This window comes from Callithrix jacchus, chromosome 5, assembly GCF_049354715.1.
Source record: "Callithrix jacchus isolate 240 chromosome 5, calJac240_pri, whole genome shotgun sequence".
NCBI classification, from domain to species: domain Eukaryota; kingdom Metazoa; phylum Chordata; class Mammalia; order Primates; family Cebidae; genus Callithrix; species Callithrix jacchus.
In genome coordinates this window covers 140,873,115-140,994,530 of record NC_133506.1, presented here as the reverse complement: position 1 = coordinate 140,994,530, position 121,416 = coordinate 140,873,115, and the positions used below count along the sequence as shown (strand labels likewise).

The following is a 121,416-nucleotide window of genomic DNA, read 5'->3' as shown; positions in this document are numbered from 1 at the left end:
TTTTTTTGAGATGGAGTTTTGCGCTTGTTGCCCAAGCTGGAGTGCAATTGGTATACAATTCACACACCATACAGTTCACCTATTTCAGGTGCATAATTCACTGTTTTTTGGCATATTACAGTGCTAATTTTTAAATATTGTTGTAAAATATATGGTGTAAAATTTATCATTTTAACTTCTTTTTTTTTTGAGACAGAGTTTTGCTCTTGTTGCCCAGGCTGGAGTGCGATGGCACAATCTTGGCTCACTGCAAACTCTGCTTCCCCTGGTTTAAGTGATTCTCCTGCCTCAGCCTCCAGAGCAGCTGGATTATAGGCACCTGCCACCACATCCAGCTAATTTTTTGTATTTTTAGTAGAGATGGGGTTTCACTGTGTTGGCCAGGCTGGTCTTGAACTCCAGACTTCAGGTGATCCACCCACCTCAGCCTCCCAAAGTGCTGAGATTGCAGGCATGAGCCACTGCACCCAGCCCATTTAAACAGTTTTTAAAAGTACAACCCAGTAACATCAATCACATTGACAATGTTGTACAACCATCACCACTACCTATATTCAAAGATTTTCTGGTATTTTGTTGTTTGTTTGGTTTTTTTTGAGATGGAATCTTGCTATGTTGCCCAGGCTGGAGTGCAGTGGTGCAATCTTGGCTCACTGCAACCCCCGCCTCCCAGGTTCAAGCAATTCTCTTGCCTCAGCCTCCTGAGTAGCTGGGATTACAAGTGCACAACCACCAGGCCTGTCTAATTTTTGTATTTTTAGTAGAGATGGGGTTTCACCCTGTTGGCCAAGCTGGTCTTTATTTCCTGACCTCATGATCCACCCACTTCGGCCTCCCAAAATGCTGGGATTACAGGTGTGAGCACTGAGCCCAACCTCAATGTGACGTTTTATGGTGATGTTAACCTTGATCACTTGGTTAAGATGCTGTCTCCATCATGAAGTTACCATTTTTCCCTTTCCATGCACCGTTCATTAGAAAACAGTCATTAAGTTCAGCCACACTCAAAAAGAGAGGAATTAGATCCAAAAGGCATAGAATGGCTGAATGGAGTAAAAAGCAAGACCCTACAATCTGCTGCCTACAAGAAACACGCTTCACCTACAAAGATACACATAGACTGAAAATAAAGGGACAGAAAAGATATTCCATGCAAATGGAAACCAAAAAAGACCAAGAGTAACTATAATTACATCAGACAAAACAGATTAAAGACAAAAACTATAAAAAGAGATTTTAAAAGATCATTATATAATGTTAATGGAGTCACTACAACAAGAGGATATAACAGTTGTACATATGTATGCACCAAACACTGAAGCAACCAGATACACAAAGCAAATATTATTAGAGATAGAGAGATAGATCCCAGTACAATAATAGCTGGAGACTTTAATGCTCCACTTTCAGCATTGGACAGATCATCCAGACAGAAAATTAACAAAGGCAGCCAGGCACGGTGACTCAGAGCTGTAATCCTAGCACTTTGGGAGGTTGAGGTAAGTGGATTGATTGAACTCAAGCATTTGAGACCAGCTGGGGAAATGGCAAAACTCCATCTCTACAAAAAAATACAAAATTAGCTTGGCATGGCTGCCTGTGCCTGTAATCCCAGCTACTCAGGAGGCTGAGGCAGGAGAATTGCTTGAACCTGGAAGGTGGAGATTGCAGTGAGCCAAGACTGCACCATTGCACTCCAGCCTGGGCAACAGAGCAAAACTCTGTCTCAAAAAAGTAAACAAAAAAACTAGGAATCAATAAAAAGAATAATTTTGGAAGCTACAAACACATGGAAATTAAACAATACGTTCCTGAATGACAAGTGGGTCAATGAAGAGATTAAGAAGAAAACTGAAATTTTTCTTTTTATTTATTTATTTATATTTAAAGATGGGGTTTCACCATGTTGGTCAGGCTGGTTTTGAACTCCCAACCTCAGGTGATCCACCCACCTTGGCCTACAAAGTGCTTGGATTACAGGCGTGAGCCACCATGCCCGGCCTGAAAATTTTCTTGAAATAAACAATAATGGAAACACAACATGCCCATGGGACACAGCAAAAGCGGTACTAAGAGGGAAGTTTAGAGCTAGAAGTGCCAACATCAAAAAAGAAGAAAAATTTTAAATAACCAACCTAACGATGCACCTTAAAGAATTAGAAAAGCAGGCTGGGAGTGGTGGCTCAAGCCTGTAATCCCAGCACTTTGGGAGGCCGAGGTAGGTGGATCACCTGAGGTCAGGAGTTCAAGACCAGCCTGGCCAACACGGTAAAACCCCATCTCTACTAAAAATACAAAATTAGCCAGGTGTGGTGATGCATGCCTGCAATCCCAGTGACTCAGGAGGCTGAGGCAGGAGAATTGCTTGAACCCGGGAGGCAGTGGTTTCAATGAGCCGAGATTATGCCATTGCTCTCCAGACTGGGCAACAAGAGCAAAACTCCATCTCAAAATAAATAAATAAATAATAACTAAAAGATTGTATTTGAATTTTTTGTGACACAAAGGATGAATGCTTGAGGAGATGGTTACCTCATATACCCTGATGTGATTATTATACATTGTATGCCTATATCAAAATATCTTATATATTCCGTAAATATATACACATACTGTGTACCCACAAAAATTAAAAATTTTAAACATCATGAGATCTATAAATTTGGAGAGAAAAGCTGCATTTCCTGTAAAGGGTTGCAGCCTGCAGGTGGTCATCCCTTCAGGCTGGGAAGCACATCCTTTCCCAGAGACAGAAAGCAGGCACTTCAGAGAAAACAAGGAGAGGCTGTAATTTGGACCCAGTGAGATTAGCCATACATACATATTCAGTAGGGTACAGGGTAATCTTCCAAATATTTGTGAGGGAGGCCTAAAGCATGCAGACTGGATAAATATGTCTATTCCATGTGACCCTTGTTCACCTTCATATATCAGATGAGATCCGGCACATTCGGGGCAGTATGGCTGTGGACGGGCCTTGATATTTCAATGCATTATAGTCAGGCCCTATACATCAAAAAGTGAGGCAGTGATGCAAAGGCACTCAGTGCACAGCCTCTGCGAACTGGCCAGAACCAGTCCATGGTCGGTGATCTCTTACCAAGAGAAAGTTACTGAAAACAGTGTCTTGTCCAGTCAAAGCTGTAGCTATGGCTGGTGGAATGGAGGTGTTGGGGCCAGTTAGGCAGTGTGTGGAGGTCAGAGGAGCTGTTAATTGTTTCAGTGTTGCTTATCTCCACATCAGTTCTTGTTTAGCTGCTAGAGAAAAAACAAACAACAAAAACCCTTGCAGCATTTGGAGCATAATTGTTTCTTTAAGTGCAGGGGTTCACCACTTAACCCTTGCCTGGCATGGTCTTGTTTATTACTTGATATCTCACTGCCACAAAGACTCCATTCTATTAGACTTATGATCTGTATTTTACCATCAATGTTGGTCAGTTGTATTTAAACCACAAAAGGGAGGGGCTGTAATGAGGTGTGTGACTCTACCATCCCATCATGGCCTGATGCTCTTTAAGGTTTCTGTAGCGTCCTCTTGGCCAAGAGGAGGTCTGATCAGTCAGGTGGGGGGTTATTGTTTTTTCTTATTCGTTAGTAGGAAGCCAGGTCTGAGGGAGGGGTGGGGAATCCGGGGTGAGGAGGAAGGGGCCAAATTTTGCAGGCAGAGTTCCCAGATGGAACAGCATGGCCTGTGCAAATATGTGCTGAGGTTCATGGAGAAGAAAGGCAGCCTTGGGCCGGCCATCTAGAAGGAGATGAGAGGGGCAGGAAGGGAGGTGAGCTTCAGGGACTGGGAAGTTTAATGCCCCATCATTCGGACCATTCAAGTGTGTGAAGCAGATTTAATTTTCTAAAGGCTCATTCTGCAGACTGGAGGCAAATAGAAAACAAAGAAAGAACCAAAGCTACACGAGAGCAAAGATTTTCTCTCTGTTCCCTAGTGCTTAGCACAAAGAAGGTTATCAGAACAGGTTTGTTGCTGGGCAGAGCACAGGCAGGGAGTGTTTACAGAGGGCTGGAGGAGGACGGGGGCCTGAGGGGGCCGCAGCGGGGAGGCTGTGAGCTAATCCAGGTGAGAGTTGAGGCCAGGATGTACACAGAGGAAGGTTAAAGGAGTGAGCAAACTGGGTTTGCAGCTACAGGTAACGCCTCTGCTTCCTGAACCGGCTCCTCATCCCTTCTCTCCTTCCTTATCCCACCCTAAACCTGCTATTGTTCCTTCTCTCCCTCCCCAGGGCATCACTAAAGAGTGTGGACTTGCAATTTTCCCTAACTCACCTGCTCCTAAAGCAAGACATGGCCCTTCTGAAGTTCTCAAATAATATTTTGATAGTTGGTAGAGTAGGGGAGAAAAGATTTCTCACCCAGTGCAAATTTCATAGCTGAGGCACCTGTCGTAAAAGACAGATTAACAAGAGGAAAGGAAACACATTTATTTAAGTGTTTTTTGTTTGTTTATTTTGAGATGGAGTTTCGCTCTTGTTGCCCAGGCTAGAGTGTAATGGTGTGATCTTAGCTCACAACCTCAGGCTCCCAGATTCAAGTGATTCTCCTGCCTCAGCCTCCCAAGCAGCTGGGATTACAGGCATGTGCCACCACGCCCTGCTAATTTTGTATTTTCAGTAGAGATGGAGTTTCTCCATGTTGGTCAGGCTGGTCTCAAACTCCCGACCTCAGGTGATCCGCTCACCTTGGCCTCCCAAAATGCTGGGAATACAGGCATGAGCCACCGTGCCTGGCCCATTTATTTAAGTTTTATATGACACAGGAGCCTTTAGAAATGAAGACCCAAAAAACAGGACAAACTGTGTTTTGTATGGGCAGTCACATAGAAGTATGATTGGAGGACAAAGGTTTCTGTAGGGTCCTCTTGGCCAAGAGCGGTCTGACCAGTCAGGTGGGGGATTATTTTTATTTATTATCCCTTAATAGGAAGCCAGGTCTGAGGGAACGGGTGGTGAATCCAGGGTGTGGAGGAAGGGGCCAAAATTTTGCAGGCAGAGCTCCCAGATGGAACAGCATGACCTGTGCAAATGTGTGCAGAGGTTAACAGAAAAGCGTAAGGGTGGTTGCTTCGAGCTCGGACACACCCATCCCTCTCCCTGCCTGAAAATTACATTACCAGAATATGCCCATCATCTAGCTCTGCCTTGGAAATCCCCTCTGCACTCGGCACTCAACCCCGCCCTTGGAAATCCCCTCTGCACTCTGCACCTAGCCTGCCCTTGGAAAGCCCCACCAAAACCTGCCCAATAGCATATTGCCCCATCCGGAAATCCTGCCTACCTACCTATAGCAGCTTGCCACGTCCACCTCCTGTTTCTCCACAGCCAATCAAACGCCTTCACTCGCTATAAAACCCCATGCCCGGAGGCGTTGGGTGTGACTTCCCTGGCCTCTTTCCCTGGGATTAGAAAACCTCACCTGGGGTCCAAATAAATGGCATTTCTCTTGTGCTGGCCTCCGTTTCCTCATTGTTAACTCGGCAATAAACCCCACAAGACAATAACCTTACAAAAAGAACCTTGGGCAGGCCATCTAGAAGGAAGGGTGGTGGAGATTAGGTGGGGCATGATCTAATAGCATTGCTATGTTTTGGAGTAGAGTGGGTACATCAAAGCTGGTCTGAAGTCCTAAGCAGCTTTCTTATCACCTTCTCCACCACCACAAATCAAGGTCAGGCTACCGTCATCTCTTGCCTCTATGACTGCAACAGACTCCCAACTGGTCTCCCTGCCTCTAGACATTGCTCCCTCCAATCTGTTCTTCCTACCACAACCAGAGTGATTGCTATAAAATGTAATTCTGCTCACATCACTACACTGCCTAAAATCTTTAAATGCTTCCCTGTTGTCAAAACCAGTAGCAAAGATGGAGTGAAATCACAAGCCCAACATGGAAACAGAATGAAGGGTTTTAAGACACTGGCTCCTATTGCTCACAAACAAAAGAGCATTAATTCATGTCTGTTACCATTTACAACATAAGGAGTCCCAAAAGAATAAAAATATTACTTCCTCAAAAATGTGTCTGTCCTCACTGTACAAGAACATAGATGAGAAATATTTCCTAGATCCCACTTAAATCTTCTTAGAATATGTGGCAGTCATTTAGAAATCAGAAACTGGCCAGGCACAGTGGCTCACACCTGTAATCCCAGCACTTTGGGAGGCCGAGGCAGGCAGATCACAAGGTCAAGAGTTCGGAACCATTCTGTCCAACATGGTGAAACCCCATTTCTACTAAAAATATAAAAAATCAGCTCGGTGTGGTGGCACGTGCCTGTTATCCCAGCTACTCGGGAGGCCGAGGCAGGAGAACTGATTGAACCAGGGAGTTGGAGGTTGCAGTGAGCCGAGATCATGCCACTGCACTCCAGCCTGGTGACAGAGTGAGACTCTGTCTCAAAAAAGTCAAAGAAATAAAAAACTAATGTAATCTGGTTGGTGACTGGAAGTTAGGAGGAGTAACTGGATAACAATAGAAAATTTCAAATATTCGTTCAACAATTTCTTTCTTTCTTTCTTTCTTTTTTTCAGATGGAGTTTCGCTCTTGTTACCCAGGCTGGAGTGTGATGGTGTGATGTCGGCTCACTGCAACCTCTGCCTCCTGGGTTCAGGCAATTCACCTGCCTCAGCCTCCTGAGTAGCTGGGATTACAGGCACGCACCACCATGCCCAGCTAATTTTTTGTATTTTTAGTAGAGACGGGGTTTCACCATGTTGACCAGGATGGTCTCGATCTCTTGATCTCGTGATCCAGCCGCCTCGGCCTCCCAAAGTGCTGGGATTATAGGCTTGAGCCACCATGCCCGGGCTCGTTCAACAATTTCTTACTAAATATTTCCTACTGCAAGTCACTGGGGATGTGCAAGAAATACTTTCTACCTTCTAGAATCTCACAAGATAGTAGGCAAGATCACACATTTCTTTCTTTTTTTCTTTTCTTTTGAGACAGTCTCACTCTATTGCCCAGGCTGGTGTGCAGTGGTGCAGTCTCGGCTTACTGCAACCTCTGCCACCCAGGTTCAAGCAATTCTCCTAACTCAGCCTCCCGAGCAGCTGGGATTCCTGCCAACATGCTTGGCTAATTTTTGTATTTTTAGTAGCGATGGGGTTTCACCATGTTGGCCCCCCTGGTCTTGAACTTCTGACTTCGTGATCCACCCGCCTTGGCTTCCCAAAGTGCTGGGATTACAGGCGTGAGCCACCACGCCCAGCCAAGATCACACATTTCAATGAATATCAAAACTATTGGCCAGGCGTGGTGGCTCACGCCTGTAATCCCAGCACTTTGAGAGGCCAAGGCAGGCGAATCACTTGACTTCAAGGGTTTGAGACCAGCCTGACCAACATGGCGAAAACCAGTCTCCATTAAAAATACAAAATTCAGGCTGCAGGTAGTGGTGCACGCCTGCAATCCCAGCTACTCAGAAGGCTGAGGCATGAGAATCACTTGAAGCTGGGAGGTGGATGTTGCAGTCAGCCAAAATCACGTGACTATACTCCAACCTGGGTGAGAGAGCCAGACTCCATTTTTTTTTTTTTTTTTTGAAACGGAGTTTCGGTCTTGTTACCCAGGCTGGAGTGCAATGGCGCGATCTCGGCTCACCGCAACCTCCGCCTCCTGGGTTCAGGCAATTCTCCTGCCTCAGCCTCCCGAGTAGCTGGGATTACAGGCACGCGCCACCATGCCCAGCTAATTTTTTGTATTTTTAGTAGAGACGGGGTTTCACCATGTTGACCAAGATGGTCTCGATCTGTTGACCTCGTGATCCACCCGCCTCGGCCTCCCAAAGTGCTGGGATTACAGGCTTGAGCCACCGTGCCCGGCCGAGAAGACTCCATCTTTTAAAAATAAAATAAAATAAAATAAAAAAGACCCATTGCACTCTCCTGTTAATGGCAGGCGGTGGCCTCTGAGGTGGTCGCAGATAACCGCTTTCCGCTCGGGGAGTCTCCCCTACCTCCCACTTTCTGCTCGCTGCTAGTGCCGGAGCTCGCCAGCATATCAAGCGTTTGCAGAACGGCTGGCCCCGGGGGTCACTCAGTTCGGCAACAAGTACATCCAGCAGACCAAGCCCCTCACTCTGGAGCGTACCATCAACCTGTACCCTCTTACCAGTTATACTTTTGGTACAAAAGAACCCCTCTATAAGGACAGCTCTGTTGCAGCCAGATTTCAGCGCATGAGGGAAGAATTTGATAAAATTGGAATGAGGAGGGCTGTAGAAGGGGTTCTGATTGTACATGAGCACATCATGTACCCCGTGTGTTACTGCTACAGCTGGGAACAACTTTCTTCAAACTACCTGGTGGTGAACTTAACCCAGGAGAAGATGAAGTTGAAGAACTAAAACGCTAAATGACAGAGATACTGGGTCGTCAGGATGGAGTTCTGCAAGACTGGGTCATTGACAACTGCATTGGTAACTGGTGGAGAACAAATTTTGAACCTCCTCAGTATCCATACAATGCCTAAGGAACATAAGTAGTTTCTGGTTCAGCTTCAAGAAAAAGCTTTGTTTGCAGTCCCTAAAAATTATAAGCTGGTAGCTGCACCATTGTTTGAATTGTATGACAATGCACCAAGATATGGACCCATCATTTCTAGTCTCCCTCAGCTGTTGAGCAGGTTCAGTTTTACATACCTGAATTCCTGCGCAGTGGAGAAGTTAAAGGAGCTGCTTGTCTCTGTGAGCACAGCTATACACAGTGTAGAATAAATGTGGTAGAAAAGTTTTTTTGGTTTTATCTCTTTTGCGATCCCTAAATTGCCACCTACTTCCTGTTGTTTGAATAGTAAAATTAATATGAAGAAATAGATAGTGGTATAAACAAATGTGATAATGTTTATTTACTTTTGGTTCTAGTCATACATTTTTGTACAACATTAAAGCAAATGGACCTCCTTTTTAATTTTAACTTTTCATTAAACTTCTAAAATTCTTTTTTTTTTTAAATTTATTATTATTATTTTTTTTGAGACGGAGTCTTGCTCTGTCACCAGGCTGTAGTGCAGTGGCTCAATCTCGGCTCACTGCAACCTCTGCCTCCTGGGTTCAAGTGATTCTTCCGCCTCAGCCTCCCGAATATCTGGGACTCTATTTTTAGTAGAGACGGGGTTTCATCATGGCCAGGATGGTCTCGATCTCTTGACCACATGATCCGCCCACCTCTGCCTCTCAAAGTGCTGAGATTACAGGCCTGAGCCACCACGCCCGGCTTTTTTTTTTTTGCTTTTGTTTTTTAATTTTTTTTTTTTAAAGATGGGGTTTCACCATGATGGCCAGGCTGGTCTTGAACTCATGACCTCAGGTGATCCACCCACCTCAGCCTCCCAAAGTGCTAGGATTACAGGCATGAGCCACTGCACCTGGCTAACTTCTAAAATTCTTATAGGTGAGGATCATTCCCCACCCCCCACCTTAGGCTGGTGAATGTTACAACACAGTGACAGGTTTAGGTCAGTCAAGTTTATTGGACCCTTGCTTTGATACCATTCTTGGGCACATACTCCAAGACTGTATTAGATTTTTGTGATGAAGAACTTCCATTACTTTTGAAAACTTTATTTGTCTGATTGAGTTCAGGGTACAACTCCTAAATGAGTTGTGTTACAGAGCTCTCTCCCAGTACAATTCACTGACCAGTAAGTACATTTTATAACCATTCAGGCCTTGGTTTGCAAGCAACGAACCTTAAACATATAGGAAACTATTAAAATTGGCTAAATCAGCAATCATAGGAATTGGTGTAAGAAGAGACTCATTTGGAGCTCAGAATTTTCTTCACATAATGGGGGTATTAATTATTTGAGCTGTTGTGAAATTATGTGTCTTATTCTTAAAGCCATGGTAAAAATAGTGATCTGTGAAGGAAATTTCTAAAAGCAGATGTATTAGTTTTTGAACTCTGAGATTGCACAAATATTCAATGAACTTGAAGTTATATACATAGAGAAGAAAATTCGGTGTTAGCAAATGACAGCCTTCAAAAATATTTTATAATAAAGTGAATCCACCGAAAACTGGGGGCAAGGCAGAGGACAGATTTTTGTCAGTGTAAGAAAAAAATATCAAATTTTAAAAACTTCTTAAAATACTGATAAATTTGGATCAAATTTGAGGGAATAAAAAATATTAGAGTAAAAAAAAAAAAAAAGAATGTGACCTTATTTGGAAGTGGGCCTGTTGCAGATGTAAGTAGTTAAGATGAAGCCATACTACAGTAGGGTAGGCCCTTAACCCAATATAAGAAGAGAGAGACACAGGAAAGGAGAACACCCCCCGAGGATAGAGGTAGATATTGGGGTGATGCCACTGCCACTGCAGGCTAAGGAATGCCATGGACTGATGGCCACCACCAATGGCTAGGAAGAAGCAAAGAAGAATAAGAAGAATTCTCCCTTATGGAGGGCACATGGCTGTGTTGGGCCATTCTTGCATTGATATGAGGAAATACCTGAGACTGGGTAATTTGTTTGTTTGTTTATTGGTTTGTTTGTTTGTTTGTTTTTGAGACAGTTTTGCTGTTGTTACCCAGGCTGGAGTGCAATGGCACGATCTCGGCTCACCGCAACCTCCGCCTCCTGGGTTCAAGCAATTCTCCTGCCTCAGCCTCCTGTGTAGCTGGGACTGCAGGCGCGCGCCACCATGCCCAGCTAGTTTTTGTATTTTTAGTAGAGATGGAGTTTCACCTTGTTGACCAGGATGGTCTTGATCTCTTGACCTTGTGATCCACCCGCCTCCGCCTCCCAAAGTGTTGGGATTATAGGCGTGAGCCACTGTGCCCAGCCAAGACTGGGTAATTTGTAAAGAAAAGAGGATTAATTGGCCCACAGCTCTGTAGGCTGGACAGGAAGTAAGAGATCAGCATATGCTTCCAGTGAGGCCTCAGGAAGCTTCCAATCATGGCACAAGACAAAGGGGAGCCAGGGTGTTAACATGGCAAAAGAGGGGGCGAGAGAGAGTGAGGAAAGGTCAGGCTCTTTTAAACAACCAGCTCTCATGTGAACTACTAGAGAAAGAACCCCTCATCCAAGGGGATGACACTAAACCATTCATGAGGAATCCGCCCTCATGAGCCCATACCTCCCACCAGGCCCCACCTCCAACACTGAGATCACATTTCAACATGGGATTTGGAGAGGACAAACATCCAAACCATATCCATGATCCTTGCCAACACCTTGATTTGAGACATCTACCCTCCTAAACTGTAAGACAACACATTTCTATTGTTATAACTCCCCAGTTGTGTGGTACTTCTTATAGTCACCCTAGGAAATGAATGTGATAGCTTCATAGCTAAGTTATAAACAAAATGTTATGAAAGATCATTTCTAACTGCCCTGGAGCTTGTAGAGGCCGTGGCCTTTGTGCTGAGCTCTAACAGCATGATTTCGATATGCAGAGATGACATGGAGGAGAAAGGGCTTTATGTTCTTCCACGCCCATCCAAATTCTATGTTGAGGTCTAACCCTCCGAAGCAGCCTCTCTGGAAAACTAGTTGAATTTGAACCACTTGAATCCCCTGAACCTACTATCGACTTGGCCACTAGCTAATATGACTTCTAAGGCACAAAATCAGGGAGAACAGAATCTTTTATACATGCTTTATTACTTCAAGCCGCAGTGTGCAGTGGTTAAATAGTTACTTACTTTTACTATATTTCTGTGACGCTGCAATGAGAGAAGTCTTTTTCTTGGAGACTTTAGTGTGTAGTAGCTAATTAAAAGCTCAGTTTATGCGTTGGCTCACACCTGTAATCTCAGCACTTCTTTGGGAGGCGAAGGTGGGGTGGGGATTCCTTGAGCCTTGGAGTTCAGGGCCAGCCTGGCAACTGGGCGAAACCTAATTTTTACACAAAATACAAAAATTAGCCAGGCATGGTGGTGCAACTGTAGTCTGGCAACTCTGGAGGCTGAAGCAGGAGGAGTGCTTTAGCCCAGGAGGTCGAGGCTTCAGTGAGCCCAGATTTGCGCCACTGCACTCCAGCTTGGGCGACAGAGCGAGAAGACCCTGTTTCAAAAAACAAACACAAAACTCATTCTAACCAAAACTGGCATGCTAATAGCAGGAAGTGGTATTAAGAATGTGGTCTGGAATCCCTTCTAATGCGTCTGACCTTGCATTATGAAATCTTCACAGTGATGCTTCTAGGTTCTATATGATTATCGTCATTGCTCAGCAATCTCTAGTTGTAAATAAATTCTGTAAATTTCCATAGTCGTTTTCGGGGCAAGGAGAGAGCCATTTACTCGCTCTTTCCTTCTCGCTACTCAATCTTAAATATGGGTTCCGAATCAAACTGACAGACCCTACCTACATGGCTTCCACCCAAAATTGCAGATATCTACCATTCCATCTTCAAGAAAGGGACGGGTTCCGCAGAGATGGACATGAAAATCACAGGAGGAGCCTTCTAACAATGTGCAATCCTAGCGCACTGAGTGGGGAATGGCCTTGTCATGTTTGAATCAGTGCCCCAACTACTCAGTGTCCAGGAACCCCAGTGGAGCTCTCAGTGTTCCCTACACGGAGAGGCCCAAGATCCACAAATCAGCTAAAGAATCATTTCCATAGTCTCCTTCCCCCATGAGTCTAGATACACAAAATCCCATCCCCTAACGCCCTCATCCATCAGGGTTTGCTTTTCGCCTCTCCTTCCCCAGCCTCCTGAGACCGCCCAGCCCGTTGGCAACTAGCTTGCCACGCCCCATGGGCGGTCCCTAGCCTCTTCCCCGCCCCCTTCCCGCCTCCCCGGCCGCGAAAGCCCCGCCCCTGACGGCGCAGAGACCCTGCCAGCGGCCCGCGGAAGGCGGGCGGGGACGGACGCGGGGGGAGGGGGGCGGCGGGATGTGGGGTGGGGGCGGGACCTGGCCAGGCGCCGGGACCGGAGGAGTCCCGGCGGCGCTTGGGACTTTTGCTCCCACAAGCCCTGCCTCGGAGGCGGGGGAGCTGGACCAGGAGCCGCCCGGAGCCTCTGAGTCGCTGCCGTCGGGGCTCCCGCGCTCCCCAGAACGGTGGGACGCGGGGCTCCGCTGCCGCCAACCGAACATGGCGCCCTGCACGCTGTGGCGCTGCTGCCAGCGCGTCGTGGGCTGGGTGCCAGTGCTCTTCATCACCTTCGTGGTCGTCTGGTCCTACTACGCGTACGTGGTGGAGCTGTGCGTGTGTGAGTACCGTCCCCGGGGACGGCGGCGGGGCGCGGGCCGCGGCTTGGGCGAGAGGGAGGCCTCTGCGCCCTGCGCCGCCGCCTCTCTGGAACCAGCGCGGGACGCCAGGCGTTCGGTCCCGAACATGCTCGGAAGCGCCGAGGCCGCTGTGCCCGCCGCTTTGTTCAAGCCTGCGGCGCGGTCTTGGGGTGACCGAGGGCTCCCAGAACCTCGCGGCTTCTTCTCGGGTGCGGGTCTGGCCCAGGGAGGCCCCGAGAGCTTCCTGGTTTCCTCCAACACCCGGGGCTCGGCATCCTTCTGTGAAGGAATGTGCAGAATGGGGGTAGTCGAGCTTAGAAGGTTTAGGTTGTGTTTGTGGCCTTTTTGGCTTTTGTTCAGTTTTTAAGAAAAGAAATCTGTTCCTTCTGGACTGTTTTTGTTCAGACAGCGCGAGAAGAAACGCCTGTTACCTGGAGAGCCGGCTGTGGCGGGTGGGGGAAGGGAGGTGTGTCTTTTGGTGGCCTCGGGCGGGGGGAAGGCGGGTCAGAGCTGGAGGACGAGTAAGCTCCCACTTCTGATTTTTGGTGGAATTTGGCTCATTGTAAAGTTCATTTATTTCTACTCTGAATCCAGCCGACTTCTGAAAAAGGTTGTTTTAAGACAGAAGGTTGTTTAAGACCTGTATCTTTTTCTGTGCTGATTATTAAGGAGGCTTATATTTCTTATATTTTAGCATCGTATTTTCATTACTTCCATATCCCTGATTAGTTCTTAGCACAAAATTCTCACCTGGTTCCCTGGAAAAAAGGAGTATCATTGCAGTATACTTCAAGGATTTAACCTACTGGCTTGAATTGGTTGCCTTTAAGATTGAAGGAAATTGGTTGCCATTAATCAAAACAGTTTAGGGGTGACTGCCGTATTTGTGATATTGGACAATTGCTCCAGGATTGTTTTGTCCTAAATAAATTGTTCTTACGCTTTGAGTATGTGGGTATTTTATGTTTAAACCGGTCTCCTCTAGGTTTTTCTGTATACATCTGCTGACTATATAAATTTTTTATGAAAACTTAGGACCAAATAGTAAGTGGGGTTTGTAAAAGTAATCTCTTGTTATTCCAGAATGATCTAGTCTTAGACCTTAGACTGAATCTACCATTTTGTGAAAGACTGTTATCAGTATTCCTTGAATAAAGAACCACATGAGCTAGAAACTAATGGCATGAATGAGAAGAATCTGTACCACCCACTCTTGAAAGTGGCAGAATTAAGACTTCAGTTATATAAAAAAAAAGAAAAAAAAAAAAGACTTCAGTTATGTCTGAATTTGTGTAGTTTTCAACCAAGTATTTGGTTAAAACCCGAGTTCTATATGTGGAAGGGAATGCTTTGGTCCAGAAAATTTAAGAGTAAGTTTTAAAATTAAAATATCCTCTCTTAAAATTACTTTGTACCTATAGAACGTTTAATTTTGAAAAGACTATCCCAGCAGGTAGGCCCAGAATAAATTAGTTGTGGAATACATTTCCAAATAATATTAATCTTGAATATCATTGTTTAGTCTCATCCTTTTGGATACCAGAATGTTTACTAAAAATGATGTTTGAGTCAGTTAAAATTACTAGATTTAGATATTTCCAGGGACTTCTTCCAGAAAGTGATAGTGATCATAGGATTCTCATCAACTTATGATGATACCTCCTTTATCTTCTTGTTTACTCTAAAGTGGGCATTTATTCCAAAAGTTTTATTATTCCTATTCTGTCAGTAGATTATTCATACCCTATTTTAGTTCCTATTTTGGTTTTGAAGTAAAGCTGAAGGAGCACTAAAAATGTGCATTTATGTTGAGATTCCACAGCTTAACCTGTAGATGGTTTTTGTCAAAAATATTAAAAGGTGAGATCAAGCAGTGCTGTGAAAAGTCTTAAATTGCTCCTAATTTCTTTCATTCCTTCAAATAAAGGAAAGAGAAATGAACATGAATTGAAAAGTGCCATGTGCCGGTGGGCATAGAGGGGAGGTTTCATTCATCCTCTCCTTTAATTCTTTCACTATCTCAGAGCATAGGTATCTGTACAGGTGGAGGAAGTGAGTCACTGAGCGAGTAGGTCCTTTTGGTTAGGTCACACAATTATTGATTATTGGAATATGACCCACATCTTTCCATTCTTTCTTACCACTCTAGTGAGCTGTGGCAGTCAATGGAACTGTAATTGTTTGGTCCATAATGGCGTGGGGGATAAACAGGTTGGCATCTTTTTGGAGATCACTTAGTTTGGCTTGAGGCCCATACTGTAGAGATTATACCCTACAATTTCATTAAGTTAAAACGTTCTACAAACTAAGGCCTGATGCTTGGCAGAATCTTAAAATATTCAGTGGTGAAAGGTCTTATATAGAGGCTGTATGAACTTACAAGTCACCTGATTTTAATTAGAATTCGGGAGGTCTGCAGTGTCACTAGACTATACAATAGTTGAGCATAACAGTGCATTTACTAATATTAAAGCTATCCTTTAAACTACGTAGATGTGTTTGTTTTCATAAGTAATGACCCTCCCATGGAAATATGTATAGATATATTACTTTATAGGAGTACTTAAAATGGAGGGAAGTGTGAGTTCTACTTAAAAGTGCTGTTTTAATACTTTTTATAGGATTTTCTCTTTTTTTGAGACAGTTTCTCTCTTGTTTCCCAGGCTGAAGTGCAGTGGCGTGATCTCAGCTCACTGCAGCCTGCGCCTCCTGGGTTCAAGTGATTTTCCTGCCTCAGCCTCCAGAGTAGCTGGGATTACAGGTGCCAGCCACCATGACCAGCTAATTTTCTTTCTTTTTTTTTTTTTTGAGACGGAGTTCCGCTCTTGTTACCCAGGCTGGAGTGCAATGGCACGATCTCGGCTCACCGGAATCTCTGCCTCCTGGGTTTAGGCAATTATTCTGCCTCAGCCTCCAGAGTAGCTGGGATTACAGGCATGTGCCACCATGCCCAGCTAATTTTTTGTATTTTTAGTAGAGATGAGGTTTCACCATGTTGACCAGGATGGTCTCGATCTCTTGACCTTGTGATCCACCCGCCTCGGCCTCCCAAAGTGCTGGGATTATAGACCCAGCTAATTTTCTTTTGTATTTTTGGTAGAGACAGGGTTTCATCGTGTTGGCCAGGCTGGTCTCAAACTCCTGACCTCAGGCAATCCACTGGAGTGAGCCACCATGCCTGGCCTACAGGATATTCTTAGATTCTGGTGTTTTTTATCAAACTGGGAGGATAAGATCATAATTATATCTTTACATGTATGTATTAATTCATTTTATCTTAATAATGATCCCCATAAGGTTAAGTAATTTGTCTAGGATTATAGAGCCAGAAAGTAGTATCGTAAGAATTGGAATTCAAGGGACTTGGCTCCAAAGCCCATGCTGTTAACCACTGTATAATGAATGACTAATCTATTTGGTTATCCAGATCTGGACACTCAGATTTCAGTCCTGTATATGATATATTTATATAAAGTACTTTTCTCCTAAAAGGCAGCTGCAGAAGATTACCCTAAATATATCAGACAATAAAAATACCTGGCCCACAATAGCTGTAAGTTGAACAAATTGTTGATTACCAAGAGGCCTTCATTTCATCTCACCCTCTATAACTTCCTAATTTTGTAATTACACACAGACACACACACACACTCTCTCTCTCTCTCTCTCACTCACTTCACCAGGAGTAATACTGAGGACAGAATTGAGGAAGAGGTGATGCATGTAAGATGGTCATCTCACAGGACTGATAAGCTGAGAAGCAAAGATTAAGTAATTAGTAATGTTGGTCCTTGATTTTAAATTAGACCAAAATTCTCCTGTGATTTTTTTTCCCCCAAAGTTGATATTTAAAGTTATTAATTTACTTATGAGTGGATTGAATAACTTTTTTTCTTTGATCAAGATGGTTATTTTTGAGGAAAGTCCTAATTCTGGTTTGCAAGGTTTGAGTACCTTGTTGTTCAGGTCTCTTGAGCTGTTATTAGATGTGTACCTCTTCTTTGGCATGTAGAGGATCTTAGAACTTAAAGAGATTTTAGAGATTACCTCATTCAGTCCCTTTACTTCTGAGGAAACTATATTGCTCAGAAGAGCTATGTTATTTGTCCAAGGATAGGTAGACCTTTTATGTTATTTCAGACAGAAATTTCTGGAGCCTGGCCAACATGGTGAAACCCCATCTCTACTAAAAATATAAAAATTAGCCAGGCATGGTGGCACATGCTTATAATTCCAGCTACTCGAGAGGCTGAGGCAGGAGAATTGCTTGAACCCAGGAGGTGGAGGTTTCAGTGACCCAAGATTGCCACCCTGCACTCCAGCTTGGGCAACAACCTGAGACTTTGTCCAAAAAAAAAGAAAAAGAGAGAGGGTTTCATCAAGCCTCCCAAAGTGCTGGTAGTACAGACATGAGCCACTGTGCCCTCGGTATCTGATACAGATACTGAGTCTATCTAATACTTCCTTGTGTCGCCTGCATAACTTCTTCAAATTTAGAGACAAATTAAGATAAATAACTTAAGCACTGTCTTTGTACACACTAGCTTGACACAGTTAATTCTGAAGTATTTTATTGATCTTGAACCAGTTTTCTGTTTCATCAGTTTTTCTATTTTGTTGTTTTCCTGTCTGATCTTTACTGTTTCCTTTCTTTTACTTTGGGTTTAATATGCTCTTTTTCTAGGTTAATGTGGAAACCAAGGTCATTGGTTTGAGCCCTTTCTTAGGTAGTTAGTACTATCAGTTTACTTGCAAATATTGCTTTAGTTTTATCAATTTTTTTTTTTAGTTTTATCAATTTTGATACACTGTGTTGTCATTTTCATTCAGTTCAAATTATTTCCTTGGGGTGGGCACAGCTGCTCACAGCTGTACTACCAGAACTTTGGGAGGCTTTTTGAAACCCTGTCTCTCTTTTTTCTTTTTTGTGTTTTGAGATGGAGTCTCACTTTGTTGCCCAAGCTGGAGTGCAGTACGGCGATCTTGGGTCACTGAAACCTCTGCCTTTTGGGTTCAAGCAATTCTGCCTCAGTGTCTCGAGTAGCTGGAATTATAGGCATGCCCTACCATGCCTGGCTGATTTTTGTATTTTTAGTTGAGATGGGGTTTCCCCATCTTGGCCAGGCTCATCTCAAATTCCTAACGTTAAGCCATCTACCCATCTCAGCCTCCCAAAGGCTGGGATTACAGGTGTGAGCCACCACGCCTGGCAAAACTCCATCTCTACAAAAAATTAGATGGGCTTAGTGGCATGTATCTGAAGTCGCACCTACTCAGGAGGCTGAGGTGCGATGATCCCTTGAGCCCAGGAGTTCAAGGCTGCATTGAGCCATGATTGTGCCATTGCACTCCAGCATGGGTGACAGAGCAAAACCCTTTCCCAAAAACCAAACAAATCCTTTTATTTTGTTCTGTTTTAAGACAGTCTTGCTGTGTTGCCCAGCCTAGAGTGCAGTAGCATGAACATGGCTCACTGCAGCTTCCACCCTTCAAAATTCAAATTGTTTTTTAATTTCATTTTTTATTTAATCTTTGACCCCATGGATTTAGAAGTATACTATTTAGTTTCTATTTATTTGGGGTTTTTTTCAGATATCTTTCTGTTACTGATTTCAAATTTAATTTCTTGTAGTCAGAGAACATACTTTGTATAACTTAAGTCCTTTAAAATGTATTCAGGCTTATTTTGTAGCCCAGAATGCGGTCCGTCTGAGCAGTGTTCCATGTGTGCTTAAGAAAAATATGTCTGTACTCAGTAATGTATTGTGCTCTTTGTTGGTGGGTGGAGTATTCTGTTACGTCATAATGCTCCATAAATGTCAATTAAGGCAAGTTGGTAGTGTTGTTCAAGTCCTCTATATTCTTGCTTTTCTGTTTGTTCTCTCAATTATTAAGAGACATATAATTATAATTGATTTATTTCTCCTTGTAGTTTTATCAGTTTTTGCCTCATGTACTTTGTGCCTCATATATTTTGCTTCTCTGTAATTAGATGCATAAAACATTTAGGATTGCTATGTCCTATTGACCAATTGGCTCAGTTAGTTATGAAATGACTTTATTATCCCCAGTGATATTGTTTGCTCTGAAATCTACTTTGGCAGATATTAACATGGGCACTAATCTTTCTGTGGCACAATCTCAGTTCACTGCAACCACTGCCTACCAGGTTCAAATGTTTCTCTTGCCTCAGCCTCCTGAGTAGCTGGGATTATAGGTGCATGTCACCACACCTGGCTAATTTTTTTTTGTATTTTTACTAGAGATGAGGTTTCACCATGTTAGCCAGGATGGTCTTGATCTCCTGGCCTTGTGATCTGCCCACCTTGGCCCCCCAAAGTGCTGGGATTACAGACGTGAGCCACCACCCCCGGCCTTAACATGTTTATGTCTCACATTTAAATTGTGATTCTCATAAAGAGCATATATTTGGGTCTTTTTTAATCCAACCTCTGCCTTTTAATGGGGAGTTTTGACTATTTACATTGAATGTGATTATTGAAATAGATAGGCTTAAATCTACTCTTCGCTATTTGTTTCATTGTCTATCCTCTTCCTTGTTCCATTTTCCTCCTTCTTTGACCTTCTTTTGGATTAATTGATCTTTACAATTTTTTTGTTCCATTTTTCTCCTCCTTTGACCTTTTGAATTAATTGATCTTTGCAATTTGTTTTAATTTTTGATTTTTTTCTTTTTTTTTATTTTTGTTACTGGTGAGGGTATGGGGGAGGGAAGGGAAAAACCAATTTTTTGATTTTTAAAAAGGATTTTATTTTATCTCCTTTATTGGCTTATTACCAGTAATTCTTTTTATTTTATTAATTGTTTTAGGACTTAAAGCATGCATCTTTGACTTATCACAGTCTACCTTCAAGTTACTTACTGTTTCATATATAATACCTTATAAAAGTATACTTCTGGACTGGGTGTGGTAATCCCAGCACTTTGGGATGCCAAGGTGGGTGGATCACCTGAGGTCAGGAGTTTGAGACCAGCCTGGTCAACATGATGAAACCCCATTTCTACAAAATACAAAATAACCCCGTTTCTACTAAAAATACAAAAATTTTTAAAAAGTGGTGCACACCTGTAATTCTAGCTGCTCGAGAGGCTGAGGCAGGAGAATTGCTTGAGCCCGAGAGATGGAGGTTGCAGTGAGCTGAGATCATCCCATTGCATCCAGCCTTGCTGACAGAGTGATACTCTGTCTCAAAATAAAATAAATAAGGGCCGGGCGCGGTGGCTCAAGCCTGTAATCCCAGCACTTTGGGAGGCCGAGGCGGGTGGATCACGAGGTCAAGAGATCGAGACCATCCCAGTCAACATGGTGAAACCCCGTCTCTACTAAAAATACAAAAAATTAGCTGGGCATGGTGGCGCGTGCCTGTAATCCCAGCTACTCGGGAGGCTGAGGCAGGAGAATTGCTTGAACCCAGAAGGCGGAGGTTGCGGTGAGCCGAGATCGCGCCATTGCACTCCAGCCTGGGTAACAAGAGCGAAACTCCGTCTCAAAAAAAAAAAATTAAAAAATAAATAAATAAATAAATAAAAGTATACTTCCATCTCTTCTGTCTCAGCCTTATGCTATTGTCATGCATTTTATATGTTGTAAACCTCACACTGTATTGCTATTATGTTTAAACTGTTGATTATATTAATAGTTTTTAAAGATTTAAATAGTTTTTAAAAACCCAAAATATGTATATTTATTCCTATGGTTACCATAGGAAAAGTTCTCTTCATTCCTTTTTATAAATCCATCTAGTGTCGTTTCTTCTGCCTGAAGGGCCTCTTTTAACATTTATTGTAGTTCAGGTCAGCTGGACTGAATCATTTCAGTTTTTGTATGTCTGTAAAAATTTTAATTTTGGCTTTGGTTTTTAAGGCAGCTTTATCGAGGCATAGTTTGCATACCATAAAATTCACTCATTTAAAAGGACAGTGCAGTTATTTTTAGTAAATTTGCCAAGTTTTGCAGTCATCACAACAATCCATATTTAGAACATTTCTGTCATTACATTAAGATCCCTCATGCCCATTTACATTTAATCCTTCTTCCCACCCCCAGCCCAGAGCAACCACTAATCCATGTTGTCTCCAAATGCCTTTTCTAAACATCTCATACAACTGGAATAATACATGCTTGCAACACATAAACTAAAATTGGAATGATATAGAGAAGATTATTAGCATGAAAACCAAGAGAAATTTTAAAAGGGGAAAAAAATAAATGGAAACATACAATAAATGGGGTTTTTTTTGTTTCTTTTCTTTTTTTTCTTTTTTTGAATTGGAGTTTCACTCTTGTTGCCAAGGGTAGAGTCCAGTGGTGCGATCTCGGCTCACTGCAACCTCCTCCTCCTGGGATCAAGCAATTCTCCTGCCTCAGCCTCTCAAGTAGCTGGGACTACAGGTTTGTGCCACCATGCCCTGCTAATTTTTTTGTATTTTTAGTAGAGACAGTTTCTCACCATATTGGCCAGTCTGGTCTTGAACTTCTGACCTCAGATGATTCACCTGCCTCAGCCTCCCAAAGTGCTGGGAATATAGGTGAGAGTCACCACGCCTGGCTGATAAGTGGTCTTTTCTGTCAGGTGTATTTTACATAGCATAATGTTTTTGAGGTTCATCTGTGTATTACATATCAGTATTTCTCCCCTACTCTTCACCTCACATCCTAATTTGTTTTTTGGTTTTTTTGAGACGGACTCTCACTGTTGCCAGTCTGGAGTGCAATGGTGCGATCTTGGCTTACTGCAACCTCCGCTTCCCAAGTTCAAGTGATTCTCTTCCTCAGCCTCCCTAGTAGCTGGGATTACAGGAGCCTGCCACCACGCACGGCTAATTTTTTTATTTTTAGTAGACGCAGGTTTCACCATGTTGGCCTCAATCTCCTGACCTTGTGATCCACCCACCTCTGCCTCCCAAAATGCTGGAATTACAGGTGTGAGCCACTTTGCCCAGGTCACATCCCAATTTGTATTTTTCTGTTTTTTTGTTTTTTTTTTTCTTTTCTTTCCGTTTTTTGAGACAGGGTTTCACCATGTTGGTCAGGCTGGTCTTGAACTCCTGACCTAAGGTGATCTACCCACCTCGGCCTCCCAAGTGCTAGGATTACAGGCATGAGCCGGCCCTTGTATTTTTCTGTTTTAAAAACGTTCACAGTTTTATTTAAGAATATATTTCTGGTAAGCTTCCTCACATCATTTGTACATTAAATTAGAATATAAATTAAAAGTATGTACTTTCTTATATTTATGTACCTGAATAATCCTGCTTGCAAGATTTATAGTATAATTGGGTCCTGTTTGTCCTTGTATCCATTACAGCCTAGTGCTAGTAGACCTTAAATTAATGTAACTTGAATTGAATTGAGTCATACTCTTATAAACTCACTTGAATCATGTTTGAATGTTAGGACACACAAACATCTAGAATAATAATACTAATTATAGTTACAAAACATATTTCACAATCTTTAGTGGTAAAGGCTACATGAAATGGCTTATTGGTCCTACAGTCTTTGTTTTGGGTTATGAAACAGTGATTCTTTGAAATTATGCTGACATGGTTAAAAAAACCTGTTTCCCTAAATTTCATCCTTATTGGTTAGCATATTTATAGGAAAGTTAAATGTGCATTAGAATTAAAAACAAAAAACTTTTGGACAAGCATGGTGATTCATGCCTATAATCTCAGTACTTTGGGAAGCCAAAGTAGGAGGATCGCTTGAAGCCAGGAATTCCAAGGGCATTGTGGGCAACATAGCAATATCCTTTACAAAAAGAAAAAGAAAAATTAGCCACTCGTGGTGGTACCCACCTGTAGTCACAGCTACTTGGGAGTCTGAAGCAGGAGGATTACTTGAGCCCAGAAGTTTGAGGCTGCAGTGAGCTATGATTACACCACTGCACTCTAGCCGGAGTGACAGAGTGAGATGCTGTCTCAAAAAAAAAAAACCAAACACCTTTTTATTAATTTTATCATTTCCCATTTATTTTCAGATGCCAGAGTATAGTGATTTTCTAGGTAACTTGCCTTTGAAAGATACAGTAGACAGAAGACCTATTTATTTGAATTCTGCAGTTACCTTAGCGCCTTCTCTTTTACCTTTATTATTATTTTTTTTTTTTTTAAGAAAAAGTTTTTTTCTCATGACTTCTAGTGAGTTAATCTGTCTTGGTATTATATTCTGTGTTACCAGATAGCAAACTGCTCTGAGAGAGCTCTGTAAATATACATTTTTAAAAACTTACCTAAACTCTCATAGACAAAAAGATCTGTTTGTTTGTTTGTTTCCCCACATAAACTAACCCTTTGGGGTTTCTCTGCTTTCTTGAAAGACAAGAAATGTGGAAGAGAAAGATGCTGGACAACCTAGAAACCAGGTCAGACTATTTAGAAGAACCTTATGCCCTGGTCATACAAATAAAAGCCTGGCCTCTTCTCTGTCTACTCCCACTTTCCAGCAGAGCAGTAGCTGAACTACAGACTCTAATCTGTCTACTTGACATTTCTGCTTGGAGATCTAATAGGTGTTGCAGACAAAACTCTTGATTTCCTCTCTCTCTCTCTCTCTCTCTCTCTCTCTCTCTCTCTCTCTCTCTCTCTCTCTCTCTCTCTCACCTGAACCTGCTGCTTCTCAGTAAATGACGGTTGTATCCTTTTACTTCTTGAGTTGAAAAGTCATTCCACATCCGGTTAATCAACATGTCTTGTTATTAAATGTATAAAATCCAGCTGCTTCACACCACAACCACTGCAACTATTATATTCCTTTAAGCCACTATGATCTCTTCTTAGTGTAATCAATTGAAAAACATGGCCATAATAATTTGAGCCAGCTAGGCACAGTGGCTCACACCGGTAATCCCAGCACTTTGGGAGGCTGAGGCAGGTGGATCGTCTAAGGTCAGGAGTTCGAGACCAGCCTCACCAACCTGGCAAAACCCCATCTCTACTAAAAATACAAAAATTAGCTGGGGGTAGTGGCACACACCTATAATCCCAGGTACTCACGAGGCTGAGGCAGGAGAATCTCTTGAACCTGGGAGCCAGAGCTTGCAGTGACCGATATTGTACCACTGCACTCACTCCAGTGAGACTCTGTCTAAAAAAAAATAATAATAATTTGCACCATCTTTCATCAAGAAGTAGTCTGTTTACCACCATTGAATCTGGGCTGGCCTTGTACTTGCTTGGGCCAGTAGAATGTGGTAGATGTGTGAGTTCTGGAGCCCAGGCCTCAAGACAGCATACATCTTCTGCCTTAGATCTTTTGGAACATTCTGATCATCATGAAAGGGAGTCCAGGCTACACTGCTGAGTGAAAGACCACATGGAGAGAGAGGCCCACTGTTGGAAACAGGTTTATAACATCGGAAAAAGTACACACTGAGACAATGGATTACTCAGCAAAGCTAGTTTTACTTCCTGCAGGAGGGGTGCAACTCGCTGGCAGTCTTGCCACGAGAGCACACCTGAACAAAGGGGACAGGGACATTTATAACTTTCATAACCGGACGCAATCGCCCTACTACTGTGTGCAGTTTCTATTGGCTGGAACAGGACCTCATATTCTATGCTTGACCCGATTGGCTAAAAACTTGGAAATTTTCTAAAGAAGTAAAGGCAGAGGAGAACAAAAGAAAAGAGGAAGTAACTTGAGGAATGCTTAGAGCAGCAATAACATTTCCAAATAAGGAAGGGGAATCAGCTTTGACCTAAGACTTGCCTGGGCTTGTCCAGGCGTGTCTGGGCAAATATCTAGGTTAAAGTGTAAGAACTGAGAACACGGGATGCACTTATTTCTTTATTATGACTAACAGCTACTTTAAGATTATTAGCAAAAACTTTAAACTCTGAAGAAACTGTTATTTATTCTTTTTTTTTTTTAATGGTCTTTTTTTTGGGGGGGGGAGGAAGGCAGGGAGGGAGGGAAGGAGGAAGGGAGGGAGGGAGGGAGGGAGGGAGGAAGCGGGGAGGGAGGGAGGGAAGGGAAGGAAGGAAATCAAGTAATGAGAGAGACGTTGCCGACCTGGATCTAGAGGTTTACAAGTTGATTTCTTTTTTTGAGAGAAGGAAAGAAAAAAAACAAAAATAAGTAAAGGAGAGGAAGAAAGAGGAGGAGAAAGAGGGAGAGTAAACGGAAATATTGCTTTATTCTGAAAAAAATTGGGTATTAATAATGACCAATCAATGTTTCATATAAACTTATGAGTAGGTGTGATGTGGTATTGACAGGAATGTATATTTTGTGTATTTGAAGTGGGGAGCTCTATAAATATTTATTAAGTTTACTTGTTCCGGATCTGAGTTCGAGTCCTTGATATCCTTATTCATTTTCTGTCTCATTGAGTCTAAGTCTTTATGTATCTGGGTGTTAGGATCGTTAGCTCTTGTTGTTGCATTGATCCTTTTACCACTGTATCTTTGCTGCTTTAAAATCTATTTTATCTGATATGAGATTTGCAACTCCTGCTTTTTATTTATTTATTATTTATTTTTGCTCTCCATTTGGTTGGTAAATCTTTCTCCATCCCTTTGTTTTGAGTCTTTGTGTATCCTTGCATGTGAAACAGGTCTGGATGTAACATGCCGTTGGGTTTTGGCTGTGTCTTTTGATTGAGGGATTTAGTCGATTTAAATTTAGGGTTACTGCCATTTGATGTTAACTGGCTGTTTCATCCATTCGTTGGTGTAAATTCTTCTTTATGTTGGTGCTCTTTACTTTTTGGTATATTTTTAGAAAGGCTAATACTGGTTGTTTCTTTCTGTGTGTAATGCTTCTTTCAGAAGCTCTTGTCAAGCAGGCCTGGTGGTAATAAAATCTCTGAGTTCTTGCTTGTTCATAAAAGATTTTATTTTTCCTTCAGTTGTGAAGCTTAGTTTGGCTGGATATGAAATTCTGGGCTGAAGGTTCTGTTCTTTGAGGATGTTGAATATTGGCCCCCACTCTCTTCTGGCTTGTAGAGTTTCTGCTCAGAGATCTGCTGTAAGTCTGATAGGCTTGCCTTTGTGGGTAACCTGACCTTTCTCTCTGGCTGCCCTTAGTATTTTCTCCTTCGTTTCAACCCTGGTGAATCTAACGATTATGTGCCTGGGGTTGCTCTTCTTGAGGAATATCTTTGTGGTGTTCTCTGTATTACCTGGGGTTGAATATTGACCTGCTTTGCTAGTTTAGGAAAATTTTCCTGAATAATATCCTGAAGGGTATTTTCCAGCTTGGATCGGATTCATTCTCTCCATCGCATTCAGGTACACCTATCAAACGTAAATTTGGTCTTTTCACATAGTCCCACATTTCTTGGAGACTTTGCTCATTCCTTTTTATCCTTTTTTCTCTAATCTTTTCTTCACGTTTTATTTCATTAAGTTGGACTTTGACCTCTGAGATCCCTTCTTCTGCTTGAACAATTCGAGTGTTTAAACCTGTGCATACTTCTCGGAGTTCCTGTATTGTATTCTTCAGTTCCATTAATTCACTCATACTCCTCTCTAAGTTGTCTATTCTCAATAGGATTTCATCAAACCTTTTTTCAAAGTTCCTAGTTTCTTTACGTTGGGCTACAACATGTTCTTTTAACTCACCGAAGTTTGTTATTATCCATTCCTTGAAGAGTACTTCTGTCATTGGGATGCGCTCGTTCTCCATCAAGCCTTGTTCCATTGTCGATGTGGAACTGTGATCATCTTTAGAGGGAGAGGTGTTCTGACTTTGAGTATTCTCAGCTTTTTTACGCTGGTTTTTTTTTTTTTTTTTTTTTTTTGAGACGGAGTTTCGCTCTTGTTACCCAGGCTGGAGTGCAATGGCGCAATCTCGGCTCACCGCAACCTCCGCCCCCTGGGTTCAGGCAATTCTCCTGCCTCAGCCTCCTGAGTAGCTGGGATTACAGGCACGCGCCACCGTGCCCAGCTAATTTTTTGTAATTTTTAGTAGAGACGGGGTTTTACCATGTTGACCAGGATGGTCTCGATCTGTTGACCTTGTGATCCACCCACCTCGGCCTCCCAAAGTGCTGGGATTACAGGCTTAAGCCACTGCGCCCGGCCTTTTACGCTGGTTTCTTCCCATCATTGTAAATTTATCCTCCTGTCGTCTTTGAATTTACCAACTTTCAGATTAGGTCTCTTGAGTGGGCGTCCAGGTTGTTAGTTCCCAGGGCCAGAGCAGCGCGTTAAAACTGATGGTGCTTTTCTTCCCAGGATTCTCCTGTCGGGCTTCCTTCTTGTGTTCATAGTAGGCGACTCTGCCTTCCTGGGGCTCCAAACCTCGGTCAGAAGGGGAACCAGTCCTGTTTACTCTGCACCGAGGTGCCATCACAGCTGCTGTGCCGGGCTCTGGTGTTGCACTGGGGGCCCGTCTGGGTCCTCCAAACCTGTTTACTCTGCTCCGAGAGCTTCCGCGCCTAGGTGCCAGCGGAACTGCTGCGCCGGCCACTAGAGTCCCGCTGGCGACCCGTTTGTTTCCTCCACTGGGGATCTTCTGCTCCGTGAGCGACCAGAATTTGTCTGAAAGTGTGGCGTCCTCTAGTTCTCCGCGCCTTCACTGAGAGCTGCAATCCTGGGATGTTAGCAACCGGCCATCTTGGATCGTCTCTCCTGTTATTTATTCTTAATGAACTAAGAGGAAGCTTTGAAAAGGAACCTTTTACTTATTATTTCCTACACCCAGCCAAGAGAAGCCTAAGCCCCTAGTGTGTGAACAAGGCTATTTTAGACTCCCACCCCATTTGAGCTGCCTGATGAATGCTGTTAGTAGAAAAACATTACAGTGGATTATAGCCCAAACTGCTGACCCACACAATTGTAGGAAATAATGAACAGTGGTTGTTTAAAGTAACTAAGTTTTAGGGTGGTTTGTTGTGCCACATTATCACCTATACTGTTGTTGTATCCTTGTAAACCTGTCTCTTCCTGTTTTCCACCCCCACCTTTACCCTATGTGTTCTCCAGGAAGCAGTCAGAATGATCTCTTTCAAATTAATATCAGTTTGTCATTCCTATTTCTCAAGACCTTGAGTGGCTTCCTGTCTTGTTCAGCAGGATATCTAAAAGCCTTACCATGGCCTTTATGGCATTATTTACTCTTCCCTTTATTACTTCTCTGACATAATTTCCTTTCCACTCTTCCTCTAATTTTATCTCTAACTTAAGAAATCTATTCTCTAGACCGGGCGTGGTGGCTCACGCCTGTAATCCAAACACTTTGAAGGCAAGTCAGGCAGATCACCTGAGGTCGGGAGTTCAAGACCAGCCTGACCAACATGGTGAAACCCCATCTTTAAAAAAAAAAAATCTATTCTCTGTAGACAGAGGTATGGGAGGGTGTATTGTATAAGGGAGGGAGCCCTCCACATCATCACCATGTGGAATTTTAAGAAGATTAATCCCTGCCACTATTCCTGTAAGCATATAAGAAACACATTTAGATATTCCTCAATTATACAGCACATAAACTTTAACAGATAGCCATTACACTTAAATAACTGATGTAATAAAAAATAAAGGTGACTAGTTTGATGGACAATAGATTCCCTTAAATAGGGATCCATAGGTTTTAAAAATAAAATTTTTGAAAAAATTTGGTTTTAAAACATCTCAATTTTGGTTTTCCCAGAGCTTCATTTTACTATTTTGAACTTTGAACACTCATTGGAATCATAGGAAGAGTTAATTTTTATGGACATACTAATTGAACAGCATATGAAAACAAACACAAACTTATTAAATGTGAAATGTTCTGGGAAGCTTTTAAAACTAATTGCATGGAAAGGATATCCTCAGCATCTGAAGGAAATAATACCAAATATACCAAAAGATTAACAATGTTTGTTTATGGGTGTGAGATTATACTGATTTTTTCCTTATGCAATACGTAGCCTCTTAATAGACTTTCATATTTTCCTCTTACAGCATATTCTTCCCTTATCCCCCAAAACAGCTAATGAATCTGTTTAAAAAAAAACACAAGTCATGGTTATTACTCCTCTGCTCAGCACCCTCCAATGGCTTTCCACTTTGCTCATAATGAAATTCAAAGTTGAAAACCTATAAGGCTCTAGATGGTCTGGCGTGCCATGGCTTCTGACCTCATTTCTTCCTTTGCTCATTCTGGCTCAGCAGGCCACCTTTCTTTTCATCTGTCAGGCCATGTATGGTCCCACCTGAGGATCATTGGAACTTCCCTTTCCTTCTGTCTGGAATGCTTCCTCCTGGAGTTCCACGTGGCTAGCTCCCACTTCATCTAGATAGTCACCTATCAGAGAGCCATTCCTGACTACCCTCTAAAATAAGTACTTCCTCTTTTGCTGTCTCCTCACCCTGCATTTTCCCCAACTCATAGTGCCTGTTACTAATTAACATACAGTTATTTGTCTTTCTCTCCTGGGTAGAATGTTCACTGCTGTATTTCCAGAACCTAAAACGGGGTCTGGCATAATATCTTCTCAGTAGATATTTGTTGGATGAGTGAATTGGTTGTGCAGCTGCCAATTCCCATACTACTGGAAGAACGAGAATTGAAATGTTTTCATACAGTGGACAACTTGCAATTATTGATAATCCGTATTATTGATAATCATAAAGTTGCCTCTGGATTTCAGACAGCCTGTTCTTTAGGCAGGTGAGGAAACTGTCTTGAATTGTCAGGAGGAAATGTTAATTATAATAGCTATTATTTATTATTATTGTATGCCCACCTTTACTTATGTTAGGTCTTTTTAATTCTAACTTGATTGGAGAGAGATTATTAGCATTATTTTCTGGATGAAAACAGACTCAAAGGTTAAAGATCTCTTTTGAGGCCATACGATTGATACATAGAACCAAAGTTCAAATCCACATCTGTGCAACTCTATAAGTTTTGCCCTTTCTATTATATATTTGTCCATTAAAATATTTAATAATTTATAAGCTCTATTTGAAGGCCTTTAATTTATTTTTGTTATAACTAGTCAAATCTTGTGTTTGTGGCATGTGATGCAAATAAGACAAAACTTCTCCCGTATATATATAAAAAATATATATAAAACATATATGTAAAACGTGTGAGTGTATATGTGTTTTGAGACAGGGTCTCACTCTGTTTTCCAGGCTGGAGTCTAAAGTTGCCGCTGGATTTCAGACAGCCTGTTCGTTAGGCAGGTGAAGAAACTGTCTTGAATTATCAGGAGAAAATATACATAAATACATATATATAGTGCCTGAATTTTTATATTTTAGTAGACATGGGGTTTTAACATGTTGGCCAGGCTGGTCTCAAAATTCTGACCTCAAATGATCCGCCTGCCTTGACCTCCCTAAGTGCTGGGATTACAGGCATGAGCCACCGTGCCCAGCCAAGCCCTATATTTTTATGCAGGTGAAATTTGGTGTAATAGTACCTATCAAGAGCAGTTTGGAGGAAAAGATTATAAAAAGGTAGGGGATGGATATACCTACCAGCTTTCATGTAGAGAAGGCTGATTTACTGGCTATTTGTATTTATAACTATTTCAGATCTAGCCTTATTTCTTGGGTTTATGACCCAATATAAATAATTCAGTAGAACAACATAAATTTACTAATTTTATCATATATAATGTATTTTTTGAAAGTACCCTTTATTATCACTATCATTTATAAAAGGATATTCTGATATCAAAGTATGAGAAATAATCTGAATGAAGACTTTAGTGCATTTATATCAGTAGTTTATGAAAAATTGTCTCCCTTTTGCTTATGTTTCTTGTTTTACTGTGGCCTGGATTTTAGGAATCATTTCCTTAGCACACCGGCTAATCTCTCCAACTAGTTTCTACCTTGATCCACATAATAACAAGTAATCCTCCTTGACTTCTAGACAGTGTGTTTAGAGCCTAAAGCCTTAGCCTGAAACCGCGGAAGTGAGGTATTACTGGATTCAACAACAAAATTTTACTTATTTATTTATTCTTTTTGAGCCTGATTCTTGCTCAGTTGCCCAGGCTAGAGTATAGTGATGAAATCTCAGCTCACAGCCAACATCTTTCTCCCAGGTTCAAGCAGTTCTCCTGCCTCAGCCTCCCCTCCTGCATAGCTGGGACTAAAGGCACATGCCACCACACCCGGGTAATTTTTATATTTTTAGTAGAGATGGGGTCTCACAATGTTGGCCAGGCTGACTCCTGACCTCAGGTGATTCTCCTCCCTTGGCCTCCCAACGTACAGAGATGATAGGTGTGAACCACCATGCCCAGACAAAATTTTAGAACACAGACTAGTCATAAGATCTGTAGCTATCTGTGGAAGTTCTAGAAAAATGAGAGTTGGCAGATAATATTTTAAATCCTTCTGAACAATATTGAAGGACCCTAGGAAATAGTAATAATCATCCTTACTATTCATGCATTTAATGCACTAAATAATTAAGTGACTTGTCTATATCTTTTGATCTTTACAATAACTTTACAAAGGAGGTGCATATGTTCTTTGATTTATAACTTGAGAAGTTGCCTTAGTTCCTCAATTGAGACCTTTTCACATATCCTTCTAAAACCCATATAGATTACTAAGAGCAAATAAAATCAGCTATATAACCTGGGCCTATAGCATAACTAGGACATAGAGAATTTTTAAAACCTGAATTTATATGCAAATAGGGAAATAGTCATCTAAGAATAGCTAGATGAACTCTCGTGAGTATATCAGAACTAAGAGTAAGGGACTCTGCAGAGGATAACAGGTCTTTGTTCATCCTCAGAAAATGAGAACCCTATCCCAAGCAGGAAATACTGAAAACGGGTGTGAAATTTGGTAGATCAGAGCATGGCAACTGAGAATGCAAAAGAAAAGGTAGTTGGAAAGTCTTAAGGCTAGACATGGCAGCCTTAAGGAAACACCACTTCTAGGGGAGAAGGCAGCACTTTGGAAGCTGAAAGGGTCCCATGAAGTTATACTATTAATATTTAATAGTAAAGAGAAAGCACGAAATAGCTAGAGGTAAGGACACAGCTGAAACAACAGTATCAAAGCAATAGAGGATAAATTAAATGCTGTGTCCAACTAGCAAATAAATTGTACTTCATTGAAGCAACAGAAGAAGGAACTGGTGGAAATAAGAAATGAAGCAAGCCCTTTTACCCCAGAGGGTTGCTTGCTGTTGATGGTCCATGAAAAGCAACATAACTCAGCATGAACAATGATTAAAACAGCATCCATAAAGATTTCTCTGATTCAAAAAATGAGAATCAGCGCTTTTCAGGAGAAGAAAATACATTAAAAGACAACAAAGAAGATAATTAATCATCCAGACATAAATTAAATTTACATAAATATCTGCTGAGTATAAGAAAGTTTAAGTCAAAAGCTTTTTGGTTTGTTTGTTTTGTCATTTTGAGATGGAGTCTCGCTCTATCTCCCAGGCTGGAAATGCAGGGGCGTGATCTCGGCTCACTGCAACCTCTGCTTTCCTGGTTCAAGCTATTCTTGTGCCTCAGCCTCCTGAATAGCTGGGATTACAGGTGCATGTCACCACACCTGGCTAATTTTTATATTTTTAGAAGAGATGGGGTTTCACCATGTTGGCCAGGCTGCTCTCGAACTCCTGACCCCAAGTGATTCGCCTACCTCAACCCCCAAAGTGCTGGGATTACAGGCGTGAGCCACCATGTCCGGCCAAGTCAAAAGTTTTTAAAACTCAATAAAATTAGTCAAAGAGCAGGAAGATTTGAAATAAGAGCTGTTCAAACTCAGGAAAGAAATGGAAAATAAGACAATATCGGAAATGAAGACTAAATTACAAGATGCCCAAAGGTGAACAGATATGACTAAAGAGACAGTGAAGGTGTAGAGGATAGAAATGCAAAAAGCCAAAAACCCGAAATCAAGGTAAAAGGATTGGAGGAAAAAATGATGGAGATACAAGATAGGCTAAGATTCATTATTGTGATTCACCATATTAATACATCTAGGAAGAAAAATCATTATTTCCATGGTTATCAAACAGGTATTTGAGAAGTCCAACACATCTATTCTTGATAAACAATAAAATAGGGATATATAACATAAACAACATAAACAAAATTTATGATACTTAACATAAACAAAATTTATGTAGACAAAATGCTTGACAAAATTCCACTATAAAACCAGGAATAATGATGCCTACTGTGGCCATTACTTGGTAACATTGTCTTTACAGAATTAATTACCACATTCAAGCAAGAGAAAATAATAAGAAGCATGAGACTTTGGAAAAGGGAGAGCTATTTCTGTGTGCAGATTATCTAATAGTATATGTTGAAAAGCCAAGAGAATAATAACAGAAAACCTAGACAAAAACAATTGAGTAAAATGGTAGAATAAAAAAATTAGCAAACAAAACCCAGTACTTTTTTTTTTTTTAAGACGGGGTTTCACCATGTTGGTCAGGCTGGTCTTGAACTCCCAATACAGGTGTGAGCCACCGCTCCCGGCCAACCCAATACTTTTTATATATGCAATAATTTAGTTTGAAAATATAGTGGAAGAGAAGTCTCCATATCCAGTAACATTAAAAAGAGAAATTACCTTAGAAAAAAACAAGAAAAATGCCAAACTCATAAGAGGAAAACATTATTAAAAAACAGAAGTAACTTGAACAAATAGAAAGACATTTCTACTTCATAGACAGAATAACTCAACATTACAGAGATGCCAGTTCTTCCCCAATTAATGTATAAATGAATTCTAATCCTAGTAAACCTTTTATGTTTTTGCTGGTGCTAGGCAGCTTGATACTAGAGGTCGTATAGAAAAGTAAACAAGAAAAAATAAGCAACCAGAAATTGCTGAAAAATAAGAGCAATAAGGAGGGGAAACCTCCTAGATTTTAAACGAAAAAAGGCTCTGTAATTAAAACTGTGGGGGCAGAAAGTATATGAGAACTCTCTGCTTTCTGCCCAATTTTGCTTAAATTTAAAACTTAAAAAACTACTCTAAAAAGTAGTCTTTCTCTCTCTCTCTTTTTTTTTTTTTTTTTTAAGCTGTATGGTATGATTCATGGACATGGATAGATGTATTAACTAATGGAACAGAATATAATGTCCAGAAATAGACTAAAGAAATTTAGAATATTGTAGAAATAGCACATCAAGGCCTTGCATGGTGGCTCACGTAATCCCAGCACTTTGGGAGGCCAAGGCAGGTGCATCACCAGGTCAGGAGATCGAGACCATCCTGGCCAGCATGGTGAAACTCCGTCTCTACTAAAAACACAAAAATTAGCCAGGTGTGGTGGTCCACGCCTGTATCTCAGCTACTGAGGAGACTGAGACAGGAGAATTGCTTGAACCTAGGAGGCAGAGGTTGCAGTGAGCCGAGATCACACCACTGCACTCCAGCCTGGTGACAGAGTGAGACTCCATCACAAAAAAAAAAAAAAGTGTATCAAATCACAGAGGAAAAGATGGGACAACTGGATGCATATTTTGTAAGAGTAAATCAGGTCATACTTCATGCTATGTTTTAGTATAAACTACAAATGGACAAAATCTTTTGCCATATATATATTTATTTTATTTTATTTTTTGAGGCAGAGTTTTGCTCTTGTCACCCAGGCTGGAGTGCAAGGGTGTGATCTTGGCTCACTGCAGCCTCAGCCTCTGGGATGAAGTGATTCTCCTGCCTCAGCCTCCTGAGTGGCTGGGACTACAGGTGTGCACTACCATGCCTGGCTAATTTTTGTATTTTAAGTAGAGACAGGGTTTTACCATGTTGGCCAGACTGGTTTCAAACTCCTGACCTCAGGTGATTCACCCGCCTAGGCTCCCAAAATGCAAAATACAGGTGTGAGCCACTGTGCCTGGCAGATCTTTATTTTTAACTTTTTATATTAAGATAATTTGACTTGTGAAAGACAGTACAAACAATTGTCATAAAACTTTCACCCACATTTTCTAAGTGTTACTATTTGTTGTATGTGCTTCGTCATTCATTCATTCTCTCTGAAATGTTTGACAGTTAAGTTGTAGAGTTAATGCCCCTTTACCTGTTTACCTTTATTTTCTAAGAACAAGAACACTGTCTTTTTTTTTTTTTTTTTTTTTTCTGAAACAGAGTCTTACCCTGTTGCCCAAGCTGGAGTGCAGTGATGTGATCTGGACTCACTACAACCTCTGCCTCCTGGGTTTGAGCAATTCTTGTGCCTCAGCTTCTCGAATAGCTGGGATTACAGGTGCATGGTACCACACCTGGCTAATTTACATATTTTTAGTAGAGATGGGGTTTCAGCATGTTGACCAGGCTGGTCTCAAACTCCTGACCTTAGATGATCTACTTGCCTCAGCCTCCCAAATTGCTGGGATTGCAGGCATGGGCCACTGCACCTGGCAATAAGAACATTATCTTATATAACCAGAGTGCAGTTATTGAAATCAAGAAATTAGTATTGACTAAATAGTACTCTTTAATCTGTAGGCCTGTTCAGACTTCATTTGTCCACCTAGTTCCTTGTTCTGCTCCACAGTACAGTCTAGGATCACACATTGCAGTTGTCATGTCTCTTTATTGTCCTTATATCTGGAAGAGTTCTTCAGTCTTACTTTGTGTTTCATAATCACCCATTTTTAAAGAGCACAAGTTTATTGTACTTTTTTTTGAGACAGGGTCTCACTCTGTTGCAGTGCAGAATGCAGGCTGGAGTGCGGTGGTGTGATTGTGACTCACTGCAGCCTTGACCTCCTGGGCTCAGGCAGTCCTCCTGCCTTAGCCTCTTTAGTAGCTGAGACACAGGCATATGCCACCACGCCTGGCTAATATTTGAAATTTTTGTAGAAACAGAGTCCCACTACATTGCCCAAACTGTTCTCAAATTCCTGGGCTCGAGTGATCCTCTTGCCTCAGCCTCCCTATGTGTTTATTTTGTAAATGTTCCTCAATTTAGGTTTATCTGATCTTTCCTCATGATTAGATTCAGAGTATTACAGGCATGCCTTGGTGGAAAAATTACAGGTTTGATTTCATACCACCACAATAAAGCAAATAACAAAATAAAGTCACAACTTTTTTATTTCCTACTGCATATAAAAGTTACGTTCACCTTATACTGTAGTCTGTTAAGTGTGCAGTAGCATTATCATATAAAAGTTATGTTCACCCTATACTGTACTCTGATAAGTGTGCAATAGCATTATATCTTTTAAAAAAATTTTTGCTAAAAATGCAATCACCAAAGCCTTTAGCAAGTCTTGATCTTTTTGCTGGTGGAAGGTCTTGCCTCAATGATGTTGGCTGCCGACGGATCAGGGAGGTGGTTGCTGAAGGCTGGGGTAGCTGTGGTAATTAAAATTTAAGACAAGAATGAAGTTTGCCATATCTATTGATTCTTCCTTTCACAAGATTTTTCTGTAACATGTGATGCTGTTTGATAGCATTTTACTCACATTAGAACTTCTTTCAGAAATTGGAGTCAGTACTCTCAAACCCTGCTGATACTTTATCAACTAAGTTTACGTAATATTCTGAATTGTTTTTGTCATTTCAGCAATGTTCACAGTATCTTCACCAGGTATAGATGCCACGTCAAAAAAACCATTTTATTTTCTCTTCCATAAAAAGCAACTTCTCATCTATTCAAGTTTTATCATGAGGTTGCAACAATTCCATCACATCTTCAGACTCTCTTTCTTCTCTTTTTGAGATAGAGTCTCACTTTGTTGCCCAGGCTAGAGTGCAGTGGCACGATCTCAGCTCATTGCAATCTCCGCCTCCCAGGTTCAAACAATTCTTCTGCCTCAGCCTCCTGAGTAGCTAGGATTACAGGCATGTGCCACCACACCTGGCTAATTTTTGTATTTTTGGTAGAGATGGGGTTTCAGCATATTGGTCAGACTGATCTCAAACTCCTGACCGCGTGATCCACCTGCCTCAGCCTCTCAAAGTGCTCAGATAACAGGCATGAGCCACCGCACCCAGCCAGGCTCTGTTTCTTTTTCTGGTTCTCTTGCTGTTTCCACCACATCTGCAGTCCCTTCCTCCATTGAAGTCTTGAACCGTTCAATGTCATCCATGATCTTGGACTGGAATCAGCTTTTTCCAAACTCCTGTTAGTGTTGATATTTTGATCTCCATGAAAAACAATGTTCTTAATGGCATCTAGAAATGATGAATCCTTTCCAGAAGGTGATCAATGTGCTTTGCCTAGCTCCATCATAGACTGTGGCGTCTATAGCCTTACGAAATGTATTTCTTAAATAATAAGTCTTGAAAATGGAAGTGACTCCTTGATCCATGGGCTGCAGAATAGATGTGTTAGCAGGCATGAAAACAACATAAATCTCCTTGTATATCTTCATCAAAGCCCTTGGGTGACAAGGTGCATTTTCAATGAGCAGTAATATTTTGAAAGGAATCTTTTTTATGAGCAGTAGGTCTCAACAGTGAGTTTAAAGTACTCAATAAAGCATGCTGTAAACAGATGTGCTGTCACCCAGGTTTTGTTGGTTCATTTCTAAAGCATAGGCAGAGTGGGTTTAGCATAATTCTTCAGAGCCCTAGGGTTTTTGGAATGATAAATAAGCATTGGCTTCAACTTAAAGTCTCCAGCTACATTAGCCCCTGAGAAGAGTCTGCCTATTCTTTGAAGCTAGGCATTGACTTCTTCTTTCTGGCTAGAAAAGTCCTAGGTGACCTCTTTTTCCAATAAAAGACTGTTTCATCTACAGCAAGCATCTGTTATTTAGTGTAGCCACTGATATGGTATGGCTCTGTGTCCCCATTCAAATCTCACAATGTGAAAATGGACTAATATAGCTACCTTCATCACTTATCTCAGCTAGATCTTCTGGATAACTTGCTGCAGCTTTCACATCAACACTTGCTGCTTAACCCTGCACTTTTATGTTATGGAGATAGCTTATTTCCTTAAACCTCATAAACCAACTTCTGCTAGCTTCAGGCTTTCCATCTGCAGCTTTCTCATCTCTCTTGGCCTTCACAAAATTAGAGTTAGGACTTTGCTCTGAATTAAGCTTTGGCTTAAGGACCAAACCAGTTGTTACTTGTTTGACCTTCTGTCTAGAACACTTAAACTTTTTCATATCAGCCTTGTCGCACTTCCTTATCATCTATGCACTGGAGTAGTGCTTTTAATTTTCTTCAATAACTTTTCCTTGGCATTCACAACTTGGCTAACTTTGGCCCAAGAGGCCTAGCTTTTAGCCTGTCTTGCTTTTTAACATTTCTTTCTCACAAAGCTTAGTCATTTCTAGCTGTTGATTTAAAATGACAGGTGTGTGACTCTTCCCTTCACTTGAACACTTAGAGGCCATTGTAGGATTTTTAATTGGCTTACTTACAGTATTGTATCTCAGAGAAAATAGGGAGGCCTGAGGAGAGGGAGAGGGAGAGAGAAATGTCTGCTCAGTGGAATGGTAGAAACACCATATTTATTAAGTTTTCCATCTTATATGGATGCAGTTTGTGGTACTCCAAAACAGTTACAATAGTAACCTCACAGAACACTGATCACAGAGCACAGAGAAGATATTATGATAATGAAAAAGTTTGAAATATTGTGAGGATTACCAAAATGTGAAACAGAGACACAAAGTAGAGCACATGCTGTTGGAAAAATAGCACAGATAGACGTGCTTAGTGCAGGGTTGCCACTCCTTCAATTTGTAAAAAACACAATGTCTGCAAAGCACAGTAAGTCGAAGCACCTTATTAGGTGAGATGTGCCAATATTTATTTTCAGCAAGAATGTCACAGAAGTATGCTGTGTCATTGATTATAACATTTTGGGGACCGTTAATGTTGATCAACACCTAAGGTAGTGTGTGCTGTGTTTCTCCATTCCATAAAGGTACAGTTTTTCTTTGTAATTAGTATTCTATTAGAGCACCACATCACACAGATTTCTTTTTGAGGAAGGACTTATTGCTCAGTTTTGGTCAGTGCAGTCAGCAGATAGCTTCCAGCACTTTCAGCATAACTCATATCACCCAAGGTCACACTCTTCCTGGTACAGCTCGCACACAATGTCTTAGTGAGGTGGGGTGGGACTGCCCACTTCAGAGCTCCCTGCCAGTTGCTGAGGCAAGGCCTGCATTGCAGTGAGATTGCTCCCTCAGCCCAGTTATGCCTCTTCCCCCTTCCTTTTACATATGCTGGTCCCTAATAACTATATTGCATCCTAAACTCTGTCTCAGCATCTGAGTCCAGAGAACCCAACTTTAGTTGTTTCTTATTGGGAGACATTTTGAAACCCTGTGAATAATCTGTTTGTTATTACTTTCACTTATTCCTTTTAGCATCTATTTAGAATTCATGCTTGAAATCGTTATTACTGTACTGGTTGCCAAATGGTGGTTTTCTAATTCTATGATTTCTTCTACCTTTACTAGTTAGAATTCTACTGTATGGAAGAGCTTATCCTTCTCTCATTTACTTATTTATTGATTCACTCATGTATATCAGTGTATACCAGCAAATTCTATTTTGTGGGTTATAATCTAACATTAATTTTATTGTTCAGTTTGTCCCAGATTTGACCAGTAGGAGCCCCTTCCATCTGATTTCTGTGTGCTTTGATGTATCCTCATCTTTTTTTTAGTACTTCCTTACTTTCTGACACCACAACAAATTTCAGCCTTGTTTGATACTTTTCCTGCCCTTGGAATTGGTCATTTCAATAGGGACCAAGTATGAATATAAAAATGGAAACATTCAAGCACTGGAAGAAAACATGGGTGGATGATCTTGTAAGAGGGGAGTGAAGAAAGCCTCTAACAATATCTCCGAATCACCAAGCCCAATAGAGAGGGGAAAAAAACAGATAAATAACATAAGCAGATGTTTCACAGGAAAAAAAATGAAAATGACACATAAACATAGGAAAAGATACTGACTCTCATTTATAAGATAAATACGAGGTAAAATTAACCCTGCCATACCCAAAGTTTGAAAACTTCATTGAGTAGACTGCAGAGAAGCAGTCAGTCTCATTCATTGCTGGTAGAAGTATAAAATGGTACAACCCCTATAAAAGGGTGTTTGCAAAAAGCTAAAGACAGGGTGGACAGATTTACTTTTGGTTTACTAATCCCACTATTAGGAATCTACACTGAAGATAAACTTCCACAAATAAACAACACATGCACAAGGTTATTTATTACAACATTGTTGTAGCAAAGAATTGGAGACAACACAGACGCCTATCAGTAGAAGGCTGACTGTGTAACTGGAATACCCACACAATGGAATATTGTACAATGCTTAAAAAAAAAAGTATGTCTCTGTGTTCTGATGGGTAGTGATTTCTAGAATTTGTAGGACATTTCACAAGACATTTGGCCCAGTCTCTTCAAAAAGTCATCATCATATGGATTATCGGAAGATGATGGTAATAGTGCATTATTTTTGAGTCACCCCAAATCACTGCATAAAGACAGGACATGAACAGTATCTGTAGCAAAACTAGTTTGCTAGAGGAGAATGAGCTTCAGACATTTAAATTGCAGAGATACAAATTAAACTCTAATAGAACATTAAATATTTATTTTCTTGTTGACCCAAGACTAAAACTAAATGAGGAATAAATAATGTTTGTAATGTTTATACTATATACTTTGACAGTGTAGATACAGCACAACTGTTAGAGAATGGAGAGAGAATATAGAGAATATTTGAAAAAAAATACTCAAACTTTTAAGTAATCATATTACTGACAGTGTTGTTATTGGTGTAATTATCTCAATATTATTGAATGGACAACATGGGATATTCTAATTCTTCCTCCCTTGTGTTCTTGAGAACCAGAATTCTCAATGGAAAAAGGGAAAGGAAGATACAAATGTAAGATAGAAGATGTTAAGTAAAAACCCTGTAGACTTTGGCCCGGCGGTGGCTTACGCCTGTAATCCCAGCACTTTGGGAGGCCAAGGCGGGCAGATCGCCTGAGGTCAGGGGTTCCAGATCAACCCGAATAACATGGAGAAACCCCTTCTCCACTAAAAATATAAACAATTAGCTGGGCGTGGTGGGGCATGCCTGTAATCCCAGCTACTCAGAAGGCTGAGGCAGGAGAATCAATCGAACCTGGGAGGCAGAGGTTGCAGTGAGCCGAGATTTAGCCACTGCACTCCAGCCTGGGTAACAAGAGCGAAACTCTTATCTCAAAAAAAAAACAAAAAAAAAACCTATAGACTTTATTTTTTAATTGGAAGTATCTGTATAAACTTATCAGGTATTTCATTTTCCTTTTAAAATGGAAGGCACACCCATACACACACAGAGACACACACATGCACATAGGCAGGAAAGGAAAACAAACCCTGTTGATTACCAGTCATTTAAGTAGAAAATCCCAAAGAATCTGCAAACAAGATACTAGAACTGAAAAGTTAATTTCGCCAGTATACAAGGTCAATAAATAAAACTAAAACATATTTCTAAATAATATTCTACAGCAATGAGTAATTAAAATTGAAATTTTTAGAAGTGCTGTTTATAATAGCATCAGAAACATGAAATATTTTAGGGACAAATCTAACAAAATATGTGCAAGGTTCTATGTGATAGGGAAAATTAAAATGGAGAGATATGCCATGGTCATGGGCTGTAAGACAATATTCTAAAGACATTATTTCTCCATAAATTGATCTATAAGGTCAGCCAATCAAAATCCAGGCATCAGCTCGCACTGGATCTGCCAAAAGAAAAAAAAGAAAAAGAAAAAATCCAGGCAGTTTCTTTTTGTGTGTGTATTTTTTTTTTAAAGGAAATCAATAAGATGAGTTTAAAATTTATATGGACCAGACATAATGGCATGAAAACTGTCTAGCTACTCAGGAAGCCTATAGTCCTAGCTACTTGGGAGGCTGAAACAGAAAGATTGCTTGAGCCCAGGAGTTTGAGAATAGCCTGAGCAATTCAGCAAAATCCTTCCTCTAAAAAAGATAAAAATAGGTAAATAAATGTTTATATGGAAATACAAACCTAAAATAATCAAAATACTTTTGAAAAATAGTAAGTTGGAAGGCTCATACTATCTGATTTCAAGATTTACTAAAAGCTATATGTAATCAAGACAGTGTAGTGTGTGAGTAAGAATGGACATATAGATAAGTGGAACAAAATAGAGTTCAGAAAGAAACCCTTACACATATCGTCAGTTGATTCCCATCAAAAAAAATTCCCAAGTTAATTCAATGAATAACAAATAGTTATTTCAACTAACACTGTAAGAACTATTCCAGTGGCTGGGTGCTGTGGCTCACGCCTGTAATCCCAGCACTTTGGGAGGCTGGGGTGGGCGGATCATGAGGTCAGGAGTTGAAGACCAGCCTGGCCAACAGTGAAACCCTGTCTCTACTAAAATAAAATAGAAAAATTAGGCAGGCATAATGGCAGGCTTTTATAGTCCCAGCTACTCAGGAGGCTAAGGCAGGAGAATCTCTTGAACCCAGGAGGCAGAGGTTTTGGTGAGCCTAGATTGTGGATTGCACTCCAGCCTGGGAAATAAGAGTGAAATTCTGTCTCAAAACAACAACTATTCCCCATTCATATGTTAAAAAATTAACCCCATTCATATGTAAAAAAAATTAACCTCAACCTTTATCTGTATCATATACAGAGTATCAACTTTTAAAATGGATTACATGGGCCGGGTGGAGCGGTGTGCGCCTGTAATCCCAACACTTTGGGAGGCTGAGGCAGGTGGATCACTTGAGGTCAGGAGTTCAAGACCAGCCTGGCCAACATGGTGAAACCCCCATCTCTACTAAAAATATTCAAAAAATTAGTGGGGCATGGTGGTGCTTGCCTGTAGTCCCAGTTACTCGGGAGACTGAGGCAGGAGAATCGCTTGAACCCAAGAGGCAGCAGTTGCATTGAGCTGAGATCATACCACTGCACTCCAGCCTGGACAACAGAGCGAGACACTGTCTCAAAAATAATAAAATATGAAATGAAATGAGATCAAGACTCTGTCTCTAAAAATAATAAAATATGAAATGAAATGAAAATGAAATATATTACAGACCTAAATGTAAAACCTGTAAAATGTGTAGAAGTTTTGAGTTCTAGATATGAGAAACTGTGAGTTTCATAGGCTGGCAAAGATTTCCCAGACATGAATCATAAAAGAAAAAAATTGATAAATTAAGACTTTATCAAAATCAAGATGTTGTGCTTTTCCAGAGACACTGTTAAAAATATAAATAGGAGGCCAGGTATGGTGGCTCACGCCTATAATCCTAGCACTTTGGGAGGCCGAGGTGGGTGGATCACGAAGTCAAGAGATCGAGATCCTCCTGGTCAACAAGGTGAAAACCCATCTCTACTAAAAATACAAAAATTAGCTGGGCATGGTGGTGCACGCCTGTAGTCCCAGCTACTTGGGGGGCTGAGGCAGGAGAATTGCTTGAACCCAGGAGGCGGAAGTTGCGGTGAGCCGAGATTGTGCCATTACACTCCAGTCTGGGTAACAACAGCGAAACTCCGTCTCAAAAAATATATATATATATAAATCAAAAAATATATATATATATTTTATATATATATAATATATATAGGCAAGTTATTGACTAGGAGACTATATTTGCACACATATATCAAGATTTATATCCAGAATATGTGAAGAACTCATTACTCAATAAGCAACACAGTTAAAAGGGGGGATACCAATTGAACATATAACTTCACAAATAAGGGATAGTGATTGTTAATAAACACATGGAAAGATGCTGTGCATCATTGGTTACTAGGAAAGTACAATGAAGTTACCACTGTATACTTTTTAGAACAGCTAAACTTTAAAAACTGTCAATTCCAAGTATTGATGAGAATGTGGAGCAACTGTAACTCTGATCCATTGTAAGTGCCTAACAATATAGCCACTTCGAAAACGGGCTGGCTGTTCTTGATAAAGTTAAGCACATATTTAACATTATACCCAGCAATCTCATTTTTAGATCTTTATTCAAGTAATGAAAATTGATATGGTTTGGCTGTGTCCCCACCCAAATCTCATCTTGAATTGTACTCCCTTGATTCCCATGCATTGTGGGAGGGACCCAGTGGGAGATAATTTGAATGATAGGGGTGGTTTCCCCCATACTGTTCTTGTGGTAGTGAATAAGTCTCACAAAATCTGATGCTTTTATCAGGGGTTTCTGCTTTTGCATCCTCCTCATTTTCTCTTGCTGCTATCATGTAAGAACTGCCTTTTGCCTCCCACCATGATTCTGAGGCCTCCCCAGCCATGTGGAACTATAAGTCCTATTAAACCTCTTTTTCTTCCCAGTCTTGGGTGTGTCTTTATCAGCAGTATGAAAGTGGACTAACACATAAATATTATGTCCACCCAAAGGCTTGGTGAATACACAAGTAATCATAATGGAGAAAAAGGCGAAATCACTCAAATGTCTGTGAACTGATTAATGGATAAACAAGTTGTACCTTCATATAAGAGAATGCTATTCAGCAGTAAAAGAACAAGCAGGGACCTCCAGTTCTGAGACGAGATGAAATAAAGACTCTTTTTCCTTTTCTTACTAAGTACAGCTAAAAACCCTGGATAATTTATAGAAAACAAACCTGAGAAGACTGAAAGATAGCAAGAAGAAGCCAGATTAGCTAGAGACCTGACTTGAGGAATAACATAGTGATATGTTCCCTAGATTATTTTTCTTAGTGTATTCCAAATAGGTGCTAGAGAAGCTGGCAATCCGGAAACACCAATGAGTACAGACCAAAACAAACCCTAGAAAAGACCATTTTCATTAGTCAAACTAGGAAAGGGACAACCTAGCAAGACAGAAAACTTTTAGACAATAGCAAAAAACAATAGACAAACTATGCTCCCCATTCTCACCAGTAAAGACTGAGTATTGAGCTTGAAACTTACCCCCGGCCGGGCACGATGGCTCAGGCCTATAATCCTAGCACTTTGGGAGGCTGAGGTGGGTGGATCACGTGGTCAAGAGATTGAGACCATCCTTGGTCAACAAGGTGAAATCCCGTCTCTACTAAAAATACAAAAATTAGCTGGGCATGGTGGTGCACGCCTGTGGTCCCAGCTACTTAGGAGGCTGAGGCAGGAGAATTGCTTGAACCCAGAAGGCAGAGGTTGCAGTGAGCCGAGATCATGCCATTGCATGCCAGTCTGGGTAACAACAGCAAAACTGCATCTCAAAAAAAAAAAAAAAAAAAACAACTTACCCCATTGCCCAGCTGTAACAAGACTCCCCGTCCTGTGTCTCTTCCCCAATATTCCTGCTGGGATATTATCAGAAAAGGTGAAGGCCTAGTCAGGAATCTAGGTTTTTATTCCTGCTGGGCAGTAATGATGTGTCCCTTCCATTCCCCCACCCCAAACAGTAACAGGTTCCCTCTCCTCATGGTGTCAATGGAGGCTATGTGGGAAGCACTTAGGAGGCACCTCTACCCTTCCCAGCCAAGATATCTCTGCAGAAGCCTAGTGGGGAACCAGGACTTGTACTCCCACCTGATGGCAACAAGGCGTTACTCCCACATCTCTCACTGCATGGAGTCAGAGGAGGCCTGCAAAGACAAATTTAAATAAGATCTAGAGTCTCAGCGTAATACTAAAATGTTCAGGATACAATTGAAAATAATCTATCCTACCAAGAACCAGGAAAACTAATTTAAATGAGACAAGACAATAGATGCTAAAACCAAAAAGATGTTGAAATTAACTGACAAGGATTTTAATGCAGCAGTCTTTAAAGTGATTCAGTTTGCCATTGAAACATGAAAAAATAGAATTCTCAACAAAGAAATAGAAGGTATAAAGAACCAGATGGAGATTTTTAAACAAAACACAATAGCCAAAATTTGCCGGGTGCAGTGGCTCACGCCTGTAATCCTGCCGCTTTGGGAGGCCCAGGTGGGTGGATCACCTGAGGTCAGGAGTTCAAAACCAGCCTGGCCAACCCCATCTTTAAAGAAAATAAATAAATAAATAATAAAATTTTAAAAATACTACAGCCAAAATTTTAATAAGTCTACTGAGCAGCAGAATGGAGAAGGCAGAAGAAAAATGAATGAACTTGAAGATAAAACATTAGAAATTATCCAATCTGAACAACAGAGAGAAAATGTACTGAAAAATAAAAATGAACAAATCATCAGGGACTTGTGGGACTGTTTTTAGAAGTTCTAATATTTGTACCATCAGAGTCCCAGGGGAGAAGAAAGATGATATGGTTGAAAAGGTATTCAAAGAAATGATAACTTAAAAGTCCCCAACTTGGCAAAGGACATATTCAAGAAGAACTCAAGAAGTTCAGCAAACTCTAAACAGGAAATCCCAAAGAAATCCATTCCAACATACATTATAAATTTCTGACAACTAAATACAAAATCTTGACAACAGTGAGGACACCTTACCTGTAGGGGAAAAACAGCAGATTTGTCATCAGAAACCATGGAATTTAGAAGGAAGTAGCACATTTTTAAAGTGCAGAATGAAAAGAACTATCAACCAGAATTCTAGACTCAGCATATAACTGGCCTATCAAGGTTGAAAGTTGACAGTTATAGATTCAGACTGCACATCTATATTCGCATTACAAGGATCCAAAGCAAAAACAGAATAAAGGAAATAATAGAGCTTATTTCTCACATGCTTCTCACTTGATAAGAAAGTAAAAAAATTTTTTTTCCTAGTGACAGTTTTTTCCGCCTTCAAGATGTACCCATTTGCAAGAACTGGATCCCATAGCCATACTAGATACAAGTATACTGGTAAAGTCGTAAAGTATCTGACATTTTCAGTCTCAATAAGTGGGAAACAGGCAAGAAAAAGGGGCGACGAAGTGAAGAATGGACATGGCCAGCCCTCATGTTCACAAAGAACCATAAATTAATGTTGTCTCTAAATGAGATTATACAGTGTAATTGACAAGATTGAAATATGACATTTCTTACATTTTAAAAGTCCTGTGTAAAAACTTAGTATGCCTAATAGTTTTTGTAAACTTGGTTTTGTCATCAAAATAATTTTTAAAAAATGCATTTTGAGATCTCTATAAAATGGAATAGGCTTGTCTCCCTGTGAGATCTTCTGCAGATTGCTGTTCCCAGCCATGTCTTTGTCTCTGTAGTTAGAGGTGCCATTAGCAAATACTGAGAGCTTGTTCCATGCCATACAGTGTTCTGGATGCTGGTGAAAAAGTTGTGTCCCCTACCTCCAGGAAAAAATCCTAGAAGGAACTATGAACTGCAAACCAGTAATTACAAGTGTTAGGAGTGTTATGAAAAGGAAAGTATAAAGTGTTGTGGGAATATATACCAAGATTTATTTAAACCATTCATTCTGTGGTCAGGAAAGTCCTCTGTGAAGAAGCGATTCTAGCCATTGTTGGTTTTGTGGATCTTTTGTGTGTTTTGTTTTGTTTTTTTGAGACAGAGTCTAGCTCTGTTGTCCAGGCTGGAGTGCAGTGGCGCAGTCTTGGCTCACTGGAACCTCTGCTTCCTGGGTTCAAGTGATTCTCCTGCCTCAACCTCCTAGGTAGTTGGGACTACAGGTGCGTGCCATCATACCTGGCTAATTTTTGTATATTTAGTAGCGACAGGGTTTCACCATGTTGGCCAGGCTGGTCTCAAACTTCTGACCTCAAGTGATCTGCACATCTCAGCCTTCCAAAGTGCTGATATTACAGGCGTGACCACCGTGCCAGGCCTAGCTTTGTTTTTATGTGAAACAAATTATTGTTCCTTGTAATAGCATGAAATATCTTAGTGAGAAGCTGGAAGAGACAACCACTGGAAACTGTTAGCTAGATGTGATTTTAAATTGGGATTCTCTACTTGGAGAAGGGTGATAACGTAGTATGTCATCAAGTTTTGGTATTTACCAGTAGTCTGAACAGACTTTTAATTAAATCCCATCTATACTACATATACTAGCTCTGTGAGCTTAGGAAGGTCATTTAATTATTTTGAGCCTTAGTTTACTTATCTATAAAATGGAGCTAAGGATAACTTGCAGGGTTGTTACTATTCTAAGACATGACATTTCAAGGAGCACTTAGTTCAGTAAGGTGAGACAGACATATTGACAATTAATTGAAAAACAAAAGAAAAGAAATATGAGATGGCGGTGGTATAGATGGAAGAGTGAGAAGTAGTGATATAAAGGAGTGTTCTACTCTGCCTGAAGATGAACTCAGGAAGCTTTACAAAGAAGCTAGTATTCAAACTGGGTCTTGAAGGATGCATAGAGAAGGGACATGGCAAATATGAAACAGCTTGATGCATTTGGGAAACTGCAATTTGTTTAGAATAATTAGACCAGAAATACAGGCAAATGACAGAAGAAACTACAGAGGGCCTGGCGCGGTGGCTAACACCTGTAATCCCAGCACTTTGGGAGGCTGAGGTGGGCAGAATCACTTGAAGTCAGGAGTTCGAGACCAGCCTGGCCAACATGGTGAAAACCCATGTCTACTAAAAATACAAAAATTAGCCAGGCATGGTGGCTCACACCTATAATCCCAGCTACTTGGGAGGCTGAGGCAGGAGAATCACTTGAACCTGGGAGGCGGAGGTTGTAGTGATCCAAGATTGCGCCACTGCACTCCGGCTGGGTGACAGAGCAAGACCCTGTCTCAAAAAAAAAAAAAAAAAAAAAAAAAAGGAAGAAACTAGAGAGGTAGAATGATTGTAGATGACAGAGGGCTTATACTGTTTGCTACCCTGAAGCTTTTGGACTTCATTCTGAAAGTGACTCACAGGTACTGAAGGGTATTCATCAGATTTGCTGGTGGTGGGGGTGTGTTAAACTGGTAATAGGAAGATGCCTTAAGCTGTTGGCATTTGAGTAAGGCAGTGGGGAGGGATTGAAGAAGAGGTGACAGATTATAAAGAGACTTAGATAGTAAAACCAACAGGACCTAGAGGCCATTGGACTATCCAGAAAGAAAGAGTAAATAGCAGTTCCCGGGGTTTCAGTCTTGGTAGACTGAAGTGGTTGTTAGCTGTATTCATCACAATATTAATACAAACAAGATGGAAGAAGACGTAAGAGAGGTAGACACTGAATTACCTTTTCTGTGCTTATTCTGACTTCTTCAGTATCTGATTACTCAGAGAAAAAGCACTCTTAACAATTAGCAGAGTAAGTTCCTCTACTTGTTTATTTAGAAGAATGCATTTGCCTTGAGTATAGATTTCACAGAGGTTGATAAGAGTACATCACAGATTAACAAATAAGTTATGAGGGCCATAGAGGATAGTTCTGTTCATTCTGCAGATGTCATTAAGGAAAGAGCTAAAGAAAACATTGCAGCTATAACCATGTTGATATACTTAAAATTAAAGTTCTGAAAACATTTAGTGTAACTATAGTGTTAATGATAAAGAATTTTAATTTTAGTATTTTAATGTTTTTGGAGTTTTTTAGTGCAATTTTGACTGTGTGTGTACGATTTATAACTAAATTTTATTTTCCTGAAAATAATATTAAGATGAATATTCAACCTGAAATAAAACTTACATACAAAATGTTAAATAAATGTTATATCTATTCACTATTCTTTCTTCTGTTCTAGTTACTATCTTTGGAAATGAAGAAAATGGTAAGGCACTTTTACTTTCAATTTAAGTTAAATGATTAATGATATTTTAATTGGAACATTTGATTTAGTGATGAAGACATGTGTTTTTGTTTTTTAAAAATTAAATTCCTATCTTTAAATTTTAGTAATTAAAAGGAGTAATGAGGTTGTTTCCAGAACAAGACATTCCATATATTCTCATTTGGTGGTGTTTATGTAAATTAAAGTAGCCATTATTTTGCACAGCATCTGATACCCAAATTTCTTTGTGTATATTTATATAAATATTTCTGCCTCGTATTTCTTCAAAACTTTTTTAGATTTTTAATGACTTTTGGCTACATTAAGGAGACAATTCAGCTTTCGTGATGTCTGAATTTTATAGATGGTTCTCATTTATGCATTTGTTAAAATTTCACTTTACAATGCACAGATAGTTAATAACCCGACTGTAAATTTGTAAATTGTATTACTAGTTTAAGAAAGCTAAAGTTTTTATAATAACTAAGTCAAAAAGATAGTCCCTAGAGGGAAAAATCATTTCTCAAAATTTCACTGAGATGAAAGCAAATTTCATAAATCTGTTCTAAATAAAATTTAATTGGACATACTAAACTCCAGAGGATTTCTAAAATACTTGAACAGTTAGAAATTATTAATAAATAGTAATTATTGTTAACTGGAGATGAGGCATTAAGTATATAAATCTTAAATTACCTTTAAATTTAATTTCTCAGTAACAGAATAAACAGACTCAATCTTGGTCAGCTTATTTTCTTTCTGTAATTCAAAAATGTTTCCTGTATGTTGGAAGCACAGATACAAAAAGCAAATTTCAGAAGTTCTTATAAAAGAACTTTTAACTTATATCATTATCTCTTGGGGCTATTTTTACTGTGTTTCTCAAAGAGTCTTTCAATACAGTTTTTTGTTGTTGTTAGCTTGTTTTTAAATTTAGTTATAGGTGATTTTTGAACTGTTAAACACAGAGTTTGGTATATAGGTTTCAGGTTTTTCTTTCAGCTTTGATTTGAGTTTCTCAGTTAACTAAGATTTTACTTTCTATATTACTTGTAACCAGTGGTTTAATAGCATGTATATTTAACCAGAAGTTTGCCTATTAATAATCACATTGATTTGAATTTAGTGAAAAGCATTGTTTTCTGTTATTCTTGCTCATTATAATTTAATAACACCATCTTTTAAGTACTTACTATATTCTAGGTCTATGTTAAGAGCTTTATTTTATCTGTTTTTTAACTGAGAATGTATTTTTCAGCAAAACCATTTTGTTTTGTTGTCATGAAGAAAATAAATATCCTAAAAATATATTAAATGTTTTTAAAACTATGAAGAATATTTTATTTTTACATTTAAAGTTTCTCAAGGTTACCATCTATCTCAAAGTTATACAATAGTGTATAGATGAGGAATAATAAGCTTGATTTAATATGGGGTGTAGGCAAAAATATTTATAAAGGAAGTAAACAAAATGAAGATAACATTGCAGGGTTGATAAATGGTGTCAATCATAACAGTAGGAGACTAAGTTATTGCACACTTTTCCAAAGGAAAAACAAATGAAGCAGTTATTTTTCTCTTTCTACGAGATGGAGTCTCACTCTGTCTCCCCAGCTGGAGTGCAGTAGTGTGATCTCAGCTCACTGCAACCTCTGCTTCCCAGATTTAGGTGATCCTCCCACCTCAGCCGACCAAGTAGCTGAGATTACAAGTGTGCACTAACATGCGTAGCTAATTTTTTATATTAGTAGAGATGAGGTTTTACCATATTGGCCAGGTTGGTCTTGAACTCCTGACCTCAAGTGATCCACCCACCTCAGCCTCCCAAAGTGCTGAGATTACAGGCAGGAGCCACCGCACCCAGCTGAAGCAATGATACTGAGTCCTTTGGGTACACCATGGGGTTCAACCTGGAGAGAACTGACAAGATAGAGAAAACAGATTTTGAGAAACTGGTTATTAATGTGTATGACAATGTTAATGGAAACAAAAAGAGCACATTTGAAAATAGATGGAAGTTATGGTTAGGATTTTATCTTGGCATCAGATAATGGCTTAGAATATGACCATTAAGATGATGGTTTAAAACATGGAGGAAACTATAATTTTAGGTAGGACATAGTGAAAAGAACCTTAGATTTTTGTCAAACAGATACAGGTTTGAATTCTGGCTTCATCATTTAGTAACTAAGTGACATTGGGCAAAGTTTTAAATTCTCTGAGCCTCATTGTTTACATCTGGAAACTGGAATGATACCTTAGAAGACTTACTGTGAGGGTTACAAATAAGGCATACATTATATGCCTTCTAGTTGACTTTCAGTACATAGGAGTGGTGATTTGAGTACCCGTAAATATAAAAATCACCATATAAATATGGTGACTGAGTAGTCCCACAGTTTTACTAAGATGCATTGGTTATGAGGTTGTAATTATTTCTTAGGAATTTCACAGCCAAGAGGGAAAAGGAACTATGAGCAGCACATTTTACACCAACCATTGAGATGGATGGGAAGCAAGGAGGCCAATTGGCTTTTGCAGCAATCCAAAGGATATAGGCAACAATTTATGAACTATGCATGGGCATTGAAAATAATGATAAAGAGTTCACTTGGAGAGAAATTTTAGGATCTAGAATTAGTACTATTTGTACTGATTAGCTTTGAAATATAAGGAGTCATTTCAGGTCTGGGTTTCTGCATTGGTCCACTGTGTGACTGGGGTGTCTATTCTCTGAGATCAGGCATGAACCAATACAATTTCAAAAGAAAAGGATGGGTTGCAACAGGGTTTGTCAATTATTACTATTATTTTATTGAAAAGAATAAGCATTTTTAAAACCAAAAAACATAAGGGAAAATAAACCTCAGACAAAGGAAGGACAGTACTTCAAACCGAATACATGTTGGCTTTTACAAAAGTTTCATTACATTGTTCTTGGCCTTTCTTTTATTTCAGTGCAGACCAGTGAACACATTGTCACTTCTTAAAGTGGAAAACCACTGATACAGGGAATGCACAAAAAGGACCAAATTTTGGAGAAAATAATTAAAATGCCTGGATAAGACTAGTAATAATAATAATAGCCAGTATTTATTAAGGATTTATTGTATGCCAGGCATTCTTCTAAGTATTTTGCATGTGTTAGCTTGTCAGTATTAAGCAGCTAACTTCACTGAAATAAGTGCTTTAATTGAAATGTAACAAAATAATTTGGAGAGTGTACAGTATGAAGGAGTAATGAATTCTGAAAGTAACAGAAAAAACCTTTGTGGAAGTAGTAGCATTTTATCTGAACTTTAAAAATGAGTAGAATTTCAGACTTGTCCGCATTTGTTGTCTTCAATGGGTTTATGGTGTTGCATTACAAGCTGAAAAAGAATTTAAGCATCAGGTAGATAGTTCTTGCTTTTTAAAGAAATTTTGCTTCTTAAAGAAACTACCACTTCTTTCAAATAGAAAATCTATAGAATACAACAAAAAGCTTAAAATTATATCAGTGACTTAATATTTGGAGATAGAAATGTTGGAATGTTACATTAATCTACTTAGGAAACAGTTATGTTAGATATTCAAAATGGCCAAAACTCTTTCTTGTTAGCCTGTATTGACCAGGGGAATGAAATTTAGGGTACTTTTTCTGAACGATACAGGGAATGGGTTATTCAGATGTATTCATTATTTATGGTGATAGTAACTTATTTACTTTCAGTTGATAAGTCCTTGGATTTAATGTTCATACTAATAAATATTGTTTTCAGTAATTTTAAGTCATTTAAAATGACCTTTTGGAGAACTTGAAATAGAGTGAGTGAAGAAAGTATTCTAGCTTAAATTTAACTTCAGCAATTTAATACAACCAAATCTCATCTTAAATATCATCTAATCTTATATAGCAGGCTGATAATCCTTAAATATAGGAACAGAATATTTCTTCATATCTAGTAATGTTTCCTCTTGCAGGTAAAGTTAATATATTTAATGTTTCAGTACATTTTAATTTAATTGTTTATTGGATTTGGCCTCCTGGCCCAATTATTGTGTTTTAATGTAATGCTTTTTCCTGTGTTCACCTGGATTCAACGAACTGTTATTTGTTTTTATTTACCAGGAAAGACCGTTGTTTACCTTGTGGCTTTCCATCTGTTCTTTGTTATGTTTGTATGGTCCTATTGGATGACAATTTTCACATCTCCCGCTTCCCCCTCCAAAGAGGTAAATTTAATGTTGGTAAATTACCAAATGTTTTAACTGATTATGGAATTTTTTTCCCTTGTGTTACCTTTGTTAAAACTTTACATAATGCATGTGTTCTGTTTCCATTCATAAAACTACTTGGTTACTCTGTAATGTGAATGTGAGTCATCAGCCAATTCTCAGATACAGTCCACTAACACAGCATAGAGAAAGTTGAGTGGTATAGAAAACCTTATTACTTTTCTACCATTCTATGTTTTCTTAAAGACATACTTTATATTATTGGAATAAAAAGTATTAAGGGACAGAATTGAATTAGGAAAGTAGAGTTTATTTTTAGAAACTCTCAACATTTATATTTTCTCAGGCATGAACAGATATGCTGCAATTAAAGAAAGTTTTGTGATGGAAACAAATTGTCTAAGCTATTGCTTGCTGCACTTTAATATGACTAGTGTTTTTTCTAATTGGAGGCTCCATTTGGGAAATAATATAGGTAAACATTTATGTGGAGTAAGTTTTATGATCAGTATGTCTCTCTTACCTTGCCATAGCTGACTGAATTCTTCCTTCACCAAAAATTTCATAAAGCAAGATGGTTAAGAATATATTCTTTAGAGTTAGAATTGCCTCAGTTTGATTTTTTGCTCTAACAATTTAATCTCTCAAGCTTCTTTACTGGGTCCACTTCTTTTCAAAAAGTGGAGCTAACAACTGTGCCTGTCTCTGTAGGATGTTTGTAAAGATTGTGAGATTTATTGAGTTAAAGCTTTTATTTATTTATTTACTTACTTATTTACTTATTTATTTATTTGATGGAGATTCACTCTTGTCACCCAGGCTGGAGTGCAATGGCATGATCTTGGCTCACTGCAACCTCCACCTTCCAGGTTCAAGTGATTCTCCTGCCTCAGCCTCTTAAGCAGCTGGGATTACAGGCACGTGCCACTGTGCCTGGCTAATTTTTGTAGTTCTAGTAGAGACAGGATTTTCCCATGTTGGTCAGGCTGGTCTTGAACTCCTGGCCTCAGGTGATCCACCCTCCTTAGTCTCCCAAAGTGTTGGGACTACAGGTGTGAGCTTCTGCTCCTGGCCTAAGCTTTTAAAATAGTAATGTACCTGCCACATTGTTAGGACTCAAATACTAGATGATCATGATGATGTAATTATTTCTCTTTGTGTTAAATTTATAAAAATCATTCAAAATTATAGACCATACATTTAAAAATAGTATCAACTTCTATTTAACTTTGCAGTGAAGAGCAGAAAGTATGCATATGTGTAGACACCTGTGTAACCACCACCCAAGTCAAGAACAGAACATTACCAGAACCCCATCAACCCCCTGATGTTTCCTTTCAGTCATCCACTTCATAAGAAGTCACTCTCTTGCTTTCTAATGGCATAGATTAGCTTTGCCTGTTTTTTGTACTAAATATAAATGGAGTTTTGTAGTTTTATACTAGTGTGTGTATGTGTGTAGTCATATGTGTGTGTATGTGTATGTGTGGCTTTTTTCATTAACATTCTATTTGTAAGATTTTTTTGTGTTATATGTAGTCACAGATCATTCATTCTCATTATTGTTAGTATTCAGTTGCAGTATATAACACAATTTATTTACTGGGTCTACTGTTGATGAGCATGTGGGTAGCCTCCAGCTTAGAGCTGTTACAAACAGGGCTGCTGTAAACAGTGTAGTGCATGTCTCTTGGATAATATATATATAGTCTTTCGGGTAGATGTCTAGGAGTAGAACTACTATACATATATTTAACATTAGCAGGTAACCATATGGTCTTTTGCCTGCTTTTTCTACTAGATGCTTTTGTTTTTAAAAGTAAAGTAAACTGTAAATCATACTTTAGTATTGCTTCAAATATATTCATCAGGCATTTGGTACTAATTAGTCAACCCTTAAAGTTATATTACAAGCTATCATCCATTTCTTAATCTTGAAATTGAAAAGGACTTAATTTTATTTTATCAATTACTAGTAGTGACTATTGAAAACATAACGTGTAAAAAGTAAATAATTCTCATTACAGGAAATAAGAAATAGAATAAGAAAAATAATTGGTAGTACTTTTCAGAAGCAATAATGTGTAGTCTAAGAATGCAGGCCAGGCGTGGTGGCTCAGGCCTATAATCCAGCATCTTGGGAGGCTGAGGCAGGCAGATCGCTTTAGCCCCCAACTTTGACATCAGCCTTGGCAATATAGCAAACCCCATCTCTACAAAGAATACAAAAATTAGCTGGCTTGGTGGCATGCGCTCCGGAGGCTGAGAGGTAGGAGGATCACTGAGCCCAGGGAGCTTAAGCCTGCAATGAGTCATGATCACACCACTGCGTTCCAGCCTGGGCAGCAGAGTGAGACCCTGTCTCAAACAGCAACAATACCACACAGATTCTGGACTAAACAACAACAACAATACCACACAGAGTCTGAACTAAAACTGCCCAGATTCAGCTTGTACCTCTGCAGCCTACTAGGTGTGTTAGCTGTGTGACTTTGGAGACTTTACTTAGTTGATCCCTCCTCTGTAAGGTGAGGGTGATATTAGTACCCACCTCATATGATAACTATAAGAATTGAGCAAATTAATAATCTATGTGATTAATAGTGTATCATTAATATATGGAATTAATAGTGTATATAAAGGGCTCAGAAGAATACTTAGCACATAATAAGTACTATCAAAATGTTATATATGTATTTTTTGGTGGTGGCTCTATCATATTTCATCTCTTTAGCATTCAGCCCAGAGCTTAGGTCTTTACATCCACTTCCCTTTCATTCTCCCCTACTCCTATAAGTTAATCTGACACCCAAGCCTGTATCCAGTGACCTTGCTATGGCATGCTCCATTTACCCTGTCATAGAATTTATCATCTGGTATTGTAATTGCCTGTTTACTAATATAAATCACATTATTAAATTGTAAATTTTGTGAGGGCAGAGATATTTCTGTTGCATTCTTCACTATATCCCTTCCCACACTATCTGGCACATAGTAGATTTTCAGTAACTGTTAAATGAATTAATTATTAAATTAATTGTCATGGGCGAGCTAAGCTCTAGGAACAACCAAGAACAGGAATTTAAGATTCTCTTTGTCACTGAGCTTACAGTGTGCTGACTGAGGTAGCCCTGTACAAGCAATTATAAAGCAGTGAGGTTGGTGCTAATGTAATACCAAGCTCACAGCTTTATTAGGAGGATTCTGTCAGCTCACAGGTTGGTGCTGATGTAATACCAAGCTTACAGCTTTTATTAGGAGGATTCTGTCAGCTCAGAGGTTAGAGCAGTGCTTGGGGAGCTAGGTCTGTGGGAATTGATTGAGTCTAAAAAGCAAAAATGGGCTGGGCATGGTAGCTCACGTCTGTAATCCCAACACTTTAGGAGGCCAAGGTGGGTGGATCACCTGAGGTCAGGAGTTCAAGGCCAGCCTGACCAACATGGTGAAACCCCATCTCTACTGAAAATACAGTTAGCCAGGTGTGGTGGTGTGCGCCTGTAATCCCAACTGCTTGGGAGGCTGAGGCGGGAGAATTGATTGAACCTGGGAGGCAGAGGATACAGTGAGCCAAGATCACACCATTGCATTCCAGACTGGGCAACAAGAGTGAAACTCTGTCTTAATAATAGTAACAAAAAGCAAAAGCTATAAGTCTTTAAGGAAGTTAAGTTGTAAATACAGGTGGGGTGTCTTTTGTTCATTGTTTCAGTCAAGTACCTCTTGGCGACCCACTGGATGTCAGATTGTGCTAGGCTAAAAGGTAAAGACAGGCAGTAAATAAAATAATTGTAAATTGTGATAAATTTATAAGAAGAACAGGGTAATGTGATCGAGTATAAAAAAATAAAAGCTTACTTAAGGGGAGAAAAAAAACTACTTGAGATAGTGTAGTCAAGTAAATCTCCAAGGAAGTGGCATTCAAGCTGAGATATTTAAAGTATCTCTTCCACTAAGCTTTTTGAAGGAAAACTCTTTGTTGTTTATTTCTGTATCCCCATTACCTAGACTCAGACCTTGTATATAACAGGCAGATTGATAAAGACTTAAATGAAGGAAAGGTGAGGAGGAGGCAGCATGTGAATAGCTGATAGGGATCTCCCATCACCAAGTGTCATCTTTTCTAAAAGAAAATACAGTCTCATCACTTCTCTGACTATAATCCTATGGAGTTTGCCAATTAGCTGTAAGATAAAGCTCGTGTTCATTTGCATGGTACACCAAGTCCCTTCATGGACTAAAATCTTACTAACTTAATCTTTATTGTTTCTTCATGGAACTCTATACTCAAGCAGTGTATAGAGCTGAATATACTGAATAATTTTCACATCTTTGTGCTTTCTGTATGCTGTTCCTTTTGCCAAGATTTTCTTTTCTTTATCTTTCTGGAAGATTCCCATTTATCTTTCAAAACTTAGGTACACTGCCTTCAAAAAACTTTATTTGCTATCTCTCACTACATCCCAAGGGAGCTTTTATCATACCTTGTAATATATTATTAATGTTGTACTTTATGCTGATTTATATTTCGTAATTCTTTATTTACATGACTTTCTTACTAGACTATAGAAATATACTTTTGAAGGCAAGGATTGTTTTTAATTCATCTTTGGATCTCTGAAATCTGGGACAGCACCTCACTCTAAATTGGCATTTAATATATATTTAAGTAGAACTGTCTGAACACTGAATTTAAGACAGTAATAGCATTTCATAGTTTTAATTGTGTTCACTAGTTTTGAATGGAAAGACAAACTTCTAGTACTAATTCAAATTTTACAGTCTATTTGAATTTTTGTTTTGTTCCTTTCCTCATGTAAAATTCCGATGTCTCTTGAAATTTTCATTTGGTTTAAGCTTTTCTTAATTTTATAACCTTCATTTGTAAGGAAAAGTAATGATGTTGAGTAGCAGTGAAGAGGCCTAAGGCCTGGGATACTACTGCAGACTAGGAATAGGACAGCCCAGGGAAATATGTTGGGGAAAAAAAAAATTCTTTTTTTTTTTTTGAGATGGAGTCTTAACTCTGTCGCCCAGGCTGGGGTGCAGTGGTGCAATTCAACTCTGCCTTCCAGGTTGAAGTGATTCTCCTGCCTCATCCTCCTGAGTAGCTGGGATTATAGGCACGTGCCACCACGCCCGGCTAATTTTTGCATTTGTAGTAGAGACGGCGTTTCACCATGTTGGTCAGGCTGGTCTTGAACTCCTGACCTCATGATCCACCTGTCTCGGCCTCCCAAAGTGCTGGGATTACAGGCATGAGCCATCACGTCCAGCCAATATGTTGAAATTTTATAAGGAATCTGCAAAATTTGGTCAGAACATCTTCTATTCAAGCATATTTAACATGTTACCATGTGATTTTATACTCTACTATGAATATGCAAGAGACACATAATGTCAGGAAAGAACTTCCTAACAAATTAAAATTATCTTAAAAGAGAATATGCCATCTTGCAAAATTGAAAACATTTCTCTGAAAGTATTCAAGAGGAACGAACCCAATCTGTCAGAAATGTCTGAAGATCCCTGCTTTTGATGGAAGGTTAGATAAGGGACCTCCATTGTCTTTAAGACTTTTTCATCTTTAAGATTTATGTGAGTCTTTCCTGACTTCTTACTGTCCTGTTCATCTGTCCATGTTGCTTCTTGTCCCCCATAAGTAATTTGGGGGTTTCTTGTGCCATCACAATTTGATTGTAGAAGCCGAGCTAGGTAATCTAAATAGACTCTTTTATTTCCTAAAGTATGATGTTTTAGTTAGGTTAGAGTAATAATCTGTAAAAAGCAAAACCATTTATTTTAAATTGTAATGTAGAGGAAAATGCACCAGAGTAGAACAAAGACCTGTATTTTACTATTGGCTCTGCCAGTAGTTCTGCAGTCTTAGAAAATTGCCTAAGTCTCTTAGAATCACAGTTTCTTCAACTCAGAGCTCTTTCTACTATGCCAGGTTATTGCCTTGTTTATAGCAGAATACCGCGTTGTTAAGCTAATACTATTAGCAATGATGGGGCAGCAAGAGGAGGAGACATTTTGGTATTTGAGTTAGCAACTAGACCAAATACTTTAAACATGAAAAGTCATGATTCCTTAGGGCTTTCTAAGCAGAACCCTACAAGTAAATAAAAATTGAGGAATAGTGTTATTAAAATGTAAAACGCAATGAAGAGCAAGTCTCAAGCAATTCTTAGTTTAAAAAGAAAATCTGTGAAATAAAGACTGATAGAAACTTGCAGTTCCTAGTAACATGAAATTGAGCTCTAAAACTTAGGATCCTTGAGATGTTGGGATGACATATGAAAAGAACAATTAAACAAGCACTCTGAAGGGAAAATGCTATTAAGAGAAATGAACCAGAGGCTGGCCACACATGGGAAATGAAAACAAGAAACGGCACTATAAAGGAGTCTCTCCTTGAAAAAAGGTGGCCATGCTTGCCTTGATAATTCTGGTGAAAGTAGTCCTATGGGTTACTTTTTAAAAGCTAAAAATGGTTAAAAAAAAAATGACTCATTGACTTTCTTGAGACATTTGGCTAAAAATTAGTGGGATCCCATGCCTGTGATTTAGCCTCTCACCCAAAGCAAGTAAATCTTTGGACATTCTTCCAAACATTAAAAATCTCTTGACAGCAACTTTTAAACAACTAAAATTTTTACTAATGGAGACTATATATTAAGCCTTTCTTGTGTAGAAATGTAATTTTATTTGTGAAAAACAAAGATGCAAAAATATTTAATTCATGTTCTTTGCCATCTGGTGTGGAGGGCAGATTTTTTTTTTTTTTTTTCTGAGACGGAGTTTTGCTCTTGTTGCCCAGGCTGGTGTACCATTGTACAATCTCAGCTCACTACAACCTCCGCCTCCTGGGTTCAAGCGATTCTTCTGCCTCAGCCTCCTGAGTAGTTGGGACTACAGGTATGCACCACCATGCCTGGCTAATGTTTTTGTATTTTTATAGAGACAGGGTTTCTTCATGTTGGTCAGGCTGGTCTCGAACTCCCTACCTCATGTGATCCACTCGCCTCAGCCTCCCAAAGTGCTGGGATTACAGGCATGAGCCACCACACCCAGCCCAAATATTTTTTAATATGCCAAAGGTACGTAGTTTTGTTAAAATAGACTTGATTTATCTACTTGCTAGTTAAGAAGTTTGAAGACAAGTTTTGCCTTTATAAAATATTTTTTGGTTTTCTTTCTCTGTTCTAGATAAAACTTTTTCTGAGCATGATAATGAACATCATGGAAGTTAAAAAGTATAATAGTTCTCTTTCCTTTTGTAGTTCTATTTATCCAATTCTGAAAAGGAACGTTATGAAAAAGAATTCAGCCAAGAAAGACAACAGGACATTTTGAGAAGAGCAGCAAGAGCTTTACCTATCTATACCACATCAGCTTCAAAAAGTAAGAATAAGAAATCGTAAGCTTTCCTTTTCAAATGATTTTTAAAAATATGATTATTTCTGCCTGGATATATTTGCATGGTTTGACTATTAAATGGATACTGTGATTGCCATAAATAATAACTAGCAACAAGACTTTCCTGTTTTCTTACTGTGGTATTTCAGATGCAGAAATAGATAAATATATAAATAAATCAATATAAATTATTTAAGGGGCTCACTCTAATATGAATCTCTTCTATACTTGTTTTTCTCCCCCAACTCAACTTTCATGGCTAAAATTTTTAATTATTATTCTTAGTAAACTGTCATTTGGAAGTCTGAATTTGAGTATTGTGTGTCATCACTGAGTAATAAAAAATTCAAGAATGTGCTAAAAAATGGAGAACAGTAAAAGACACAAATAGGAAGAAACTTGTTCAGATGTATAAGGCTAATATTCTTAGAGTCAGGCTGCGATCTCAGGTTTGTCTAGTTCTAAAGTCCTTGGTGTTTCCTCTGTACTAACGCCTCCATTGAGATCCAGGACCATAACAACAGCTTCCTGTTCCTAGCTTATAATCTTATGACATCGAAGAGAATATGAGTGGCTGGTCATTTAAATACAGAAAATGGCTTTATTTTGTTTATTTATTTTTAATTTTTTGGATTTTAGCAAAATTGTTTTAAATTATATATTATATACCTCATTAATTGATTTAAATACCAGGTAATGATTGCAGCTTAGCAGTTATTCTGTTTACATGTGTGAACTCATTTGGACTTCACAACAACCTTATGAAGTGTACACTATAGTTTCCATTTTACAGATGAGGAAACTAAGGCTCAGTGAGGTTAAGTAACTTGTTCAAAGTCATACAGCTAGTATAAAAAAACAACAGGAGTTTAAGTCCAGGTGGTCTGCCTCTTCAACCCACTAAGCTGCTAAACTCCAACACAAAATTACCTTTGTGTAACTGTGTACAAATTGTGACTCAAGAAAATTTAAAGTGTCTAAAAGATTTTAGGAGGGAATATTCAACTGATCACCCTTTTTGCATAACTGATACAGTATAGAATGAAAACATGGATTACAGATCAAACCCCAGTTTTTCAAACCTTACTAATGCAGTGCAAGTCTTGTAAACTTTCTAAGCACTAACTTCCTCATTTTAAGATAAGGATAATATTTACATGACTGGGTTAGTGGAAATATTAAATGAGACAATATATGTAAAATACTTAGCATAGCAGGAGTGGTGGGGAACAAACCTCTCGAACACTGAACTGAGGAAGGAAGTGTTTTTTTATTCAGCCGGGAGCTGCAGGAGGCTACCACCTTATTTACCGAGCTCCCCAAGTTGCACCTTTCCCCCCCTTTTATAGCTTACAATGCTAAAGGGGAAACTGAGGTGGAACTATGTTATTGTCCATTTGCTGGACATCCAACCTTAAAATCTTTTGGCTTCATTGATTTGCTAATTCATATGCAGCACAAGTGGGAACCAGCAAGGGAGTGGGGCTTACAGAGACAAGACAAAAGTAACAATCTGTTTATTGGCAGAGGGGTTTCCAGGAGGGAGCCTGGTTTGTGGAGATGTGGGGGCATAAACCAGTGATGGGCTCCAGCTGGCAGAGATAGCATTTATTTGCAGCTCTTTCAAGGTTTAACAGATAGCAGAGATGCTGGGAACTATTTTTAGTTATTTTCCCAGCTCTTTGGTATTCTATTTTATTTTTCCTTCTTCACCCTCCTTCCCATCTGGAAAAGAGGGGAGGGAGGAGGTGAAATTGAAGGAGGCGAGAGAGTCTTCCCTCTCATTTGCATGTAATAATACATTTCCAGTAATTTTCTTTTTTTTGAGATGGAGTCTTGCTCTATCGCCCAGGCTTGAGTAGAATGGTGCAGTCTTAGCTCACTGCAACTTCTGCCTCCAGGATTCAAGCAATCTCCAGCCTCAGCCTCCTGAGTAGCTGAGATTAAAGACATATGCCACCACACCTGGCTAATTTTTGTATTTTTAGTAGAGATGAATTTCACCATGTTGGCCAGGCTGGTCTCAAATTTCTAGCCTCAAGTGATCTGCCCACCTCAGCCTCCCAAAGTGCTGGAATTACAGGCATGAGCCACCATGCCTGGCCTAGTATTTTATTTTCCCTTGATTATAGATCTTTTAGGTGGTCTGTATCTAGGGCCTTACTTCCTTCTAGTGAATTCCAGGTAGCAGCTTTCATTCTCCCTAGGCTTTTTGTCATTTTGCCTTCTTGAAACACTTTCCTCTTGTGTTTTTCTATAGTATTAGATATACTTCAATTTTTGTATCCTGGTATGATTGTTGTTCTTCTTTCCACATTTGGTTTCTCCTATGTCTTAACTTCACAAAGGTGCCTTACCCCATTTTTTCTGTACTGTCCTTTCAACTGTTATTTTTAGCCATGGAATTCTAACACCACAATGTGGTGATCATTTGCTTATTGTGCCTGAGTGACACAGCAACACTCTATCTCAAAAAACAAAAAATTCTCTTTCTCCCTGATAGACATGTCTCACTAACTTGCTTCTTTCAATTTCATTTTTCTCATATGTTTCTAAAATTACAATTCCCCAATGTTTCCTTCCCTGCTATCGGTACTATCACTGTCTAATACACTGTTTATTTTGTTAACTTATTTATTACTCTCCATCTCTTCCTGTAAAATGAAAGGTCCAGGAAAGCATGAGCAATATCTGGCACCTAGCAGGTGTTCCATATGTTTTAAATGAACATATGTATTGGGCAATAGTAGTATATTTTAGGATTTAGTGGCAAACATTTCAGAGTTTTTATTCAAAAATAAATTCACAATTTTACTGTTTATCTGGAGTAGGGATGGCAGATAAAAAGTGGGTTTTTTTTTTGTTTTGTAATAAAGCTGTTTCAGAATTTCAAAAACAGAATCCCAAAGGATGCCTTAAAGTCTAAATTTTGAAATACCATAGGCATTATGGCATAATTTTAAAAAACAGTAGACTTGGGACTTACTAAATCTTGAGTTCTGGTCTAATTCTGCTCCTCACCCCTGTGTTTGACCTTGTACCAAGTCATTTATTTGCCTTGCATCTACTTTTCATCTAAAAATTGCTGAGTAAATCATATTCTGATGTTCTCTTTTATCTCTTGACATTTTGATTTGAGAAGCTCTCTAGTATAATACATTTTGGTATTGTTTTAAAATTATTAGTTGTCAATTACCCAGAAGTTGTTTATTTAAGAAAAAAAAAAGCAAGTTTTGGCCGGGTGCAGTGGCTCACACCTGTAATCCCAGCACTTTGGGCAGCCAAGGCAGATGGATCACTGGAGGTCGGGAGTTAGAGACCAGCCTGACCAACATGAAGAAACCCCATCTCTATTAAAAATACAAAATTAGCCATGTGTGGTGGCATATTACTGTAATTCCAGCTACTCAGGAGGCCGAGGCAAGAGAATCACTTGAACCCAGGAAGTGGTGGTTGTGGTGAACCAAAATTGTGCCATTTCACTCCAACCTGGGTAACGAGAGAAACTCCGTCTCCAAAAAAAAAAAAGCAAGTTTTAATGTAAAATTTGTTAAATTTGTACATTGTTCAACATCTTCCTTTTACTTCTTTCACACAGCCATCAGATATTGTGAAAAATGTCAGCTGATTAAACCTGATCGTGCGCATCACTGCTCAGCATGTGACTCGTAAGTGTTACTCACGTGTATGCTTAATATTTATCTAGTCATGGAAATCAGCCATGGGAGACTACAAGGGGAAGGAACATTTTATATGCTTTACACTTGACAAGAACACTTCGTCCTCTCCCATTATTTGCTGTGCATACAGGGCAGACAAAAATATTGATAAAAGCTGGAATATACTCACAAGTTATCTTTGATAACAGTTCCTATACCAGTTGATAGAATTTTCTTGAGCTTTATGCTGTCTTCCTTGTGCTTAATATAATATTGATGGACAAGTATTAATAAACCCCTTGAGAAAGATAACTTTATTTCTTGGATGAAAAAGGCCATGATGACAGTTTTCTTTTTATTATTGATATTGATATTAAAACCTAAAAAAAACCCACCATGGCAATTGCCTTATTGTTTTCAATTACCATCGGTAACTTCCCAGAAAAATTTGAAAAAATTCGGTCTTTGAGCACATGTAAGGACATAGTATGTTGAAGGAAAAATCGCTAGTTTGGGAATCCAGCTAATCCTTGACTTTTAGTAACACAATTTAACTTTCTGAGTATTAGATTACTCATTTTATTATGTTATTTGAGATAATCTGTGGTCTAACTTCATATAAATATAAAACACATAGCCGGGTGAGGTGGAGTTCAAGACCAGCCTGCTCAATATGCTGAAACCCCATCTCCACTAATAATTAAAAAAAAAAAAAAATCAGCTGGGCATGATGTTGCACACCCATAGTCCCTGCTACTTGGGAGGGTGAGGCAGAAGAATCGCTTGAACCCAGGAAACAAAGGTCGCAGTGAGCTGAGATCATGCCACAGCACTCCAGCCTGGGTGACAGAGCAAGACTTCATCTCACACACAAAAAAAGATATATTGAAAATGGAGACTAAGGAAGATGGCGCTGTAGGACCAACTCAGGATTGCAGCTCCCAGTGAAAACGCAGAGGGTGAGTGGACACCGCATTTCCAGACGGATCTTTATTGCCCACAGACCAGGAGATTCCCAGGCGTAGGAGCCCCACGGGCCACCAGTGCAGCTGTTTGGGCCGGTGTGACTGTTTGGGCCGGCGCGGCTGTTTGGGCCGGGGCCGCAGCACAGCAGCACTCTGCACAAAATACACTGGTTTGGTTGCCCTGTTAAACCAGCAATTGGAGATTTCGGAAGGCAGATTAGCACATTCATCTGATTAAACGGGACTTAAACAGAAAGCCAGGCCAGGAGATTCCCGGGCAGCAACATTGTTCCAGCCGGTGCAGTGGGTCACTGCACAGGAAATCACACAGATCCTGGCGCCCTTTCAGCAGGCAGCTGGAACACCTGGGAGAGAATCAACCATTTAACTTAAAAAAAAAACGGGAGGGGGGCTCCGAGGCAGGGAGCCAGGTGATCAGGCTCAGCGGGTCCCACCCCCACAAAAACAAACAAAACAACAATTGGAAACGCTCAGGGTTAAGAGTTTCACAGGGAGCATAGCTGAACCCAGGACGGCGCAGCTAGGTGGGGGAGGGGCGTCCGTCATTACCGAGGCACTCAATCCCTACGGAGGTACTCTGCCATTGCTGACGTAGCCTGCCGTTGCCGAGGCAACCCGCCATAACAGAGAGAGTCGGCCACTACAGAGGCGGGCCACCATCTTTAACCACACCCACATAAACAGGACTACAGGGAAGGCAGCAGGGCAGAGCCCACAGCAGCTCAGCATAGCCACTACAGGCAAGCAGTGATTAGACTGCCTCCTTGCTGGGCAGGACAGTGCAACAGATACTCATAAATAAAGCCCTAACTCCCCGGGACAGAGCACCTGAGGAAAAAAAGGCTTTATGAGTACTGCTGCAGCAGACTTAAACATACCTGCCTAGCAGTGCTGAATGAACAACGGAGCTCACAGCTCAGCACTTGAGCTCCTATAAAGTACAGACTGTCTCCTCAAGTATAAAGTACAGACAGTCTCCTCAAGCAGCTCCCTGAACCCCATATATCAAGAGTCACCTCACAAAGGACTGATCAGACTGACATTTGGCAAGCATCATTCAGGGACAAAGATAGCAGAAGAAGAAACCGGTAGCAACCCTCACGGTTCTGCAGCTGCTACAGGCATGCCCCAGGCAAGCAGGGCCTGGAGTGGACCTCAGCAGTCCTACAGCAGAGAGGCCAGACTGTTAGAAGGAAAACTAAGAAACAGAAATACTTCATCATCAACAATCTGGACGTCCACTCAGAGACCCAATCGAAAATCAGCAACTACTCAGATGACAGGTGGATAAATCCACAAAGATGGGAAGAAACCAGCGCAAAAAGGAGGAAAACACCCGAAACCAGAACACCTTGCTTCCTACAAGGGACCACAACTCCTTATCAGCAACGGAACAAAGCTGGACGGAGAATGAGTGTGATCAAATGACAGAATCAGATTTCAGAAGGTGGGTAACGAGAAACTTCCGTGAGCTAAAAGAACATGTTGTAACTCAATGCAAAGAAACTAAGAACCTTGAAAAAAGATTTGAGGAAATGATAACAAGAATGGACAACTTAGAGAGGAATATGAGTGAATTGAAGGAGCTGAAAAACACAACACGACAACTTCGCGAAGCATGCACAAGTTTCAACAGCCAAATTGACCAAGCAGAAGAAAGGATATCAGAAGTCGAAGATCAACTCAATGAAATAAAACGAGAAGCCAAGATTAGAGAAAAAAGCGCAAAAAGGAATGAACAAAGTATCCAAGAAATATGGGACTATGTGAAGAGACCTAACCTACGTTTGATAGGTATACCTGAATGTGACGAAGAGAATGAATCCAAGCTGGAAAATACTCTTCAGGACATTATCCAGGAAAATTTCCCCAACCTAGCAAGGCAGGCCAATATTCAAGTCCAGGAAATACAGAGAACACCACAAAGATATTCCACAAGAAGAGCAACCCCAAGGCACATAATCATCAGATTCACGAGGGTTGAAATGAAGGAGAAAATGCTAAGGGCAGCCAGAGAGAAAGGTCAGGTCACCCACAAAGGGAAGTCCATCAGACTCACAAGCAGATCTCTTGGCAGAAACCCTACAAGCCAGAAGAGAATGGGGGCCAATATTCAACATCCTTAAAGAAAAGAACTTTCAACCCAGAATTTCATATCCAGCCAAACTGAGCTTCATAAGTGAAGGAAAAATAAAATCCTTTGCAAACAAGCAAGTACTCAGAGATTTTGTCACCACCAGGCCTGCTTTACAAGAGCTCCTGAAAGAGGCACTACACATAGAAAGGAACAACCAGTACCAGCCATTCCAAAAACATACCAAATGCTAAAGAGCATTAACAAAATGAAGAATCTGCATCAACTAACGGGCAAAACAGCCAGCTAGCATCAAAATGGCAGTATCAAATTCACACATAACAATATTAACCCTAAATGTAAACGGGCTAAATGCACCAATCAAAAGACACAGACTGGCAAATTGGATAAAAAGCCAAAACCCATCAGTGTGCTGTATCCAGGAAACCCATCTCACATGCAAGGATACACAAAGGCTCAAAATAAAGGGATGGAGGAAGATTTACCAAGCAAATGGAGAGCAAAAAAAGCAGGAGTTGCAATTCTCATCTCTGATAAAATAGACTTTAAAGCAACAAAGATCAAAAGAGACGAAGGAGGACATTACATAATGGTATAAGGATCAATACAATAAGAAGAGATAACGATCCTAAATATATATGGACCCAATACAGGAGCACCCAGATATATAAGGCAAGTTCTTAATGACTTACAAAGAGACTTAGACTCTCACACAATAATAGTGAGAGACTTTAACACTCCACTGTCAATATTAGACAGATCAACCAGACAGAAAATTAACAAGGATATCCAGGACTTGAACTCAGACCTGGAACAAGCAAACCTGATAGACACTTACAGAACTCTCCACCCCAAATCCACAGAGTATACATTCTTCTCAGCACCACATCACACCTACTCTAAAATTGACCACATAATTGGAAGTAAAGCACTCCTCAGCAAATGCAAAACAACTGAAATCATAACAGTCTCTCAGACCATAGTACAATCAAGTTAGAACTCAGAATTCAGAGACTAACTCAGAAACGCACAGCTTCATGGAAACTGAACAACTGGCTCTTGAATGTTGACTGGATAAACAATGAAATGAAGGCAGAAATAAAGAAGTTCTTTGAAACCAACGAGAACGAAGACGCAACATGCCAGAATCTCTGGGACACATTTAAAGCAGTCTCTAGAGAAAAACATATAGCAATAAGTGCCCACATGAGAAGAGTGGAGAGATCCAAAATTGACACCCTATCGTCAAAATTGAAAGAGTTGGAGGAGGAAGATCAAAAAATCTCAAAACCTAGCAGAAGACAAGAAATAACTAAGATCAGAGCAGAACTGAAGGAGATAGAGACATGAAAAACCCTTCAAAAAATCAATAAATCCAAGAGCTGTTTTTTTTAAAAGTTCAACAAAATAGACAGACCACTAGCCAGATTGATAAAAAAGAAAAGAGAGAATAACCAAATAGATGCAATAAAAAACAATAAAGGGGAAGTCACCACAGATTCCACAGAAATTCAAACCATCATCAGAGAATATTACAAACAACTCTGTGCACATAAACTAGTAAACCTGGAAGGAATGGATAAATTCCTGTACACTTGTGTCCTCCGAAGCCTAAGCCAGGAGGAAGTCAAAACTATGAATAGACCAATAACAAGGTCAGAAGTCGAGGCAGCAATTAAGAGCCTACCACACAAAAAAAGCCCAGGTCCAGGTGGGTTCACAGCCAAATTCTACCAGACACACAAAGGAACTGTTACCATTCCTTCTGAAGCTATTCCAAATAATCCAAAAAGAGGGAATCCTTCCCAAATCATTTTATGAGACCAACATCATCCTGATACCAAAACCCGGCAGAGACTCAACAAGAAAAGAAAACTTCAGGCCAATATCCATGATGAATATAGACACAAAAATCTTCAGTAAATACTGGCAAGCCGATTGCAACAGCACATCAAAAAGCTTATCCACCATGATCAAGTAGGATTCATCCCGGGGATGCAAGGCTGGTTCAGCAAACACAAGTCTATAAACATCATACACCACATAAACAGAACCAAAAACAAAAACCACATGATTATCTCAATTGACACAGAGAAGGCATTTGACAAAATTCAACAGCTCTTTATGCTAAAAACCCTCAATAAACTTGGTATTGATGGAACCTGTCTCAAAATAATAAAAGCTATTTACGACAAACCAACAGCCAATATCATACTGAATGGGCAAAAACTGGAAGCATTCCCTTTGAAATCTGGCACTAGATGAGGATGCCCTCTCTTACCGCTCCTATTTAATATAGTACTGGAAGTTCTAGCCAGAGCAATCAGGCAAGAAAAAGAAATAAAGGGTATTCAAATAGGAAAGTAGGAAGCCAAACTGTCTCTATTTGCAGATGACATGATAGTATGTCTAGAAGAACCCTTCATCTCAGCCCAAAAACTCTGAAAACTGATAAGCAACTTCAGCAAAGTCTCAGGATACAAAATCAATGTGCAAAAATCACAAGCATTCCTATACACCAATAACAGACTTAAAGAGAGCCAAATCAAGAACGAACTGCCATTCACAATTGCTACAAAGAGAATAAAATACCTAGGAATACAACTAACAAGGAACATAAAGGACCTCTTCAAGGAGAACTACAAACCTCTGCTCAACGAAATAAAAGAGGACACAAACAGATGGAGAAACATTCCATGTTCATGGTTAGGAAGAATCAATATCGTGAAAATGGCCATACTGTCCGAAGTAATTTACAGAATCAACGCTATCCGCATCAAGCTACCATTGACTTTCTTCGCAGAACTGGAAAAAACCACCTTGAACTTCATATGGAACCAAAAGAGAGCCCACATAGCCAAGTCAATTTTAAGCAAAAAGAACAGCAGGAGGCATCACACTACTGGACTTCAAACTATACTACAAGCCTACAGTAATCAAAACAGCATGGTACTGGTACCAAAACAGAGATATAGACCAATGGAATAGAACAGAGGCCTCGGAGGCAACACAACATATCTACAACCATACAATCTTGGATAAACCTGACAAAAACAAGCAATGGGGAAAGGATTCCCTGTTTAATAAATGGTGTTGGGAAAACTGGCTAGCCATGTGCAGAAAGCAGAAACTGGACCCCTTCCTGACACCTTACACTAAAATTAACTCCAGATGGATTAAAGACGTAAACATAAGACCTGGCCACATAAAAACCCTAGAAGAAAATCTAGGCAAAACCATTCAGGATAGGAGTAGGCAAGGACTTCATGACCAAAACACCAAAAGCATTGGCAGCAAAAGCCAAAATAGACAATTGGGACCTAATGAAACTCCACAGCTTCTGCACAGCAAAAGAAATAGTTACTAGAGTGAATCAGCAACCAACAGAATGGGAAAAAATTTTTGCACTTCACCCATCTGACAAAGGGCTGATATCCAGAATTTACAAAGAACTCAAACAGATTTACAAGAAAAAAACAAACAAGCCCATTCAAAAATGGGCAAAGGATATGAACAGACACTTTACAAAAGAAGACATACATGAGGCCAACAAACGTATGAAAAAATGCTCATCATGACGGGTCATCAGAGAAATGCAAATCAAAACTACATTGAGATATCATCTCACACCAGTTAGAATGGCGATCATTAAAAAATCTGGAGACAACGGATGCTAGAGAGGATGTGGAGAAATAGGAACACTTTTACACTGCTGGTGGGAGTATAAATTAGTTCAACCATTGTGGAAGACAGTGTGGCAATTCCTCAAGGACCTAGAAATAGAAATTCCATTTGACCCAGCAATCCCATTACTGGGTATATATCCAAAGGACTATAAATTGTTCCACTATAAGGACACATGCACACGAATGTTCATTGCAGCACTGTTTACAATAGCAAAGACCTGGAACCAACCCAAATGCCCATCGATGATAGACTGGACTGGGAAAATGTGGCACATATACACCACGGAATATTATGCAGCCATCAAAAACGATGAGTTCATGTCGTTTGTAGGGACATGGATGAATCTGGAGAACATCATTCTCAGCAAACTGACACAAGAACAGAAAATGAAATACCACATATTCTCACTCATAGGTGGGTGATGAACAATGAGAACACATGGACACAGGGAGGGGAGCACTACACACTGGGGTCTATTGGGGGAAATAGGGGAGGGACAGCAGGCAGGGGAGCTGGGGAGGGATAGCATGGGGAAAAATGCCAGATGTGGGTGAAGGGGAGGAAGACAGCAAATCACACTGCCACATGTGTACCTATGCAACTATCTTGCATGTTATACACATGTACCCCAAAACCTAAAATGCAATTAAAAAAAAAAAGAATACATATTCTAGTAGGGAGGCAAATTTGGGGTTTGATTTTTTTTTTTTTCCTCTCTCTTATTTCAGAATATAGTAGTGCTTATGCATGGGATAAAATTTTATAGAGTGTGGGAAAAAAAATCTCCAAGCCCATCAGTGTTAATATTTTGGCCTATTTTCTTCTAAACTTTTGTTTTTATGACTTGCATATGTTTAAAATAACAGGGGCCATCTGTATTGCATTTATCTCCTTCAGCTAATTTGTTAGGTGGACTTGTCATATACCAAGTACTGTGCACCCGATAGGAATTTTGTTTTTCAGGACAGGGTCTCACTATGTCAGTCAGACTAGTCTCAAACTCCTGACTTCAAATGATTCTATTGCCTCTGCCTCTCAAAGTGCTGGGACTATAGCATGAGCCACTGTGCCCAGCCCAGATCTAAATATTAAAGTATCATTTGATGTGGTCTAAGGCAGCTGAATATGTTCAGCTGAATTTCCAGTGTAAAAATTGTGACTTTTTACCTAAGAACATTGTGTGGAAGTATCAGAAATTATCACTAACCTAGTTTCTGGGTTGATTCTCTTAAGATATAGTTGTAAACGGAAAATTTTAAGTCCAATAAAAGAAAATATTGAGAAGTTAGAATTAGAAGAATTTTTCTGCATGGATTTTCTTATGCTTGTTTGTTTCCTAGATGTGTTCTTAAGATGGATCATCATTGTCCTTGGTATGTATTAAAAAATAGAAGAAATTGCATAAGGGGGTGGGAAAGAGAATTTAGAGTAACTTCAGTATTCCTAAATTTTGAAGTCCAGATTACTCATGGATATTAAGATTAAGCTCTTTATGTATATGCATATATTTGTATGTACACATTTATATTAAATGTTTTCCTTTAAAAATGCCTGCTGACATTAATCCAAATAACACTGTATTAAGAATTAACATTAAAATTCCACATTCCTTATATAATTTATTAAGTACACACATTCACAGTTAAGACACCACTCTCAACTTCCCAAATGACCCCTTTCTAGGTAATAATGTTTTTTTTGTGTTTCTTTGATTTGTTTTATTTTATTTTGGAAACAGGGTCTCTGGTTGCCCAGGCTGGAGTGCAGTGGCATGATCTTGGCTCACTGCATCCTCGATCTTCTGGGCTCAGGTGATTTTCTCACCTCAGTCTCAAGTAGCTGGGACTGCAGGCATGCACCACCATGCCTGGCTAATTTCTTGTATTTTTAATAGAGACAGGATTTCACCATGTTGCCCAGCTGGTCTTGAACTCCTGGACTCAAGCAATCCACCTGCCTTGGCCTCCCAAAGTACTAGGATTACAGGCATGAACCATTGTACCAGTCCAATTTGTCATTTTAAATTATTACATTTTAATTATTTTAAAAGCCACCTGGGCAACATGGTGAAACCCCATCTCTACTAAAAATACAAAAAATCAGCCAGGTGTTGTGGTGGGTACCTGTAGTCCCAGCTACTCAGGAGGCTGAGACAGGAGAATTGCTTGAACCTGGGAGGCACAGGTTGCAGTGAGCTGAGATCCCACCACTGCACTCCAGCCTGGGCAACAGAGCGAGACTCTCATAAGATTTACCATCTTAACCATTTCTTAGGGTACAGTTCAGTAGTGTTAAGTATGTTTAAATTGTTGTGCAATTAATCTCCAGAACTTTTTCATTCTGCAAAACTGAAATTGTATTGCATTAAAGACCACATCAGCCCCTGGCAGCCCCCATCCTACTTTCTATTTCTGTGAATTTGTGATTTGTCTTACTTTTACAATGTAGCCTTCTTTATTTTTCCAGGGTGAATAACTGTGTTGGATTTTCAAATTACAAATTCTTCCTGCTGTTTTTATTGTATTCTCTATTATATTGCCTTTTTGTGGCTGCAACAGTTTTAGAGTACTTTATAAAATTTTGGACGGTAAGTCTTTTTTTCTATCTTGAAACATGTATTTAAGACTTTCAGATGCTATCTTTCTAACAAATTACTTCATTTTTTATGACAAGTAGATATACTTTAGTTTAATTTTACAAGTTAGAATTTATAATGGATCAGAGGACAGATAAGGTATAATTTACCTCATATACACATGTTTATTTGTAAATAAATGTATATTAAACAGGATATAGTGAGCCTCTTTTAGTGATCCAAATTATTTTCACCCACATTCTCACAAAGACATATTAATTTTAGGGAAGTAAATTGCTTTTCTTGGAGTCAGTGAGACATACTGCAATTTTATGGTAATATAATCTATAAAGACAAGAAGCAGTTTAGTGGTTGTCTTAGCCTCAGGCAGCCACTAAACTGCTTCCTGTCTTAATAGATTTTACAACATTTCTTAAAGTGGCAAATGAATGAAAACAATAAAATGTCTTATCAACTGAGGTCTCCTTAAACAATGATATATCTGGGCCGGGCGCGGTGGCTCAAGCCTGTAATCCCAGCACTTTGGGAGGCTGAGGCAGGTGGATCACGAGGTCAAGAGATCGAGACCATCCTGGTCAACATGGTGAAAACCCGTCTCTACTAAAAATTACAAAAAATTAGCTGGGCATGGTGGCGCGTGCCTGTAATCCCAGCTAGTCGGGAGGCTGAGGCAGGAGAATTGCCTGAACCCAGGAGGCGGAGGTTGCGGTGAGCCGAGATCACGCCATTGCACTCCAGCCTGGGTAACAAGAGCGAAACTCCATCTCAAAAAACAAAAAACAATGATATATCTATACAAAAGAATGCAGTGCAGCTTAAGAAAGAATAAGGAAGCTCTTTATAACAAATGATGTGAAGTGATCTTTGAGATCTCTTATTAATGTGAATAAAACAAGGCACAGAAGAATGCATATAATATGTTGCACAGCAAAATAACATGTCTGTATATTTGTATATGTCTTATCTGGAAGAATGCAGTAAAAAATTCCTAACGGTGGTTGCCTTTGGGAAGGTCACTTAAAGGGACACATGCTTTTTACAGTTATCCTTTGAATTTTGTATAACATGGACAAATAGTAATGTATTCAGAACAGACAAATACAGTTTTAAAATTTTTCTAGTATGGAAGTAGATATTTTGGGGGGAAAACTACCAAAAACATTGAAAGTAACTGCCTCTTGGAAGTGGGAGAACTGCCGTTTTTCATTAATAGCTTTTTAGCATTAGTTTAATTTTCTCTGTGCATGTACCATTTTAATAAAATTTAGAAATTATTTAATTTAATTTAATTTTTTTGGATGGAGTCTTACTCAGTCACCCAGGCTGGAGTGTACTGGTGTGATCTCATCTTACTGTAATCTTTGCCTCCCAGGTTCAAGTGATTCTCCTGCCTCAGCCTCCCCGAGTAGCTGGGATTACAGGTGCCCACCATAATGCCCAGCTAATTTTTGTATTTTCAGTAGAGGCAGGATTTCACCATGGTTGGCCAAGCTGGTCTCCAACTCCTGACTTCAAGTGATTCACCCACCTCGGCCTCCCAAAATGCTGGGATTATGAGCATGAGCCACCATGCCCAGCCAAGAAATAATTTCAAAGTAAATACAAACTTTCTCCTTCATCTAAACTCTCTCTTTAAGTTTCAAGATAATATTCATTCCTTTCTCTTTCCCCTTTAGCCCTTTAAATATAGATTCAATCCTGGGCTGTCTCACTGTTGGTTCTCTCTAGTGTGTTTCTGGGTTATTGCGTGTCTCCTGTGGCATTCACAATTGCTGTTCCTAGCCCTAGCTCTCACATGGCCTGAGTCCAATCCCCTGTTTCCAGTTGCTATTTATTGAACCAGCAAACATGAGGAAGACACCATAAAAATCAGCACGTCGGAAACCACCCTCATTTTCTTTTCACTGTTCTTTCTATATTTATCTGATTGGGAACAAAATCTGTACAAATCTGTCAGTTTCCAGGCTAGAAAAACTAACAGCATCCTGGAATTATTGTTACTCCTTATGAAACTGAAGTATAGAACCAGCGTGGTATACTAGGAAAAAAAAATTAATTTTGTGGCCAGGCGTGGTGGCTCATGCCTGTAATCCCAGCACTTTGAGAGACTGAGGCAGGTGGATCACAAGGTCAGGAGATTGAGACCATCCTGGCTGACACAGTGAAAGCCCAGCTCTACTAAAAGAATACAAAAAATTAGCCAGGCATGGTAGCTCATGCCTGTAGCCCCAGTTACTTGGGAGGCTGAGGCAGGAGAATTGCTTGAACCTGGGTGGCGGAGGTTGCAGGGAGCCTAGATGGTGCCACTGCACTCCAGCCTGGCAACAGAGCAAGACTCTGTCTCAAAAAAAGAAAAAAAAAAGAGCCTTGTTTGTATGTAAATGCCATGTATGTATTTATTTGCCAGAATCTAAGCTCCGTGAGAGCAAGAATGTTCATTTATTTATGTTTCTCAATCACCCAGAATATTGGCCAGCACACAGTATGTGTTCAGTAAATATTTGCTGAATGAATAGCCAAAATGAAGATACTTAAATTTCAGACTCTTTGTTCTTTCATTTTTAAAAGTGAGGATTGATGTAAAGATTAAATAGTGTAAATACATAGAAAGCAGTCAGATGTTTTTTAGTTTGTTTTTTCCGACTCTGTGCCTCAAATCATTTCTATTCCTAATATCACAGACATGGTTTAGACCCTTCATCTCCTCATTTTCTGTCTTTATTCTCTCCCTCCCTCCCTCCCTCCCTCCCTCCCTTCCTTCCTTCCTTCCCTCCCTCCCTTTCCCTTTTTCCCTTTCCCTTTCTTTTTTTTTTGTAGAGATAGGATTTCTCCATGTTGGTCAGGCTGGTCTCGAACTCCCAACCTCAGGTGATCCGTCCACCTCCCAAAGTGCTGGGATTACAGGTGTAAGCCACCACACCCAGCCTTCTCCCTTTCTTAAGTACAGTGCCTGCCAATTTATGAGCAGAGTAAAATACTTTGCTTATACTTAATGAGGATATGCTTTGCTAGCCACCAGCTTTGTCTTTTTTGTGAAGTTTCTATTGTGTTATTTGCCTATTTCTAGTAGGTTTTTATATTTACACATGAAGGAGTTTTTCTTATATTCGAGATACTAATCTTTATTCTTTTTTGTTTTGTTTTTTGAGATAGGGTCCCACTCTGTCTCCCAGGCTGGAGTGCAGGTGCAGTCACAGCTCACTGTAGCTTCAATCTCCCAGGCTCAAGCAACCCTTGTGCCTCAGGCTCCCAAGTAGCTGGGACCATGGGCAGGCACCACCACACCTGGCTAATTTTTGTATTTTTTTAGAGACGGGGTTTCACCATGTTGCCTAGGTTTGTCTATAAGTCTTGGGTTCAAATAGTCCTCCTGCCTCAACCTCCCAAAGTGCTGGAATTACAAGTGTGAGCCAACCTGCCCAGCCACTAATCTTTATTCTTGACCTTGAGTTAGATGAGGGTTTCTTTCTTTGCTTTTTTTTTTTTTTTTTTTTTTTGAGAGGGAATTTGGTTCTTGTCACCCAGGGTGGAGTACAATGGCATGACCTCAACTCACTGCAACCTCTGCCTCCTGGGTTCAGGTGATTATCCTGCCTCAACTTCTCGAGTAGCTGGGACTATAGGTGTGCGCCACTATGCCTGGCTAATTTTTTTGGTATTTTTAATAGAGACGGGGTTTCACCATGTTGGCCAGGCTAGTCTCAAACTCCTGACCTCAGGTGATCGCCTGCCTTGGCCTCTCCAAGTGCTAGGATTACAGGCATAAGCCACCACACCTGGCCCAAATGAGGATTTCTTATCATTGAACATAGCAATCACTAACCATGAAAGAAAAGATCAATAAATTTGGCTTCATTAAAATAAAGAACTTTTTATAAAAAGGTGACTTTTAGAGTGAAAAGGCAAGCTACTGACTGGGAGAAGATATTTACAATGTATATATCTCACAAAGGACTCCTATCCAGAATATGTGAGACATTCCTAAAGATATTAATCCTTTTTCTGTGATAGGTTGTAAATGTTTTTTTCACGTTTTCTGGGGTTTGTTGTCATTGTTGTTATTTTGAGATGGAGTCTTACTCTGTCATCCAGGCTGGAGTGCAGTGGCGCATTCTCGGCTCACTACAACCTCCTCCTCCTGGGTTCAAGAGATTTTCCTGCCTCAGCCTCCCGAGTAGCTGGGACTACAGGTGTGTACCACCATGCCTGGCTAATTTTTGTATTTTTAGTAGAGGTGGGGTTTCGCCATATTGGCCAGGCTGGTCTTGAACTCCTGACCTCAGGTGATCCATCCACCTCAACCTCCCAAAGTACTGGGATAATAGGTGTGAGCCACCACATCTGGCCCGCATTTTCTGTTTATGTCTTACCAATCCTGTTTTGTTTTGTTTTTGTCACATCAAAGTTGTACATTTTTTAAGCAGTTCTTTTTATATGTGATACCTGTCTGTTGCCTATTCCATATAAATTTATACAGATATTGACCTATTTTTTTCGTCTGGCACTTTTGTTGTTTTCATTTTTACCTTTAAATCTCTGATTTTGGAAGAGGGATTATTGTGGTTAAAAAGTACTTTTACATCTACTCTTCCTAAAAACCTTGTGAAGGTGTTTTAAAATATAGTTTTTGTTATTATTCAGGTATGGTGAGGCCAGCAGATCAGAAGACAGTTGCCACTGAGAAGATAGTTTGTTACTCACAGTGCCAAGAGGAAGGGGCCCCAGGATAGGAAGCACCAGGTGGGACCCCAAGCCTTTACTGTGGTTCCTGTAGGGAAGGCAGAATAAGTAGATTTTGGATTGGCTGGCTCAAGGAATTGCAGAGGACTCAGGTATCGGGGCTACCTCTAGTTGTCTTGTACCTGGTCCTGGGATGATGAAGGCAGAGGACTGCTGCCTTCTGCAGTATAAAAGCCAGATAGAAGAGATGGTTCTCAATGTGTAGGATCTGGATTGTTTAGTTTGCGTATGAAAGATGTGCTCCTGGGTGAGTGGTTTGCTCGCTCTTAAGAACTGGCTAGCCCTGGAAGGGGCAGTTTCTCTCTAGTTAGTGAGGCCCCAGATGCCAGACCATCAGGAATATAGAAAATAAGAAAATAGGGCCAGGCGCGGTGGTTAACACCTGTAATCCCAGCACTTTGGGAGGCCGAGGCAGGCAGATCATGAGTTCAGGAGATCAAGACCATCCTGGCCGGAACATGGTGAAACCCCATCTCTACAAAAATACAAAAATTAGCTGGGTGTGGTGGCACACGCCTGTAGTCCCAGCTGCTCGGGAGGCTGAGACAGTTGAATCGCTGGAACCTAGGAGGCAGAGGTTGCAGTAAGCCAAGATTGCAGCACTGCACTCCAGCCTGGTGACAGAGCGATACTCTGTCAAAGAAAGAGAGAGAGAGAGAGAAAGATGGAGAGATGAGGAAGGGGAGGAGGAGAAGAATGAGGAAGGGAGGGAGGGAGGAAGGAAGGAAGGATATTGAAAGGGTCATTATTATTTCAGTTTTCAGAGTTGGAAACCAATTGGAGAAATTATGCAGCTACCCAAAGTCACATACTTAATAACATAGGAAGCCAAAATTTAAACTAAAATCTGGCTATTCCAACATCAGGTACTTTCCACTATAACTTGCTACTCATAGTCATAGTTAGGAGGAATATAATTAAAGCCCTGAGTCTTCAAGCACAATTATATTTCGAGGAGATACCTATTACATTTTAGAAGGATTTAAACACGATTAGATGTTTAAAGTTTGGGTATTAGCCGGGCGCGGTGGTTCAAGCCTGTAATCCCAGCACTTTGGGAGGCCAAGGAGGGTCGATCACGAGGTCAAGAGATGGAGACCATCCTGGTCAACATGGTGAAACCCCATCTCTACTAAAAATACAAAAAATTAGCTGGGCATGGTGGCGCACGCCTGTAATCCCAGCTACTCAGGAGGCTGGGGCAGGAGAATTGCCGGAACCCAGGAGGCGGAGGTTGCAGTGAGCCGAGATCGTGCCATTGCACTCCAGCCTGGGTAACGAGCAAAACTCCATCTCAAAGAAAAAAAAAAGTTTGGGTATTTAAAACCAGAGGATGCTAGCACTTACAATGCCTTTGCACGTATTAGAGGAGAACACCCCTACCTATATGGTGTCAGCCTTATGAATTTTGTCTTCTAATTTCTCCCTTAGCTGGGCACCTTTGTTCAGTTTACAACATACTAACCATACTCAGGGACCCTTATTTAAACAGAACTATTCAGTGCCAGATAGATGAAATTTAAATTACTTAATTTCACATTTCTCTATCAGAAAATTCAGCAATTTTTGTATGTAATGATTTGTTCAAGAATGAATAACTTTTTTGAATTCTGAGTAAAAAAAAGACTAGTAAACATAAATCTGCCTTTTTCTTCATTCATTCAAGAAATATGTATTTGGTACCTACTATATGGCAAGTAGTACCTCTAAAGACTTGTAGTATATCACTGAAAAAACAGGCAGAGTTCTGTCTTTGTAGAGCTTGCTTTTGAGAAGGAGGGGGACAAGTAGTAATGATCAGGGTAAGGGATTTAAGTATTGGGCGGTGGCATGTTAGGGCAGGTGGCAGGATTGAACGGCACAGTCAGCTAGACCTCATTTAGAAGGTAGGATTTGAGCAAAAACTTGAAGGGAATTAATGGATATCCGAGAGAAGAGCATTCAGGCACAGAGAACATGGTACGTGTCCCTGCCATGTTTTAGTAACACAAGGAGGCTACTGTGGCTGGGGCAGAATGAGCAGAAAGGAGAAAGGAATGGACCAAGAGGGTCCAAAATGACAGAGGGACTTAGAGAGTATCGGAAGGACTGTGGCTTTTTCTGGCAGCCAGGTAGGGACATGATTTGACTTGTGCAAGGCTCACTGATTGCTGAGCTGAGAATAGTTGGGAGAGGGCAAGTGCCAACATACAGGCTCACGTGGTAGAGGCTGTTGCAGCATCCTGGCTGGAATAAAGTAGAAGCAGTGAAGGTGGTAAGAAGTCATCAGATCTAGTTTTTGGAAACTGCTAGTCAGAAGTTTGTTTTCAATATTGGCTAAAAACATTTTGTTTTATTCTTCCCCAGACATCAATCTTTGCTTTAAAAACTGACTGGAAATGTATCTGAAGGCTGGGTGCGGGTGGCTCACACCTATAGTCCCAGCCCTTTAGGATGCCAAGGCAGGAGGATTACTTAAGACCAGGAATTCAAGACTAGTCCTAGCTCTGGCGCCCTAATGAGACCTCGTATCTTTTTTTTTTTTTTTTTTGAGACTCACTGTGTTGCCCAGGCTGGAGTGCAGTGGCGCAGTCATGGCTAACTGCAACCTCTGCCTCACGGGTTAAGTGATTCTCCTGCCTCATCCTCTCAAGTTGCTGGGATTACAGGCGTGCACCAACACACCTGGCTAGTTTTTGTATTCTTAGTAAAGACACGGTTTCACCATGTTGGCCAGGCTGGTCCAAACTCCCAACCTCAAGTGATCCGCCCACCTCAGCCTCCCAAAGTGCTGGGATTACAGGTGTGAGCCACTGCATCCAGCCAATACCTTGTACTATTTTTAAAAAAAAAAAGGAAATGTGCTTGAAGAGCCACATGTTCTTGTCTATTTTCTCTTGTATTTCTCGAGAAAATGTTGTAGATGGCCACAGAAAGCAACATCTTAGTTTTCCTTTAATAGGATTTATAAAACTAAGATAATTTCGTATAAAAATTGGTTTCTTAATATATTGTCTCTATTTGCACAAGCTTTGCCGCAGGAAATCTACAGAGAGTTGTCCAAAGGTAAAATACATCATTACCATGACATTCTCATGATCTCTTTTGTGACATTTATAGTGAATATGTTTAATAAAAATTTGCTTCACAAGATGACCAGGTAGAAGACTCACTTGATATGTTTGAAACGTATGTTGGTTACTCTGGAGAAAAAGAGAAAAAGATCAATGTCAAAATAATATAATCCAATACTAATAACCTTCTTTTAGTCTGTAATACTTTTTAAATCAAGCAGGACAGCCTCGTGTTTTGGTGGAGTAAGTGCTTTGCCCATGTGGTTTATTTTAAGAGCTAATAGTTGAAGGCCTCCTTTATTAAAGATACTGATTTCTTCTAAGCTCTAGTTTGCTTCTGTTAAAATGTATATAGTCATAAGAAGGGATACCAGAGAAGCTGTTTCATTCATTAATACCTTTTTGTAAATTTATTTATCAAAATTGCTAACTATACACAAAGGCTCTATAGAAACACAGATGAACAGTGTAGGAATTTAAGCAGCTGAAGGCATGGGCACCTTTCAGTCGTGTTCTGAAAATAGAGATTAGACAGGTTTAAAATACATCACAACTAGTTTTTAGTTAGCAGCAAATCTAACTAAAATAAGCAAGTATTTTAGTATAGATATGGGGAGCTTATGTATTCTGGGTGTTGGAAAAAGCTTGAATATATACATAAAGTACAAAAGAAAATATTTTGGGTAGAAGAGTCCATCTTTTCACTTTATTACTGAAAGTATTGCTATATATATATATATATATATTTTTTTTTTTTTTTTTTTTTAAAGAGACAGGGTTTCACTGTATTGCCCAGGCTGGCCTGAAACTCCTAGGCTCAAGTGACTCTCTTGCCTCACTCTCTCCAATAGCTGGAATTACAGGTAAACACCACCATGCCAAGATAAAATTTAAAGAAAAAAAAAAATTAAGAGCAATATTTTAAATGACTCTTCCTGAACTCCTAGATAAGCAAGTTGGATTGATAATACCAGTTCTTTGCTTTTGCAGTTGTTGCTTTGAGGTATATTAATGTATTATTTTTCATATATGGCAATTTTTTTGATACATTCAACAATCTTTAGGCAGAACTATCTTACAAATTATATTTTAGAGGTTGACTGTTCTCAAAATTAACTTCTTTTTTTCCTCCTCAGAATGAACTGACAGATACACGTGCAAAATTCCACGTCCTTTTTCTTTTCTTTGTGTCTGCAATGTTCTTCATTAGCGTCCTCTCACTTTTCAGCTACCACTGCTGGCTAGTTGGAAAAAATAGAACAACAATAGGTAAGTAGGTTAAAATAAATTATAATTACTTAAGACAATGGCCATAAATGAATATGACATCTAGAGAAGGACAAGGTTCAGATGATAGAGAGGTGTAAGACAATTCTGAATTTGGAATAGGTGGCATATGCCTAATAATTCCAGCTACTCAGGAGACTGAGGGAGGAGAATTGCCTGAGCCCTGGAGGACAGCTTAGACAACATAAGGAGACCCAGCATCTAAAAAATAACAATAATAAAAGAATTCTGTAGTAAAATTAATTGTGACTGGATGGGGACAATGGTTTTATAATAAAGGTTCATTACTTTGGAGAAGGTTGAGGAAGTAAGATTGACTTTTTAACATATTTTCAGTAGTGTGTTATATATCAAAGTCGAGAATTGTTTTCCAAATTTTAATAAATAAAAACTGTTTCCTACATTATATAGTGTCATTTCAAAAATTAATCTATTACAGGCACAGTGGCTCATGCCTATAATCCCAGCACTTTGGGAGGCAAAGGTGGGTGGAATTGCTTGAGTCCAGGAGTTCAAGACCAGCCTGGGCAACATGGTGAAACCCTGTCTCTAATAAAAATACAAAAAAAAAAAAAAAAAAAAACTAGCTGCAGTGAGCCAGAATTGCACCGTTGCACTCCAGCCTGGGCAATGAGAGTGAGACCCTATCTCAAAAAAAAAAATAACTTAATCTATGAGAGATAGACAGTAGATTTACATGCTTTAGGCAGTTTGCTGTCAAATAAGAAAACCTTTAAATTCTCAATTACAGCTTATCTTTTAGCTAAAACATAACAATGTATTTCATGTGCCTATATATACATATTTTTTTCCTTTGTTTTGATACAGAGTCTCACTCTGTTGCCCAAGCTAGAGTGTAGTAGTGCTGTCACAGCTCACTGCAGCCTTGACCTCCTGGACTTAAGCAGTGTTCCCACCTCAGCCTCCCAAGTAGCTGGGTCTACAGGTGTGCTACCACACCCAGCTAATTTATTTATTTCTCACAGAGACAGGGTCTCCCTATGTTACCCAGGCTGGTCTCAAACTTCCAGGATCCAGTGATCCTCCCACTTCCACCTCCCAAAATGCTGGGATTTCAGATGTCAGTCACTTTGCCCAGCCCATATACATTCTTTACTTTTTTCCCCACAGTTTAACACATTTAACTGGCATATGTTTTGTGACTGAGGCTAAGGAATAGTGCTTTTGACATGCTTCATTATATTCATCTTTGTGTCAGTTGTCAGTGTAATTTATGTATTGTGTCACTAGTATTAGCATTTATTTTTTAGTTTGCTCATTTAAAAAAGTGAAAATATAGGGGGAAAAGTAATGTTTTCAAGTAATTGGACAAACATTCCCTAAACAACAATGGTGGCATTGCTCACTGAACTATTGGCATATAAGAGGCACTGCTGTTATAATTGAAATATTTATATATCTGCTAACATACCAAGGCACAAAATAAGGATTTTTATGGTAATGTTTTGTAAAAAAGTAAAATTCACTTGCAATCTACAGCCATATATCTGCCAGGTAATTTGGGTCTGCCAGCCCCGTCCTGCCTCAGAGTACTTTATATGTTCACAAAGCATATAGCAGAGGGAGGGTGCAGTTACCCAGAACAGCCTGTGGTTATAGTTCTCATACTTCAGTTAACATATCTCAGCTAACAACTATCTTGCAGCAAGGTCAGTGAAAGCTGGTTATCTTTTGCTAGGTCTGACTGCTCTTCTCAGAGACATACCCATTCCCCTATTATGGTTTCACTTATCTTGGAATTCAGCCAAAGTTTACAGCAGTCTTGCTGCTGATCCCCCTAGAGGGGGTGGGCTACTCTGGCTCTCTGCAGTTGGGGGGAAACAGTTTTAATTACAGAAAGATTAAGGGATTTGGGGGGAGACATGTAGATGCTTTAGTATTGGATCATTTTAATGTGTTACTGAGCGGTATTGTAAGTTATGGTGGGCTTCCTGTGTGAGGATTTCTCTATCCTCCACTGTTGAACTCTTCTCCAATTCCATCATGCTTTCATCCCTTTTCCATGTAAACAAAATTTCTTATCCCTATTAACTATTTTTGTCCTCTTTATAGAATATTCTGCCATCTCTTTACCTTTAATTGAAAATAACAGAAAGGCAGCCTACAGGCAAAGTCCAGCCCTGAAGTTCTCCCCAACCAATAAAATCTGTGTGAGAGATTTCACAAAGAAAACCAGATTTCTTCGTTTCAAAACTGATAAGTCTAGTAGTAGTAGGCACATTTTCCCACTTGGCATCAGTGAAATGGAACTAATCAGTGGTGGACTGCCCTAGATAGGGCATAGATTTAGATAGGGCATGTACACTGTCATTTGCTACTGGTCTTGCCAGTCGTGCCTTTGTTTCCTGCCCAGCCCCTATAAGTATGTGAGAGATTGGCACTTCCAGGGAACCTGCTGTTCTCTTCAGCAATCTTTTTCAAACTTCTTTTTTTGCCAGTGGCCACAGTAAGAAATGCAGCATTTTACATCATGACTTAGAACATGCACAAATATTTTTAAAATTATATAAATAAAATAAGCAAAAGTTTCACAAAACCTCATTAATCTCTATTATGTGCACTGTATTCTGATATTTTCTTTTCTAGTTTCTTAAAAGGAAATGCTGGTTGCAAGTCATTCAGTTGATTATGTGGCCTATCAAGCTGTTTTAACCCACACTTTGAAAAAACATTGCTTAGCACACCACTTTTTTACAGCTTCAACTCCCACAGCCCTCTTCTTTAGCTAGTTCTCCACAACTACATTGAGATGTTTGTTTTTGGATCCTCTGAAGGGTGTCTTATTCTGCTGTATCACCTCTGTCGTTTTCATAATTGCCACCAACCCACCTTTAGATCATTTACCCACATTTAGTGAGTTCCTACATTTAAGCTAATGCCACTATCCCAAATAGGCAAGCTAGTCCCTTTGATTCTGATGGCCACTCATTCCCACAGCCACACGTTGAGGTTTTTAATCACTTAGAACTGAAGAGCCTCTGAAAATGAAATTTTAAACTTGAATATGTTACTCTCTGACAATTTGCTGTATTCTGATGTACTTCCTGAGTCCTCCATTCTCCAACAGTTTTCTCCCAAGTTTTTCTTTCCCTTCTGGTTTTATTTCTCACCCATGTCCATTCGAGATCCTTTGCTAATTCATGGCTCTGGTTATCCAACCATCTTCTTTATCCCATGTGCAGTGAGGCTGCTGAAAGCTGTTGAAGGATGTCTTCCTTCATAAGATTTACTATAGCTACAGATTTCGGATGTTAAGCCTCATTGAGGGCCTTAGCTCTGGTAGTAATGTCACATGTTTCTGGTCAGGTCCCCCAACTATTACCCAAGACAATTATTCCAGATTTTCATAATTCTCCCACTTTCCTTATCCATTTTATGAGTCACTAATAGAAAAATTAGAAGAAATTACAAGTAACTCTCATCTTCACATGTTTATAGCCTCATACAAACATTTCTTCTTTCACTCCCACCATTCTCATCTGCCTCTGACATCTGAGGAAGAAGGATGCCTTTTCTGGTATTCAAGGTTAATCTTCACAACTTTTCTAGACTCCTTTCCATCTTCTCTAGGATCCCATTCTTCAGTTTTTATTTTACTTTTTATGTCATCAATCCCTCCCAATGCCCTGGCTTCTTATCCTTATCTTATAAAACACACTGAAGTGTATTCCATTTTTAAATTAAAAAACATTTTTTGTGAAGCCTGTATCTTTCTCCAGACCTCGCTCTACATCACTTGATAACCAAGCTTGAAATAATGGTCTAGTCACCCTGAGCTTGCTCACCTTTCCCTGCAAGTACCCCCAAGGCACACATATGTCACTATCCAGACAAAATTATCTTCCTCTCTTCACCTCTGTGCTCCCCGGTACATCAGGACTATGTTATCACTTATTACACTGTAATTTTGCTAGACTCTAGGTTCTTTGGTAGGAATTTTATCTAATTTATCTCTGGATCCCAAATATCTAGTCTGTGCTATCAGAAACATAGTAGAAGATTCATAAATAATGAGTGAAGTTGCAGGAATTAGGTTATCTTTTGGAAATAAAAGCCAAGTCAGAGATAGCATACAATATTAGATTTTCAGTAATATTAGGTAATTATTTTGCCATGTTATTTTATAAGGTTGATGAAATATTAAATGTGCTATTTTTCCCCAAAAGAAGTTTCAGAAATTTATCTTTTAATTGCTACCAATATATTATTTATTTTAAATTATATTTATAGTTTTTAGGTCAAAGATATAAGCAAGAAAATTGGTGTTTTCCGTCCCTCCTTTGATTTTTAAATAGATTAATTAGCTTATATATATATATATATATATATATGTATATTTAACAGAATCATTCCGCGCACCCACATTTTCATATGGACCTGATGGAAATGGTTTCTCTCTTGGATACAGTAAAAATTGGAGACAAGTCTTTGGTGACGAAAAGAAATATTGGCTACTTCCAATATTTTCAAGGTAATTTATAAAATGTGGGTCTCAGAGATTATGGAATCCATGGTGCTCTGTTTTTCTGGTTAAATGTCTTCAGATTTAGAGACTATAATACATATTGATAGCCTTACAGGCTTTGAGGATGAAAACTCAAAATGTCTTTTTCAAACATAATATAGTTTATTTTTCATTTTTTAATTAGATAAGGTTAAAGAGAATTTAAATATATATTTGAATGGAAAATAGAAGAACAAGATTTTTCCCTCAAAATGGAAATAAGTTGTTTGAAGTAAAAAAAATTATAAAAATTTATAGTTATCACCCACAACTACCACAGAAGTGAACTACGTATTCTGTTGTGTCCTAAATCAAAGACCAACCACATGTTGCAATTTTATCCCAAATGTAAATGAGAATGTATGCTTGAGATGATTTATAGTTTCCATTTCTTTCTAATTTCCATCCATTTTAGGCCAGCTGTGTATCATAAAGAAGGCAAAAATATATGAAGATTGAGCGACATATTTGTAAGAGTTATGAGTTTTTTCCCTCAATTAACTGAATTATTTTTTTTTTAGTCTGAAAATGACTTATTTGCCTTCATTTTTTAAAGACATTTTTGCTTGGTATAAAATTCTAGATGTTGGCCAGGCACAGTGGGTAATCCCAGCCTGTACCCCCAGCGCTTTGAGAGGCCAAGACTGGTGAATCATTTAGGGTCAGAAGTTCAAGACCAGCCTGGACAACATGGTGAAACCCAGTGTCTACTAAAAATACAAAAATTAGCTGGGTGTGGTGCAGCACACCTGTAGTCCCAGTTACTTGGGAGGCTGAGGCACAAGAATTGCTTGAACCTGGAAGGCAGATGTTGCAGTGAGCCGAGATGGTACCACTGCAATCCAGCCTGGGCGACAGAGGAAGACTCTGTCTCAAAAACAAAACAAAACAAAATTTTAGCTGTTGCTAAATGTTATGCTTCTGGTTGGCATTTTTTTAATGAGAAATTTGTGGTAACTCTTATTTTTGTTAGTCTATATATAATTTTTTTCCTATGGCTACTTTTAAGACTATTACTACCTCATGCAATTTGGTTATGATATATTTCAGTCTAGTATTCTTGTTTCTTGTGCTTGGGATTAGTTGAGCTTCTTGAATCTCTGGTTTTAGAGCTTTCATCAGATTTGGAAAATGTTGTTAACCATTATTTCTTCTGTCATCTCCCTCCCCCTAGGGACTCCAGTTACATGTGTTATTAGTCACTCAGAGTCCTTTCACAGCTCACTGATGCATTGTTCATTTTTTGTTGTCTTTTTTCTTTGTTTCATTTTGTATAGATTCTTTTGCTGTGTCTTCAAGTTCATCAATCTCTTTTGTATACTTTATCCATTGTCTTACATATTCAAGATTTTTCCCCTCCCATTGGTTGGAACACAGATTACTTGTTTTGAAGTTATTTTCTCTAAACAGAAGTTTTGAAGTTATTTTCTGTCAACAGCAAATTCTAAGTCGAAAAGATTTTGTTGTTTTTTGTTTGTTTTCCTTCCTTTAAAGATGTTCCATTAACTTCTGGTCTGCATTGTTTCTGATAAAAAGTCAGCTTGACTCCCATCTTTATTTCATTGTTTGTAAATTACTATCCTTTTCCCTCCTATAGCTACTTTTAAGATTTTATCCTTATCACTGGTTTTAAGCAGTTTGATGAGGTCCCTTGGTGTTTATCCTACCTGGGGTTCATTAGGCTCCTTGGATCTGTGAGTTTATAGTTTTCATAATATTTGAATAATTTCAATCAATTATGTCTTTAAATTTTTTTTCTACCTACTTCTTTTCACCTCTTCCCTGACTACCTTTTCTGGTACTCTCAGGTATACATATGTAAATTGCTTGATAGTGACCCACAGGTCATTGCTATTTTGTCCTTCTCTGTCATCTTCTTTTCTCTCTTTGCTTCATTTTGGTTAGTTTCTGCTGATAATGTTCACAAGTTCACTGATCTCTTCTTCTATAATATCTAGTCTACTGGTAAGCTCCTCCAATGAATCTTTCACTTAAGATTTTTTTAAAATTTTTTATTTACTTACTTATTTTGAGACAGAGTCTTGCTCTGTCACCCAGGCTAGAGTGCAGTGGCACAATCTCAGTTCACTGCAACCTGTGCCTCCTGGGTTCAAGCAATTCTCAAGAAACTCTGCAAAGAAGCTGAAATTACAGGCGTGTGGCACCACGCCTGGCTGATTTTTGTTATTTTTAGGAGAAACAGAGTTTCACCATGTTAACCAGGCTGGTCTGAAACTACTGGCCTCAAGCAGTCCACCCACCTTGTCCTCCCAAAGTGCTGGTATTACAGGCATGAACTATCATGCCTGGCCCAGATGCTGTAATTTTCAGCTCTAGAAGTTCAGTGTTTTTTTTTTATGTATATATCTTATATTTCTCTTTTCACTATATCTATTTTTCCTTTTAATTCACAGGTATGTTTATAATCATTTTAAAGTTTTGTTTGCTAATTTTCAATGAAATTGCTAATTTTCTGATTTTTTTGTATGGACTTTTTTTTTTTTCCTCTTAGCTGTAGATCACATCTGTGCTGCTTTTCACGTCCAGTAATTTTTAATTGGGTGGTGGACACTTTGAATGCTACATTGTACCTATCTAGATTGGCCTCCTGAAGGGCTGGGATTACAGACATTACTACCACTCTTGGCCTGAGGCTTGTATTAAGCTTTGTGTTGAGTCCAGAGTAGTACTTCCTCTACAGCTAGTTTAGTGCTCCAATAAAGGTAGGGTCTCTACGAAATCCGTGTGTTCAGTTTCACTCCACTCAAGCTGGTCAAATTTGAATGCTTGCCAGTGCTGTGAAAGCTCTGTGAATTATTCATCATTCGTTATTGTTTTTTTTTCCCTGGATTCACATGTGCAGCTTAGTATTTATCAAAAGACTCAAGTACACCACTTGCAGATTTCTGTAGCCATTTCTCTGCGTATCTTGCTCTTTCTCTGTCTCAACTCTGTCTCGTAGATTTAAGAAACCTCAGCTTCTCGCTCGCTCTATTTTTTTATTTTTTTATTTTTATTTTTATTTTTTGAGATAGAGTCTTACTCTGTATCCAGGTGAGACAGGCTGAATGCCCAGGCTGGAGTGCAGTGGTGCGATCTCGGCTCACTGCAATCTCTGCCTCCCAGATTCAAGTGATTCTCATTCCTCAGTCCCCCTAATAGCTAGGATTACAGCACACACCACCACAGCCAGCTAACTTTTATGTTTTTGATAGAGACTATTTCACCATGTTGGCCAGGGTGGTCTTGAACTCCTTACCTCAAGTGATCTGCTTGCCTCTGCCTCCCAAGTACTGGGATTACAGGCGTGAGTCACTGCCCCCAGCCCACCTCAGCCTCAAAACTCCCGCCTCTGTCATCTCAATTCAGTGAAACTACCTTGTTCTGCTTGGTTTACTGCCCCCGATAGTGCCAAGGTCCTGGCAGAAAGCTGGGACTCACTTAGTTTTGTTTTTCTTTTTTTCTAAGACCACAGTTCTCTACTGCCTATTTTGAAAACAGTTATTTTGTACTGTTCAGTTTCTGACTATGCACAGTTTACTAGTTATGCCATCTTCGCTAGAAGTAAAAGTTCCTATAATATACAATTTTGATGTGTTTAAATAATATGAAAATAAGGCATAAGTATGCTCTTATTAGACCCTAAGCTTCTTGAAGGCAGAGATTTTCTTCTCTTTTGTTCACTATCTGTAATGCTTAAAATAGTACCTAGAACATCATAGGCATTCGCTAAATATTTGTTTAATGAATATTGTTGAATAAATAAGTATGTGGAACTTAAATTATGAATTTCAATTTGAGCCTGAATGATGTCGTAAGTGATTATGATAAGCAGATCAGTTACCCAGATACTTGAATACCTGTGGTTGGGGTGCTATGCTAGGCATCATAATCTTAATAGGTACAGAAGACATTGTTTCTAAATATATATAAATTATAAAAGAAAAGGGCTTATGTCTGCAATGGAGCTATTAGTCTGGTCTCACACTGCTAATAAAGACATATCTGGCCGGGCGCAGTGGCTCAAGCCTGTAATCCCAGCACTTTGGGAGGCCGAGGCGGGTGGATCATGAGGTCAACAGATCGAGACCATCCTGGTCAACATGGTGAAACCCCGTCTCTACTAAAAATACAAAAAATTAGCTGGACGTGGTGGTGCATGCCTGTAATGCCAGCTACTCAGGAGGCTGAGGCAGGAGAATTGCCTGAACCCAGGAGGCGGAGGTTGCGGTGAGCCAAGATGGCGCCATTGCACTCCAGCCTGGGTAACAAGAGCGAAACTCCATCTCAAAAATAAAATAAAATAAAAAATAATTTAAAAAAAGACATATCTGAGACTCAGTAATGTATAAAGGAAAGAGGTTTAATTGACTCACACATGGCTGGAGAGGCCTCATAATCATAGTGGAAGGCAAGGAGAAGCAAAGTCACGTTTTACATGGTGGCAGACAAGAGAGTATGTGCCAGTGGAACTCCGCTTTATAAAACCATCAGATCTCATGAGACTTATGCATTATCACAACCACAGCACAAGAAAAACTCGCCCCCCATAATTCAGTTACCTCCCACTCCCCTCCCCTCCCCTGATATGTGGGAATTATGGGAGCTACAATTCAAGATGAGATATGGATAAGGACGCAGCCAAACCATATCAGTGTAATAATCCCTAAATTAGAAATCTTAGGAATTACTCCCTGATATGACAAGTTATGATCATTTATGTCATGTCTATGAAAAATGAGTGTTAAATTTGACTATTTTGATTTAACTTAACATTGTTTAAATTATTACTACTATTTTTCATTATGCAGCTTGGGTGATGGTTGCAGTTTTCCAACTCGCCTTGTGGGGATGGATCCAGAACAAGCTTTTGTTACAAACCAGAATGAGTATGCCAGAAGGTGTGCTTCTTGTCTTTATGCCTTTCCATATTCATCATAAAGCAAACTGTATACATGTGTTGTATGTACATCTTATGAGTAAATACAGTAGTGATTTAGTAAGCCAGCATAGATAGGGAAAGAGAAATTTAAATTTTTTTAACTGAGGGTTAATAAAGGTATATGTGCTAATAACCATAATTTTGTATTATCTAAACCAGAACACTTAAGACTAGGAAAGAGAATGCTTGTTTATTAATAGTTAAACCAGGATAATCACATAAAACCGGAAATCTCTGGACAAGCTAGGAAGCAACTAAGACCTTTCAAGATTTTATTAGATTGGTTTATGTCAGTTATATTTTTTCAAATAAATAAGTAATTATACTAATCATTTTATTTAATAAATGAATTTTAATACACTATCAACATAATGAGGTTTCAAAAATACCAATTTTTTTTCATTAGTTCATCTTGGAAATTTTTCCATATTTGCATGGCAAGTAAACTTTTATAGATTCGGTGTAATAGTTCATTTTAAACAAAATTTTAAAGAAATTAGAGATATTTCTAAGTGAAACAATCAGAATTTATTCATTACAGAAATAAGTTGTAGGGGATGAGGAATGGTAAGGTTTTTGGTTTTTTGTTTGTTTGTTTGTTTGTTTGAGACAGATTTTGCACTGTCACCCAGGCTGAAGTGCAGTGGCACGCTTAGCTCACTGCAACCTCCGCCTCCCAGATTCAAGCGATTCTCCTGCCTCAGCCTCCTGAGTAGCTGGGACTGCAAGTACCCACCAGCAGACCTGGCTAATTTTTTTTTATTTTTGGTAGAGACGGGGCTTCACTATGTTGGCCAGGCTGGTCTTAAACTCCTGACCTTGTGATCCACCCACATCCACCTCCCAAAGGGCTGGGATTATAGGCGTGAGCTATCATGCCCAGCCAGGAATGGTAAGTTCTAAGTGAGCATATTAATAATGAAAGAACCATAAGTTTTAGAACCTGTAGCTTAAAGCCTTAGACCTTTGAGCTCTAACATTTTTTATGGTTCTGGCCACTGCACTTAAACTATGAGCCTCAGTTTCCACCTCTATAAAATTAGGATTATGATACCTACCACCAAAGGTTATTTTCAGGATTGAGATGATGTGTATAAAGTGCCTAGCATCATGTCTGCCCCATAATAGGGACCCAAAAAGTATCAGTTCCCTTTTCTTCTTCCTTTCCTTCCTTCATTCCCTTCCTCCCTGGATCTTTTAGCTAGAAAAATAAGTCTACACTAAATCACTGAATCATTTTTTCCCCTTAGATCTAAACTGCAGAGGTAGAAAGCAGAAAACTTGGGAAATGACAGGTAATTGTTTTGTACTGGCCACAGACCTAGATCCTCACCTGTCCTTGTACTACCTATGGCTCCTGATTAACATGTTAAGAACATTTTAAACTGGCCTCTGAAACTTTTTAAATTTTGACTAATTGTTTTCATTGGCAATGTTGGACTACAGATTCTTGGGTTCAGAGAGCCATTTAATGGGGGGGTTGTACGCATATTTTTATTTTGAAGATAGTTTTTTCAGAGTACTAAGATCTCATATGAGTTGCCCTCACATATTTAGGAAAGGAATACTAATTTGCTGCTTATTAATTTATTAAATATCCATAGTTTAGCATTAAGCTATTTGCTAAGTTTTTTGCTCTTCTTTTCAGTAGTGGCTCAAATCAGCCTTTTCCTATCAAACCACTTAGTGAATCAAAAAACCGCTTGTTGGACAGTGAATCTCAGTGGCTAGAAAATGGAGCTGAAGAAGGCATCATCAGATCAGGTAATAGTTGTCATCTGAAACACTGCTTTGTCTGTTTCAAATGAAAAGCACCAGATTTAATAAATATGGAAAAAATAAAAATAATATAACATTTCAAAAATACTAAAATATGTGAAACTTTTAAATAAAAAATATATATAGGGTGTTTGTGTTTCTTAGTAGTCTCTATGAGGAAGGGCTAGAGGAAGGAGAGTATAGTGGCTCATGTTTTTGTTCTGTGTAACTGCAGGTTTTTGTTACCCAACCACATACTTCTCTGCTCAGATATGGAAAGTTCTTTTGGCATTGGCTGTTCTGAAAAAGTAACATCATTCTTTTTTTTTTTTTTTGAGATGGAATCTGGCTCTGTTGCCAGGCTAGAATGCAGTGGCGCCATCTGGGCTCACTGCATCCTCCACCTCCCAGGTTCAAGCGATTCCCCTGCCTCTGCCTTCAGAGTAGCTGGGACTACAGGTGTGCGCCACCACCACGCCCAGCTAATATTTTGTATTTTAGTAGGGGCAGGGTTTCACCATGTTGGCCAGGATGGTCTTGATCTCCTGACCTTGTGATCCACCTGCCTCAGTCTCCCAAAGTCCTGGGATTACAGGTGTGAGCCACTGTGCCTGGCCAGTAATGTTATTCTTTAGGGCCCCAGCTTTTGCTTAGTTGAAAGTAAATCTTGGAAAGCATTATATTCTTTGCTGCCTTAGTTTAAAAAGAGCACACTGAATATATTTTAACCTTTTCTAGGTGACTCTTAATCATTTGTTAATCGAGGACGCAAGTGTAGAATAGTCAGTAAAATTGAAGTGGGAATTTTCATCAGACCTGGATTTACAACATTGTCTGGCCACTTAACTAGCATTACAGCCTAAAACACATCTGAGGTATTTTTTAATGGTAATAGTAATAACACTGTGATTTTCTCCTTGCACGGTAGAAAAGTGGTTTTAGGCTGGGCATCGTGGCTTACACCTGTAATCCCAACCTTTGGGAGGCTGAGGCAGGAGGATCACTTGAGCTCAGGAGTTTGAGACCAGCCTGGGCCACATAGCCAATCTCTAACAAAAACTTAGGGAAAAAAATTATCTAGGCCTGATGGCATGTTCCTGTAGTCCCAGCTACTCAGGAGGCTGAGGTGAGAGGATTGCTTGAGCCTGGGAGTTTGAAGCTACAGTGAGCTATCGTCATGTTACTGCACTCCAGCCTTGATGACAGAAGAAGACCCTGACTCAAAAAAAAAAAAAAAAAAAAAAAAGCTGGGTACAGTGGCCCATGCCTATAATCCCAGCACTTTGGGAGGCCAAGGCAGGTGGATCACAAGGTCAAGAGATCAAGACCATCCTGGTCAACATGGTGAAACCCTGTCTCTACTAAAAATAGAAAAAATTCGCTGGGCATGGTGGCGTGTGCCTGTAATCCCAGCTACTCAGGAGGCTGAGGCAGGAGAATTGCCTGAACCCAGGAGGCGGAGGTTGCGGTGAGCCGAGATCGCGCCATTGCACCGCAGCCTGGGTAACAAGAGCAAAACTCCGTCTCAAAAAAAAAAAAAATAGCTGGGCCTGGTGGTGCACACCTGTAGCCCCGGCTACTCAAGATGAGGCAGGAGAATCGCTTGAACCTAGGGGGACAGAGGTTGCAGTGAGCCGAGATCACCCCACTGCACTCTCCAGCCTGGCAACAGAGTGAGACTCCACTTAAAAAAAAAAAAGATTCTGGACTATAGCAAATACCCTTAAAAACCTACTGTTAGAATTTCTGAGGGTTTTTTTTGTTGTTATTGTCTTGACTTTTAGCAGCATTTGGAACATTCTCTTAAATTAGTATTTTTAGGATCTTCATTAGGATCATCATACCTCTTATATAAGGTCAAGGAAAAATTCCAAAGTTTAAGGCCAGCCTACACAATACTATTGAGGCCCATCTCTAAAAACAAAAAGATCTAGGGAAAGGTTGATTTTGTGAACTTCTTAATTATTGCTGCTTAACATCTTTAAAGCCAATAGATACTTCCACAAGGATAAACACAAAATCAAACTTTTGACAGCTAACGTTAGCGCTTTCCTTTCTTCAATTTTCTACAAGAAGACAAATGGTTGACACCATCAACCTATTTCATATTTCCATAATAATCATTTTGCTATAGTCAATTTTGCCATTTAGCCAGGAACTTAATACTTCTTTTTTTCTGGTCATGTCATATATAATTATGTGCTTACAGGGACAAATAACCATGTAACAGTGGCAATAGAAAATTGAGTACCACTTGTTCATAACTAACCATTTGAATAAGAGCAAGGTAAGACAGTATAAAGGTAATTTCCTTAAATAAATGTAGCTTGTGTGCATACTTTATAATCTTTAAATAATTTACAGGTTTTTGGGGGGTTTTTTTGTTTGTTGGTTTTTTTTTTTGTCTCTTCAATGCTGTCAGCAAAATTAGGCAGTATGGAAAGACTGGAACGTAACATCTGCAAAAATCTCATTTTCCTTATCCCTTATAGCACAATCTTAGTAACTATTTGTTGGTAAATTAATGGAGAAAGTAATTTAAAAAATAGTTTAGTACTGGTATGTGGGCCACTGGCCTTTTCAGTAAACAATACCTTATTAAAGAAAGAAAAGTGGCCAGGCAAGGTTGCTCACCCCTATAATCTCCCTGTGTACTTTGGGAGATCAAGGTGGGAGGATCACTTAAGCCTGGGAGTTAGAGACCAACCTAAGTGAGATACTAAAATTAGTATAATGAGACCTCATCTCTACAAAAAATTAAAAATTAGCCAGGTTTGTGTTGGTTCACATCTGTAGTCCCAGTTACTTGGGAGGCTGAAGTGGGAGGATCACTTGAACCCAGGAGGTCGAGGCTTCAGTGAGCCAAAATGGCACCACTGCACTCTAGCCTGGGTAAAAGAGTGAGGCCCTATCTCAAAAAAAAGAAAAGACGACTTTTGTCCACTATTGAGGAAATTTGACCCGGAGAAAAATGACCAAAATTAAAGATTCTAAAAAAGAATTAAGAAGTTCGTTTATGTTATATGATTTGTAAAAGACACAGCAAGAGAACATTGCTAAGAAGTAAATTACCACAAATATGGAGCTTATCACATTTATCATCCTGTTCCTGTATAACAGGAGTTTGTTTTTCTTAAGGAATCTCATCTGGAGTGTCCACTAGAGGAGCATCTGTTTCCTCACTTGTGGCCTTGTCATCAGCAGTTAGGGGCTTGCAGAGGACCTTGAGCCTGCATGCAGGGCTGCAGCTAGAGCCTGAGACTCAGGACAGAGTCAGATCACAGACACTAGGGTGGGGGAGGACACATCAGGCAGAGTAGGGTGCAATCAGAAGAGGAGCTACATTGCATGATCCCAAATAGGTGATTGTGGGCCAGGTCAATGCCACCAAGAGCTGGGGCTGTGGAATAGTACTTGGTCCCTAGACAAGCCCTGAGTCCTAGCTCTGCATTTCTTCTTAATGTGGGTGGAATAATTGCTGATGCTTGTGGTTGTTGAGAAGCCTCAGCTGCAGTTCCTTTAACAGTTGCTGTGGGAATTTTTCTAAATCTTGCACCAATCTTAGAACAGGTGTAGGTGGACCAGATGTCTTCTCAAACGATGTCCAAGTTAGTAGTCTGGGGGTACTGTAAGAGTCTCTATCTTTTAAAATACTCTCTTGATTGCTTCGGGGGAAGAAAGTAATACCCATTTGGCCGGGCGCGGTGGCTCAAGCCTGTAATTCCAGCACTTTGGGAGGCCGAGGCGGGTGGATCACGAGGTGAAGAGATCGAGATCATTCTGGTCAACATGGTGAAACCCCATCTCTATCAAAAATACAAAAAATTAGCTGGGCATGGTGGCGCGTGCCTGTAATCCCAGCTACTCAGGAGACTGAAGCAGGAGAATTGCCTGAACCCAAGAGGCGGAGGTTGCGGTGAGCCGAGATCGCGCCATTGCATTCCAGCCTGGGTAACAAGAGCGAAACTCCGTCTCAAAACAAAAAAGAAAGTAATACCCATTTATCTACTGCTACAGAAAAATCTTTATTATTATAATAGTAGCATTAAGGAATTCACTTTCCATCTTGTTATATTAGTAGCCTTGTACCTTAGCCCAAAGAACTATTTAGTATCTTCAGAAATAAAAAATCAAGTTTTAACCAATAATTCAATTGTTTTTTTTTTATAGGTGTATGAAAACATTTATAGACTGATATTTTCAATTTCATTTGTAAGAAAATGATCAGTGGAATGAAATAATTGAAGTATAACAGAAGATATATTTTTAAAAAAAGAAAAGCCTTTGTACAGTTCCTGGGATTTACAGAAGCATTACTCCAGAGCAGAACGATGCCTTAATCTTAAGTGTTCATTTGTGCAGCATTGACTTAGAGCTACAAAAGTGACTTAATGTTATTCTGGAAATAATACTTACCTGTTATGAGATGCTATAATATGAGCTGTCATCACATTTTAATATGCATATGTATTTTTTGATACCTGAATTACATTATTAGAATTGTTAATATCCATATAAATTTTCACTCTGAAAACACAAGCTAAAAAACTTTTCTTAAGTAAAGTACTTAGGGCAAATGGTGGCTGAGGGCGAATAATATCCAAATTACTGTTGCTTGTACTGTATAAGGAAAACTGCTTTTTTAAATTGGGTATTTGCTAATTTATAATTACTATTTTATACTTTTCAACATTTTAATAACTTTTTTTATCGTTGGCTATAACAGAAGGATTCAGATATCTAAATATCATTTAGAACATACAACACATTGGTCTAACTCATCAAAAGCTTAGTTATAAGCATTAATACAACCATGTAGTATAGCATGTGCTCAAGGCTTAAAGGGAACTTGGCAGTATAAGAAATACTTTGAGTTCTCTGCTTTTTTAATAACTTTTTTTGTTGAACTTTCAGGGGTAAGTACATGGGCAGAGAAACACAAAGGTACATATGCTGGAGAAATACTGGACACGGTAGGAAGAAGTGTTAAGTGTCCAGAAGAAAAGCTAAGAGGAATACTGTAATCTGTTAAAAAAAATTAGAGTTTTAACAGTAGTTAGAATAGAGCATGCTATTGACTTGACTTTCAAATTTCAGTACTAAAAATATAACTTTTTATAGTAATCATGTAACAGCTTAAACCGTGACTTAAAATGCAGTTCAAAGTAGGCAAAAAACAACTACAACTTTAGATTAATTTTTCCTCCTGGCTGTCACAAATTCTAACCTGAGTGATCATTTACATTCCTAGTCTCTGAGAAGTAGATTCTACTCTTAGATGCACAATCTTAAGTCTGACTTAGTAACAGCAACCCCTTTCTGACTAGACACATGTCTCCTTTTTTTTATAATCTAAGTGACAGTTGTTGCATTAACTCCAAAGAAAAGTACAGAATAAACAGTGTAGAAATGTTACTTCTTATTTATACCATTTAGTCACATACACACACATACTCTCTCTCTCAAATAATTGATTGCTTCCAGTTAATGGGTAGAGATGAATCTCAGCAGCATCTATGAGTACTACAGTTGGAGTTTCCTGTCTGTAAAATGGGACTGCAGGGGAGGGGTGTTGTGAATGAGTTAGAATGGATGACTTCTAACATTCTGCGATGTCTAATTTTGCAAAATCACTTTTATTCACTCTGTATTTTTATTTTTTGAGACAGTCTCGCTCTGTCTCCCAGGCGGGAGTGCAGTGGTGCAATCTCAGCTCCCTGCAACCTCTGCCTCTTGGGTTCAAACAATTCTCCTGCCTCAGCCTCCCAAGTAGCTGAGATTATAGGCTCATACCATCAAGCCCGGCTACTTTTTACATTTTTTACCATGTTGGCCAGGCTGGTCTCAAACTCCTGACCTCAAAAATCCACCTGCCTCAGCCTCTCAAAGTGCTGGGATTACAGGCATGAGCCACCACGCCTGGCCCCAGTAAATTTTTTGGAGTACCTCATATATGCTAAACAATACACTAGGGATAGCTCCATCATTTCGTAGTACAGCATAAATTTTATGGTTTCTATTGTAGTTTTATAATTTGTAAGAGTGATCTAATTTCCATCATCCATACTAATATTAGATCTTAAAAGGAGGTACCCTTTTTCTCTGAACCAAAAGAATGAAAACATAGTTTGGAATACTATAGTATGGATTCTTCTACCTTTGTTTCAACTCCTTAGTCTTAATAATCTTGATTCTAGCAAACTGGAATGAGAGGTAAGAGGTATCAATTATTGCTGGGGCGTGGTGGCTTACCCCTGTAATCCCAACACTTTGGGAGGCTGAGGCTGGCAGATCACTTGAAGGCAGGGGTTTGAGACTAGTGGCCAAAAAGGCAAAACCCCATCTCTACTAAAAATATTTTTAAAAAACTGTCCAGGCATAGTGGCACATGCCTGTAGTCCCATCTACTTGGGAGACAGAGGCAGGAGAATCACTTGAACCTAGGAGGCGGAGACTGCAGTGAACTGAGATCATGCCACTGCACTCTAGCCTGGGCGACACAGAGTGAAAATGTGTCAAAAAAAAAAAAAAAGATCAATTACCAAGTGAAAACTTAACTTCATTTTGGCAGTTTGCATATTATAAGGAGATAAATGTTTAAACATACTTGACTACTTTCAGAAATGTTCTCCTTGTACTTTTTGTGTTTTTACATTCAGATCAAAAGATTTGCGTGCTCCTGGCTAACAGCCAAGGAAACTTCTTTCTTCACCATTATACAAATAGTCTTAGTTCTTTGCATTTTTGTTATTTAACATCATCTTTAGTATAATAGCACAGCAAACATCTTTTCAGAAATTTTCAATTAAAGCCTTTAAATTATTTATCTTTGATTTAATCCACAGCCAACATTTTGCCACATTCTAAACATTATTTAGCTGAACTGATTTATATGTATTAATGGCCATTCTAGCAAGGGCCTACTAGTGGTGTGGGAATCAGAGAAAGGCTGCCTCTTTGGTATCTCAACTGCTATTGATTATTGCTATCAACTATTTGGGGAGAAAAAATCAAAATGAAGCCCTGTCAAATTTTATAAGTACTATCTTGGTCCTTCAAACACTTGAACATTTGTGATGACATTTAAGAAAAATAAAGTTGAAGTTCAGGTCTTGCCATTGCCATTAAAAATGAATTAGACAGGAGACTTGGTTTACCTGGGAACAAATTTACTTGAACATTCAATACCTAAAGCTATGCCAAACCAAAGAGCAGCTACAGTACATTAGTTTATTTTAAATGAACAAGTTTACAAAGTTTAATTTCATCTTTACATAAGGATGCTTTTTTAAAAACTGTTTTTACATATTAGTGGTTATGATCCAGTGTGTCATGAGTGAATTTAACTGTAAGGTGGTTTAAATCAAATATGCAATGTTTACTTGAATTCTATTTCATTTAGAAAGCAGATTTTGACTATGTTTACTGGACTGTTTAAAGATTATCAGGCATGTGAGATCTTCTTTCAGTTATCTTTAAAGCAGATGTATATTAAGAGCTTAGATTTAGGATCTACATATTCTGGGCATTGAATAGGCAGTAACTTACAAATAAGTTTTGCTTATCTTTTGTTTAGGGATTAGCACTGCTATCAGTGGAAAGTATTTTTAACTAATCTGTTATTAAGAAAGTCATATTTTTGCATTTCAGCCAAAATAAAGACCGTATCTAATAATCTGTTAGAAACAGATAATATATGTCTGAAATCCATATGTTTCATATGATCTAACTATATTTTCTGATTTAAATTAAAAATGTAATATAGATTCAGAAAGGTTCATATTTTTCTAATGACTTCATTCTATATTTTGTTGGGTTACATAAAGAAGCAAGGAATTGTACTTGTATTAAAAGATGAAGAAAGCTATTGGGTATATTTGTACATGAGTGCAAATAAGTCTATGCCTGTTTAAAAGAAAAGATGGACACTATTTTAAAGTGAGCTTTAACAGGCTTTTCTATAAACAAATTTGAAGTACAGTTTAGTTTGGTTGTGTTTACCTAACAAGTATCATAAGCCTTGTATTTGTCTCATTTGTATAATCGTAGCCCATGACTTAAAGTTGACGCTTTGCTTTGTCTTTTGGATGGCCTAACCTACATTAACATGTATGCAGAACATTTTACAACTTTTTTTTCAAAAATCATAATGAATTACTTTATTAATAAACAAAGAGAAGGTATTGTATTGGAAGTGTTTTCTTTTTTATAAAGTGGTATTTACCAAATACGAGTATAACTATTATTTTTATCAACTTGAAAACCTGGTAAAATAGTGCTTAGAGAAAGAGATTGGCTAACAGTTTGGGGAAACCACCTCTAAGATAGGTATTATTTAAGTGCAACAAAATTGTGGTTTACTTAGGTTTATTCAAAACCTAAAGAGTTTAACTTAGTTTTTTACTGAACATAATTTAATTTCAGAAGTCATTTAGGATTTTGAGTACCTTCAGATCACTGTAAGTTGTTGAATTGTGATTGTTAAAATGCTGAATAATCAATAGATTTGATCATGTAGAATTCTTTTATGGACATCTGTATTCCAGTACCCTTCCAAAGCCATTTAAAATTTTGTGTCGCTATATTTATAAAAATCGAGGTATCTCCATGAGAAAAGAAAGATCTTGAAGACAGGTAAAAATATCAAATTGCAGGCTGGACACGGTGGCTCATCCCTGTAATCCCAGCACTTTGGGAAGCTGAGTTAGGCATCAAGAGTTCAAGACCAGCCTGGCCAACATGGTGAAACCCCATCTCTACTGAAAATACAAAAATTGGCCTGGCGTGGTGGTGAGCACCTGTATCCCAGCTACTTGGGAGCCTAAGGCAGGAGAACCGCTTGAACCCAGGAGGCAGAGGTTGCAGTGAGCCAAGATCGCACGATTGCACTCTAGCCTGAGCGACAGAACAAGACTCCGTCTCAAAAAAAAAAAAATCGCAGAAATCTATAATCTGCATATAATATCTCACCTACTTCAGGGGATGGGTGAATGGTGGAAATAGAGCCACAGTCACCCTGCCTTTGCAGGCAGTGGCCCCACGTGGGGCACAGGCATTGGGGATGGATGGGGACCCGGGGACCCCCACCCACTGAAATGGCAAGAAGGCAGCTGGGTGGCCAGTGAGAGAAACCAAAACCACAACGGCCTCTGGGTGTTCTTGGTAGAGGAGTGAGAAATGATGGCTTATGGTTTGTCCCATTTGGCCATTGGAATTGACAACCCTCTATTTGAAAGATTTACCAACTATGTTATGTATAATATGGACCAGCTGCTCTAAGCTTTTACTGCAACTTTCTGAAATAAACGAATTCTTTGCAACATGTGGCCTTTCTAGATGTGGAGAAGTTGTCAACGATCCAAAAGCAAAATGAGAAAAACTTATTTTCTAACTGTTTCGTTAAAATTCACTGGAAAGGAACATTGCCTTCTGGAAATCACTTAAGGGAATGCAATTTTTACAGCATTTCTTGGACTCATGCCCTCGATCTTTCACGAGTTGAGGGAAGCACAAAAGGCAGTGAAGAAGGGAAAAGGTTCCCACCAGAGTGCATTTAGAACCATTGTTTCACATAGGTGCTATTACTCAGCACTCCTGTGGATATAATTATCAACTTAGTTAATTCAAATACCTATATTTAGCTTTTCTACATGTTTAGATCCGCCCACCACATGTGAAAAATAGATGTGAAGTAGTCAATATTTTCAATACAGTCATCTCTTGGTATCCATGGGGATACTGAGGTCTGCTTGAGTATCCTTGGATTTTGATATCTGTGGGGATTGATTGGTCCAGGACCTCCCACAGATAACAAAATCCACAGATGCTCAAGTCCCCGATATAAAATGGCCTAGTATCAGGCACAGTGGGTCACACCTGTAATCCTAACACTTTTGGAGGCTGAAACAGGTGAATTACTTGAGCTCAGGAGTTCAAGATAAGCCTGGGCAACATGGCAAAACCCTGCCTCTACAAAAAAAAAAAAAAAAAAAATTAGCCAGGTGTGGTGGTGAACACCTGTAGTCCTAAACCATTCAGAAGACTGAGATGGGAGGATAAATTGAACCTAGGAGGCTGAGACTGCAGTGAGCAGTGATGGAACTACTGCACTCCAGCCTGGGTAACAGAACAAGATCCTGTGAATAAATAAAGTGGCCTAGTGTTTGCGTGTGACCTATGCATATCCTCCCATATACTTTGTCACCTCTAGATTACTTATAATACCTAATATAGTGTAAATGATATTAATACATATAGAAGTTAATGTCGTATTTTTATTTGTTTTTTATTATACTGTTATTTGGGTGGCGGGTTCCCTGAGTATTTCTGAGCCGTGGTTGGCTGAATCTGCAGATGCAGAACCCACGGATCTGGAGGGTTGCCTTAGAAAAATTGTCTCCCTGGCCAGGTGTGATGGCTTACGCCTGTAATCCCAGCACTTTGGGAGGCCGAGGTGGGCAGCTCACAAGGTCTGGAGTGAGAACAACCTGGCCAATATGGTGAAACCCCATCTCTACTAAAAATACAAAAATTAGCAGGGCGTGGTGGCGGGCGCCTGTAGTCCCAGCTACTTGGGAGGCTGAGGCGGAAGAATCACTTGAACCTGGAAGGAAGAGGTTGCAGTGAGCAGAGATCGTGCCACTGCACTCCAGCCAGGGCAACAGTTAGACAGTCTGCAAAAAAAAGATTGTTTCCCTAATAGAAATGCTAAATTATCTACAGCCATACCACCCTAAACATGCCCAGAAGCTAAGCAGGGTCATGCCTGGTTAGTGCTTAGATGGGAGAATGTTAAACCACTCAAAAATATCTGTACTTTTCCCTGAGTAGTTGGACAGAGAGAAGGCAATTATTATTTTTTTCCTTTTTTTCCTGGCAACTTTCATTTAAAGAGAGAAAGGAATTATGCACATTTATTTAATGTTGATCTATATATATTCTAATTTCATATGACATTTAATGTTGCTGCATACATAGGATATATAACACTGTGTTCTAATTTCATATGACAAATATTGAGTTAGTAAATATATTTTAGGACACTTGGTTAAATTCAGAAGAAAGTCTTTGTTTTGTTTCGTTTTTTTGAGACAGTTGTTCTCTTGTCACCTGGGCTGGAGTGCAGTGGTGTGATCTCAGCTCACTGCCACCTCTACATCCCAGGTTCAAGTGATTCTCCTGCCTCAGCCTCCCAAGTAGCTGGAATTACAGGTGTTCACCACCACACGCAGCTAATATTTGTATTTTGCTAGAGTCAGAGTTTTGCCATGTTGGCCCGGCTGGTCTCAAACTCTTGACCTCAGGCGATCCACCTGCCTTGGCCTCCCAAAGTGCTGGGATTACAGGATGAGCCACCGCATCCAGTCAGAATTTTTTTTGTTTTATTTTGTTGTTTTTGTTTTTTAGTAGAGACAGGGTTTCACTATGTTGGCCAGGCTGGTCTCGAACTCCTGACCTCAGGTGATCCACCTGCCTCGGCCTCCCAAAGTGCTGGGATTACAGGTGTGAGCCACTGAGCCCTGCCAGAAAATCTTTTAAACATTGCTTTTAAAAAAATTTTTAAACACAAAAATTAGCTGGGTGTGGTGGCACACACCTGTCATCCCAGCTACTCGGGAGGCTGAGGCAGGAGAATCGCTTGAACCCAGGAAGCAAGAGGTTGCGGTGAGCTGAGATTGCACCATTGTACTCCAGCCTGACAACAGAGCAAGACTCGTCTCAAAAAATAATAATAATAAATAATTTCAACTTATTTGAGAACAGGCTATGAGAGTGGCTAATTTTTGTATTTTTCTGGCAGAGATGGAATTTCACCAGATTGCTGGTCTTGAACTCCTGGGCTCAAGTGATCTGCCTGTGTTAGCCTCCCAAAGTGCTGGGATTACAGGCATGAGCCACTGTGCCCAGCCTTCAACTTTTTTTTTTTTTTAAAGTAGAGACCAGGTTTCACCGTATTGGTCAGGCTGGTCTGAAACTCCTAACCTCAGGTGATCCACCCGCCTCGGCCTCCCAAAGTGCTGGGATTACAGGCATGAGCCACCACGCCCAGTTTTTTTTAATTTACATATGTATTTTATTTTATTTTTATAGAGTTAACTCGTATTTTAGATTGCAGGGGAACATGTGCAGATTCGTTACATCGGTACATTGCATGGTACTGACGTTTGGGGTACAGTTGATACCATTGCCCGGGTAGTGAACATAGTACCTGATAGTTAACCCTTCCCCTAGCAACAGTCCCCCATGTCTGCTGCTACTGTTGCCATCTTTATGTCCGTGTTTACCCAATAAACACTGCTTTTTTTATTTTTTATTTTTTTGAGAGAGGTCTCATTCTGGTGCCCAGGCTGAAGAACATGGCTCACTGCAGCCTCAACCTCCTGGGCTCAAGCAATCCTCCCACTTCAGCTTTCTGTGTAGGTAGGACCACAGATGTACACCACCATGCCCAGCTATTTTTTTTTTTTTTCTGTAGAGTCAGGGGTCTCACTTTGTTACCCATGCTGGTGTTGAAGTCCTGAGCTCAAGCAGTCTTCCCACGTTGGCCTTCCAAAGTGCTGGAATTACAAGTGTGAGCCACCATGCCCAGCCCCAAACATTGCTTCTAGAAATGAAATTCCTAATCTATCTCTGTAGTATAACATTCCTGTACTTTGCCCATTGAATAAGCTGGGGAAAAGTAAGAAGAGTTCTGAACCAAAATATCCATATTCTTATTATAGCCATTATCCCCAATATGCACTTTATTCTACAAACAGCTGTGTGTAGAGTGGATATTTTAGGTCCATATTTTAATATCTAGTCCTAGATATATAAGACATTGTTTACAAATTTTTTTTTTTTTTTTTTTTTTTTGAGACGGAGTCTTGCTCTGTTGCCAGGTTGGAGTGCAGTGGCGCAATCTCAGCTCACTGCAACCTCTGCCTCCTAGGTTCAAGTGATTCTTCTGCCTCAGCCTCCCAAGTAGCTGAGACCACAGTCACGTGCCACCATGCCTGACTAATTTTTGTATTTTTAGTAGAGACGGGGTTTTACCATGTTGGCCAGGATGGTCTCGATCTCTTGACCTCCTGATCTGCCCACCTCGGCCTCCCAAAGTGCTGGGATTACAGGCGTGAGCCACCGCACCTGGCCGACGTTTGTTACAAATTTTTAAAAATGTGTGAGATGGTGAACTGGAGTTGGCCTACAGGCCATAGTTAACCAACCCCTATGTTAGCAGCTCCATGCATTCCACACCAGTCTCTATAGTAGCAAATAGGAAGCCCTGCTCCTCCCCCACAAAAGGTGACATTTTTGACACATTTTTGGGGTTGTTCAATTCAAAACCAATGTCCTTTGGCAGCATTTATAAAGGAGGTAGGACTCTCTCTGGAACTGATGTTCTTAAGCCATCTCTGAGCTATATCTCATTAATGAATGCTTTACTGGAGAAATCAGAAAAGTATGACAGGAATGGTTCTATTTATTTTTAGAAAACACTCCGGATTATACTGTAGTTCCCTGTCAGTTCCATTTAACACAGCTGTGTTCCTGGTGGATGAAATCCAGTTTCTTGTTTTGAAACACCTTAGGCTCCAGGGTGCTCGGAGGTGATGACACACGATAAAGTAGAGCTAGTAGAATGACACGTTATATCTCTGTTTAATGATTTTAACAAATGATATTGTAGGTGGGGTTGTTAAATTCAGTATTTTGTCCTGGATTTGTGAGTGGGAGGAAGAGGCAGCACCAGGGCAGGTTTCTGTAGATGATGTGTCTTTTGTGTTTGTTTGAGACAGTCTCACTGTGTTGCCCAGGCTGGAGTGCAGTGGTGCGATCTCGGCTCACTGCAACCACCACCTACCAGGTTCAATCAATTCTCCTGTCTTAGCCTCCCATGTAGGTGAGATCACAGGCATACATCACCACACCCAGCTAATTTTTTGTATTTTTAGTAGAGAGAGGGTCTCACCATATTGGCCAGCCTGGTCTCAAACTCCTGACCACAGGTGATTTGCCCACCTCAACCTCCCAAAGTGCTGGTGAGTCACCATGCCCGGCCAGATGTGTCTTTTTAGATGACAGATGCAGTGATCTGTGTCTGTATTTCATATGGCTCTTGCTGTGTACACTTTTTTGAGACAGGGTCTCACTCTCACCCACGCTGGAGTGCAGTAGCCCAATCATGGCTCACTGCATCCTCGACCTAGGCTCAAGTGATCCTCCCACCTCAGCCTCCTGAGTAGCTGGGACCACAGGCACACATCATCCTGCCCAGGTAATTTTTTGTATTTTTTGTAGTGAATGGGTTCCGCCATGTTGTCCAGACTGGTCTTGATCCTGGCAGATCAAGCTATCTGCCTGCCTCAGCCTCCCAAAGTGCTGGGATTACAGGTGTGAGCCACTGTGCCCAGCCAACACTGTCTTATTTGCCATTATATTCCCAATGTCTAAAACAATGCCAGATACAGACTAGGCACTCAGTAGTTTCTGAATGAGTAGTGTAATTCCCTGTATATAAACAGTCACTAGGTATATATGGAAACTTGGGAGGATGTATACCAAGATATCAACAGGATGTTTTCTGGTTGGTAGACATGAGGGTGATTTTGCTTTTTTTGTTTAAATTTGCTACAACAGCTACATATTATCTTTACAAACAAGGCGGGGGGGGCAGTTTATTCACTAATTCTTTCTCAAAGTTTGATTGTGGTGGCATAAATTGGTACAATATTACAGGCATAAAGCCACTTCAGGCAGCCGTTTTTATAAGGGCCCTAATACATACATAAGGGAAGAGTCCTCAGGACTCGGTAACCTTACAAAAGGCCCCACCTCTTAATACTACCACAGTGGGGATTAAGGTTCAGCATGGATTTTGGAGAGGACACCATCATTCAAACCATGTAATACTAATACTGTCGGCCTTTTATATTTGAGATCTTCTAATGGATGTGTAGTGGTAGCTCATGGTGGTTTTGTTATTTTATTTTTTGAGACAGAGTTTCACTCTTGTCACCCAGGCTGGAGTACAATGGCGCAATCTCTGCTCACTGCAACCTCCACCCCCTGGGTTCAAGTGATTCTCCTGCCTCAGCCTCCCAAGTAGTTAGGACTACAGGTGCCCGATATACGCCCGGCTAATTGTTCTATATTTTTAGTAGAGGTGGAGTTTCACTATGCTGGCCAGGCTGGTCCCGAACTCCTGACCTCTGCCTGCCTCGGCCTTCCAAAGTGCTGGGATTACAGGCGTGAGCCACTGCGTCCGGTAATGGTGTTGAATTTTTTTCATGTGTTCTTTTGCAATCCATTTTTTTTGAAGCCTGTTTATTAAAATATTTTGCCCATTCAAATGTTTTTGGTTTTTCTTTTATAATTAAATTTTGAGAATCATTTATTTATTCCAGATATTAGTCCTTTATCAGATATTTTTCTCCCAGAGTATGGCTTGTCTTTTTTTTTTTTTAAGACAGGGTTTTACCATGTTGGTCAGGCTGGTCCTGAACTCCCGACCTCAGGTGATCCACCCGCCTTGGCCTCCAAAGTGCTTGGATTACAGGCATGAGCCACCATGCCCGGCTAACAGTGTCTTTTAAAAAGCAGAGGTTCTGGGCCAGGTACCGTGGCTCACGTCTGTAATCCCAGCACTTTAGGAGGCCAAGACGGGAGGAACACAAGTCAGGAGTTTGAGACCAGCCTGACCAACATGGTGAAACCATCTTTACTCAAAATTCAAAAGTAGCTAGGTGAGGTGGCATACGCCTATAATCCCAGCTATGCAGGAGAGTAGGCAGGAGAATCACTTGAACCCAGTAGGCAGAGGTTGCAGTGAGCCGAGATCACACCACTGCACTCCAGCCTGGGCGACAGAGCCAGACTCTGTCTCAAAATAAAGCAGAGGTTCTTAATTTTGTTGACATCTAATTTCTCAAATGTTGATTTAATGAATTACTTTGGGTCATATTTAAGAAAGCTTTGTCTAATCGAAGGTCACAAAGATCTTTCCCTTATGTTTTCTACTAGAAGTTTTATAGTTTTAGGTTTCCTATTTAGTCTGTAATTCACTTTGAATTAATTTTTACATATAGCATGAAGTACAGATCAAAGTTCATTATTGGCTGGGTGCAGTGGCTCAGCCTGCAACCTCAGCACTTTGGGAGGCCAAGGTGGGTAGATCACCTGAGGTCAGGAGTTCGAAATCAGCCTGACCAACATGATGAAACCCTGTCTCTACTAAAAATACAAAAAAAAAAAATTAGCTGAATATGGTGGTGGTCACCTGTTGTCACAGATTCTTGGGAGGCTGAGGCCGGAGAGTCGCTTGAGCACAGGAGGCAGAGGGTTCAGTGAGCCAAGATCTCGCCACTACACTCCAGCCTGAGCAACAAGAGCAAAACTCTGTCTCAAAACAAACAAACAAAAAAACCCGAAGTTCATCTTTTGTTTAAGAATACCCATTTGTGGCCAGGCACTGTGGCTCATGCCTGTAATCTCAGCACTTTGGGAGGCCCGGGTGGGTGAATCACCTGAGGTCAGGAGTTTGAGACCAGCCTAACTAATATGGTGAAACTCCGTCTCTAGTCAAATTACAAAAGTTAGCCAGGTGTGGTGGCCCATGCCTGTAGTCTGAGCTACTCGGGAGGCTGAAGCAGGAGAATCGCTTGAACCCAGGAGGCAGAGGTTGCAGTGAGCAGAGATTGCTCCACTGTACTCCAGCCTGGGTGACAGAGTCACACCCCGTCACAAAAAAACAAAAAAAAAGTTCAAAAGAAGGTTAGGTGCAGTGGCTCACACCTGTAATTCCAGCACTTTGGGAGGCCAGGATGGGAAGATCACTTGAGCTCGACAGTTCAAGACCAGCCTGGGCAACATAGCAAAAAAAAAAAAAAAAATTTTTTTTTTGTTAGCTCAGCATGGTGGCACATGCCTGTGGTTCCAGCTACTCGGAAGTTTGAGGTGGGAGGATCACTTGAAATCGGGAAGTGGAGGTTGCAGTGAGCTGAGATCTTGCCACTGCACTCTAGTCTGGGCAACAGAGGGAGACTCCGTCTCAAAACAAAACAAAACAAAACAGAATACCCATGTGTTTCAGCACCATTTTTAAAAAGACAATCCTTTTTCCACTGAATTACCTGTATATCTCTGTTGAAAATGAATAGACTCTATATGAATTGACCTGCTTCTGGACTCTGTTTTATTCAGTTGCTCTATTTTTTTTTTTTTTTTTAAAGACAAAGTCTCTCTCTGCCACTCAGGCTGGAGTGCAGTTACCATCACAACTCATTCCAACCTCCACCTCCTGGGCTCAAGTAATCCTCCCACCTCAGCCTCCTGAGTAGCTGGGACCACAGATGTTGCCACCATGGCCGGCTAATCTTTTTATTTATTTATTTATTTTTAAAGTAGAGATTGTATAGGTAAGGTTTCCCCATGTTGCCCAGGCTGGTCTTGAACTCCTGAGCTCAAGTGATCCACTCACCTCAGCCTCCCAAAGTGCTGAGATTATAGGTGTGAGCTACCACAACCAGCTGTTTGTCTGTCTTTATGCCAATATCACACTCTCCTGATTACTGTAGCTTTATATTTTGTCTTGATGTTGAGGAGTATACGTCTTACAACTCTTTTTTTCCCCCAAGTTGTTTTTGTAATTCAAGGTCTTTTGAATTTCCACGTGAACTTACCAGTTAGTCAATTTCTAAACCTCCTAACCCCACAGAAACACCTACTGGGATTTTAGTTGGGATTGCATTGAAAGTGTAGGTCAGGCCGGATGCGGTGGCTCACGCCTGTAATTCCAGCACTTCAGGAGGCCGAGGCAAGCGGATCACATGAGGTCAGGAGTTTGAGACCAGCCTGGGCAACATGGAGAAACCCCGTCTCTACCAAAAATACAAAAATCAGCTGGTTGTGGTAGGGCGCACCTGTCCCAGCTACTTAGGAGGCTGAGGTGGGAGGACTGCCTAAGCCCTGGAGGCACTGTCATGATGGCGCCATGCACTCCAGCCTGGGCGACAGAGTGAGACTCTGTCTCAAACAACCTACCAAGAAACCCAAAACAGTCATTTTAGCTTTGTTCTTGATTTTAGGAAGGAAAGAATTAGGTTTTTTGTGGGTTTTTTTTTTTTAACCATTAACTATGATGTTAGCAGTAGGTTTTTCATAGGTGTACTTTGTCAAGTCCAGGGAGTTTCCTTTTTTTTTTGAGACAGAGTTTCACTCTTGTCACCCAGGCTGGAGTGCAGTGGTGTGATCTTTGTTCACTGCAAACTCCGCCTCCCGGTTCAAGCGATTCTCCTGCCTTAGCCCCCAGAAGAGCTGGGATTACAGCACAAGACACCACGCCTGGCTAATTTTTGTGTTATTTTAGCAGAGACGGGGTTTCACCATGTTGGCCAGGCTGATCTCAAACTCCTGACCTCAGATGATCCGCCCACCTCGGCCTCCCAAAAGTGCTGGGAGGAAGTTTCCTTCTATCCCTACTTTGCTGAGAGGTTTCTTTTTTTTTTTTTTTTTTTTTTTTGAGATGGAGTCTTGCTCTGTCACCAGGCTGGAGCGCAGTGGTCCAATCTCAGCTCACTGCAACCTCCGCCTACTGGGTTCAAACGATTCTTCCGCCTCAGCCTCCCGAGTAGCTGGGACCACACGCGCGTGCCACTATGCCTGGCTAATTTTTGTATTTTTAGTAGAGATGGGGTTTCACCATGGCCAGGATGGTCTCGATCTCTTGAACTCATGATCTGCTTGCCTCGGCCTCCCAAAGTGCTGGGATTACAGGCATGAGCCACTGCGCCCAGCCTGCTGAGAGTTTTTATTGGGATTGGATGTTGGATTTTCTCAGATGCTTTAATCCACATCTAATGAGATGATCATGACTGTGTGTGTGTGTGTGTGTGTGTGTTTGAATAAGGTAAATTACAGTGATTTGCAAATGCTAACCCAACCTTGCATTCAAGGGATAAACTCCATTTGATCATGATGTTGTAATGTTCATTACAGGGTTTAAAATAAAATTATGTTTAAAGTTTTGCATCTATGTTCATGAAGGATATTGGTCCGTAGATTTTTCTTGTTAAGTCTTTTTAAAGTTTTCATATCAGGGTAATACTGGCTTCTCAGAATGAGTTGGGCAGTATTCTCTCCTCTTCAATTTTCTGTTAAGAGTTTATATAGGGCTGGGCGCAGTGGTTCACGCCTGTAATCCCAGCACTTTGGGAGGCCGAGGCGGGCAGATCATGAGTTCAAGAGATAGAGACCATCCTGGTCAACACAGTGAAACCCCGTCTCTACTAAAAATACAAAAAAATTAGCCGGGCATGGTGGCATGCGCCTGTGGTCCCAGCTACTCGGGAGGCTGAGGCAGAAGAATAGCTTGAACCCAGGAGGCAGAGGTTGCAGTGAGCCGAGATTGCACCACTGCACTCCAGCCTGGTGACAGAACAAGACTCCGTCTCAAAAAAAAAAAAAGAGTTTATATAGAATTGGTGTTATTCCAGAAATGTTTGGTAAAATTCAGTAATGAAACTATCTGGGCCTGGAGTCTTCCTTGTGGGAAGGTTTTTAACTATAAATCCAATTATTTAACATACTAAGTCTATTCAGGTTATCTGTTTCTTTAAAGGGGCTTTGGTGATTTGTTTCTGTCAAGGAATTTGTCTATTTTATCTAAGTTGCCCAACTTATTGGAGAAAAGTTGTGAATATTTTGTTATATTTTTTTAATCTGTAAAAATTTCAGTGGTGCCATTTCACTAATTTCTGATCATGGTAATTCTTGTCTTCTTTCTTCCTGATTATTCTGGCCATAGAGTACAGCTCATGTTAAATGTTATTACTATAATAAATAAAAGCTAATCGGAGGGTGTCAATCAGCAAGCACCTTTCATTTAAAATGCATTTAATAAAGTTAACAGGGATCTTTTTTTTTTGTGACGGAGTTTCACTCTTGTTACCCAGGCTGGAGTGCAATGGCGCGATCTCGGCTCACCGCAACCTCCGCCTCCTGGGTTCAGGCAATTCTCCTGCCTCAGCCTCCTTAGTAGCTGGGATTACAGGCACACGCCACCATGCCCAGCTAACTTTTTGTATTTTGAGTAGAGACGGGGTTTCACCTTGTTGACCAGGATGGTCTCGATCTCTTGACCTTGTGATCCAACCACCTCGGCCTCCCAAAGTGCTGGGATTACAGGCGTGAGCCACCGCGCCCGGCCAACAGGGATCTTTTTCTTTCTTTCTTTCTTTTTTTTTGAGACATAGTCTCACTCTGTCACCCAGGCTGGAGTGTAGTGATCTCAGCTCACTGTGAACTCCGCCTCCCAGGTTCAAGCGATTCTCCTGCCTCAACCTCCCAAGTAGCTGGGATTACAGGCACGTGCCACTGTGCCCAGCTAATTTTTGTGTTTTTAGTAGAGACGGGGTTTCTCCACTTTGGCCAGGCTGGTCTTGAACTCCTGACCGTAGGTGATCTGCTGGCTTCAGCCTCTCAAAGTGCCAGGATTATAGGTGCCGGCCCAATTCATCATTTTCAACTGGAACCCAGGCATGGCATTTGAAAGGAGGGGCATATCCCCGATTTCAACAAAGGATTGAAGATGAGGACAGATAGTAGATTAGATGTTGTAAAGGTGAAGGGGATCCACAGTGATGAGATTCCACATTATCAGGGTATATGAGGCTGGGTCACAGCTGAGGATGATGATGGAGGAGGGCCTGAAAGTAGGCTAGTAGAGGGAGGAAAAGGTAAGAATTATCTCAATGAGTAGGAAATTACACCAATTCAATCAATACAGCATGGTATTATGAGCTGAACTGTGTCCCTCAAAATTTGATAGTATGTTGAAGTCCTAACCCCCATTACCTCAGGATGTAACTGTCTTTGGAAATAGGTGGTTTTTTTTTTTTTTTAAAGACGGGGTTTCACCATTTTTCCCAGGCTAGTTTCAAACTCCTGACCTCAGGTGATCCGCCCGCCTCAGCCTCCCAAAGTGCTAGGATTACAGGTGTGAGCCACCAGGCCCAGCTAGGTTGTTGGTTGTTGTTTTTTGTTTTTTTTTTTTTTGAGATGGAGTTTTGCTCTTGTTGCCCAGGCTGGAGTGCAGTGGAGTGATCTCGGCTCACCACAACCTTCACCTCCCATGTTCAAGTAATTCTCCTGCCTTAGCCTCCCAAGTAGGTTGGATTACAGACATGTGCCACCACACCTGGCTAATTTTGTATGTTTAGTATAGACTGGGTTTCTCCATGTTGGTCAGGCTGGTTTTGAACTCCCGACCTCTGGTAATCTGCCCACCTCAGCCTCCTAATGTGCTGAGATTGAGATTACAGGCATGAGCCTCCTCTCCCGTTGCATTTTGTTTTTTTTTAGAGTCTCTGTCACCTAGGCTGGAGTATAGTGGTGTGGTCTTGGTTTACTGCAACTTCCACCTCCTGGGCTGAAGCGATTTCTGCCTCAGCCTCCCGAGTAGCTGGGATTACAGACATGTACCAGAAGTCCCAGCTAATTTTTGTATTTTTAGTAGAGACAGGGCTTCACCATGTTAGCCAGGCTGATCTCAAACTCCTGACCTCAAGTGATCTGCCCGCCTGAGTCTCCCAAAGTGCTGGGATTACAGGGATGAGCCACCTTGAGTGGCTGGAAATAGGTTTTAAAGGTGGTAATTAAGTTAAAATTAGACACTTGTGGTGGTCCCTAATCAAATATAGCTGGTAGCCTCTTTTTTCGAGATGGAGTCTTGCTCTGTAGCCCAGGCTGGAGTGCAGTGGTACAATCTCGGCTCACTGCAACCTCTGACTCCTGGATCCTGGTTCAAGCAATTCTCCTCCCTCAGCCTCCCAAATAGCTGGGATTATAGGCACGAGCCACCATGCCCAGCTAATTTTTTTGTATTTTTTAGTAGAGACAGGGTTTCACTATGTTGGCCAGTCTGGTCTTGAACTCCTGATCTCATGATCCGCCCACCTTGGCCTCCCAAAGTGCTGGCATTACAGGTGTGAGCCACCTTGCCCAGCCAGCTGGTAGCCTTTTAAGAGGAAATTTGGAGATACAGATTGACACCAGACTGGTACATGAACAGAAACAACCATGGGAAGAGAGTAAGATGGCCATCTGAAAGCAGAGAGTGTGTAACAGATCCTGACCAAAGGATCAAGAAAACCAATCCACCCTCCAGGACTGTAGAAAAATAAATTTCTGTTGTTTAAACCACCCAGACTGTGGTATTGTTATGGCAGCCCTAGCAAACTAATGCACATGATTAAGATTGCTGGGGGCTGGGCACGGTGGTTCACACTTGTACTTTCAGCACTTTGGGAGGCCAAGGCAGGAGAATGAGGGAGTTGAGACCAGCCTGGACAATGTAACTAGATCTTGTCTCCACAAAAAAGTTAAAATAAAAAAAATTAGCCAGGCCTGTAGTCTCAGCTACTCACGAGGCTGATGCAGGAGGACTGCTTGAGCCCAGGAGTTCAAGATTACAGCAAGCTATTATCATGCTTGTAAATTGCCACTGCGCTTCAGCCTGGGTAATATAGTGAGACTTGGTCTCAAAAAATTTTTTCTTTAATAAAAAATTAAAAAATAAAAATTGTCAAGCAGTGTTGAGTTCTGAGGGATTGTGATCATGAATTTCAACAGAAAGTAATAACTCGACTTACGTGATTTTTTCCAGCAGTAAGGTTGGTTTCAAAGAAAAGCAAATGGTAGAGTTCATCTCAGGGAATTTTCCAATGAGTGTATTGGAGAGACCATCACTGAAGCCACTTGTATTATGCCATATAAATCATAAAACACTCTCCATCCATGTATCTAAGCCAGAAAATTAGAAGTCATCTGATTGGTCACAAATTTATGTTAATTCTATCTTAACCACCCCCCTTATGCCTCCACCATACAAATTCAGTACTCAGCTGGATTACTGCACTAGCCATATGTCCTATTCCCAGTCTCTGTTAAACACACAAGCTGAGTGAAGAGACCCCCCAAACAGGCTTTGTGTGAGCAACAGGCCTGTTTATTCACCTGGGTGCGGATGGGCTGAGTCTGAAAAGAGAGTCAGCAGAGGGTGGTGGGATAGGAGTTGGCTTTATAGGTTTGCAGGAGGCAGTGGCAAGTTACAGAAGTTACAGTTTAGGGCGGTTTTTTGCAAGCTGGGAGTGGGTTGTAGGGTCTTTTTGTAACCAGCGTCAGTTACAAAGTCCAATGGCCTTATCAATTGGGGCAGGAATAAGGAACAATAGAGATTATCTCAAAGTTAAGTAGGCACCGAAGGCGTTGATCATTTCTTCCCCTTTTCATGGTCTTCCAGTTACTTCAGATTTTCCAGGAGCTGAATCTTGAGTGTCCATGCAGGTCACAGAGGTTAACATAGCGTCAGTCAGCTTTAAAGACCTTACAGCCTCTACCTCCACAAAGCCACTTCCATCATGCATTTCTTTTTTTTTTCTTTTCTTATTATTTTTTAAAAATTATACTTCAAGTTCTGGGATACATGTGCAGAACATCCAGGTTTGTTACATAGGTATCCACATGCCATGGTGGTTTGCTGCACCCATCAACCCCTCATCTACCTTAGGTATTTCTCATAATGCTATCCCTCCCCTAGACCCCGACCCCTCCACAGGCCACAGTGTGTGATGTTCCCCTCCCTGTGACTATGTGTTCTCATTGTTCAACTCCCACTTATGAGTGAGAACATTCAGTGTTTGGTTTTCTGTTCCTGAGTTAGTTTGCTGAGAATGATGGTTTCCAGCTTAATCCATGTCCCTGCAAAGGACATGAACTCATCCTTTTTATGGATGCATAGTATTCCATGGTGTATATGTGCCGCATTTCCTTAATCCAGGATATCACTCATGGGCATTTGGGTTGGTTCCAAGTCTTTGCTATTGTAAACAGTGCTGCAATAAACATACCTGTGCATGTGTCTTTATAGTGGAATGATTTATAATCCTTTGGGTATACATTCAACAATTGGATTGCTGGGTCAAATGGTATTTCTGGTTCTAGGTCCTTGAGGAATCACCACACTGTCTTCCACAATGGTTAAACTAATGTACACTCCCTCCAACAGTGTTTACAAGCATTCCTATTTCTCCACATCCTCTCCAGCATCTGTTGTTTCCTGACTTTTTAATGATCACCATTCTAACTGGCATGAGATGATATCTCATTGTGGTTTTCATTTGCATTTCTCTAATGGCCAGTGATGATGAGCTTTTTTTCATAGGTTTGTTGGCCTCATGCATGACTTATTTTGTGAAATGTCTGTTCGTAACCTTCACCCACTTTTTGTTGGGGTTTTTTTTTTCTTGTAAATTTAATTTCCTTGTAGATCCTGGATATTAGCCCTTTGTCAGATGGATAGATTACAGAAATTTTCTCCTATTCTGTAGGTTGACTATTCACTCTGATGATAGTTTCTTTTGCTGTGAAGAAGCTCTTTAGTTTAATTAGATCCCATTTGTCAATGTTGGCTTTCGTTGCCATTGCTTTTGGTGTTTTAGTCATGAAGTCTTGGCCCATGCCTATGTCCTGAATGGTGTTGCCTAGGTTTTCTTCTGGGGATTTTATGGTTTTAGGTCTTCTTTTTTCTTTTTTTGAGATGGAGTTTCGCTTGTTACCCAGGCTGGAGCGCAATGGCGCAATCTCGGCTCACCACAGCCTCCGCCTCCTGAGTTCAGGCAATTCTCCTGCTTCAGCCTCCCAAGTAGCTGGGACTACAGACACGCACCACCATGCCCAGCTAATTTTTGTATTTTTAGTAGAGACGGGGTTTCACCATGTTGACCAGGATGGTCTCAATCTCTTAACCTCGTGATCCATCTGCCTTGGCCTCCCAAAGTGCTGGGATTATAGGTGTGAGCCACCAGGCCGGCCTTCTTTCTTTTCTTTTTTTTTTTTTTGAGACGAGGTTTCACCATGTTGGTCAAACTGGTCTCGAACTCCTGACCTCAGGTAATCCACCTGCTTCAGCCTCTCAAAGTGCTGGGATTACAGGCACGAGCCACCGCGCCCAGCCTTCTCTCTCTCACTCTATCACCCACGCTGGAGTGCAATGGCTCAATCTCTGCTCATTGCAACCTCTGTTTCCTGGGTTCAAGTGATTATCCTGCCTCAGCCTACTGAGTAGCTGGGACTAGAGGTGCTTGCCACCATGCCCAGCTAATTTTTGTACTTTTAGTAGAGCCAGGGTTTTGCCATCTTGGCCAGGCTGGTCTTGAACTCCTGCCCTCAGGCCCGCTTTGGTCTCCCTAAGTGCTGGGATTACAGGCATGAGCCACTGCACCTGACATGAATAATCATTTTTTAAAACTCAATGTGTTGGCTGGGTATGGTGGCTCACACCTGTAATCCTAGCACTTTGGGAGGCTGAGGTGGGCAGGAGTTCGAGACCAGCCTGACTAACTTGGTGAGACCCCTGTCTCTACTAAAAATATACAAATTAGCTGGGTGTGGTGGCATGTGTCTGTAATCCCAGCTACTCAGGAGGCTGAGGCAGGAGAATCACTTGAACCTGGGAGGCAAAGGTTTTAGTGAGCTGAGATTATGCCATCGCACTCCAGCCTGGGCAAGAGAAAGAGAGTCTATCTTAAAAAAAAGAAAAAAAAATCTTTCCCATAGCCTATACAAATTGCAGATATTAAAATGTGAATGAGAGCTGGGCATGGTGGCTCATGTCTGTAATCTCAGCACTTGGGGAGGCCAAGGCAGGCAGATGGCTTGAGCCCAGGTATTTAAGACCAGTCTGGGCAACATGATGAAACCTTGTCTCTGCAAAAAAATACAAAAATCAATTGAGCTCGGAGGTCGAGGCTGCAGTGAGGCAAGATCATACCACACACAGCAATCCATCCTGGGCAACAAAGGAAGACCCTGTCTCAAAAAAAAAAAAAAAAAAAAAAGAAAGTTCACTTCATTTACTTGATGGTTAAAAAAGAGAAAAGAAAAAAAATTAAAATTAAAAAAAATTTTTTAAGTGAATCATCTAACAAAATATAGTAATTTTGGTTAATGAGGGAAAGCATTTAATGCTGGCAAATGAGACTGCCATTCTCACACATTAGTCTTGAAGTTTTTTTTTTTTGAGACGGAGTTTCGATCTTGTTACCCAGGCTGGAGCGCAATGGCGTGATCTCGGCTCACAACAGCCTCCGCCTGCTGGGTTCAGGCAATTCTCCTGCTTCAGCCTCCTGAGTAGCTGGGATTACAGGCACGTGCCACCATGCCCAGATAATTTTTTGTATTTTTAGTAGAGACGGGGTTTCACCATGTTGACCGGGATGGTCTCGATCTGTTGACCTCGTGATCCACCCGCCTCGGCCTCCCAAAGTGCTGGGATTTCAGGCTCAGCCACCACACACAGGAAAAAAGAAAAAAAAAAAATTAAGTTATTGTTTTGTTGCCCAGTCTGGAATGTAGTGGCATAATCATAGGTCACTGCAGCCTCAAGCTTCTGGGCTCAATACCTCAATATATTTTCAAAAAGCATATGTATTAAGGAGACTAAGAAAAAAAATGAAGATTATCTCATTAATGGGAAATAGTAAATAATGGGATTCAATCATTTTTCTTCTATATGTTTTGCAAACTTCTACTAAATGTATGTATAACACTCAACAAGATTTCTTTGGGGGGGGGTTGTCCAACACTGCAAGCATTTATCCTTTCTTTGTGTTACAAACAATCTAATTATATTCTTTTAGCTATTTGTTTTTTTCTTCTTGAGA

General features: G+C 40.0%; 1 protein-coding gene and 1 pseudogene across 50 annotated transcripts; both read left to right on the top strand.

Annotated features, from left to right (window-relative positions):
* The first annotated feature begins 5,013 nt into the window (after positions 1–5,013).
* On the top strand, positions 5,014–8,816 carry LOC100396659 (cleavage and polyadenylation specificity factor subunit 5 pseudogene; annotated as a pseudogene).
* Positions 8,817–12,942: 4,126 nt separating this feature from the next.
* ZDHHC20 (zDHHC palmitoyltransferase 20) lies at positions 12,943–102,902 on the top strand. 50 transcript variants are annotated; one of them, XM_078375131.1, is made up of 16 exons: positions 12,943–13,184; positions 21,501–21,617; positions 49,723–49,749; positions 53,861–53,964; positions 61,251–61,371; positions 64,985–65,054; positions 73,154–73,186; positions 74,280–74,400; positions 82,159–82,194; positions 83,339–83,471; positions 87,919–87,981; positions 92,826–92,915; positions 94,207–94,251; positions 94,608–94,720; positions 96,924–97,001; positions 98,885–102,902. In XM_078375131.1, exons 1-14 carry the CDS (start codon positions 13,067–13,069, stop codon positions 94,685–94,687), a joined length of 1,158 nt encoding a protein of 385 aa, XP_078231257.1. In that variant the 5' UTR covers positions 12,943–13,066; the 3' UTR covers positions 94,688–94,720; positions 96,924–97,001; positions 98,885–102,902. The 50 variants fall into 50 exon arrangements, with proteins under 50 accessions (XP_078231257.1, XP_078231256.1, XP_078231264.1 ...); XM_078375130.1 differs by having other exon boundaries at positions 94,605–94,720; XM_078375138.1 differs by having other exon boundaries at positions 87,855–87,981.
* The last annotated feature ends 18,514 nt before the right edge of the window (positions 102,903–121,416 follow it).

Coding starts and splice junctions, on each gene's coding strand:
- ZDHHC20 (XM_054256692.2), top strand. CDS start 13,067: ATGGCGCCCTGCACGCTGTGGCGCTGCTGCCAGCGCGTCGTGGGCTGG. Junction 61,372..64,984: donor TACCACATCAGCTTCAAAAA/GTAAGAATAAGA, acceptor TCTTTCACACAG/CCATCAGATATTGTGAAAAA. Junction 83,472..87,854: donor AAAAAATAGAACAACAATAG/GTAAGTAGGTTA, acceptor TATATTTAACAG/AATCATTCCGCGCACCCACA.